Below are 144,179 nucleotides of genomic sequence, written 5' to 3'. Positions count from 1 at the left end.
CTAGGGAAGGGTTTGGGAATGACAAGCCACTCTGGAGACAAAGAAGAGGGCATCTTCTTCAGTTTCGAGACCACAAAGCCACGGAAAAAGAAAACTCAAGCAAAAACCTCAGAAAAACAAAAGAAAAAGAAAGGGCCAAAAATCAGGCTGTCACACTGCCCGCGCACCGTTTTGGGCCTGGCCCAACAATGTGTCGCGCTTATGTGTGGCCCAGGCCCGGGGGCACCTGTCGGTGTACAAAAGTAGGGGCTCTCTTTTTGACCCCTTTACTTGTGCACGGGCAGTCAGAGCCACGCGCCGCGGCCACACAAAGCAGGGCAAGGGAGGGAAGCCGGAGAGAAGCCGAAGTACAAGACAGCCAAGGCAACGCCAAGGCCAAGAAGCACAAAGAAGCAGAGAGGCGAAATAGGTTCCCCCGGCCAGACCCTTTCCAGGGGCCGCCTCAGCGGCCCCGGCAAGACCCTTACCGGGGCGGCTCGCCCACACCAGCGGAGTGAGCCACCCTCGAGCCCACGGGTTCCAACTCAACCAACCACGTTGGAACTAGGGCTCGGGAGGCACCTCCATGGTGGCATGCAGATCTTTGTCAAGACCAAGGAATATTCAAGATCAGATGAGGATTAAAAGACAACGGTCCTCGGCAAGATCCTTGCCGAGGAGAGCCACAAGACCCCCGGCAAGATCCTTGCCGGGCCACCCTACAAGGCCCTCACCGAGGACGCCAGCAGGGCCACTACCAGGCCCGCACCAGCCAAGTCTCCACCGCCGTTCGCATGCAGCTGCCAGCCCAACCAGCTGGGCTGGCACCTGCGTGGCAACATGCAGCTCCCAGACCAGATCAGCAAGCGCCTGCGTGGCGGCATGCAGATCTTCGTGAAGACCCTATCACCGCGCCACCTCAGCTGCCTGCCTGCCTACATGGCGCCGCACGCATCGCGGGCCAGGGCGCGTGTCGAAGTGAGGAGGAGCGGCGACGGACGGGACAGGCCTCGCTCCCGCCCCCGATAAAGCTTGGGGACACCTCAGTGGCGCATTAAATGCGTCTTGTCCTGTAATACGAGCGATAAACTCGCAATACTGTACGCCTTTCCACCTCCTGTGTGCCACCGTGGCAGCCCCTTTCGTCTATAAAAGGAGGCCCATGGCGTACTAGAGGAGGATTCGGCTCTTTGGAACTACTCAGCCACCGTAGCTAGTTCAAGGGCACAAGAACACTCAATACACCCACCAAAGCAGGACTAGGGTTTTACACATCCTCGCGGCCCGAACCTGGGTAAACGATCCTTGTGCTGATTTCTAATCCTGCTCTTCTTGCAATCCTGCGCCCCGCAACCGTAGTAGGGATTCTTGTGATCCCATAGGTGTCGTTTCCCACCATCACGGCGGGATGCCATCGCTTCCTTACCGGTTAGTGTGCGGCGCGGTGGCATGAATGACGCTTGGTGACAGCTCTGGGGTGGAGTGGCCGGACAACCGTATATTGCATTGGTTTGTCAAGAGCTCAAGGACAGAAGATGAAGGAAATTTGGATTCCCCTTCAATCCTGGTCATTTATTACTGAGTAAAATGCATTGGCTTTCATCGAACTTGTCTTGATAGCTCACTTTGATCATTGTATACGAGATATGGTGATTATACGGTCACTGGCTCAGCGTATAGCTCTGTATTTGTCTGGTTGACCAGTCAAACAATCCGCATGCGCCTCATTAGCTCGTGTTCTTTATCTATCTATCTATGCAGGCCTACCTGTCAGTGGAGAAAGAAATAAAAACCAAAATTATGCGTATGTGAGGAATCAAACCATGGACTCGTCGCTGCAACGCACACTCGTCAGCCAAATGTAAATGAAATATTTTGCGTTAAATACACAAACGGATTTTTTATATTATACATGATGCACACATTAGCGGACACCGTCCATACAGGCAAGTAGCATGTACGCGTGCAGACAACCAGCCACTCATGCTCATGCTGTCAAACCATGCTAATGCATGCACGTCGCCCTCTCAATCAAAGTCCTTCTCATGGTGCAAGGCAAACGGCGAGCCCGTCACCTGCGCGCCTTGGCGGTGCCTGACATTACTGTTTAGACGTTTGCTGGAGGCCTCCGCGAACACCGAGCATGTATTCACCTGGCTCAACACCAACAGTCATACTCGTGACTCGGCGCCTTGCTCATGTATATCGTCCATCACAATGACAATCTATAAAACAGCCTAGCTAGAGAGGGTACTATGGTACGGAGTATGTACTATCGTGAGCAACCGATCATAGTTCCACTGCACATGAGTGTGTGTCGGATCGATTCGTCCATTATTCGTAAGTTATACATGGTTGTATGGTGTCTAATGGTGGTCATCGAAGGCTAGCTGGCGACAAGAGCGGTTGCATGGACGCCTGGTTGTCAATACGTGCTGCATACGCTTCAAAGGCTCGTCTTCCATGAGTTCACATTTTACCACCACGCCAGCGTCTGACCGCCCTGGCCTGAAACGGTCACCATCTCTCCAGAACGTCAATGCCGCATTCATCGGACTTAACTGCAGGTGCAGTTGGTGTGTCACTGACATGCGGGCCAGATGCCCATTGGGCCCACATGTGAGTGATCCAACGCACCTACAGTTAAGTAACTGAAGCAGCATCCGCATTCACGCCCGACGCGACCTCTCACTGGGGCCGGCATTGCAGCTGCGTGACGGCCGAGAGAGCGCCACCCGCGCGGCATCCCGGCGCAAGCGACTGTTCCGCGTTTACGACACCACGTCCATCCTTCCGTCCGCCATCCACATTAATGACACGCGGCTGCCGATGAACCTACTCCGGCATCCGTCTGCCGCGGCTCATTGCCATTCGCCCGCTATATTAATTTGAGACCTAGCTCCCAGCCATAGCCAAAGACCCACACTCATTCTCCTCCGGTCCCTTCCTTCTATCGGCACCACTCCAACCATGGCCTCCTGGCGCTCCAAAGCTCTCTTGGACATACTGTCGTAGGAGAAGATGAAGGACATCGGTGGCTCCGCTTCGGGCGCGCTCCAAAGCTCTCTTGGACGTACTTCCGCAGGAGCAGACGAAGGAGATCGCCGGCTCCCCCCGGCCGCCCTCCGCCGCCATGACCACGAAGCCGGCGCACATGCGCGGGCGCAGCCGGCAGCGAGGAAGAGTAGTACACGGTAGGTCGTCGCCGCTCTGCTCCCAGGAAGGCCACCGCTCCTCCACTTAGTCGATGCCAAGCTTGGTGGGATAAACATCCATGGCCAATTAGTCGCTTGACGGCGACGTGGAGGCGGAAATCTTCAGAACCTTGTGCTCTGGAGGAGGAGGTTATCGAGGCGGATGAGGAGGAGGCAAAGGTAATGGCCGGCTTTCTCGGGTTCATGGCCGGACATGGTGGTCGGGCGCCGGCGATCGTTTAGATTAGGTTTACAATAGGTTTTAGTATGGTTTGTGCAAAATATGTAATGAATTTCGTCCAGTTTATAGGAAAAGTTTTCGAAATGTAATGAATTTCATCCGGTTAATTTGAAATTTGCTTTGTTTGCATGGATTTTGTCCGATTAGTTCATATAGTTGTCGAAAGGTATGCGGGCAGCATTGGATGGCATCCATCAGTGTCCTCGGACAGATGCTGGTGTAAATTTGAGGGCCAGCGCTAGAGATGCCCTAACTATCATGCTATAATCGCTAAAAGTGCTCCATTATTTCGCAGGGAACAGTTATCCCTCGATCAAAATCAGATCCGCCGTGTTTCGCAGTCCTCCCACGTAAGAGTGTAGACTCTTGCTTACATAAAAATGGAGCAAGTGGACGGCACTGTAGCACATCATATCACTCAAACTAGCCCGCCTAACGCGTGGGAAAGCACCTCCCTCGTCATTTTGTTCTGGATTTCTATCGATTGATCACATGAAAATTTTACGCTTTGCAAGTTCAAAAGTAAAAGGCGGCACACTTACGACTCATACGCGTCGCACCCCCGACAGTCCGGCCCGCACGCCGCTCACCAGAGGGGACACGCGTTGTCTTGCATTTTCACTGACATGTGGGACTGTGAAAGTGCAAGTATCACTTAGATTATATTTTGGTGTGATGACAATGTGGTTAGTGGAACTAATGTTGGTTGCTAAAGTTTATCTCAGGACTTTGGTTCCTAGGTGTCTATTGATGGAGGTGTGCGACCCCCCAGTCTAAAAAGATCAAAGGCGTGGTTACCGGCGACTCGAAGGTTTTTCGTTTTGGTTCGATTTGAGTCGTAGGTAAAACCGCACTATCAAGAGGGGTCTTCGTGGATTTAGTGTCGTGTGGGAATGCCTCCAAGACAGATACACCAGCCCTCCTACACCTCCTCAGATATTCCAATTATTGTGTGCTTTGCCGTGGTGTCCTGTGATGTTTCATCAGAAATCTTCTGGACACCCCGTGTGCACGGGTTCTCTAACCCCCGTGCACACGAGGTAGTCAGAATATTTCGGGACACCCCGTGCGCACGGGGTCTCTGACCCCCGTGCGCACGGGGTACCTCGAAACTCACTGGACACCCCGTGTGCACGGGGCTGACTTGGCCCGTGCGCACGGGGTACCTCGAAACTCACTGGACACCCCGTGCGCACGGGGCTGACTTGGCCCGTGCGCACAGGGTCCAACGGGCAGAAATCCCCTCCCAGCCAAGAACACTATATAAGCCCCCTTCTTCCTCCTCCATCCCTCAACCCTAATGTCTTGTTGAGCTCCTCCATTGCTACACCCCATTTTTCTCACTACTCTCAATCCCTCCACCCAATCTTGTTGAAACTTTGGGGATTGGGAGAGCAAGACCCGATCTACACTTTGACCAAACCAAATCGCGTTCCCCGCAACATTCATTCACCATTACTTGTTACTCTTGGAGCTTGGGCTCCTAGGCGGTTAGAGGTTCCTCCGGAAGCTTCCTTGCTTGTGGTGTGCTCCGGAGAAGTTTGTAAAGGTGTGGTGGTCGCCTTCAAGACCAACCCCGAGTGATTCGAGGGTCATCCGTTGGGGGTGACTCGAAGGAGATTACGGTGAGCCTTCGGTGGCGTTCCGCAAGCTTTGGCTCCGGCACTGCTCCAAACGGAGAGTAGCTCTTCCCCGAGGAAGAGTGAACTTCAGGATAAAATCCGCGTCCTCGTCTCACTTGTGGTTAATCCTTTCCCGCACTTTACTTAGCCTTGTATGCTTGTTGGCTTGCTAATTAGTTTGTTGCCTAGCATATTTAGCTTAGAGCTTGCTTGTCATATAGGTTGTGTTCACCTAGTTGCATATCTAGTGCACCCTTTTTATCCGCTAAGCCTTAAAATTGACAAGAAAGAGTAAAATTTGTAGTCTCCTATTCACCCCCCTTCTAGTCGACCGTATCGATCCTTTCAATTGGTATCAGAGCCTCATGCTCTAATATAAGGTTTTACAACCTTAGAGGATATGGTCGATCTAGGGAATGCGGGAGGTGACGCACCACTTGTGGAGGATGGTCAAAACCTACCCCCCGCCGCGGCCGACGCACTTGTTGCTCCGGCCGTTGCTCCCGCCGCCCCCATTAACCCGGGGGCCCCATTGACCACGGCCGATATTCTTTCAATTCTTGCGGACCTCAAAACTGCTATGTTGAAAGAAGTTCGCTCCTCGGTCAAGGAGGAAATTGATGCTCGCTTAAAGCCCTCGACATCCGCCTCAAACTCATTTGATCCAAATGCGGTTCATGATGCGGATGATTCGAGAGAACCTCTTGCATCCCCGGCTCACACTCAAGTTCCCAAGTACAATGCCGTGGAACCCTTTTACTCACCACAACCCTTGCAGCACCCTCGCATTAATCCTGTGGGGCCTCCGCCCCCTTTGAAAGCTAACGCGTTTGCTAAGTGGAAGCTAGATATGGAGTCTCATATTCGCAGTGCATCTACACAACTATGGTGGATTGTGGTCAACGGTTTCAACCCCAAGGATCCCATGAATCTCACTCCAAGAGAAGCGGTTGATGATCAACTCAATGCTACCGCCCACAACATGTTGCGCACCGCGGTGACCGATGACTATAGTGACTCCATTGCTCTACTCAAGACCGCCAAGGAAATTTGGGATTGCCTTGAGGAGGCCCTCGAAGGTGATGAAGCAATTCGAAGATCTTGGTTGGCTTTGCTCAAGCAAGAAGTCAACCTATTTGTGAGAAATGAGGGTGAGTCCGCAGAAGAGGTATATCGAAGGTTGAAGTCTCTTGTGCTCAATTTGAGAACCTTTGGGTGCACTTGGGCAAATGATGATTTCATTAAGGACAAGTTCATTGATGCTATGGTTCTCACGGAACATACCATGGTGATGATGATACATCAACGCCCGGACTATCAAAAGTTGACCGCGGCACAAGTTGTATCCACTTTCTCAACTCATGTTCTTTTGGAGACCAAGTCCAAGAAGACCTTTGCCATAGCTCAAGCCACCAAGAACTCAAATCTTGCATTGAAGGCCAAGAAAGTAGTTGCCCAACCCTAAGGGATGAAGAAGTTGTTGAAGAGACTTGTGAGGAAGATGTTGACACCTCATGCCCGGCAAATGACTTTGCGGAAGACTTGGCTCTCTTGGTCAAGAAATATTCCGGGACCATGGCAAACAAAGGGAAGAATCTGCAAGGAAGATCGTTTGGACGAAGAAAATGCTACAATTGTGATAGCTCAAGACATTTTGTGCACGATTGTCCTTATGAGAGACGTGAAGACAAGTCCGAGAAGCTTGTGCTCAAGAAGAAGAAGTTCACCAAGTTTTCCAAGAGGAAAGATGACAAGGCTCTTGTTCATGAGGAGTACATGTCCGGAGATGAAGATGACAGTGATGATGATCATGTGGGCACGGCCGCCATTGCCATGCATGCCACTACCTCCTCCTCCACCACCGGCCTCTTCGACTCTCCCAACGAGGACAAGCCGTTCACTCACCATTGCCTCATGGCCAAAGAGGTAAAAACAAAGTCCAAATCTCTAAAACCCTTCATCCACACTCCCAATGTTTCATGTGAGATAGTGGAGGATGAGTGTGATGATGGTGTGGATAATGATGAGGAATCCTTGATGGCTTTCATGAAAACTCTTCATGGTGAAGCTCGTGCTCGTTTTAGCGATCTCCTTAAATCACTCGCCGAACGTGATGATTTTATTGAGAACGTTGAAAACCTCCTCATAGAGGAAAAAGAGAGAGTCGAACTCCTTGAGCATGAGCTACATGAAGAGAGTGTCATGAGAGCATCACTTGAGGAAGCCTTGTCTTCTCATAAAATTGGCTTCGTTAAAACCGATGATGCGTTGCAACTTGCTCTTGAGAACAAAGATGCCCTTAAAGTAAGGGTTGAAAAGCTTCTAGTTGATCACACGAGACTTGTTGAGGAACATGAGCTCCTTGTGACTAGTTCCAAGGTTGTCAAAGGTGACCTCATTGCCCTCACCGAGTCTTATGCTCAACTTAAAGCTACAACCATTAAGGCTCTTACTTCCGTCCCTCATATTGATTTAAATGATGAATCTTGTACGGCTAACTTTGCTCATGATTGCACCTCTCTCCAAGAGGAGAATAAGAAGTTAAAAGCCCAAATTGAGAAAGGGCTTGTGTCGTGCATTCAAGGGGAGAAAAACCTCAATGACCTCTTGAGAAACCAAAAGGAGTGTGTTGCCAAGGAGGGAATTGGGTTTGACCCCTCTTCTAAGAAGAAGAAGACCAAGAAGAAGAGCCACAAGAAGAAGATCGGTCCTACTCCTCCTCCCCAACAAAAGATAGCATTTGTTCATGAAGGACACAAGGAGAAGGAGAAGGAAAAAGGGAATGTTGGGGATGGCAAGGTCACTAGGGACAAGGCCATTCCCAAAGAGTTTGCCGGCAAGAACAACCCATCTTATGTCCTCATGAGAGGAGATGATGGTTATACCTTTGCTAAATTTGTTGGCACTAACTATGATGATTATGCTTGGACTATTTGGGTTCCTAAGACCCTTGTTGCTAACTCTCTAGGACCCATTGCAAAATGGGGACCTAAAATCAAAGCTTGATTCTTGTAGGACTATACCTCCGGTGGAACACAATGGGTGATCGATAGTGGTTGCACCAATCATATGACTGGAGAGAGGGAGATGCTTGTGGAGTTCATTGATTCGCTCAAGGCCACTTCAAACATCTCTTTTGGCGACAATAGCAAGGGCAAGGTATTGGGTTTGGGCAAGGTGGTAATCTCTAGTGATGCATCACTTAAGAATGTCATGCGTGTTCAATCCCTTCACTACAATTTACTTTCTACGATTCAATTGGCACGTGCCGGTTATGATTCTCATTTCGGTGAATTTCATGTGACCGTCTTTAAGAGAAGCAATCTCAAAGTGGTCTTTGTTGGTCATGTTGAAGACAACCTTTACGTGGTTGATTTCTCAAATGAGAAAACTTATCTTGCAACATGTCTAATGGCCAAGGCCGACGTGGGGTGGCTTTGGCACCGTCGGCTAGCACATGTTGGCATGAGAAATTTACAAGCTCTCTTAAAGGGGGAGCACATCCTTGGACTAACCAATGTGTCTTTTGCCAAAGATCGTCCTTGTAGTGCTTGCATTGCCGGAAAACATCATGAAAAAGCTCATAAGGTGACGACTATCATTACCACTTTGAGGCCTCTCGAGCTCATTCACTTGGATCTCTTTGGGCCTCCATCTTATGATAGTTTGGGAGGGAGGAGGTATTGCCTTGTCATTGTCGATGACTATACAAGATATACATGGGTGTTCTTTCTCAAGACTAAAGATGAAACTCAAGACACCTTCATCAACTTTGCCAAAGAAGCTCAACGTCAACATAATTGTGAGATCAAGGCAATTCGAAGTGACAACGGCACCGAGTTCAAAAATTACACTAACGAGTTCTTGAGCGATGAGGGGATCAAGCATCAATATGCCGCACCATACACTCCCGAACAAAATGGTGTTGCAGAAAGGAAGAACTGGACTCTCATTGAGATGGCAAGGACCATGCTTGACGAGTACAAGTCTCCATACAAGCTTTGGGCCGAAGCCATCAACACCGTGTGCCATGCTACAAACCGGCTTTATCTTCGTAAGCTCAAGAACAAGACTCCCTACGAACTCCTAATCGGGAGAAAGCCTAATGTCAAATACTTTCAAGTATTCGGTTGTAAGTGTTTCATTCTAAATAAGAAATCCCGTTTAGCTAAGTTTGCGCCTAAAACTTATGAGGGCATATTTGTTGGATATGCATCAAACTCTCATGCTTACCGTGTTCTCAACAAATCCACCGGATGTATTGAGGAAACGGTAAATGTGGAGTTTGATGAAGATAACGGTTCCCGTGCGGAGCAAATTGTTCCTAGTGTTGTAGGTGATGAGGCTCCTTCACAAGCTATAAGGACTATGGGGATAGGCCACATTCGTCCACAAGAAACACCCCAAGTCCAAGTAGAAGAAGAAGGAGTAAGAGCCCCTCTTGTGGATTCTCCACAAGGGAAGTCATCACCGCCACCACAAGGTCAAGATGCTATGGGAATCATGAACCTATCCAAGAACAAGATCAAGTCCCTCATGTTCCTGAGCAAGATCAAGGGCAAGCTCAACCAAATGGCGAAGAACCAACCCGTGAGGCCCAAGGTCAAGCTCTTGATCAAGATCAAGATCAATCCCAACCTCAAGTGTCTTCCACATCATCACCTCCAAGTGATCAAGAACTAGAGGTTGTGAAGAGAAGGGTGTCTCCAAGGCTAAAGCATTCTCAAGGCCAAGCTTCTTCCACAAGTTCAAAACCAAGTGAAGAAGAACTTACCCTCAAAGTGGAAAAAGCGGCCGCCAAGTTAAAGCATCTTCAACATCTCACCGAAAACATTTATGGAAGCATCAACAAAGGGGTAACTACTCGTAGACGTTTGGCAAACTTTTGTGAACATCACTCGTTTGTCTCTTGTGTTGAGCCCCTTAAGGTTGAAGATGCACTTGACGACCCGGATTGGGTAAATGCCATGCATGAAGAACTCAACAACTTCACCCGCAACAAAGTATGGACTCTTGTGAAGAGACCCAAAGAACATCATAATGTCATTGGAACAAAGTGGATCTTTAAGAACAAACGAGATGAGCATGGACAAGTCACTAGAAACAAGGCAAGGTTAGTAGCACAAGGGTTCACCCAAGTTGAAGGTTTGGACTTCGGTGAAACCTTTGCCCCCGTTGCCCGTCTTGAGTCCATTCGTATCTTGCTTGCATATGCTTCATATCATGATTTTAAATTGTATCAAATGGATGTGAAGAGTGCATTTCTTAATGGTCCTCTTAAGGAGTTGGTGTATGTCAAACAACCTCCCGGTTTCGAAGATCCCGATCACGCCTCTCACGTTTATGAACTCCATAAGGCGCTCTATGGACTTAAACAAGCACCTCGTGCTTGGTATGATCACCTTACGGCGTTCTTAAGCGAGAAGGGGTTCCAGATCGGGTTAATAGATTCCACTCTCTTCACGAATAGGGTAAAAGGAGAATTGTTTGTGTGCCAAATATATGTTGATGATATTATTTTTGGTTCCACTAACCATGCTATTAACGTTGAGTTTGAGAATCTTATGACCAAGGAATTTGCTATGAGCATGATGGGAGAGTAGAAGTTCTTCCTCGGATTTCAAGTGAAGCAATTGAGAGGAGGAACCTTCATCAACCAAGCACTTTATATTCAAGACATGCTCAAGAGGTTCAAAATGCAAGATGTCAAGCCCATGAAGACGCCCATGCCCACAAATGGCCAACTTAATCTTGATCCCAATGGTAAAGATGTGGATCAAAAGGTATATCGCTCTATGATCGGTTCTTTGCTTTACCTTTGTGCATCTAGGCCGGATATTATGTTGAGTGTGTGTATGTGTGCAAGATTTCAATCCGCTCCCAAGGAGAGCCATTATTCGGCAGTGAAAAGAATCCTTCGATATTTGGTTCATACCCCAAACTTGGGCCTTTGGTATCCCAAAGGAGCAACTTTCAAGTTACTGGGATATTCGGATTCGGATTGGGCCGGAGACAAGGTAGACCGCAAGTCCACTTCCGGGTCATGTCAATTCCTAGGGAGGTCATTCGTAAGTTGGTCTTCAAAGAAGCAGAATTGTGTGTCCCTTTCAACCGCCGAGGCCGAGTACATTGCCGCAGGAAGTTGTTGTGCACAATTATTATGGATGAGGCAAACTTTGATGGATTATGGTGTCAAATGTGACAAAGTGCCTCTATTTTGTGACAATGAAAGTGCAATCAAGATCGCCGACAATCCAGTGCAACATAGCCGAACCAAACATATTGAGATTCGTCATCACTTCATTCGAGATCATGTGGCCAAGGGAGACATTGATTTATTCCATGTCAACACCGAGAAGCAACTTGCCGACATTTTCACCAAGCCACTTGATGAAGCAAGATTCCGCGAGTTAAGGCATGAGCTGAATATCGTGGATATAAGTAACTTGGATTGAGGTTCTTGCATACACACACATACTCTACTAGTATATTGTTTTAGATGTAGGCACCTAAGTAGGGGGAGCTAGCTCAACTAATAAGCTATCTTATCCTACTAGTGCATAAATTGAACAAAATCTTTCACATTAGCCATTTGAAGATGGCATTTGTGCTTCAAAGATGAGTATTGGTCTTGGGCCCAAGGTTCATATCTTCGCGGTGCCATACCAAACAAACTCAAACATGGTGGCTTTGGCCACCGCCCTCCGTTGGAGGTTGGATCTTTTTTTTCTTTTTTTTGTGTGGTTCTTCTTGTCCTTGTGTGTGTATCTCGATTCTCTTCCAGTGCAAGTGCTACACATACTTCTTTCTAGTAGTGTTGGATTTCTTCTGCGACGTGTTCAGAAGTGAGGCGGGAATGCTCTTTGGGGTCTTGGTAAGAATTTGCATTCAGCCATAACCCAACAAGCTTCGTCCTGTCAAAATCCTCTGGATACCCCGTGCCCACGGCCCTTGTACCGTGCGCACGGGGACCCCGTGCCCACGGCCCTTGTACCGTGCGCACGGGCCTCCGTGCGCACGGGGTCTGCGGTTTCTGGCCCTGAAGAGGTGGGACGTGGGGGGGGGGGGTTGGGTTCTTTCCCACCCAGTCGCCCCCTCCACGCCCCAGACCGTCTCCAGGCCGCCGCCGTCGCCTCCTTGTCGCCGGTGCTCCTCCGTGCGCCGTGGGACTTCGCTGCCCCGTGGAGATCTCCCGGGATGGGGTCCTCCTCTGGTATCCCCCTCCCCTTGTCCTTCTTTTTCCTCCTTGGATCCTTATTAGTCTAGGGTTTCCTCCTCTACTAGTCTAGGCCAGTTGTTCCCTTGTGATAGACTAGAATCGGATGGGCATTACTGTGGCGGTTCTCCCTGCCGCACTCACTCCCGGATCTCGATCTGGAAGTGGTTGCCGCTGGGCGAACCCCGTGTCCACGGGCCTTGTACCGTGCGCACGGGACCCCCGTGTCCACGGTGGTCAGACCCCCGTGTGCACGGGGTACACAGTGGTGCCAGTCCTGTTTCTTCTCTGTCTTCCATTCCTCGCCAGCTTCTCGAGCACTTGTACTTATTTGTGTCTCTCGTGTTTGTTGTGTTTTGTTGCTGTTGTGTTTCAGACTCTGCTGACAAGAGGTCCGAGCTCCGTCGCAAGCGCACCAAGGCAGGTTCCAGGGAATTCACTTTGGCTCTTCGTCAGCCGTCTGAAAGAATTGTTCAGGACTCTGAGCTGGGCCGTGTTCGCCGTGCCGCCTCCAAGCAGCCAGTGATTGAAGCCTCCGAGGATTCAGAAGAGGAGTATGATTCGCAAGAAGATGCTCACTATGAGAACCCCGCAGATGCAGAGATAGAAGATGAGGATGATTCTGCTGATGATGTTGATGAGGAGGAAGGAGAGGAACATGTGCTCCCAGGAGGTCAGAATGTCAAGAATCTACCTCTCTCTAAGTGGACCAAGCCAGAGCTTTGGGCTCGCAGGCAGGATTTCCCCTATGTGCCAAACACTGATGCAGGGGTTGACCCAAGATTCAAGAGTGATTTTCAACACCGTGTGTTCTCTGAGCTGATCATGACCAAGAAAAACAAGTTTGCCCCCCACAAGCAAATCAATGTGGAGGGTCTTCGGGACAATGATCATATCTATCCCGGTGTGTATAATGCTCTTGGGAGGCTTGGCTTGATCCCGTTCATCGCCTTCCACCATCCGTTCAGTGAAGATCTTGTGATGCAGTTCTTTGCCACCGTATACTTCCACAGTGATGAGGCTCGCACTATGACTTGGATGTCTGGCACATATGAGTGTGAGGCCTCCATGGCCAAGTTCTCTGACATCATTCCGTATCGGTTCTTTGCTGAGGAGCATCCTGAGTATGGCCGTGCTCATGAGAAAGGTAGAGACAAGGATGAGATTGCTTTTGCTTACAAGCCAGACAAGGCCTTCACCACCGGTTCTATCAAACATTTGAAGCCAACCTATGATACTATGCGTCACATTCTTAGGTACACGCTTAATCCTAAGACCGGGGACTCTCACAATCTGAGGAGCTCCATGTTGGACATCTTTGTCTACCTTCATAACAAGAAGAAAGTGGATGTTCTGGACTTCATGTTCTTTAAGATCAGGCAGTGTGTTCAGGAGAACAAGTCATGCATCTACGCTCCGTTCATCCAAGCTTTGATTGAGTCTGTTTGTCCCGCCAGGTACATTGCCAAGTACCGCACCTCCTTTCCGAAGCGTGATGCCAACTGGCTTCCAGCTGCTCCTCCACCATATGTGCCTCCCAAGAAGGGGTGCAACCCCAGGCCTAAGGATCGTGCTACCTACACTGAGGGATGTTCATCCTATGTGCGGATTCCGCGTAGCAAAGGGAAGCAGGTTGCTACTGATGCCAGTTTCACCAGAGAGGAGAAGAAGTCTCTTCTGAAGACCGTGAGCAACATGTTCAAAATGTGTCAGTCCATTCAGCGCCGTCAGGTCAAGGAGATCAACAAGGGCAAGCTGGTGAGGCGTCAGAAGAAGGCTGAGCGTGCTGCAGCTGGTGAGGAGGTTGGTCCAGGGTCCGAGGACAAAGACAGTGTGGCCACAGCTCGTTCTTTTCCCTTGGAGGGATGACACTTTGATGATGATGATGATGCTTCGAGCACACCTCCTCTTGTCTAGAGTCTCGTTAGCATCGCCTTTTCCCTTTTTGTTGTCTTGATGACAAAGGGGGAGAAGTGTTCTATTAGGGGCGATTGCAGTTGGTTTCAGTTGGGTGAGATCTCAAGGCCTCGTTTGTTTTGGTTGTTTTTATTTGGCTTGAGATACTCTTATTCACTTGCTTTCGCGGTGTGGTCGTGAGCTACCTAGTCTATGTGAGAGACTATCTACTTTATGGAATTTATCTATGCTTATGTTGATATATCTTGTGGAGTATGATCAAGCTTCTATAGGTTAGTCTCACGTTTTCTGCTCACCACACTTGCATGTGATCTAGGCACCGTGTTGGGTATTATTATGTTGATCGCATGCCTTGACAATGTGGATCTAGGGGGAGCCTCATATGTGTGTGTTTGATGCATAATCAAGCATTTTTTTCCTTGCACATATATAGGGGGAGCTCCTTTGATCAACTATTGTCGCATGGCTGTTTACTTAAGTTGTATCCTGTATGCCATGTCCTAACCATATTGTCATCAATACACCAAAAAGGGGGAGATCGAAAGTGCAAGTATCACTTAGATTATATTTTGGTGTGATGACAATGTGGTTAGTGGAACTAATGTTGGTTGCTAAAGTTTATCTCAGGACTTTGGTTCCAAGGTGTCCATTGATGGAGGTGTGCGACCTCCCAGTCCAAAAAGATCAAAGGCGTGGTTACCGGCGACTCGAAGGTTTTTCGTTTTGGTTCGATTTGAGTCGTAGGTAAAACCGCACTATCAAGAGGGGTCTTCGTGGATTTAGTGTCGTGTGGGAATGCCTCCAAGACAGATACACCAGCCCTCCTACACCTCCTCAGATATTCCACTTATTGTGTGCTTTGCCGTGGTGTCCTGTGATGTTTCATCAGAAATCTTCTGGACACCCCGTGTGCACGGGGTCTCTGACCCCCGTGCGCATGGGGTAGTCAGAATATTTCGGGACACCCCGTGCGCACGGGGTCTCTGACCCCCGTGCGCATGGGGTACCTCGAAACTCACTGGACACCCCGTGTGCACGGGGCTGACTTGGCCCGTGCGCACGGGGTACCTCGAAACTCACTGGACACCCCGTGCGCACGGGGCTGACTTGGCCCGTGCGCACGGGGTCCAACGGGCAGAAATCCCCTCCCGGCCAAGAACACTATATAAGCCCCCTTCTTCCTCCTAGTATCGGTTGATGACTATGTTTCACAAGTCATGTGCATGGAGATGCTAAATCGATAGTATGGGCTCGGGGATGGAGATCACCGCGCCGGACAGACCCACTTTGAGACGCAGCGAGATATAGTCATCTGTTAGTCTCAAGTGCAATGTCTATGCCATGTCCTAGACCTGAGGTCCTCGCATGTTCTCGGGATGAGGATCGACTCACTTAGGGTCTATCAAACGCTACTCCGTAACTGGGTAGTTATAAAGGTAGCTTTCAGGTGAGTTGTGAGACATGCCGCGAGACATGGCTGACCAAGATGGAATTTGCCCCTCCTATTTGGAGAGATATTCTCTGGGCCCTCTCGAGTGATCAGATTCGGAAAGCATGGCCATGCGACTTGGGTTAAGTGTTAACCCAGTTCGGGAATCTGTATCATGGTTTCGAGAAGAGAGGTCGAGCTAACACAAGGGTGACAAGTACTCGCCTTGAGCTCGACAACAAATATCGTGAGGCAAAAGGAATGTTGCATATGCCACATTGTTGAGGTTCGTCAAACGACTTTGCGCCCACATGGGAGTTGGCACGTTCTGCTAGGAGCCGCTACCAACTATCGACTCTGGTCGTGTCCATGTGTACGTGAACCTATAGGGTCGCACACTTAAGGGGCTGCAGCCCAATCGGATTGGATCTGAGTGGAAAATGGATGTGGACTCCTAGTGGGCTCAAGTGTTGAGCCCACCTCGGAGGTCTATATAAAGGGGAGTGGGCACACCACTTAGGGTGGATCGAATTGAACCCTGGTTAGCCACCGCCACTCCCCATGCCCATGCCGCGCGACCAGACCTAGCAGTCCGCCGCTCGACGCAGCTCCCCGTACGTGTGGATACCTTGGAGGCATCGCATCTGCGGTGCTTGGACGAACCGTTCGAGGGAACCGCGAGGTGCCATTCGCGGGAGATCACCGTTCACGGGTCTTCGCTATTCGCGGGAGATCGGCAACGCGAGGAGGAGACGGCCCGGGAGATCGGCTACACGCATCACCAACTCTACTTCCGCTGTGGTGACTGCGCGTCTAGTGGTAAACCCGATCCCGTGATCTATTTCCAGCAGCATGATCTTGGGTGCGTGGTAGAAAATTTTATTTGGTGCTAGCGTAGCGTACCGCGTGTTCCAATAGTGGTATCAGAGCCTCCGCTGTGTGGTAATAGATTCGATGATATGCATATGAGATATGTAGATCGGTTCAGGTGCGGGTCGATGAGATCGGTCGCGCATGTTAGTGTTGAAGGTTGGTTTCGTGATCTTGTTTCCGTGATCGTGATGCAGAGGTCGTGACACGACTTACCCCTACCGGTCGGTTGTCCGCCATTGGGGTAGACAGTGGAACGTAAATCCGGATGCAGCACGCGAAGATCAATGAGATTGATCGAATCGGAACATAGATCAACACCTTGGAAATGTGATTTCCGCGGTGCTGAAATCTGTTGGAGCGGTCTCGGTAAAACGGCTGTAACTTTTGCATACGAACTCCGATTTTGCTCCACGACCTGTCAAACTGAAGCTAACGAAAAGTTGGATTAGCGAGGAAATACTGGAACAAGATTTCAGCGCTTCTGGCTAGGCCAAAATCTTCTTGGAAGATAGAGTTTCAGGAGGTTTTATCTTCGGCGGTAGAACGTCTGACTCGTTTTTGCAGGGAATGACTGTGATTTGGTATAGCCCATGTATGTTGCTTGTATATTATTGTTTCGTGACCTGCGTGTCATGAGTGTGGCAACCGGCAGGAGCCATATGGTTGTCCCATTATAGTATTAATGATCTGCGTGTCAACATGAGAAGCCATGTAATGTAATTTACTTTCAGTAGCTATTAGTTTTTAATAGCATAGTATCTTATGTAACACTTGGCGGTTGACACCATGGCGTGGAGATGGAGATCACCACGAGAACAACCATGCATGGGCAGACTGCGCACGTGGAGATGGAGATCACCACGCGCTGTGAAAAGGGGCTATACCATATCACACATACATAAACTGCCTGTGAAAGTTTATCCCTTTTATGCACCCTTCCTTTTGCATGGTAGATGTTTTAAGTAGGGTGATCCCTCAAAGAATGTCAAGTACAAATGCCTCCCCAATTGCTGCACCTTCACATGTCAAGTATATTTAGTGGCGGGCCTATGAAATTAGGGTGCCACTAGATCTCCTTGAAGTGATGGGTTTGTGTCGGACACTTACACGCGGAGCATTGGTTGACTTGTCGTGGCTATCAAAACAGTTTTGGGCTACGAGGCATAGGAGTTGGCGAGGCATGAGATGTCCCCAACAACAAGAGTCGTATGGAGATACGATTAGCAAGAGTTGCTTACCGAGTGATCTTGTCCTCTAGCGGTGATGCAAAAGCTCACTAGTTGACATGTTGATCTTGGATCTTGAATCACTAAGTATCAACCGAGGGATGTTGATTTTAGTGGGAGTAATGATCTTATTAAAATGTTTAATATGAATTACTCTTCATGAATACATGTCTTAGTGTTTTGCATATTTCTGTTGTAGATCAATGGCACCACCTCCTCAAGTTACCCCTTTTGCATTGAAATCAATCCTGGAAAAAGATAAATTGAATGGAACAAACTTTACCACCTGGTATAGAAACCTGAGAATTGTTCTTAGGCATGAGAAAAAGGAACAAGTTCTAGAGAATCCGCTTCCAGAGGAACCTGCCGATAATGCTAATGCCACAGCCAGAAATGCCTACCAGAAACTCGTTGATGAATCAAACGAGATCAGCTGTCTCATGCGGGCTTCTATGGAGCCCGATCTGCAACAGCAGTTCGAAAATATTGAGGCTTTCGATATGATCGAGAACCTTAAGAGCATGTTTTAAATGTAGGCTAGGACCGAAAGGTTCAACGTCTGGCGATCCTTGATGGATTGTAAGCTGAAAGAGGGTGATCCACTGAGCCCGCATGTGATCAAGATGATCGGGTACATGCAAGCTCTGGATAGGCTGGGCTTCCCACTTGGGGATGAGTTGTCCACAGATACAATTCTGGGTTCTCTTCCGGACAGCTATGGGCCGTTCATCTCGAACTACCATATGCATGGGATGGAAAAGAAGCTCACTGAATTGCATGGGATGCTCAAAGTGGCAGAGCAGGATATCAAGAAAGGTACACATCGTCAAGTGTTGATGGTGCAGAACTCGGCTAAGTTCAAGAAGAGCTGGTCCAAGAAAAAGGCTAAGGCAAAGGGCAAAGAGAAGGAGGCAACTCCAACTACAGCCGCTGCGCCTAAGTCAAGGATGGCTTCGGGGAGTATTTGCTTTCATTGCAAGGAACCCGGACACTGGAAAAGGAACTGTAGCAAGTGGCTTGCCGAGAAGGGCAAGAAGACTGGAAGTATGACTTCTTCTTTAGGTACACTTGTTGTATATGTTATAGACATTTATCTTGCTGATGTTTGTAGTAGCTCTTGGGTATATGATACCGGATCGGTTGTTCATATGCAACTCGATGCAGGGGGCTAAGCAGAACTAGGAATGTCGCAAGAGGAGAAGTTGACATTCGCGTCGGGAATAAAGCAAGAGTTGCTACATTGGCCGTCGGCACTATGCAAGTTAATTTACCTTCAGAATTTGTAATGGAACTTGATAATTGTTATTATGTTCCTGCTTTGAGTCGAAACATTATTTCTGCCTCATGTTTGATGAGACAAGGTTATGAATTCAGTATTAAGGACAATGGTTGTTCTATTTACTTGAATAATATGTTTCATGGCTTTGCACCCGTTGTAAATGGGTTATTTATCCTAGATCTTGAAGGTGAATTAGTCTATAACATAAATGTCAAGAGGCATAAGCCTAATGAGATAAATCCGACTTACATCTGGCATTGTCGACTAGGACACATTAGTCAAAAGCGCATGAAGAAGCTCCATGATGATGGAATTCTAACTTCGTTTGAGTTTGAATCATTCGAGACATGCGAGTCTTGCCTACTCGGTAAGATGACTAAGACTCCTTTTGCAAAGAGTTGCGAGAGGGCGTCCGAGTTGTTGGAACTTATACATAGTGATGTATGTGGACCAATGAGCACGACAGCCAGAGGTGGTTTCCAATACTTCGTGACTTTCACCGACGACTTGAGTAGATATGGACATGTCTACTTGATGAGGCACAAGTCAGAAACTTTTGAAAAGTTCAAGGAGTTTCAGAACGAAGTGGAAAATCAACTCGGCAAGAAAATCAAACTTCTACGATCTGATTGTGGCGGTGAGTATATGAGTCAGGAGTTTGATGATCATCTGAAGAATCGTGGAATAGTTCCACAACTGACTCCTCCGGGTACGCCACAGAGAAATGGTGTGTCAGAACGGAGGTATCGGACCCTGTTGGACATGGTCCGATCGATGATGAGTCAGTCGGATTTACCCTTGTCATTTTGGGGATACGCTCTAGAAACTGCAGCTTTCACACTAAACAGGGTACCATCTAAGTCCGTAGATAAGACACCATATGAGATATGGACTGCGAAGAGTCACAGTTTGTCTTTTCTGAAAATTTGGGGATATGAAGCATATGTCAAGCGACTCCAGTCGGACAAGCTCACACCCAAATCGGACAAGTGCATATTCGTGGGATATCCAAGGGAAACCTTGGGATATTACTTCTACAACCGTGAAGAGGGCAAAGTGTTTGTCGCTCGACATGGAGTTTTCCTTGAGAAAGAGTTTCTCAATCGGAAGGCTAGTGGGAGGACGGTCCGACTAGAAGAAATTCGAGAACCACACGGGGACGTTCTGGTAGGTGATACTGTCACACCGGAGTTAGTCAGGGAACCCGTAGTGGAGTCGACACCGGTTCCACGGAGGTCGGAAAGGTTACGCAATTTGCATGACTGCAATGTGTTGTTCTTGGAGAACAACGAGCCGACTACGTATGCGGAAGCGATGGAGAGCCCTGATTCCGAGGTATGGCTTGAGGCCATGAGATCCGAATTAAAGTCCATGGATGACAATCAAGTTTGGAACTTGGTTGATCTGCCAGATGGCGTTCGAGCCATTGAGTGCAAGTGGATCTTTAAGAAGAAAACTGATATGGACGGAAATGTCACAGTCCATAAGGCTCGACTTGTTGCTAAAGGATATCGACAAGTTCAAGGAGTTGACTACGATGAGACTTACTCACCGGTAGCGATGCCTAAATCAATTCGGATCATTCTTGCTATAGCGGCAGATGGATGTCAAAACGGCTTTCCTTAATGAAAATTTAACCGAGGATGTGTATATGACACAACCCGAGGGTTTTGTAGATCCAAAGAAGTCTAGCATGGTATGAAAGCTTCAGAGATCCATTTATGGATTAAGGCAAGCATCTCGGAATTGGAACATTCGTTTTAATGAAGCTGTCAAAGAGTTTGGCTTCATCAAGAATGACTGTGATCATTGTGTATTCAAGAGTTTGGCAAAGTTGATTCTGCACACCCTTGATTGACCCTATGATCAATTTTTCAATCTGTGCTTTCTACAGTTGAGGTTTAGTTCAGTTGTAAGTAAACATACACAAAACATAGACATTGTTTGACAATGAATCAGAAGTTTATGCATACACACACACCTTGGCAACCATGTGTGGTAAAGATGAACCAGCGTAATCCTCTTTGGTTCTCGAAGAAAAGCTAAGATGCAATTCCTGGGTAGTAATCTGCTTATCTGGCAAAGTAAATTCTGCACTTCCTTGATTGGTGTAACCCTCTTTGGTTGATTCTGCATGGCCTTGATTGTCCTTATCAAACTTTTCAATGCGTGCCTTCTACACTTGAGGTTCAGTTTAGTACGACATAAACATACACAATCATAGGCATTGGTTGATAATGGGGTAAAAAAATTATGCGCACACACCTTAGCAACCATGTGTGGTAAAGATAAACCAGTGTAATCCTCTTTGGTTCTCATAGAAAAACTAGGATGCATTTCCTGGGTAGAGATCTCCTTGTCCGGCAAAGTTGACTCTACACTTCCTTCATTGGCCCTATCAAACTTTTTGATGTGTGCTTTCTACCACCGAGGTTTCAGTTTAGTTGTAAGTAAACTTATACAAAACATAGGCATTTTTTAATAACACAGCAGAAATTTATGCACACACCTTAGCAACCATTTTTTCTTGTGGTAACGATAAACCGGTGTAACACTCTTTGGTTCCCGCACAATCGCTAGGATGTAGTTCCTGCAACTTATGATGAACAATTGTTTAAGTATGAGAATGAAGAAGAATATTTATTAGTGAAGAAACTATTACATCACCTACATAGTATTCAATGGAGCATATTCTTGAGCTTCGTTATGTGATTCATTTGGGAGGTCACTGCCAACAACTCTTTCATTGAGATCAACCTGAAAAAAGAACAGGATAATAGTATATTAATACTCATATCTTTATCTTTGGGAGGTCACAGCACACTCCAGTTTATCTTACATCTGCTAGATAACTAGACTCTTTATGCTTTACAAGTTTTTAAAGAGAATCTAGTTGTAGCAAATGGTATATGTTGGACTCCATTGGAATAAGTTGATCTTGCCGTAAATATGACCCATACACGCATGTAACTGAAAAGGCACCCAAAAAGCACTTCAGAAGTTACTGTAACGCACATAGCAACATACAAACCTGTAACAACAATCTTTTAGTACAAAATCTGAGAGCTGCTGATTGCAACCTCCCTTCAACTAAGATGCAAGAATCAAAACTAACAAAATATTGGGACTGCACTAAGATGAGGTAGGAAATAGGACAGACTAAAATTAGTACAAAATAGCATAGTACATTGCAGCCTGTGCAACCAAACACTATCATGTTTTATGCTCCACCGTAAATGGAATGTGAGGTTATTTGCACTGGCGGAGCCTCATGGAGGCCAAAGGGGGCAACGACCCCCCCCCCCCCCCCCCCCCAAAACTGAAAAAAATTATTACTAGTAAGCATTCAGCCCATCCCAATATTACACAGCCCAATGAAGCAACAACTGTCCCACGCACAGACGCATCGCTCGTCTCTCCTCCTTATCCTTCCCCCAAATGGACAAAAACATCTCACTTTCCCCCAAATCGCCATGGATGAATCCTAGGTCTTGGACTCAACTACCAGTCGAGACTGCAATAGCAAGCTAGGTCTGTTTCAAGAAAAAAAATCAGTGATGTTCAATGTTCAGGGACTTGCATAAATTCAGTGATGTTCAATGTTCAGAGACCTGCATAAAGTTCAATGTTCAGAGACTTGCATAAATTCAGTGATGTTCAATGTTCAGAGACTTGCATAAATTCAGTGATGTTCAATGTTCAGAGACCTACATAAAGTTCAATGTCGTCCGTGTAATTGTGTTCTCATGTTCAGAGACCTGCATAAGATTCAGATCATCCAGGATTTTTGTGCTATGCTTTTTTTAATAGTGTACTAGTACTGGACATGTTCTGATTTAGAGAATAGGTGACAGTGCTTTTTGAAATTTTTATCTGATGTACATCTTGTTCCAGTTTATGTTGCGAGGATTGGAGGCTGTGAGCTGCATCTATTTTTACGCACATTTTGCTTTTTGTTTGAAATTGCCCCCCCCCCCCCCGGTCGCTCGTCACTCCGTTGGCCAATCTATCTAACACCAATTGTACTGCTTTTGAGTTTTACCATATAAAGTTTGATTGGACCAAACAGTTGCTCACATATTTCCAAGAAAATATGTCAGAATTGATTTCTAGGCAAGCAAGCAATTCAACAAACACTTAGAGTGCATTGCGTACATGAAGGTAGTAAGGAGACAAAGGAGAAGAGGATCAAGATTTGAGATGCATAAATGAAGGAGCCACTTGGGTTGATTTAATGGTAAAACTGTAGGGGCTATGGGATTCAAGGGATCATCTACTTGACGTGGTGGAGGCTGAAGATGCTAGATGGAGGCGAGAGCTGCTTGCTGGGTGGTGTACCGATGGACAAACGGCGCAGCTTCGTGTGAAGGATGAGATCGGCTCGGATGTGGCTTCGGGACGGTGTGGACTAAGTCGGGAGGAGCACTGGTTGGTGACGGTGAGGACGACGGACGCCGACGAGGCTCCAACTGGTGACCTTGTTGATGGAGGAAAAAGGGAGTCGTTGGTGGGCGGAGCTAGCGACGGCGGGCGGAGCTAGCGGCGGAGGGCAGCGCTTGAGGATGAGGCTGCCACCGTGCGGTGTGCGGGAATGGCGGCGCGCAAGGAATTGGGAGGTTGGATAATGGGGAGGTGGGGAAGATGGCGTGGAGGAAAAATAGCAGGCGATAATATATGAAAACGAAAAATTAGAGTCGCGGGAAGTCTTGCGCGCGGTAAAGAAAACATCTGTAGAGCCAAATTTTGTTAAGCGAAAATATTCCGAAAGGCCAAATTTAATTAAGTGTGAATAGTTTGGCAGCTCTAAGTAATCACATATATGTATGTGTTAAAAAACGCATATATCGATAAATAATTTTTTAGGTGTATCCTTTATTGGATAAATCCGTATGCTTTGTTTTTTTTCAAAAAGTTATCAAACTTCATTGGGTAATATACATATCCAAGTAATACCGATATAGCTTAATAAAAATAATAAAGGCAGTGGTAGATCGAAGTTGGGCTTGCCCCTCCTCCGCACGCTATCGTGTCGACCACGGACGCCGCCCCTGTGCCACCCTCTTGGCCGACGTCAGGGTGCTACGTAACGATGTGTCGTTGCCATGTCGAGGTAATGGAGGAGGCGCCCAGGAGAGCTCCTCCTCCTTCACGACCTTGTCACGTCAGTTGCGGCGGGGCGGTGATGACAGTCGGTCGAAACAGTCAAACGTGATGCGCGAGGGAGGTGGCTCCTCCTTGAGGCGACATCCGGTTTGGTCTCCGCAGTTTCATTAGAGGGGAGGCTTCTCAGTCCCCATGTTCATTTAAGCTTCTAACAGTGGTCAATTTAGTACCGCGCTTGAAGCACCGCACCGCCTCCCATTTCAAGCATCTCACGCCGCCGGTCATAGTCCACACCCAACTCCGGTTGGAGGAAAAATGCAATTGGTTCAACATAAACCTGCCACACCGATTCCTGCAAATCGTGTGGCTGGCTCGATCGTCTAGCAGGGCCACCGTCACCATTTCCAGCTGGAGGCATGGCCGGTTGCAGCATGTCGCACCATGGTATTTTTGTTATCGTGAGGCGCTCCCGTTGCTTCCTTTGATTTTAGAAAACATTACACACCCCCTTCCCTTGATATGTTATAAATGACCGGCCCAACTAAGGAACAAGCATGAACCTCCCTCTTGCTCCCGGTTTTCAAGGTCCCCAAAGCTTCCTTGGTCTGGTTATAGGAAGCATCCGGAAGCTTGTCCAGTTTTTATGTTAGTTATCTTTATCTTGTTTAGGTTAATTTCGGCCAGGTTTTACTATGTTTTCCTCGGTTTTTCTTTTTTCTCTTTATCTTTTATTTTTTACCTTTTATTTATTTTTCCTTTCAAATATTTATATTCCCTTTTTTTCAGAATTCCCAAACTTTTTTAATTAATGAATATTTTTTCAAACTGTGAACATTTTTCAAATTCACAATAATTTGAAGTTCACAAATATTTCTTGAATTTGTGAACTGTTCCCTAATTTTTGAAATTTTACGTTTTTTTGCAAAAAAAAACTTTGAAACCATAAACGTTTTTCAAATTTGCAAACCTTTTTCATATATTTAAAAAAATTCGAGTTCATGGATATTTTTAAAATTCATTTTTTAGTTTGTGATTATATTTCTTTGAATTGGTGAACTTTTTAAAATTCACGAACATTTTCAGAAGGCATGGACCTTTTTCAAATTGATGTTTTTTTCAAGAACGCAAACATTTTCAAATTTGATTTCCCCCCAAATTTTTGAACTTTTATAAAAGTCAGCTGCCATATGTGGGCGTTCCCAGGATTTTAAGAATAACATACAAGAAATGTACTAGTTACTGTAACACTTCACGGATTTCACCAAATATCCCTTACTGCTTTTGTTTTTTATGATTTTCCAGTTTCTCCATTTTTGTTGACTATAATTTGTTCTGGTTAACTGGGATGTCACCCATGAAAAGTCGATGTCATGCACTTGCAAAATATTATTGAAATATTGACTAGACTACTTTCATTTTCTATAAACTAGTACAAAGAAGCATCCAATCAGGTCAAGTGAACCTGAAGCACACTTCATTAGTACAAAGTAGTCCACGGAATTCCGAGTGCTCCTATCTTTTTTTTTTGAGGCACAGTGCGTCAAAACGAGCAGCTTCCACTCCCACGAGCGAACCTAAAAAGAGAAATGGCACGAAAAAATGCAGCGGTCGATGCACTCGAACCCGCGACCGATCGCAATACTGCAGCTTTGTTCGCCACTGCACCAGCGACTGTCACTTAACAAATTACAGCGCTCAAATCTAGGTATTAGTACAGAGGTAGGTCCGTCTTTTAATCATTCCTTCAAAAAATGAATAATGTTTTCTCGAACAAAATTTTAAAACGTGATTTTTACAAAAAACGTGAATAATTATTGACCACGGATGAAAATCCAAACATTTGTTGAATTTTTGTAAGTTTCAAAAATACATTGAATTTTTTTGTGAATATACGCTGCACAATTTTTAACTACACAATGTAAATTTTTGGGATATATGATGCACAAATTTTAAATATACATTGAACATTTTTGTAATATACGTTAACTATTTTTAACTACACATTGAACAATTTTTTATATACACTAAACAAATATTAAATACATATTGAACATTTTGTGATATACGCTGAACAATTTTGAAATTTTGAACAATTTTTTTAAAAAAGTGAACAAAAGTTTAAATCCATGAATTTGGAATTCGAACCATTTTCTTGAAAACAAAGTATAAAAGTAAAACAAAAAAGGATAAGGTGAAAGAAAAGAAACAGAAACAGAAACAGAAAAAGGAAACAAAAAGGTAAAAAAAGAAACAAGAAAAACGGAAAAACTAGGTCTCGCTCGAAGTGGGCCGGCCCGTGCGCCTCGTTCGCTCGCTTCGCTTCAGCGAAGTAGCGACGAACGGACGCACACGGGCGTCATATAGGATTTGCCCGGAATTCCCAGGAAGAACCCCGGCTCCGCCATTGCGTCAGGCGACGGGGGAGCTTGGGCTGGGGGGAGACCGGCGTCGGGTGGCAGGGGAACTTGGGCTGGAGGGAGGATATCGGCATATGGCGGCTAGGGAACTTGGCTGGGAGGACGGCGGGGCAGCTCTGGCCAGAGGGAACCACCGTCGAGCGGCGGGGGAGCAGAGTGGAGCGAAGCAGGAATTCAGGCTAGGGGTGAGTAGCGGTGGCGTCAGATCTATGACAGGTGGCGACCGTCGGTGGCTTGAGAGCTCTGGCTGGGGGCAAACGGCGGCGGGAGAGCGGCGACTGATGCCGAGGTGCCGAGAAGCGATGGTGCTAAGGACGAACCTGTTGGGGAACGTAGTAATTTCAAAAAAATTCCTACGCACACGCAAGATCATGGTGATGCATAGCAACGAGAGGGGAGAGTGTTGTCCACGTACCCTCGTAGACCGACAGCGGAAGCGTTATCACAACGCGGTTGATGTAGTCGTACGTCTTCACGATCCGACCGATCAAGTACCGAACGTACGGCACCTCCGAGTTCTACACACGTTCAGCTCGATGACGTCCCTCGAACTCCGATCCAACCGAGTGTTGAGGGAGAGTTTCGTCAGCACGACGGCGTGGTGACGATGATGATGTTCTACCGACGCAGGGCTTCGCCTAAGCTCCGCAACGGTATTATCAAGTTGTAATATGGTGGAGGGGGGCACCGCACACGGCTAAGAGATCTCAAGGATCAATTGTTGTGTCTCTGGGGTGCCCCCTGCCCCAGTATATAAAGGAGCAAGGGGGAGGCAGCCGGCCAAGGGGAAAGGCGCGCCATAGGGGGGAGTCCTACTCCCACCGGGAGTAGGACTCTTCCTTTCCTTGTGGGAGTAGGAGAAGGGAAGGGGGAAGGAGAAAGAAGGAAGGGTGCGCCCCCCTTCCCTAGTCCAATTCGGACCAGACCATGGGAGGGGTGCGGCCACCTTTTGAGGCCTTTCTCTCCTTTCCCGTATGGCCCATTAAGGCCCAATACGAATTCCCGTAACTCTCCAGTACTCCGAAAAATACCCGAATCACTCGGAACCTTTCCGAAGTCCGAATATAGTCGTCCAATATATCGATTTTTACGTCTCGACCATTTCGAGACTCCTCGTCATATCCCCGATCTCATCCGGGACTCCGAACTCCTTCGGTACATCAAAACTCAATAAAATTGTCATTGTAACGTTAAGCGTGCAGACCCTACGGGTTCGAGAACTATGTAGACATGACCGAGACACGTCTCCGGTCAATAACCAATAGCGGGACCTGGATGCCCATATTGGCTCCCACATATTCTACGAAGATCTTTATCGGTCAGACCGCATAACAACATACGTTGTTCCCTTTGTCACCGGTATGTTACTTGCCCGAGATTTGATCGTCGGTATCTCGATACCTAGTTCAATCTCGTTACCGGCAAGTCTCTTTACTCGTTCCGTAACACATCATCCCGCAACTAACTCATTAGTCACAATGCTTGCAAGGCTTATAGTGATGTGCATTACCGAGTGGGCCCAGAGATACCTCTCCGACAATTGGAGTGACAAATCCTAATCTCGAAGTACGCCAACCCAACAAGTACCTTTGGAGACACCTGTAGAGCACCTTTATAATCACCCATTTACGTTGTGACGTTTGGTAGTACACAAAGTGTTCCTCCGGTAAACGGGAGTTGCATAATCTCATAGTCATAGGAACATGTATAAGTCATGAAGAAAGCAATAGCAACATACTAAACGATCGAGTGCTAAGCCAACGGAATGGGTCAAGTCAACCACGTCATTCTCCTAATGAGGTGATCTCGTTAATCAAATGACAACTTATGTCTATGGCTAGGAAACATAACCATCTTTGATTAACGAGCTAGTCAAGTAGAGGCATACTAGTGACACTCTGTTTGTCTATATATTCACACATGTATTATGTTTCCGGTTAATACAATTCTAGCATGAATAATAAACATTTATCATGATACAAGGAAATAAATAATACTTTATTATTGCCTCTAGGGCATATTTCCTTCAGAACCCTCTTAGTAGATCGATTTGTTTAGTCCAGGAGTCGTGTATAGTAGTACAAAGCAGATTGCAAAAATACCAAAGGGTATATAGGTCATTCCACCAGGATTTATCAAAATAAATTAAAAATTAGCAAAACGCCACTCAGGGCAAATGATCAGTAAATTAATGTAAAGTATATATAAGACTAAATCAAATGTTGCAAATCATCAAGTGCCAAACTAAAATAGGGCAAATCATCAAATCCCTTGTATCTTTGAGATGATTAAGGTTTTTGTTTAAACATGAGAATATTACAGAGGTAATATAATATTACTTAGGAGAATATTATGAATGTGATTATTAAGGTCACAATCAAATAACAAAATGCCTCTTGGTCAATTTGTTCGTGCAAGTACTCGGCTCATCTATTCGAATTTTACCACAACTACAATTTTATTAGCCTTTTGAGTACAACAAAATTGATTATAGTCGCATATGAAACGTCTCACAAATCGTCTCTAAGTTATTTAAAATTATATACCTATTTTCTAAATGGCCAATTATAAGAAAAAGTTTGTGACCCCCTATAAACGTCTTAAGAAGCGTCTTTAGCTTGCTAGTGTTCATGGGCGTACAGACAAATACAAATAGCGTCTCAGAAAAAGCAACCATACAAGCCATTTTTGTTGTAGTGCCTACGAAGGAATTACTCACTCCCGGTGGGGAGCATCATAGAATTGGCGATAGAGAAGGGTTGGTGATGACGAAGAACGAAGATCCCCCTCTCCGGAACCCCAAACGGACTCCAGATCTGCCCTCCCGAGGAAGAACAGGGCTTGGCGGCGGCTCCGTCTCGTGGATCATGATAATTCTTTCTCACTGATTTTTTCTACGAAAATAGGATTTTATAGCGTCGGTTTCAGGGTCTGCGGGGCCACCAGGTGGGGACAACCCACCTGGGCGCGCCAGGAGAGGGGGGCGCGCTCTGGTGGGTTGTGCCCATTCAGGGGCCCCTCTCCGGTAGGTCTTGGCTCCAGAAATTCTTATTATTGATATAAAAATCCTCGCAAAGTTTCGTTCCATTCCGAGAACTTTTATTTCTGCACAAAAACAACACTATGGTAGTTTCACTGAAAACAGCGTCAGTCCGAGGTTAGTTTCATTCAAATCATGCAAATTAGAGTCCAAAACAAGAGGAAAAGCGTTAGGAAAAGTAGATACGTTCGAGATGTATCAACTCCCCCAAGCTTAAACCTTTGCTTGTCCTCAAGCAATTCAGTTGATAAACTGAAAGTGAAAAAGAAAAACTTTTACGAACTCTTTTGCTCTTGTTTGCATAAATAAGCTTAAACAGCACCCAGGTTTTCAGCCAACATTATAACAAAGCATGCCGACAATAACTCTTAAAGATTATAATGACTCATATCAATGTCGTAATTAGCTAGCGAGCAATAATAAGATATCTCAAACAGCAACACGTTGTCAAAACAACCATGATATAATATGACAATAGTGGTATCTCGCTAGCCCTTTCTGAGACCGCAAAACATAAATGCAGAGCACCTCCAAAGTTCAAGCAGTGACTAAACATTGTAATTCATGGTAGAAAAGATCCAGTCATGATGCACCCAACAGTAGCTACACACAATGCATAAGTCATGACAGCTGTGCTCTCAGGTTCTAGCGCTTGTTTTAGAAGGTGATGACACAACATAAAAGTAAATAGATAGTCCCCTCGCAGAGGGAAGCAGTGATTTGCAGAGGTGCCAGAGCTCGATTTTTAAAACAGAGGTAAATAATATTTTGAGACATGCACCCTTCTCATTTACTTCACGACCATCAGTTATCAATATCTTCCATGCTAAGCACGCTAGTGGCGGTTCCCAAGCGATAAAAGTAAAGGTTTTGACTCCATTGGGAGTTTTTGTTTGATTATTCGAGCGATTAACTCTTTTGGTATTTTGCAGTTTGGGACTGGGCATCCTATTACCGCCATTTCTCGTGCGATAGCGAGTGAATAAGCACTTGACCTGAGAATAACCCGCTTATCATGGAAGATACCAACCACCTCCTGTCGTTCCATGAACGATCCAGGCACACAAAACAGATATTTATTTAGAAGTTTTTAGAGGTGGCACATGCAAATTTACTTAGGACGGCAGGGTAATACCGCATATAGGTAGGTATGGTGGACTCATCTGGAATAACTTCGGGTTAAAGGTTTTTGATGTACAAGCAGAATTCCCACTTAGTACAGGCGAAGGCTACCAATTAGATTGAGAAGCGGCCAGCTAGAGAGCAACAACGATCATAATCATGCATTATGCATAAGTAACATTGGACACTAGCATGAGTAGGATATGAACACCACGAACATAAATATCATAGAGGCTATGTTGGTTTTGATTCAACTACATGCATGAACATGTGCCAAGTCAAGCCACTCGAACATTCAGAGGAGGATACCATATCATCATACTACATCACAATCATTTTAACACAATGTTGAAATCCAAGATAAATCATTGTCCACTCCCAGCTATTTATGCATGGCATGAGAAACTATAATATCTAATTGTCATTGCAAACATGTTTAATCATAATGGGCTGAATCATGGATACTAGGTTAAACATATTTACACAGATAGAAAAAATCGAGTTCATACCAGTTTCTCTCTGCCACGGCAAGTTCATCGAATGTCGTCATTATTGCCTTTCACTTGCACGACCGAACGATATGAAAATAATAATAGTGCAAGAGTGCCGTGGACTAAGCTGGAATCTGCAAGACATTTTATTCAACAGGAGAAGACAAGGTAAAATGTGCTCTTCATTAGTTCAATAGTTATTCATATGAGAGCCACTCAACATTTTCATCGTGGTCATCTCCTTCGTACAACTCGAATAAAAAGAAAATAAATTCAGAGAAACACACTGAAATATTTTCAGAGTTTTTGGTTTTCTTGAACAAGCACATAAAAGGGAAAAGCAAAAACGAGAAAAACTATTTACACGGGAAAGCTCCCAACAAGCAAAAGAAGAACAATGAAATCTTTTTGGGTTTTCTTTTTAATATTACTACTAAACATGCATAGAAAGTAAACTAGCTACAACTAATTTTTTTGGTTTTTTCTCAAGTTTTTCAAGCACACAAGAAGAAAGCAAGAAAAATAAATCTAAGCATGGATGATACAATGAAAAAGTGTGGACACCGAAAAATGGAATAAGTGAACATGAATGTAAATTCGGTGGAAACACGTACTCCCCCAAGCTTAGGCTTTTGGCCTAACTTGGTAGTCAATCAGTAGCCTGGAGGGTAGTAGGGGTGCTGAGTAGCGGGCATCCACTCATCCCACTGCTGAGGCTCCTCCTGTGCTGCCTCCGCAGCAGCCTGAGCGTTCCGGTAGGCGATGATGTCCGCAGGCATAATCCTATATCCGCCCCTAGCAACAGAATCAAACAAAGCAGGAGCAGGCAATGGAATAACATCACAAGTCCTCACGCTAAAAACCAGGTTATACGGAATAGGGATGTGAGGACATTCAACATGAGTGAAATGGTGGTGATCCATGGCTGCACGATCTAGGTAAACTTTGGTGAGAGGGTAGTCATGATGGCGTATCTCAACCTCGAAGTGAGCCGCCAAACGAGAAGCATAAATCCCACCATGTATTTTACCCTGAGATTTATTAAGATGGAGGCGACGAGCCACATACAGCTCCCAAGCTATAAGTGTTGTCGCCCTCTAAAGCACGACGCAAAACAACAAGGTCTGGTGAACTAAGTGCACCCACCTTCTCCCTAGCAAGCAAGCATTTTGCAATGAAGAGTGCAAAGTAATGAACAACAGGAAAATGCAAGCTAGCGGCCGTGGTAGCTGACCCTCCTCTCTCATCTCCCACTATCAAAGTGCGATAAAAGACCTCCAACCCAGCTGGCCTAGGCTCGGCTAAGCTCCCATCAGAAGGGATCAAGCATATGTCACAAAATTCAGTAAGTTGTACCTGATGGTTTTCAGCATATAAATCAAAGCTCACTTCAGGAGGATTATTCCTAGGCAAGAAAGTAAAACTTTGAACAAAGATATTTGTGAGGATTTGGTGCTGGTCACACTCATCTGTGATGAAGTCGGTGAGGCCGGCATTTGCAACATATTGTGTGAACTCTTGAAGGATTCCTGCCTCTTCCAGGAACGGGGTGTGCGGCCATTCACACGGTCGTACTTCCGCCTCCGAGGACGGAGATCACTATCAGATCACTCCCCAATAACACCCTTGGAGTTCTTCATGGAGCCAGACTTCCTAAAGATATTCATGGTTTTCCTATGAACAAAATTCTGATATTTATTAGCCCACAAAAATTTCTCAACAAAACTTCACAAAATTGATACCAACTACTCATAGGGATGCATAGAGGCCATAGCAAGCATTCAAACTACTTAGAACTCTAAGAATTCAACATGCAAGTACATCTACAACAGCACCAAGAGTAACTAATTATTCAAAATATAAACCACTAAAAAAACTAATTGGACAAACGGTGGAGTCACATACCAAGCAATGATACGTCTCCAACATATCTACTTTTCCAAACACTTTTGCCCTTGTTTTGGACTCTAACTTGCATGCTTTGAATGGAACTAACCCGGACTGACGCTGTTCTCAGCAGAATTGCCATGGTGTTATTTTTGTGCAGAAATAAAAGTTCTCGGAATGACCTGAAACTTCACGGAGAATATTTTTGGAATTAATAAAAATACTGGCGAAAGAATCAACACCAGGGGGCCCACACCCTGTCCATGAGGGTGGAGGGCGTGCCCACCCCCTAGGGCGCGCCCCCTGCCTCGTGGGCTCCCTGAGGCTCCACCGATGTCAACTCCAACTCTATATATTCACGTTCGGGGAGAAAAAAATCAGAGAGAAGGATTCATCACATTTTAAGATGCGGAGCCGCCACCAAGCCCTAATCTCTCTCGGGAGGGCTGATCTGGAGTCCGTTCGGAGCTCTGGAGAGGGGAATCCGTCGCCGTCGTCATCATCAACCATCCTCCATCACCAATTTCATGATGCTCATCGCCGTGCGTGAGTAATTCTATCGTAGGTTTGCTAGACGGTGATGGGTTGGATGATATTTATCATGTAATTGATTTAGTTTTGTTAGGGTTTGATCACTATTATCCATTATGTTCTGAGATTGATGTTGCTATGACTTTGCTATGCTTCATGCTTGTCACTAGGGCCCGAGTGCCATGATTTCAGATCTGAACCTATTATGTTTTCATGAATATATGTGAGTTCTTGATCCTATTTTGCAAGTCAATAGTCACCTACTATGTGTTATGATCTGGTAACCCCGAAGTGACAATAATCTGGACCACTCCCGGTGATGACCGTAGTTTGAGGAGTTCATGTATTCACTAAGTGTTAATGCTTTGGTCCGGTACTCTATTAAAAGGAGGCCTTAATATCCCTTAGTTTCCAATAGGACCCCGCTGCCACGAGAGGGTAGGACAAAAGATGTCATGCAAGTTCTTTTCCATAAGCACATATGACTATATTCGGAATACATGCCTACATTACATTGATGAACTCGAGCTAGTTTTGTGTCACCCTATGTTATAACTGTTGCATGAGGAATCGCATCCGATATAATTATCCATCACTAATCCAATGCTTACGAGCTTTTCACATATTAATCTTTGCTTAATTACTTTTTCGTTGCCACTGTTACAATTACTACACAACTGCTACTGTTACCTTTGCCACCGTTACCGTTACTTGCATACTACTTTGCTACTAAATACTTTGCTGCAGATATTAAGTTTTCCAGGTGTGGTTGAATTGACAACTCAGCTGCTAATACTTGAGAATATTCTTTGGCTCCCCTTGTGTCGAATCAATAAGTTTGGGTTGAATACTCTACCTTCGAAAACTGTTGCGATCCCCTATACTTGTGGGTTATCAAGCAACAATCCCCTGAAACATTTTCGGAAATGGAGCTTCGAGCAAAGAGATTGAAATCCGTGGGTTTGAGGGCAAGAACTCGGGAGAGAGAGCAAGGGAGATTTTTTTATGGAGGTAAGTGATGAGGTGGGCTGAAGGGATAAGTGAGGGGGCCCACGTGGGGACCACAACCCACGAGGGCGCGCCTGGGGGTCTTGGCGTGCCCAGGTGGGTTGTGCCCACCTGGTGCACCTCCCTCTGATATTATTTGCACCAGAAATTCAGAAATATTCAGGAAAAAATCGTATTAAATTTTCACGGCATTCTGAGAACTTTTATTTTTGGGTCATTTTTTTATTGCAAGGGAAATTCAGAAAACATACAAAGCATGGCATTTTATTTTATTTAACTAATAAAAACAGAAAACTAAAAGTAGGGACAGAAAGTAGTGCTTACTAAATTCATCAACTTCGTACCGTTCAAAAATGATCCATTAATAAGGTTGATCGGGTCTTATTAACAACCACTTTCGATTAGCATGAAACCGAAGAACTTTCGTAAATCACTAAGTTACCTCAATGGGGATATGCATTTCCCCAACAATAAGTATTTCATATTTCTTTTTGACAGTAGGTAGAGGTATTTGAAAACTTCCAATAGTGATTCTCGGAGATTTTTCAATAACATTAATACCATTCACTTGGAATTGTTTCTTCGGAAAGCGCACCGTATGCTCATTACCATTGATATGAAAAGTGACCTTGCTTTTATTGCAATCAATAACAGCCCCTGCAGTATTCAAGAAGGGTCTACCAAGGATAATCGACATGTTGTCGTCCCCGGGCATCTCAAGTATAACAAAGTCAGTCAAAATAGTAACATTAGCAACAACAACGGGCACATCCTCACAGATATCGATAGGTATGGCAGTTGATTTGTCAGCCATTTGCAAAGATATTTCAGTAGGTGTGAGTTTATTCAAATCAAGTCTTTTATATAAAGAGAAAGGCATAACACTAACACCAACTCCTAAATCACACAAAGAAGTTTTCACATAATTCTTTTTGATGGAGCAAGGTATAGTTGGTATTCCCGGATCTCCAAGTTTTTAGGTACTCCATCCTTAAAAGTATAATTAGCAAGCATAGTGGATATTTTAGCTTCCGGTATTTTTCTCTTATTTGTGATGATGTCTTTCATATACTTTGCATAAGGAGGCATTTTCAAGATATCAGTCAAGCGAGTACGCAAAAAGACTGGCCTCAGCATTTCAGCAAAGCGTTCAAATTCTTAATCATATTTCTTTTTAGTTGACTTGGGTGCAAAAGGCATAGGTTTTTGAACTCACAGTTCTCTTTCTTTACCGTGTTTTCTAGCAATGAAGTCTCTTTTATCATATCTTTTATTCTTAGGTTGTGGGTTATCAAGATCAACAGGTGGTTCTATCTCAACATCATTATCTGGTTATTTTTCATTTGGTTGAGAGTCAGCATGAACCTCATCATTATCTTTTTCATTATCACCAGGTGAGTGTTATTACCAGATTGAGTTTCAGCATCAGAGATAGAAGTTTCATTTTCATTATCAGGAGGTTTTTCTATTTCAGGTTCACTAGAAGTATGCAAAGTCCTATCATTTTTCTTTTTCTTTTTCTTTCTAGAAGGACTAGGTGCATCAGTGTTAACTCTTTGTGAATCTTGTTCAATTCTTTTTGGGTGTCCCTCAGGATAGAGTGGTTCCTGAGTCATTTTAGCTCCTCTAGTTGCAACTCTAACAGCAAACTCATGTATATTATGATTCATTTCATCAAGCAATTCTCTTTGTGATTTAGCAACTTGTTCTAACTGGGTTTGAAACATAGAAGCATGTTTTCCAACACCTCTAACAACATTTGAGATTCTAAATAACAAGTCACTCAAGCGAGCAATCATATCAGAATTGTATTTCAATTGTTTCATAACATTTGCATTGAAGTGATCTTGTTTTCTAATATAGTTTTCAAACTCATAAAGGCATTGTCTAGGATGCATATTGTGAGGATTATCATCATCATTAAACTTCATTAGAGAATTTACCTCTACCACCTTAGGCAGTGGTGGTGTATTAAGCCCATGTATTTCTTCAACAGGAGGTAAATTTTTAACATCCTCAGCTTTAATACCTTTTTCCTTCATAGAGTTCTTTGCCTCTTGCATATCTTCAGGACTGAGATATAATATATCCCTCTTCTTCGGAGTGGGTTTAGGCGGTGATTCAGGAATAGTCCAATCATCATAATTTTTCAATATATTATTTAGTAATTCTTCAGCTTGTCCAACAGTTCGTTCCCTGAAAACACAACCAACACAATTGTCTAGGAAGTCCCTAGAAGCATCGGTTAGTCCATTATAGAAGATATCAAGTATTTTATTTTTCTTAAGAGGATGATTAGGCAAAGCATTAAGTAATTGGCAAAGCCTTCCCCAAGCTTGTGGGAGACTCTCTTCTTTAGTTTGCACAAAGTTAAATATTTCCTGTAAGGCAGCTTGTTTCTTATGAGCAGGAAAATATTTTTCAGAGAAGTAGTAAATCATATCCTGGGGACTATGCACACAACCAGGAGCAAGAGAATTGTACCAAACTTTAGCATCACCCTTTAATGAGAAAGGAAATAATGTGAGAATAAAGTAGTAGCGAGTTTTCTCATCATGAGTAAAAAGGGTGGCTATGTCATTCAACTTAGTAAGATGTGCCACAACAGTTTCAGTTTCATAACCATGGAAAGGATCAGATTCAACCAAAGTAATTAAATCTGGGTCAACAGAGAATTCATAATCCTTATCATCAATAAAGATAGGTGAAGTAGCAAACCTAGGATCACATTTCATTCTAGCATTCAGAGATTTTTCTTTATACTTGTGTAATAATTTCTCTAGATTATCTCTATAATTACAAGAAAGAATATCTCTAGTTGTTTCTTCACTCATAACATAACCTTCCGGTACCTTAGGCAATTCATATCTAGGAAGGCTAGTTCTAGCAGGTGTTTCAGGAGTTTCAGTTTCAAGCTCATCATCAGATTCAACAACATCATGTTGTATTACTCTAGCAATTTGTTCATCAAGAAATTCACCAAGTGGCACATCATCATTATCAAGCAAGGTACTAGCATCATCATAAGCATCATTCATAGTAGAAGTAGCATCATCAATAACTTGCGAGATATCAGAATTAATAGCATGTGGTGGTGTTGCAAGTTTACTCATAACAGAAGGTGAATCCAAAGCAGAACTAGATGACAGTTTCTTACCTCCCCTCGTGCTTGAGGGAAATATCTTAGTCTTAGGATCCTTCAGATTCTTCATAGTGATAATATGATAATAATTCCAAATGACTCAACAAATATAGCTATGTTCCCTGGCAACGGCGCCAGAAAAAGGTCTTGATAACCCACAAGTATAGGGGATCGCAACAGTTTTCAAGGGTAGAGTATTCAACCCAAATTTATAGATTCGACACAAGGGGAGCCAAAGAATATTTAAAGGTATTAGCAGCTAAGTTGTCAATTCAACCACACTTGGAGATTAATTATCTGCAGGAAAGTGATCAGTAGCAAAGTAGTTTGATAGTTTTGATAGTAGTGACAGCATCAATAGTAACAGTAACAGTGATAGCAGTAATTTTGTAGCAAGTGTAACAGTGATGATAGAAGTAGTACCTTAGTAGAACAATATAAGATAAATTCATAGGCATTGGATCGGTGAATTGTTGGATGATATTCATCATGAGACAGTTATAACCTAGGGCGATACAGCACTAGCTCTAGTTCGTCAATATAATGTAGGCATGTATTCCGTAAATAGTCATACGTGCTTTATTAAAAGAACTTGCATGACATGTTTTGTCCTACCCTCCCGTGGCAGCGGGGTCCATATTGGAAACTAAGGGATATTAAGGCCTCCTTTTAATAGAGAACTGAAACAAAGCATTAACACATAGTGAATACATGAACTCCTCAAACTACGGTAATCACCGGAAGAAGTCCCGGTTATTGTCACTCCGGGGTTACCGGATCATAACACGTAGTAGGTGACTATAACTTGCAAGATCAGATCTAGAACATGGATATAATGATGATAACATAAACAGTTCAAATGTGAGTTCATGGCACCCGGGCCCAAAGTGACAAGCATTAAGCATGGCAAAGTCATAGCAACATCAATCTTAGAACATAGTGGATACTAGGGATCAAGCCCTAACAAAACTAACTCGATTACATTATGAATCTTATCCAACTCCTCACTGACCAGCGAGTCTACGAAGGAATTACTCACTCCCGGTGGGGAGCATCATGGAATTCACGATAGAGAAGGGCTGGTGATGACGAAGAACGAACATCCCCCTCTCCGGAGCCCCAAACGGACTCCAGATCTGCCCTCCCGAGGAAGAACATGGCTTGGCGGCAGCTCCGTCTTGTGGATCGCGATAATTCTTTCTCTCTAATTTTTCTCTGAAAATAGGATTTTATAGCGTCGGTTTCAGGGTCTGCGGGGCCACCAGGTGGGGACAACCCACCTGGGCACGCCAGGAGAGGTGGGCGCGCCCTGGTGGGTTGTGCCCACCCGGGGGCCCCTCTCTGGTTGGTCTTGGCTCCAGAAATTCTTATTATTGATATAAAAAATCCTCTCAAAGTTTTGTTCCATTCCGAGAACTTTTATTTCTGCACAAAAACAACACTCTGGTAGTTGTGCTGAAAATAGCGTCAGTCCGGGGTTAGTTTCATTCAAATCATGCAAATTAGAGTCCAAAACAAGAGGAAAAGCGTTAGGAAAAGTAGATATGTTGGAGACGTGTCAATGTGGCACCACGATTTCGAACTAGAAATCCCCACACCGAGTGAGGGTTAGGTTGACGATGCATATGTATGTTACACCACACTTCAAGCCAACGACGGGGATTCATGCATACATGCGTGCATAGTATATGCGCTCAAACTTAATTAGGTCTGAATGTCACCATGACCTATACTACGATAACACGAACCAAATGAAGAATCCGCCATGGTAACCTATCTTGTTGTCGGTCAAGGTGATCATGGATGTCCACGCGCGCCCACGAATATACACTACAAAAAAAGACACATCCGTGAAATTTTGGGCCAAACGAATTTTTTTTTCTGTCATACTTATGACACTTCTATGACGATAATTGTGAAAAAACCCGGTATCATCATAGATGTGGTGGGCTCCTACTTCTATGACAAAAAATCATGACAAAAAATGGGCTTTTCGTCCTGGGCGGGCCGGAGACGCAGCTGCATGACATTCTTTGTGCCGTCCATGACGGAAAAAACCATGGTAGAAGCGAGGGCATGGAAAATATCGGGGAGTTCCCGGTACGGTGGGTGGTCGGGGGCCGAGCGATGCGCGTTTCTCTTGTACATGTACGCGCGAGGCGTTGGGCTCTAACTGAACCCGAGCGAGGCGTTGGGCTCTAACTGAACCCGAGCGACTGCACTGCAGGCTACGCGTTACACTGAACCCGAGCGATCGATCGATCCCTTGCTGTTAATTGAAGCCGAGTGATTCCTTCGCTACTACTGCTAACTGAAGCCGATCGATGCTGCCTCTGGATGAACAGTGAGTGTTGTTGGGGGTTTGGATGAACAGTTCCCGGTGGGGGTTGGATGAACAGGAACCCGTGGTAGTAGAGGCCGTTGCCGCTGGATGAATAGTACCCCGATCGATCGAGCCGGTGGATGAACAGGACCCCGTGGAGGGCTGGTTGAACAGTAGCCGATGGAGGGCTAGTTGAAAAGTAGCCGGTGCAGGGCTGGTTGAATAGTAGCCCGTGGAGGGGTGGTTGAACAGGACCCCCGTGGAGTGGGCTGGTTGAACAGTAGCCGGTGGAGGAGCGCGCGGTGGAGGCTGGATGAACAGGAGCCCGTGGATGAACAGTCGCGGGTGGAGGTTGGAGGAGGTTGACGATGGATGAACAGGAGCCCGTGGAGGCTGGAGGAGGTCAACGGTGGAGATGAACAGTATCCCGTGGAGTCCCGTTTTGCGGTACGCCACACCCCTCCCGATGAACAGGACCCCCGTTTCAACCGTAGTGCTCCAACACAAGTCCGTTTCCTCCGTTTTGCGGTACGCCACACCCCTCCCGATCAACAGGACCCCGTTTCTACCGCAGGAGGTCCGTTTCCTCCGTTTTCCGGTACACCAGACCCCTCCCGATGAACAGGATCCCGTTTCCACCGTGGCCGGTCGAACACAAGGCCGTTTCCTCTGTTCTGCGGTATGCCAGGCCTCGTTTCCATCGCCTGTTCCGTCCAAGCCGGTTGGCTCCCGATGAATGGCACGCATTCCGTTGCCTCCCGATGAACAAGACGCATTTCGTTGCCTCCCCATGAACACGATGACGGCGCCGCTTCTCCGTTCTGACCTAGCCATGTACACGAGCCCTGGCCGTACATATGCGCGAGTAGGCGTTCGAGACCCCGTCCGTATGTACGTACGTGGCCGTATTTACTTTCTTGCACCCTGGCCGTTGTACGTACGTGTACATGCTACGTGCGTGCCTCTACTACGACACGTGTGCGCCTCTACTACGACAGGTGCCCTTCCTTACACAGCCACAGTTCATCGCTGCAACCTGGAGACAGGCCAATCGACCAGTATGTACATACACGTTCGCGACCAGAATGACAACGCTACATACGCTTCGACCGGGTGGGTCCCGACTGTCAGGCACTTCCTTGCGTGCGAAGATGTAGCTGGTGGATCCCAGCAGTCAGGGGGGCGAATCATTTTTTTGCCCGTAATATGGACGCACTTCCTTGCGTGCGAAGATGTAGCTGCTGGGTCCTAGGCGTCAGGGGGAAACTTTTTTTGTGAAATACGGTGGCCCGTCCGGTGGGACCCTGCTGTCAGGTGTAGGAATCATTATTTTGCACGTAATAAGGAGGCATTTCCTTGCTACAGCCATGGACCCAGCTGTCAGCCTGTCCATGTACAGTACTCTTCCGATGGAAGTCATTTGTTGACCACATTGACCACGCCGCGCCGAGAGCACCAGGGCGGTGGACAACGGCGAGGCCTAGGAAGGGGACAACGCGGAGCCGGGGAAGACGCGGCAGTGGATGTCCATGCAGAGGGGAGTACATGGGTTGACTGCTTCGGCTACGGTGTGAGGCTACCGTCGCCGGAGAATAACAGGAGGTGGGGTGAGTATAGAGGGATGGCATGGCCAGCGGTGGCAGCACAGCCGGACACGGGAGGCAGGAGCAGGCGGCACGGCCGACACTTGTTTGGGCGGCTGGAGCAAGAAGACCAAAGGTTGATGAAGCACTATGGCCGTTGGATGGACATCGTACGGTCACTGGAGCTAAAATCGTTCATATTTACTAAGTTGACGAAGCCCTCCGTCCCCGTCATCTTAGTAGGCCCACAAGTCAGCCTCCCATATGGTGGGTCCCAGCTAGCAGGGGGTATTCATTTTCTTGTGCGTAATAAGGAAGCACTTCCTTGCGTGCGAAGATATAGCTGGTGGGTCCGAGCTGTCGGTGGCGGGAACGTTTTTTTCGCGAAATACAAAGGTCGGTTGGTCCCAGATGTTAGGTGGAGGAATCATTATTTTGCGCGTAATAAGGAGGCATTTCCTTGTGTGAGGCCGTGGACCCAGCTGTCAGCCTCTCCACGTACAGTCCATGTCCGATGGATGTGTTGGAAATATGCCCTAGAGGCAATAATAAAATGGTTATTATTATATTTCCTTGTTCATGATAATTGTCTATTGTTCATGCTATAATTGTGTTATCCGGAAACCGTAATACATGTGTGAATACATAGACCACAACATGTCCCTAGTGAGCCTCTAGTTGACTAGCTCGTTGATCAATATATGGTTACGGTTTCCTGACTATGGACATTGGATGTCATTGATAACGGGATCACATCATTAGGAGAATGATGTGATGGACAAGACCCAATCCTAAGCATAGCACAAGATCGTGTAGTTCGTCTGCTAGAGCTTTTCCAAATGTCAAGTATCATTTCCTTAGACCATGAGATTGTGCAACTCCCGGATACCATAGGAGTGCTTTGGGTGTGCCAAACGTCACAACGTAACTGGGTGGCTATAAAGGTGCACTACGGGTATCTCCGAAAGTGTCTGTTGGGTTGGCACGAATCGAGACTGGGATTTGTCACTCCATATGATGGAGAGGTATCTCTGAGCCCACTCGGTAATGCATCATCGTAATGAGCTCAATGTGACCAAGTGTTTGGTCACGGGATCATGCATTACGGTACGAGTAAAGTGACTTGCCGGTAACGAGATTGAACAAGGTATTGGGATACCGACGATCGAATCTCGAGCAAGTAACGTACCGATTGACAAAGGGAATTGTATACGGGATTGATTGAATCCTCGACATCGTGGTTCATCCGATGAGATCATCGTGGAACATGTGGGAGCCAACATGGGTATCCAGATCCCGCTGTTGGTTATTGACCGGAGAGTCGTCTCGGTCATGTCTGCATGTCTCCCGAACCCGTAGGGTCTACACACTTAAGGTTCGGTGACGCTAGAGTTGTAGAGATATTAGTATGCGGTTAACTGAAAGTTGTTCAGAGTCCCGGATGAGATCCCGACGTCACGAGGAGTTCCGGAATGGTCCGGAGGTAAAGATTTATATATGGGAAGTCCTATTTTGGCCACCGGAAAATGTTCGGGATTTTTCGGTATTGTACCGGGAAGGTTCTAGAAGGTTCCGAAGTGGGGCCCACCTGCATGGGGGGACCCACATGAACGTGGGTAGTGGGGGCAATGCCCCACACCCCTGGTCAAGGCGCACCAAGATCCCACCTTAGAAGGAATAAGATCATATCCCGAAGGGTTAAGATCAAGATCCCTAAAAAGGGGGGATAACAATCGGTGGGGAAGGGAAATGATGGGATTTCTTTCCCCCACCTTTGCCAACGCCCCAATGGACTTGGAGGGCAAGAAACCAGCCCCCTCCACCCCTATATATAGTGGGGAGGCGCATGGGAGCAGCACCCCCAAGCCCTAGCGCCTCCCTCCCTCCCGTGACACCTCTTCCTCCCCGCTTGCGCTTGGCGAAGCCCTGCCGGGATCCCGCTACTTCCACCACCACGCTGTCATGCTGCTGGATCTCCATCAAATTCTCCTCCCCCCTTGCTGGATCAAGAAGGAGGAGATGTCCCCGCTCTGTACGTGTGTTGAACGCGGAGGTGCCGTCCGTTCGGCGCTAGGATCATCGGTGATTTGGATCACGACGAGTACGACTCCATCAACCCCGTTCTCTTGAACGCTTCCACGCGCGATCTACAAGGGTATGTAGATGCACTCTTTTCCCTCTCGTTGCTAGAGGACTCCATAGATTGTTCTTGGTGATGCGTAGAATTTTTTTAATTTCTGCAACGATCTCCAACAGGATGTCGTTCGTTGACCACATTGACCACACCGCGCCGAGAGCACCAGGACGGTGGACGACAGTGAGGCCTAGGAAGGGGACGCCGGGGAAGACGCGGTAGTGGATGCCCACACGGAGAGGAGTACGAGGGTTCATTGGTTCGGCTGCGGTGTGAGGCTGCCGTCGCCGCAGAATAACAGGGGGTGTGGGTGAGTAGAGGGATGGCCTGGCCAGCGGTGAGAGTAGTAGGGGGCGGTGAGGCCTCTGCACCAGCACAGCCGGCCACGGGAGGCAGGAGCAGGCGGCACGACCGGTGCTACTTTGGGCGGCTGGAGCAAGAAGACCAGAGGTTGAAGAAGCACGACGGCCGTTGGATGGACATCGTACGGTCACTGCAGCTAGAATCGTTTATAATGACTAAGTTCACAAAGCCCTTGGTACGCATCAACTTAGTAGGCCCACATGTCAGCCTCCAAAACGGTGCGCCCCAGATGTCAGGGGGAGGAATCATTTTTTGGGCGGCTGAAGCTAGCATATCCGAGACTGAAGAAGAAGCACGACATCCATTGGATGGACATCCAACGGCCACTGCTGCTAGAACCGTGTGTTGACTATAAGTTGACAAAGCCTTGCATATGCGTCAACTTACTTTTTTTAGGGGACGCGTCAACTTAGTAGGCCCACAAGTGTGTGACAAGGAACTTATATCCCATTTGTGATTTGTAAGAATGTACATCCCATTTTTGAATTCTAATGGAATTTACTACAGCCCATTTACAGTTTGTTAAAAGTACAACCCATTTTCTAGCAAGGACAACGATTAATAATTTCAACCAACCGTTCAAAACATAATTCAAAAAAAATTCCCACATTTTGATGGGATACAAAATACTTTTATCCCAAAATTTCTAATCAGATTAAATACAATTTCAATTTGTATTACGAAGAAATCAAACAAAACATTGTGCGCGCAACAATTAATGAAGTTAAAATTTTCAAAATCCAAAAATAATATTTTATAAACTAATTACGTGTTTGGTGCATTTTTTTATAGTTACTGCCCAGTTTTTATAATTACATCCCATTTAATATTTATTAAAGCCCATTTTCCTGTTAAGCCTAATGCATCCCTCCTAGGAAAGATTTGCTGCCCAGCGGGGCGGAGAATAACAAGTTGACCTTGCCTGTGTATTCCTAAAAAAAAGTATAGCTGGACTAGCCATTTTCAGCTTGAAAAAAATTAATATCTGGCCTGGGCGAGACAGGCCACAGCCCGCCCAGTTAATACCCTGCTCTCCTCTGAACAACAACGAAAACATCGCTCAAGAAAAACTCTGCAGTGCTCACGCCTCAAAAACACAAATACTACTCGAGCTGCTTGGTCCCAGCTATCGGCCGTTCCTTGTGCAATTCTCTCGTTTAATTACTACATAGGTTGCCAATGGTGTGGGACCATGATGTCAGGAAACCAGGAGGAAGCAAAAAAATATAGAGGCACTTGCGTACGTACGGCTGTGGCCCTAGTGGGTCCCTACTATCATCCAGTCAAAATGAAGTCATCTCCTGAATCCTCATGTTTGTTGACCATGTTGACAATGCTCCGCGCCACGACGAGCGCAACAACTCGAAGGACGACGGAGAGGGCCTCGCGGGCCCTATGGATGGTCTGATACAGCGTCCGCTGCTCATTCAGGAAGCCAGGATCATCGGACACCTATGAGCACCTTCGAGAGACTGAGACGCCATCAAACGGTAAGGCCGCGCTTGGGAGCTCTTGTTTATTTGACACCTGTATTAAGATACAAGTGTATTTTACTCGTCATCAGAAACAACGCGTAAAATACAGGCATAATGAAACCGAGGGCCCGAGGTCTGTAAGTAAAACCGGCGGGTTACACGTGTAATTTGAGAGACCAATGTATATTTTACTAGTCGAAATTGACCAACCAAGCGCTTCGCCTGAGACCATATGCTTTTATTTACAAGCGTCAGTTTTACAAGCGGTTTTGGTTGGAAAACGACGATCCAATCACGGCCTAAGATGATGAGTTTGTCGGAAGATCATATGGTTTCACCTCTAACCTACCCGAGTTGTCGTATAGGCTATGAATGAAACATAAGACAATGAACTTCTTAAGCACAGAAACAACAGAAGAGGATGATCTTCTTAACATGCAAATCACGGGCATTAGATCAACCTTCAAAACAATATGAAGCATTATTCTCAGGAGGCACGGTGAACAGCTCGTGATGCCGCATGCCACAACATTCCAAGCTCAACTTTGCAATCAAACTCACAAGGCCTGGCATTACATAGAAAACATTCAGAACAAACTCTTAAAATACCTTACATAAGTCAACATTCATGTGACTATGCATCTCAGCAGAGTAAATATTTACTTCTGAACTGAAGACATGAATAGGAAAAAAGATCGACGTTGCTCACAGCAAAGGGAGTCCCACTCAAAAATATCAAATACATGTCTTCTGGCTAACATCAATGAGCAAAAATTGACAAGGTTTTCCAATTCCAATATATTAAACTAATGTCTTCTTGCTAACATCAATGATTAAACTTTGACAAGCTTTTCCCATTCAAAATATGTAATGCCTATGATTGTGGAACAGGCAGGGTTTGTCATCAGTTTGTCATCTGATAGTCCGATGGCTCAAGGTGACGACGAATGATTAGAGAACCATTCGATGTATTGTGCATGATGAAGTATTATGGAGGACATGAACCATCTGAACATTTTGTGCAGTTCCACTAAAATCAAGCTGGGCATCCCTGCCAGAAAACAAAGACACATCAGCACACACATGAATATTTTCCCCAGTGTCAACCCACCAATCGGTGGACTAACAAACTAAAAGTACGGTAAACAGATTACCATACCCAGATGCCCCATCATTGTTGCTTAGAGTGACATTGACAGACTTGGAGTCCTGTCCTGGGTTCTTGGTACTTGTTTGGGCACTTGTTTGCCCAGTGTTCCTCCGAACCACAAGTAAAGCAGCCATCTCTCTTTTCGTCTTTCTACTTACCCTTCTTAATGGCCGACGCTGGCAGCACCATTCAAACATATAGTCCGGTGGCTCAAGGTGACGACGAATGATTAGAGAACCATTTGATGTGTTGTGCATGATGAAGTATTATGGAGGACACAAACCATCTGGACATTTTGTGCAGTTCCACTAAAATCAAGATGAGCATCCCCGTGGATACCGTATTTATATGCTGCAAGAAAACAAAGACACAGCAGCACATACATGAATATTGGCCCCAGTGTCAACCCACCAATCGGTGGACTAACAAACTGAAAGTACGGTAAACAGATTGTCGGGTGGTAGGTGCGACATATGCTAATGGGTGGCTTATCATTGTGGGAGCCAGTAAGACATCGCCGGTGCCTGGAAGCGGGATGAGGCGAAGACATGCACGCCGGCGGATCTTACCCAGGTTCGGGGCTCTCCATGGAGATAATACCCCTAGTCCTGCTCTGCGGGGTCTCCGCATGATCACTAGATCAATACAAGTAGCTACAAGTGCTCCTTGAGCTGTCTGGCTAGAGGAAGAAGAAGGGCAAGGCTAGCTCTCCTTTTCTCTCTATGTGGTGTGTGGAACTCTATGAGATCAACCCTTTGCATGGGTGTCCCGGGGGGTTTATATAGGCCTACCCCCCAGGGGTACAATGGTAATCCGGCTGGGCGCGGGTCCCAGCCGTCAGTGTCCATGCTCGCCGGCTTCTCCGCCGGTCATTGGGGCCCGCCGACTGGTGGGTCCCGCTGACTGGTGGGTCCCGCCGGCTACCGGCTTCTTGGCCGGCACGCCGGCCCGACCGCATGGGGGCTTTGTCGGCGGCTGGTTACTGTTGCCTCGCCTCTGATGATGAGGGCTTTGTCGAGGTAAGCATGGCTACAGTGTCGCCGCCTTGCGAGCTCTCACTGTAGCCTTACCTCGTCTTGTCTCCTTAATGGGGCGCATGCTTCGAGGGAGGAAGGTAGCCGGCTATTGGGAGCCGGCCACATCCCTGGACGACTAGAGGAGGCCGGGCCATCTTCAGATGTCTCTCTGGCAAAGGGGCCCGCTGCCCTACGGGCCGTACTGGCACCTGTCGTGGGTGACGTCGAGGCCAACATGGCTACAGTGCCGCACCGGACGGGGGATGGCTGGCCCGTACGGCGCCCTGTGGCCATACCTGTTCCGGGATTTGGGGGTAGTGGGCTGTACTGCGGCCACGCCCCATCCTATCACCGTTATGTGGGTACAGTCTTAGTGGGTGCACTCTTGGCCGGCTTCTGGGAGTCGGCTTTCTTCATGGCCGGCTTCTGGGAGTCGGTCCTCTTGGGGCCGGCTTTCTGGAGTCGGCTATCTCGTATCTTTCTTGAGGGAGGTTTCTGAGGCTGGGTCGCCTTCTAGGAGTCGGCCCTGGGGGTAGCCGGCCGGGGGAAGGCGACCCTATGCTTTGTATGCTTGAAGGCTTGAATGGCCTGGTAATTTTTCGAAGAGCCGGGGGGAGTCGGTTAGGCTACCCGTGGCCATTTACTCCGACACAGATTACCATACCCATATGCCCCATCATTGTTGCTTAGAATGACATTGACAGATTTGGAGTCCTGTCCTGGCTTCTTGTACTTGTTTGGGCACTTTTTGCCCAGTGCACTCCACGTGTTGTAGAGTTTCCTATGCTCTCTGCAGACTAGTCATGTCACCAGCATCTACTAATACTCTGTAAAGCTTCTCGATCATTCCTTGTGTAATGTAGCGCAAACAGTGACTCCTTCTTTCTGCAAAGTGGTAAGACCAACTGGACCTACTAATGCAGCAGTTTGCCTTAGACACATTGAATCCTTTTGTGCAGTTCAACTAAAATCAAAGTTGGAATAAAACCGAGCTTTAATTTTGATATCCCTGTAAGCAACAATAGGTATAAGGGAAACAATTACTAAGAAATAACGGTTGATGACTTGTACTCCCAGAAGAAAAACATCTACTGATATACCTTATCTTAATGGGAAACAAACCAGGAGAGTAGCAATTATCAATCAGTGTGATTCATTCATATTAACTGAGACATAATCTTAACAATGCCTTGTTTCAACATGTATAAAGAACGACAAGGTAGAAAAGTACCATTCCTAAAACAATGCAACTGATTCATTTTAACAGAGACATTATCTTAACAATACTTTGGTTAAACATGTAGAAAGAACTACAAAGCAGGATAGTACCATTTGTAAAACACTATAACTGATATATAATAACAGAGACATTATCTGAACAATACATTTCTTAAACATGTACTCCGGCCGATCCCTAACAGAAATGGTACTCCCGCCGATCCCTAACAAGTGTTGCAGTTTTAAACTAAGATTCAGTAGTTAATTCTGAGGAGAGTCGGTACTGAAAGTCGGTATTGACCTTTCAAGACCAAGATTTGAAACAACTCGTGAGGAAGACCTGAGAGAGATCTCAACACATATATGGAAATCCGGTCTCATTTTGTGCAGTTCCACCAAAATTAAGCGAAGCAAAATGTCGCAATAGCAACAAGTTGAATAGATATCCCTGTTTTAACAGAGGCAAAAAAGGAATCAATTACTGGCCAATAAGGGAGGATGAAACATGCGGCCACAAAAATGGTAATCCCGCCAATCCCTAACAAGTGTTGCAGTTTTGAACTAAGATTCAGTAGTTAATTCTGAGAGTGGCATTGCTTAATTTTTACCAACGGCATTAGATTAACAAAAAAACATAAACAGTTCCAGGGGAGAGTGGGAGCAACAATAACATGTGCTTCCATCTACTTATAAAGGGGGTGATGCAGAGTTTGTTGTAACAAAGCAACAAGCATCATGTCTGGGTTGGTCCCATTTTTGTTCACTACTTAATGGGAAAAGAGAGCAATACAATAGCTTCAATTCAACATTTATTTTAAAACAGTACCAATACAAGTAGCACAACATCTCAAAACACACTGCACGATCATGTGGATGAAGGAAAGTACCAACCTGTCATGACGCAGACAAGATCACGTACGAATCTACCAACACGAATAGGAATTCCAATCTCGTTTTGTGCAGTTGCACTGAAATCAAGCAAAGTCGCCGGTGTGACATTTAAGTTTGCTATAGCAACAAGTTAAATAGACATCCCTGATTTAACAGAGGCAAAAAGGAAACAATTACTGCCAATAAAGGAGGATGAAACATGCGGCCACAAAAAGAAGCATCTACCTTATCTTGATGGAAAACAAAGTATAGGACAGTAGCATTTCTAAAATGGTTGCATTGATTCATATTAACAGAGAAATTCTCTTAAAACAGTTCAGTAGTTAATTCTGAGAGTGGCATTGCTTAATTTCACCATCAACATTAGATTAAGAAAAAGCATAAACAGTTCCAGGGCAGAGTGGGCGCAACAACACCATGTGCTTCCATCTACTTATAAAGAGGGTGATGCAGAGTTTGTTGTAACAAAGCAACAAGCATCATGTCTGGGTTGGTACCATTTTTGTTCACTACTTAATGGGAAAAGAGAGCAATACAATAGCTTCAATTCAACATTTATTTAAAACAGTACCAATACAAGTAGCACAACATCTCAAAACACACTGCACGATCATGTGGATGAAGGCAAGTACCAACCAGTCATGACGCACACAAGATCACCTACGAATCTGCCAACATGAATAGGAAATCCAATCTCGTTTTATGCAGTTGCACTGAAATCAAGCAAAGTCATCGGTGTGACGTTTAAGTTTGCTAGGCAACAAGTTGAATAGATATCCCTGTTTTAACAGAGGCAAAAAGGAAACAATTACTGGCCAATAAAGCAGGATGAAACAAACGGTGACAAAAAGATGCATCTAACTTATCTTGATGGAAAACAAAGTAGGACAGTAGCATTTCTAAAACTGTTGCATTGATTCATATTAATAGAGACATTCTCTTAAAACAACATTCGTTAAGAATGTAATTTACTTTTAACAGTGGCATTGCTTCAATTTTCCAGCAGCATTCTTAGATTAACAACAACAAAATAGTTGTATGGGACATGACATGGGACATGGGACATGCCAGCACCATGTGCGTCCACACGTATAAATGGGTGATGCAGAGTATGTAACCAAGCAGCATATCTGCGTTGGTAACTACCCGACCCCCAGTTTCTTTCCCTTTTCAACAAAGAGATCGGTTCCTTACAGATGTGTGTACTGGGTTACCCCCTTTTCCCCTTTTCGACCAACAAAGCGGCTGGATAGCTAGTCTATACTACTTTCCCTCCCTCCTTTCCTCATTGAACCACGTCCTAGATTCACGCTCCACCCGACCGCACCCTTCTTTCCTCTTTGAATCAAGACCTAGATTCGACTACAGAATCGAAAAAGATCCGCATGCAGCTAGAGCAATGACTGTTTCAAAGAAACTTATACCTTAGGGTCGTTGGGATGTGGCAAGGTGTGCGGCGGGAGGCCGGATCTGCCCACACTACGTACGACAGCGAGGAAGAAGGGGTCAGTGGCCCTCCCACACAGGTGCTAGGTGAAAGAGAAAAGCGCAGCCGGCAGTGGATTGCCTCCCTCGCCGAAGGCGATAGAGTGAACGTTGCACCTCCTCCCCTTCCCGGTGCGACAGGATCCGGACGCCTCCTTCACCTGCCGTGAGGGAGGTGAGAGAGACAGATGCCACAACACAGTCTTGTTAAGATCTGGTGAAGAGGGTGAGAGACTGTGAATATAGCAAACCCTAGCAAAGGAACACTGAGCCTACAACGTGTATATATATGTAGTGCGGCGAGAGTGTGGAGAGTGCAAACCCTAGAGAACAAGCGCTAAGGCTCCAGCTTATATAGTGTACTACATATATATTGTATTACGGACTGAGCTCTGGTGCCTTAACTGCACCTGCCTTTGGCTGTATGACAGGTGGGCCAGCCACATTTTGGGCTCACCTGTCATACACCTAATGGCAGGTGCACTAAGTCAATGAAGCTGCGTCCATATAGTACTCGTGTATACTACTAATATATAGCGGAGTGGTTTTCTTATTCTCTCCATAACAATCGTTTTAAATTGTGTAAGTACGAAACGAAACTCTTTATTTAACGTACTAGTGAAGAAAACTACTACTTCCGATGAACTAATGATCCACACGTCCTGACGCACTTCATGTCCTTCACGTGCGGTACACTACCCTCCCTTAAGTGACAACCACACATGCGCCAAATTATCGGAAACGTGTGAGAGTGTGTACAAATAAATAATTTTAATTTTAATTATCGGAAAGGTTTGAGAGTACGTACAGTTTGCCAGTCTCTCAATAATTATGGTTTGTTGTGTTCGGCCTAAACTTGGTCAAACTTTACAAAGTTTGACATCAGTCAAATCATATATGCAGAGTAAATAAAAATGGAGGGCTACTACGTCCATCCGGGTTTCTGGTCCACACCATTTTTTTAATCAAAGTTAATAGCTAGACAAATAAAATTACAGGGGAGCTGAAGACAAAGTTGTGAGAATGCTTAGAAATCAATACAAAACTTATGCTCGTTGTACCAACGTCGATCCTTCTTCAAGGAAACATTTGGTTCATAGCCAATTGTGTGATAAAATTGCACCAACGTGAAAGACGACTGCGTCTCCAACGCAACCAAGGTGAACTGATGAAGGATATCATCTTTGTGGGTAACAAGCAAAGAGCACTGATGGAAGATAGCTTGTTTTTTGTGGAAAATCGATCAGCTTCACCAGCCGACGCAACCATGAGGCGCAACCATGAGCATCGATAGGTCATCGTGGTGATGCATCATCCATTTGGCATCAAGTTTGGGTGAGGAACCTATGAAGTTTGACAAATCCTCACTGTGGTCTGTTTCTTCTCATTAATCAAGCTCGAGGAAGGAAGAACCACGTGGCAGAGGACAGTGAGGCGGAGAACAATGGCCATCCAATTTTGTGCAGTTCCAAAATTGAGGAAGACATGCCCGGGTATGGAGATACGCATCGCTGTTTGCAAAGATATAAAAAAGGGATATAGTGTTGTTACTTTGTTTTGGTAGTGGTACAAGATTAACAATGACATCTCAATTGTCAATAAGAATTAATGAAAAGTACACCAAAAAACAGAAGCATCATGATTATCTTGATGGGAACTAAACCAGGATACCCGAGAAAAAAAGCATGTCTTCATTTAACCAGTCATAGTATTAGATTAGCAGCAGCAATAGGAGCATATGGACAATGACCGCACAACCACCATGTACTTTTTGTCGAAACAACATGTATACCTCCACCGAGGCATAAATCAAGACAACTTTTCGAGTGGCATTTCCTCTATAATAGTAGGTGATGTTGGACCAGCCGACGAACCCTAGCTACTATACATGGGGAGCTGGAGAGTAGTCGCACAGAAGAAAACCCGCATGCAGCGACCTGGGGAGCTGGACTAGTAGAAGAAGTTATACCTCAGGTGGGCGAGATGTCGCTTAGGCAGGCGGGCGGGATCTGCCCACACGACGGCAGCGAACAAGGGCACGGAGGACCTTCATCCGCGCCGGCGCCGGCTCCAAGAGGACGGTGCACATCGGCTTCCTCCATCGCCGACGGCGACAACGTCAATGCTGCACCTCCTCACCTCCCGCAGCGGACGGGATTCGGCCGGATCTATGACCACCGGTGAGGAGAGAGATAGAGTGGACACTGTCATCTTGTTTTGATATGGAGAGGGTGAGAGAGCGAGACATGAGAAACCCTATCAAACAAGAGGCTATATATACAATGGAGTAAAAAAAATCTCTCCATAGCAGTGGTTTTAAATAGAATACACGCATTCCCGGAAAAAAGAAACGAAAACTGGCGGACAATTTTTTAACATACCAAGAAAGAAAACTCGATCAAAAACACGCCCCCGCTTCCAGGTCGCGAGAGTCGTCGCACACACACACATAGACATAGACATGCATCTGAGGATGGCTGGGTAAAACTGAATACAGATGGTTCCTTCTTGCCAGAGAACGGAACTGCTGGTACAGGCATGATACTAAGGGATCATGGGGGTGCTATAATTTTCTCTTCATGTAGAAGCTTGTGTTATTGCGCGAACGCACCGGAAGCAGAATTGTTGGCCATCAAAGAGGGTTTGTCGCTTGCATTGCAGTGGAGTAATCTTTTTTTTACCCACACACCGTATTTCTATGGTAAATTATATTAATATAATAAAGTACATGGGGAGTCTAAGCTCCAAATATCAATATCGAGACCGACTGCCTTGAAGCTACAAATATGGTGAGGATTAGGAATGAAGATCTTGATAGATCTCGGTTTGTTTTTTTGGTGTGTGAGATTAGATCGCTCATGGCACTCCGAAATACTTGTATTGCTCATGTTCGACGAAACAACAACATTGTCAGTCATACTTTAGCTCATTATGGTAGGACTAGTGGCCGTATCACTGTTTGGCTAGGTTCAGGCCCTGATGGCATTGTCGAACTTTGTAACTCCGAGTGTAGCCTGGCTACGTAAGTAATACAAGTTTGTTCCCGCAAAAAAAACAAAATGACATAGACATGCATATCCGTGTTTACGTAAAATTCCATCTCCATCTCCAATCATATTTGTCCAACTTGCACATTATTTACGTTGTTAATTATATACGCAGCAATATTAACGTACAACATCTCTTGTTTGCGGGCGTCCGGTCCGCTGCCATGCCCGCTCCTGACCAACCCGAACCCTCTTCATCACCCACGCGTGCTTCCCGCCCGAAACGGTTAGTGCCGCATTCATGCCCGGCCAGAGCGGACGTGACCTCTCACTAGCGCCGGCATTGAAGCGGCACGCTGGCCGAGAGAGCGTCGCCCGCGCCGCTTCCCGATGCACATAACTACTCCGCGTTCAAATGTCACAATAGCCGGCCACAACATGCATGTAAAAAGTTCTTGGGAGTCCGTGCTACTGCTAGCTGTCCTCCCCCAACTCGTCAATCTCTTCCAGTAGTGCTAGTACTCCATGGCGCAATCCATCGACAAGCAGGCGGGAAAGTTATCGTATACTCGGTTTGCGGTGAGTGGCATGCCAAGCGACCGTGTGGGGTCGATCCATGGAGGAGGGTGAGACACGAACGTGACAGATGTGATTTAAACGTCGGTTTTGCTCGATGGCCCGATCCAACGAAACAAAACGTTGGTTTCTCTCCGTTTCCATTTTTTCTCCAGAAAAACGGAAACTTTCCACTCCATTTTCATTCCTACTCCAAGGTTGCCCCGTTACAACATTCCATTAAATACAAAGGAAAACTAACACGCATGCTGATGCATCTCAATGATTCACAGATCATAGCCAATATTTACTTCACAACTAAAGACAATGTGAGAGCGTGTACAAAAGAAAAATTATTGATGGTGTCACTATGACTTAAACCCTAAACCCTAAATAGGATTTAATTTTCTGGCTAGGTAGAACCTGTCGAACGAAAGACGGCTGGCACCCTCGGATCATACGATGCTTTTGTGCAGTTCCACTAAAATCGAGCTGAGCATCCCTGATGGCAAAGATATTGAAGAAGTGTGATTAGAATAATAGTATTGGCACTAGTTCATCAGACATAAACTCATCACAAATAGAAGCCGGTAGAAGTAGAGAAAGATCGACATGGAGATGGAGCTACGTGGGGACCTGCGGCAGTGGAGCAAGCGGGCTCCAAAAGGAAGATGTACCACCTGGGACGTCGGGCTGTAGCTAGAAGGGCGGTTGGGACGCGACATCAGCCCATACCGCGGGGACCCCCGATTGGGACGCACCGACTGCTAGTGTATATATAGTGGTTTTATTTTCCTCTCCATATGAACCATTTTATATTGCGTACGTATCATTGAAGAGTGAAATGATGGTTGCTTCCTCTGACTAACTTACTGTGTGATTTGACTGCTCCTTAGTGGCCCCTACACGTACTCCCCCTATGTACTTATCTCTATTTTCTTGCATGACACGTGAGTAGACAGGATGCACATAGAGGAATTTTGTTACTGCACGTTGTTACGTAGTACTGTACTACTAGTACCTACTCCCTCCTTCCGGTTCACTACTGGTACTCCCTCCGTCCTGGCTTATTGGTCCCCTTTGTACTCAATTCATGGGCTCGTTTTCCTCAAGAAATTGTCTTTACCAACGTATTAATATCGGGAATGCATGCGTGAACAACGAATGATTAAACCTTGCATGCAACGTTTTGATAAAGCATTGACTTATGAACATGTGAATGTAAGGGACTACAACGTCGTGCATGCTTGTAACAGTCACACGTACACATGGACGCAAAAATGCACGCGACGCCCTAATGCATGCATGTCCGAGCACACGACGGAACACACACGGTCACGCTCAAGTGCTCAACCTACACGTGCATGCACACACATACTCAGCCAGGGTGAGCTAGTGACCGTATAAACACCAGAAAATGTATATATTGAGCGCAATGAGCGTATTATGAAGTCCACTGACTATATTTTTACAAATATACAGTGATAGACAGTGTATTTGAGGGGGTGCCCTCACTGTCCATTGTTCCTCAAAAAAAAACAGACAGTGTATTTATCTTGTTTGAAATTAAGCCATATTAACCGGAAAGGAGGCAGTATGGACTAGCATTACTTTGCTGTGTCCTGTCAACTTGCCGCACGAGGAGAAGCTTGCAGGACGGGAGAAGCTTGCACACGGTGGCTCGCAGGACAAGGAGAAACTTTTGACTAATGCAAGCTCTCCCTCGCTCAGGCGGTGGACGTGCAATAGTTAATTCGGTGTCAGATAGCCAGAAGCATACACTATACTAGTACTAGTATTATTGTTTGACTTCCCGAAGAGGCGAACAGCCAAACGCAAAGTTTACTATATCATTAATAATGGCCCCACCTTTTGTCTCACAAAGTATGTGTAGTCTGAAATGTCGGGCGTGCAGTGAGCGGTGCCCTCAGTCGGCGCGCCGCTTCAACGGCGGAAGCAGTGAGAGGTCGCGTCGCCCTGACTTGCCATCAATGTGGAGCGGCGGGCTCAGCTGGCGCCGGCCGGGAAGGTTTCGATTTTTGATTCAGTTGCTGTGCTGCTACCGTCCAATATTCGTGTGTGGTTGTTTCTAGAATAAAAAAAGGAGGTACTCCTACTTATGTTACTCCCACTATGGCAAGCCTTGCGCTTGGCTCTTTGTCTCTTCCGGAAGTCGAACAATAATGGTGGTATGTACTATACTATACTAGGAACCAGATGGAGGAGCGTCTGCACTCTTATTATATTTAAAAAATGTGATAAAGCAATCTTCAATACATTTGGTTCTCTTCGAGGGTTCTCGCATGTGATAATGGAAGTTGATTGCATGGAACACTCGCCACAATTCTCGCTTAATTCTGGCTTAGATCCTTTTACAAATAGGAGCGCTCGGTAATATTTCCTCTTTTTTTGTTATTCAGCATGTAAACAGCTCAGCAAACCTTGCGGCGCATCTTTGTGCTAACCGTGCTTGCTGCACTTTGAATGTGGCCGAGAGCTGGCTTGATGAAACAGCTCACTTCCTTCTTCTTTTTTTGCGCGGTACCTCGCTTCGTAGTGACCAGTCTCTTGGCTGATCGTCCTAAGAATGCTTATATATGAATAAAGCTCTCCCATTTACCCGCAAAAAAGATTAAGCCATATTAACCGGAAAGGAGGGAGTATGGACTGGCACTACTTTCTGGTGTGTCCCGTCAACTCGCAGAACAAGGAGAAGCTTGCAGGACAAGGTGAAGCTCGCTTATGCCTTTTGACTAATGCAACCTACCCTCGCCCAGGCGGTGGACATGCAGCAGTTCATTCGGTGTCAGATTGCCACAGACATACACTGTAGTACCCAATATGCGGAGTACCATCATTGTTCGACTTCACGAAGAGGCGAAGAGCCAAGCACAAGGTTTATAGTTGTACGAGTAGTACTACTACTAGAACCACATGGTGGAGCGTCTGTACTCTTATTTTACTTTAATCTCTGATAAAGTACACATTTATTCGGGAGAAGGGCGGAAAATGGCAGCCCAATGGTAGTGTTAAAAAACATCAAACATGTAATGATGATACTGATCAACCATGCTCGAATATATCTTGGCCTCCGTGCGAGCCCGTCTGTGTGTTCTCGCTCCTCATCTCTCTCAAGGAACAGCGGGTTGGCCATTTTGCCGTCAATTGAGATTAGTTTGCTCACACTCTGGTCCCACATGTCAGTGATATGCCAAGAGGAAGTGCATTGACCGACTGTCCATACGCGTACTTTGTTTTGCACCTTCAGGCCATGCTTGGAATGGTTGTATTTCAATATGGAGGCGTATAACTTACACCTGTAAGTTACTGGCCGATGTGCAAATTCCAGCCGGAATTGAAACGACGCGCGCAGATGTTTATTTTTTACAAGTGTATTCAAAAGAGAAATAGTGATCCAAATAGGGCCTCATACTACTCCTCCCTCCGTCACAGTTTACAAGGCGCACTTCATTCTGATGCATTTCTCTCCATGCATTTCCACCACCACAGAGACTTTAGAGCATATTGATGGTTGCTTCTTCCGAGCAACTTACAGTGGGAAAGGTGGGGCTTATGATTTCACTGCTCATTACTAGTACTCACTATTAGTGCGGCGCAACAACCGGGCTGAGTCTTCCATGCGGTTGTGCACTACTACCTCCGTTCTTAAATATACTACGGAGTATTTCTGTTTCTTGAGATTTCAACGAGTGACTACATACGAAGCAAACTGAGTGAATCTACACTCTAAAATATGTCCATTTAAAATTTGTAAAAAGACAAATATTTAGGAACAGAGGAAGTATAATTTTGTGCATGGCACATGGACCCGGATGCCGAAGAGGCTTCTGGCGATGCTATCAAGATTCCAGCATTTGTTTACATAATTGACGTACTATACAAATAATTTTCCAGTGACATGAAATTGTATAATGCTCTGAGCTTTCAACTTTTATTTCGTGTGTCTTGCCATCGATGCTCTTTCGGAAAAAATTAAAAAACTAACTTCCTTGCTAATGCATCTCAATGATTAGCAGATCAGAGCTAATATTTACATCACAACTGAAGACAAAGTTGTGAGAAGGTGTTAAATTAAAATTGATCCATGCTTTCATTGGCAACAACGTCCCCCCAGCTCTGTCTAAATCAACAAGGCATGCTGGGAAAAAAAGTAGCTGTCTGGAGCATGCAACATTCCGATCATTTTGTGCAGTTCCACTAAAATAGAGCTGAGCGTCCCTGTTCCAAAGATATTAAGTGTGATTACGATAATAGAGGACTGCTGATGAAACAATAAACACACAAATAGAAGCAGGTCACCTTTGCAGTCTCTTTTAAGACTAACTAGTTGGAGAAGATTAAGCAAATAGTTGGAGAATATTAGGCCCGGAGTTGGATGAGGAGGATAGAGCAAAACCAATCTCCCTTTGCGCAGTCGCACTGAAATGTAGACGTTTCCTGTGTGACATTTTAGTACAACTGCACAAAACACTCTTAAGAAAAAAGTGATTTGTGCAGTTTACCAAAAGGTCGCAATAGCAATGAGGTGAAATGGATAGCCCTGTTTGCAAAAAAGAGGTAGAAAGGAACAATACTGGCCAATAATAGTTGATGACACATGCGACGACAAAAAAGAAGCATATTCCATGTCCTAAGGGAAGATAACAACCCGGTTGTGTTTGTCTAAAACGGTGTGAGGACGAGATTGCAATGTGGAAAGTACACCGAACGAGCTATGTTTTGGGCAAAGAACTATGTTAGATCCACATGCAAGATTTTCCACATGCAGCGACGTGGGAAGACGAGCAGTGGAGCAAGGCCGGAGGGGATACCCGGGGGTCGTCGGGATGTAACTAGGTGAGCGCCAGCGGGCGGGATCTGCCCATACTGCGGCAGCGAGCAGGTGGCGTAGGCCCTTCTGCGCCGGAGCTTGGTCAGAGAGAACGGCGGGTACCGCAGATCGGGACGTGCTGCCATGGCACCGTCGAACAGAGAAACGATGCACATCCTCCCTTTCCGCCGGCGGACGGGATGCGACCAGATCAGTGACCAACGGTGAGAGAGAGAGAGAGAGGCCACCGCTGCCTTGTGTGAGATACTCTGAAGAGAGACAAACCCAGGCACGCAGGCTCCATGCTATATAGTGGAGCGGACTACCTTTTTCTCCATAAAAATCGTTTTATATTCTGTGTACGTGCCATTGAGTGATATAACTTTATTTAAAAATAACGCGCCAACGCATCAAGTCGAACTTTGTTTCGTGCACACGTGGTACACGACCTCCATAGGTAAACAACCGCTACACGCGTTCAAATTAGCACGTGGGCTGCCATTTCGTACAGAAATGAGCTCCACCATGTACCCGCGCGGGTGTGGCTAGGCACGAAGCTTGATTACGTGCACCTATTCTCTTCGTGTACGTACACCACCTACGTGGGGTTGTGTGAGAGAGATTCAAACGTAGAGAGATATAGTGTGTGGGTTCATGAGTGTTTTTTTGGGGGTTGTCAATAAAAAAATGTAACATATGCAATGTGTGTGAAAATAGAGTCCTGGATATATCATATATATAGAGGGGCGATCACGAGAAGAGAGTGGAGTTATCATCGGCTTGAGGTATCCATAGAATCGAAGAGAGGGATGATGTGTGTGTGTGTGCACGCGTGATCGATAAAGAGTGCCATCGAATTTGTGTGTGCCCACGTCAAAGATATAGGGTGGCTGGCCTACTAGAATGTGAGAGGGGACAGGTGCAGTTTGTCTCAGTGGCATGGATACCTACCTACAGCGCTCGACTATCGGTGTGTGGTGGGGGCGGGGAGGCCTTATTAACTATAGAGGTACAATGGCTGGTATATGTGTGGAGGAGGAGAGAGGCCTACCTTATGTATAAGGGAGATCGATCAACATCCATGCATATGTGTAGGAGAGCAATAAGGTTGGGAGAGAGACAGAGCTAGAGTGTTGGAGGGGGTGGTAGTGGAGTTGCTTCTAACAAATGGTGGGAGAGGTTTGCTAGGCAAACGGAGGGCACGCCTACAATATCAATAAGAGAGGGGATGGCTGCCTGTCTGTGCGTGTGCGTGTGAGAGACGGGCCAGGAGGCATGCACGAATGATTAGGGGGGACGATATGGCTGTGGTAAGCAGACATAACTACATAGGAAGATCAATCGTCCTCTGTCAGAGAAAGGAGAGACATAACTTGTGAGGTACGTCGATCGATGGGTGGGGGGGAAATAGTTAAAGTCGACCTAGGTATATGTAGGGAGATCGATCGGTATACATGCATGTATGTGTTAGAAGCAAATAAGGCCAGGGGAGAAGGATAGAGAGAGAGGGATGCATCTAAGAGGTGGTGCGAGAGGCATACTATATCGAGGGGGAAGGAGTGTGCGGGTACGAGATCGATGAAAAGAGTGGTGGGAGTGAGGCATGGACGGTGAAAAGAGAATAGGGGAAGCTTGTGTTTGTGGTAGGCACACCTTGCTAGAGAGGCATATCGATCGATGTGTGCCGTAAAGAAGGAGCTGGGGGGGGCCTACAAACACCGTGGGTGAACGACCTAAAGTGAAAAGACGAATTTGCGCGATGGAGCTAGAGAATGCTGAGGGAGGGTGAGAGGGATGCGGGCGTGTGCACGCACAAGAGAAAGTTAGTGTTAGCTACAAAGATAAGAGGATTGTGTGGGTGTAGAAGATGAATAGAGATCATAATTCATTATAAAAAGCGAATTCGGATATTTGAAGAATTTATCATAGTGTTTTAAACCGACGCATGCGTGAATATATATAACGGTGATACACATGGTGTGGTTATGAACATGTTATACTACATATAATATTTTTAATCTCTACTCTTATAAAAAAACAGAGTTGTTGATGATGGTGTGCCTGCCATCCTGCAATATAGGCCGTCCGATTTATATCTGGTGGATAGGAAGGAAACTATGGCAATTTTGAAAAAAGATACCCACACCCCTCTCCATATTTGCAAATAAGGCCTCCCCTTGATCATGTTGATGTCCGTGGAATGCATGGGCACCTTGCTAGTACTACATATAATATATAGAACATTGATTATAATTTGGGCTAATGTGTGGCTTTTGCAGCTCAGGGCTAAATACTTGTCATAATGTAGGGGGCGGGGCACTATACTTTGTGTGATAAACACGGTGTACGTATGGAACATGGTTTAGATTATGAATATATAGTTAGTACATCAAATGTACTATTATTTGGAATCAGCATCAAGTGTATTCAAAAAATTGAATTCGAGTTCATATAGTACACATAGTTCATATCTATCTCTATAGTAATCATGTAGTGTGTTGTTAAGGTAATACACAAATGATGGTTGAAGTTGGCAACAATCATAATTCTAGATTCTTATTGAAATAGAGAAACGAATTCAAATTCAGTTCGAATTACAACAGTAGTATGGACATTTGGAATGCACTAAAATGTCGGCATGAGTAGGTTACATGCATTATACAGCCAGCGAAAAACTTTAATTGGACATAACATTGATCCATACTCCCTCCTTCCATCTATAGAGGGCCTAATGCGTTTTTTAAGACCGCCTTTGACTATTGACAAGATTAATAGTACATGCATGCACAATGTGAAAATTATATCATTGAAAGCTCCTTTCACACACGAATTTAACGGTGTGCTTTGTGTAAGTTGCATGTCATATATTATTGCTCTAATATTTGGTTGGTCAAATTTAGCCTCAAAAAATGCATTGGGCCCTATATAGATGGAAGGAGGGAGTAGCTTTGAATATCATTTGTATAGTTAAACGGGACAAGACTCTCTCTTTGTGTGGTGTGAATAGTTATTATTTTTTCTTTTTTTCGTTGAGGGAAGTGCGAATTAATTTGGTACGTACAAGTACAATATTACACGTTAGGCTTGTCCCTAAAATTCAACCCGCGCCTTGTTATATCCCAAAAATTCAGATATCATGCTCCCAAAACTGGCGCCTTCACAACCCGCACCTTGCTATCCCGAAATTACAACGCGCGCGAAAACTCCCTCCAACTGCCAAATCCCGACACACGAAATCCCCCTTCTATCCCTGAGCCGAAAGGGCCGCTAGTTCAAATCGTGGGGGTACTTATGTAACACACCCTACATTTTGGACAAGCGCGTCCCTAAGTCATGGTTCCCCCCTCCCATCGCCTGCTTTTCGCCATTCGAAATCTGGCCGCTATAACCTCTCCGCTCCAGCCGCGAAACCCCACACTCCTCCGTACGCCACCGCACCGCTGCCCAGCCAGAGCCTCTTCCCTGACGACGTCGTCCACCGCAACAGCTCGACGTCCCTCATCCGCCTCCCCGGATGAGGACCCGTCGTACATCCCGTCGTCCCGCCAGTTCAGCCGCCCCGTCCTCCACCTCCAAGGAGCTGCTCCGATGATCGCCTCGTCTATCGTGGCTGCTTCATCCCCATAGCAACGCCTTAACCTGCTCCACCGGAACCGCAGCATCCTCACCGACTCCTCGGACGAAGCAGAGGACTACTCGGCACCACTAAAAAGGTTGTACACTCATCGCATCGCACCTTCTCCTTAACTCGACCTCCCGGCGCCGACGGTGCTCCATCCCGCACCCCATGGAGCGGCTACCTCGAAGCCGGCGCCGTGGGTGACATCTCCACGGCGGCTCTCCCCAGTGCGAGGCCCCTTCGGTGGCGGCGTCCATACCAGCCGGATCTGCTGTTGCTGCTCCGGCTGTCACTCGGTCGCTCGCGCTGCTGCTGCTGCTCCAACTCTCGCTCGCTCGCTCGCTCACCGAGCTGCTGCTGCTCCGGCTCTCACTCGCTCGCTCACGCTGCTGTTGCTGCTGCCCGGGTTCTCGCTCACTCGCACTGCTGCTGCTGCTCCGGCTCTCGCTCGCTCGCTCGTGCTGCTACTCTCCCCTCGCTCGTGCTGCTGCTCTGCTCCGATTTAGCTACACTTCAGTCGACTGAATCGACTGTTGGGTCAGTTGATTTTCAGGGGGTGGTGGGTCTCACCAGATTTAAGGAAGAACCACCCGCAGCGGGGAGGGGGGCTCGCCGGAGAGGTACCCCACTATCTATCTTAGGGTTCTGGGTGGGGTGCTGCTCGCCGACGGTGGGGGGGGGGCGCGGTGGTGGGGCAGTGGCGTGGGCATCGCCGGAGAAAAAGCTTGGCGCGGGGGCGAGGGGGGCTAGAGGGCTGGCCGGGGCGGCGGCGGACTGACGGTGGGGAGTTGTTTTGGGGCGGCGAGGCGGCGGCGGACCGGCGGTGGGGAGTTGTTTCAGGGTGGCGAGGCGGCGGCGGACCAGCGGTGGGGAGTTGTTTCGGAGCGGCGAGGTGGCGAGGCGGCGTGGGGGTTCGGCCGGTGGTGGCTAGCGGATCAGGGGGGTGCAGGTTGAAGATGAACTGCAGGCCCTCCCTAAACTAACCCATGTGAAGTGCCTCTCTGCTACCATTGCGTTCAGTTTCGACAGTAACATTCAGATTCCACGGTAAATTTCAGTTTTGACAGTTAAGTTCAGAGTCAACAGTTTTTGCCTCATCTGTTGTAGTCAGGTGGTTTTTGGTGATGTAAATTTTACAGCTATCACTTTTTGGTAATGCATTTTACATCATTTATTGGAGATGCTATTAGAATCCCACTTGAGATTAACGATGTCTGTCTTGTGCTGCTTCAGCCTTGACGCCTTACGGCTCACCGGAGCTGCTCTAAGGACGGAACGATCCATCACAACAGAGCAGTGCCCTGGACGCTGTCTACAGATTCCTCAGATATTCCTCCACACCTCCGACAGCCACCTCTGCCTCAACTTCTTCAGTGACCAACCCAATGATGCTGAGGTCGACACGGCTACGGCAAAGAGTTTGTACACTTGTCGCATCACTTATTACTCTACATTCATGTCGATCCATTAGGGCTATTGTGGTTCAACGGAAAAACATAGCAATAGGAAATTTTCCTATGGCACTCTACTATTCAATTATTCATGCATTTTGTTGAAAGGAATGGAGCAAAACATCCACCTGGACCTACTTTTCAAAATCCTATGCATGAAAACAAGACCAAGTGCATTAGTGGCAGAATAACATTCTAATTGTACACGCTTTCATATGGTTTCACTTTATTTTGGCCATGTTTCTTTGCATTCCTCTGCTCCTTCTTTTCCTGTGAACCAAACACCCAAGTTGACAGAAATCCTGTGTTCACAAATGCTCTGTTTCCCATGTGCATTCCTATCCTATTCCGGTGTTTTTCCTCCTATCCCTGCGTTTTAGAATCATGCAAGCCAAATAAGCCCGTACAGAATTACTTCAGTTACAGGTAGGTGTCGAAGAAAACTTTGTGTGGTTTGTCCTGCTCCTGCCGCGACGTCGTCCACCTCACCTGAGCTACTCCATGTGACACCCAAAATTTTGGCCTTTTTTTATTTATTTATTAAAATGTTGCCAGGAAATAAAACTTTTCCATTTGTCCAGTTTTACCTTTTATGATTTTTGGATTTTTGCTTCAAGTGGGAAAAAACCTTCAAAGAGTATTTTTGGACTTGTGTGCCCTCTTTATAAAATCAATCCTTTATCAGTGGATTTATTTGCATAATTATTTTTCATGAGTTTTAATTCTTTTAAAATGATCTTTCATAAATTTGGAGCTCCTTTTTGCACTGCAACCATTTGATAAATGCTTCTAAAAATTTCACCAAAATTTGGGGATGTCATGTGAGTTTTCCCCATCACTTTTATGCAAAAACATTTTTTTGGTCATTGGAGATTTTGGGCTCCACATCAATTTTTCAAATCTGGTCCAGTAGGTATTTTACACTACAACCCATTTAAATATTTCTTTAAAATTTCTTCCAAGGGTTTGAAGATGTCAATGGATGCATACAATTCATCTTCAAGCAAAAACCCAGTAATGTTCTTTGAAAAATTTAAGTGAATCATCTTCATTTCCATTCTGGTCCAGTTTGGTGATTTGTACTGCAACCCATTTTTATTTTGCTCTAATACCTTTGAGCTTTTTCCTACCTATAGTCCTCCCTACCAAACTCTTAAGTCCAGGAGATTGGACCCTTTGGCATATTTTTGGTGCATGCAATGTCAGCCTTTAGTTTCTGCCCAAAACTGGTTTTCTAAAATTCTTGCACTATCAACTTTCCGTTTTTGCCAAACTAATCTTACCACCATCTCCTGCATCTAAAGAGACACTGATCTGGAGATTTTGGCCACTCCAAGAGTTGCCCAGAGCGCACGTTTTGCACGCGCGCGCACTACGCCGACACGCCGCACTGCCGCCCTCGTCGCGTCCCATCTCTGACCCCTGCTCGCCTGCCGAACCCCGCCAGGCACTCGCCCTCTCTCCAGTACCCTCCAAGCTCCCCCTGGCACTCTACAGCGCCGCCTTGGCAGCACGCCGGCGTCGGCAGCGGATTCCGCCGCGGTACTCTTGAAACAACGTTTGGTACTGTGTTTGAGACAACGTTTGGTACTGTGTTTGAAATATTTGTTATTTGTATATTTGCAAAATTAGATTTTGGAGGAAAAGGGAAGCTTCCAAAAAGTGCATCCTATGCATACTCTTGAAGGCAAGCATTTCTGAACTCTGGCATAATATTTTGTTGTGGTGTTTGGATGCGATCACAACACCTTTTGACTTGGAGTATGTGATAGCTTTATGTATCGATATGGTCTCATGCAGGAGTGCACTTTGGAGTTGTTTTGTGGTCAGCAATGGATACACTAGTGATTTGGGCCATCCTCGTGAGCTTCTCTTGCACACCGGTAGGAAGCCGGGAAAGTCGTGGTCTTGGGTAGACACGAGCTTGTCCCTAATCCCTCGTCGAGACGAGTATGCCCGGCATAGCATGGTGAGGCTCGAGGAGTGGTGATTTATTTCACTAGTGGTAATATTGTTGGTGGATACTTGGACCACCTGAGTCGGTTGTAGACCGAGTCTTGATCAATAGCTTCCTTCTTTGTCGGTACCACCACTTGTCCCTGCAGGGGACAGGGTATGGTTCAGTAGGTTGTCAACCCCTTTCCAAAGCACACACCGTACAGAGAGGCCGTGATGAGGGTCCCATGGCCATGGATTAAAGCCAGTCATCCGGTCCGGGGGCATGGGTGTTTCGGTTGTAGCCAAAGGGGTAGCTCCCCAGTTTGCGCGCGGTATAAATTTTGTGATCCCATGCTACGTCGAGGTTGTAGCCTCCCCACTTAGAGTTTTGCTTGGCAGGTGTCGTGGGTGATTCCAGACACTGGTGAGTTAAGCTGGTGTGTGCAGGTCAGGCGTGTTTTCATTCAAAAGACCGTAGACGGAATTAGTCCCAAGGGACTGAGTAATCCCGTTACTCGTGGAAAATGGTACTCCCTCTGCAGAGGATATATCCTGTTGGATAGTCATGTCCTTGAGTAAAAACCACGGTCTGAGTTGAGTCTCAGTAACGGTATTCGGGTGGAGAACGATTTAACTAGAACTCAGTAACGGTATTCGGATGGAGAACGATTTGACTGGAACGTAGTAACGGTATTCGGATGGAGATACGGCTTGACTAAATTATCGGTTTTTTGGATGGAGAAACGACTGTACTATATATTGTTTATGATTGTGGCACATGTGGATTTTGATCCTTATTTATTTTTGGACTAACCATTTATATTACGTATATTATTGAGTATCCCTGGGATGGCTCTACCTCCTGGATATTCACTGTGATTATTCTCTTATAAGCCCTTTATGTGGTGTCGCCCCGACGCCCGACTGCGGCATTATTATTTCTGCATTTTCCGCTCGAGGAGTCTTTCAGACACTCGTTTGGCACCAGTATTACCATTCTGCATTTTCCGCTTGAGGAGTCATTCAGACACTCGCTTGGCACCCAGTACTTTATATTTGTGGATTTTACCCACATGTGTGCATCTTGGTCTTTCATATATTTCGTGACAAATGTGTGATCACATAAATATCTGGAGCATGTTTGATATATATTATACCCGTGTTCTTAATGTTTGCGAGTACATTCAAACGTACTCACTGGCTTGTCCCTGGCTATTGTCTTGGCCAGATTCCTTGCTTGGAGATAAGCATCGCGGTGACAACCTCGGAACCTACGCGTTGACGTTTGCAGCCTCGCGAAGATAGGAGTTAGCCTGGTCAGCTGTTCTTGTGGGAAATGGAGTCCCATAGACGCAGATGTATCCAACCGCTTCCGCCCTCAACCACTAGTAACCAAGTGTTGTACTCCTAAGCCTAAATGGTATTGTACTACATATTTTTGTACTTGCTTGGAATTCTTGTATCAAGTTGGTACCTCATCAGCTAACAGTAATCCTGGGGCTGATGAGCGCACAGGCCGTTTTTCTGGGAATTTATATCCCAGAAATCCGGTCGTGATAGACTTGGTATCAGAGCCAGGCTGTCCATTGGCTAATCCTATCCTAGCCAGGTCAATAAACCTAGGTTAACCCAAACCATCAGACCTTAGCTTAACCCCGGTCAAGCTTCCCGCGTAAGGTAGCCCCACAGTGATCTGACGCCCTTTTCGGCGGACGGTGCCCAACCTATCAGCCTAGCCCGTCGATCACGCGCCAGTGACCGATACCCAACCCGTCTCTATCGCAAGCGTGCGGAGGAAGACTCCGTCCCCTTTTCCTATAAAAAGGGCACGCTAGCCTCAATCACAGCACAGCCTCTTTTTCCCCAAACCCAGCCACGATGCCTGGTCCCATTGTCCACAATGAGACCACAGCGACCAACCTTGGAGGTTTTGTGACCGTGCTCGCAAACCTCACCCGCCGTGCCTATGCGTTAGAAGAGCCTCCTGAGTATGTTGTGTACCAAGGACCCATGTACGGTGAAAGCCGTCAGTACTGAGCCACTGTGCACATCTACGGTAGGGGTCTGTCGCCAGAACGCCCCTACAGGTTCACTGGAAGGACAACTTCCTTTGAGCCACAAGCCATCCAACTGGCAGCCCGCGAAGCTATAGTTCAACTCCGGCACTTGTCGCCCAGAGTTAACTGTCGCTCGTTCCACTACTACCCCAGTCGTGACGGGTATGGTAGGCCGCCCCAAGTTGCCAACGGAGACCACGAGACGGATCCTGCGCTGTTGCATCTGGTGCGCTATGTAAGCGCACTAGAGCAACTGTTCGACCAGGTCACTCTTGATCTGATCGCAGCTCGTGGAGAGCTGGTTCGCCGAGCCCCGGCGAGGAGAGAAGCGGAGCCCGACACCGACAACCCAGTCATGCTGTTCGGACACCCGTTCGATCCCTTGAGGTCTGCGCCAGCCATCAACCAGAGCACTTTGGTGACCCCAGAAGCGCTTCGTCGCCTTTTGGAAACCCATTCCAACGGGATTTGGGCCAACAACCCCCGGGATGGTCATCACCATTTCCCCGACCCTGCAGCACCTCAGCCTCAACCAGCAAATCCCGACGGTGAGAACCGCGGAGAAGCATCGGCGTCCGCAAGGCCAGCCCACTTAGACATTAACGAAGTAGACTAAGTCGCTCAAAGTTGTGTCGAGCCTTAGTTTTCCTACGCTTTGTAATGTGTGGCCTTGTATCGCTTTTGTTGCATGCTATCTGTTTGAGCGCTCTTATTTTTGGAGTAGTAGCTATGCATGTGTACGTTGGCGTAAAGTTGCATTTTTATATTTCGGGCACAGCTGCCAAGACCAACCCCGTCAGCGCCCACAGTAATGCGTCACCTTTATGTGATGTGTATATCTGTGGCTTTGACCCGAGTACAGGATCGGCAGCCAGTTACCCTTCACCCCGGTAGATATCCCAGCCCCGGTGCTATATAAAGGCCACTTCGTGACCTTGCCGAGCACCCCTCACCTTTGTGCGCAACACCCACAGCCATTCCTTGCCATGTCGACCCCCAGTATTTGTCTGAGAACCCCAGACGCGACCCCGGGCAGTTTTGTCAAGTTATTGTGGGACTTTACCTGCAGTACTATGAGTGCCACCCATCCACCCCAGTACGAGTTACTCAAATCGGGGATCACTCCTTCCACCTCGAAATATTGGGCAGTGGTGCACATCCCTCCCGCCTACCCAAACCAAGACCCAACGGAAGTCTCCTTCGTGGGGAAATCCATGCCGACTCCACATATGGCTATAGAAGCTGCTGTGTACGAGGCACTCGCTCGTCTTCGATTCGCAGTGCCCTATGCCAGTGAGCGAGGGTACTATTATTTTCCGAGCCGTGCAGCACCCGGAGAAGTTGCATCTTTTCCCGGTGGGCGCATTGAGAGAGATCCGGTACTGGCCAACCTTGCCCAGTACGTCATCGCTCAGGAGCGTTTAACTCAGCGAGTAATGGGTTATCTCCAGAGCCTCGCTGATTTAAATCCTCGGATCGCTATTGGCAGACCACTGAGGCCCGACCAAGAAGGGCGCATTCATCGACTGGTCAACCCGCTTCCCCCGATAGAAGAGGAGTGTGCCCCAGTGCCAGCGGCAGTTTCTCAGGACCCTATCTTTTTACCGTTTTCCATGTAAACGCCTCCGATGTATTTATTGTCCCAGTACGTGTATTTATGTATCACAGCATGTTCGTAAAATTTTTGTGCGACGGATCCAATTTTCCTTAGTTCCTGTTTTGTGAGCAGTTTTACTGCTGTTAGTTTTGTGTTAATTATTTTTTTGTCTCTCGCAACATGTTTTTGAGGAGATTCCTTTCCCCGAGTTATCACTGCGTATATGCATATTTTCACGACATAGATTTTTTATTCGCGCAGCATCGTAGCAGCAAACTCTCCGCAGCCACCACTCGACCTCGAGCACTATTACAAATCCTTGAGCACATTTTTGCGCCTATCTAACCACACTCGAGGACACCACAGTCTCAGTAAGAGAGATTTGTGAGCGTTCATTCGAGCGCGAGCTGCCCCAGCACTCCGACAGCAGTTAGCCCCGAGGCCGCGCCTAATCCACGTGATCGCCGCCACCGCGAAGAGCTAACACTCGTGCGGCAGCATCACGACGATCATCCAGGATCATCGCGCACAGGAGCACGGAGAACCCTAGCAGCACCGCCAAGCCTCCACACACCAAGACCACATACCAGTCCGGCATTGCCTCCGCCATTAGAGCCTCGGCTCGAGCTCCTGCTAGCAGCAATGGAGGAGAAGGGAGGAGTGGGAACAAGGCCGGGTGTGAGGAAGAAGAGAGGAGCACCGCGATCGTTTTATAGCCCGAGATCGGTGTACGGTGGGCGAGGTCCACCAGCGTCACTCGTCGCTCGGCCGCCGGTGTTCGGAGGCGAGTCCGCGAGCAGTGCCGACAGCGCCCTGGCCCGCGAAGTGAGTGCACGCTGCACCGGCAGCTAGCACGCCGCGCACTACCACGGTACGGCCTCGATGCCCTACGAGCTAGAGTCATCGCCGGTGGAGGAAGCGCGGGAGAACGCGCGCGAGAGAGAGAGAGAGAGCCAGAGGAAGGAGAAGAGGCCGACAGTGGGCCCTGGGCCCACCTGTCAGCCAGAGAGAGCACTGTGCTCTCGGGTGCGACCAGCGTATTTTAGTAATTTAGAATTTATTATAAATTACTGTATCTGCGTAGAAATATCTCATTTTCCCTAACCGTGGATTTTTTTCCACGCTACGCCAGTGTACCACACTGTGGTTTTACACCACTTATTGCCCTCTCACTGTAGCCGTTTTGTTTTTGTGCAATTGAATAATTTCTTTGATAAAAACAATTTTATTTCAAAACAAATTCTTGTTCAAAACAACTTTTAACAAATCTCGAGGACGAGATTTTTCTTAAGGGGGGTAGTGTTGTGACACCCAAAATTTTGGCCTTGTTTTTATTTATTTATTAAAATGTTGCCAGGAAATAAAACTTTTCCATTTGTCCAGTTTTACCTTTTATGATTTTTGGATTTTTGCTTCAAGTGGGAAAAAACCTTCAAAGAGTATTTTTGGACTTGTGTGCCCTCTTTATAAAATCAATCCTTTATCAGTGGATTTATTTGCATAATTATTTTTCATGAGTTTTAATTCTTTTAAAATGATCTTTCATAAATTTGGAGCTCCTTTTTGCACTGCAACCATTTGATAAATGCTTCTAAAAATTTCACCAAAATTTGGGGATGTCATGTGAGTTTTCCCCATCACTTTTATGGAAAAACATTTTTTTGGTCATTGGAGATTTTGGGCTCCACATCAATTTTTCAAATCTGGTCCAGTAGGTATTTTACACTACAACCCATTTAAATATTTCTTTAAAATTTCTTCCAAGGGTTTGAAGATGTCAATGGATGCATACAATTCATCTTCAAGCAAAAACCCAGTAATGTTCTTTGAAAAATTTAAGTGAATCATCTTCATTTCCATTCTGGTCCAGTTTGGTGATTTGTACTGCAACCCATTTTTATTTTGCTCTAATACCTTTGAGCTTTTTCCTACCTTTGAGCTTTTTCGTCGGAACACGTTCGTCGCCGCCACGATACCCTGCAACTACAGGAAAGTGGTCGCGGGCTATCTTATCTTCTGCCGCCGCGGAGCCAGCCTCGTCACGTTATAAAAGGGAACCCCGAGCCCCTCCAAGCACTCAGGCGATACCAGGCACTCCCCGTAGAGCTTCCCACGCAGTAGATCGACCCGTAGTGGCCATCTTCCTCAACTGCGGCAAGTTCGGTCGCCGCCGCAATCCAGTGCCGTTCGTCGCCGCCAAGCCCTCCCCCACCAATCCAACACCACCAGTCACTCCCTCTGGTCCTTGCGGAGCTGCCCAGCTACTCAACTTCGATCGGAGACCACCGGAGCACCAAAGTCACTTCACCACCGTAGCTTTTCTCCGCCGCGGAGCTCGCCGCCGGCGATTCCTTCCACCTCCGACGACCCATCAACCACCCAAAGGACCGCCTCGGTCTAGCCGTTCCATCCCCACCCTTGGATGCCCGTGAGGCGCTGCCGTTCGTCGACGGCGATCGCCGGAGCCCCGCTCCCGTCGGGCAGAAGAGAGGAGAAGGAGGGAAGAAACGGTCAAACCTGACCAGTGGGCCCTCTGGACCCACTGTCAGTGACCCACGCGACCGCTCCCTCTGTTTAAGTGAAGGCGCAAACTCCCGAGTGCGTCTCCTCTACTGCGAACGCGTATTTTCTTCTGAATCGTTTCCTTTTCTGGTTTTATTTAAAAACAGAGATTTGACCAAACTTTGACTGGCTATAACTTTTAAAATAAAACTCCAAATGAGTTGATTCTTTTTCCTACCTCTCTCAATTTGCACCTAGTTTATTTTAAGATTTATTTCAAAAATATTTGAGACAACTTTTGGTACTGTGTTTGAAATATTTGTTATTTGTATATTTGCAAAATTGGATTTTGGAGGAAAAGGGAAGCTTCCAAAAAGTGCATCCTATGCATACTCTTGAAGGCAAGAATTTCTGAACTCTGGCATAATATTTTGTTGTGGTGTTTGGATGCGATCACAACACCTTTTGACTTGGAGTATGTGATAGCTTTATGTATCGATATGGTCTCGTGCAGGAGTGCACTTTGGAGTTGTTTTGTGGTCAGCAATGGATACACTAGTGATTTGGGTCATCCTCGTGAGCTTCTCTTGCACACCGGTAGGAAGCCGGGAAAGTCGTGGTCTTGGGTAGACACGAGCTTGTCCCTAATCCCTCGTCGAGACGAGTATGCCCGGCATAGCATGGTGAGGCTCGAGGAGTGGTGATTTATTTCACTAGTGGTAATATTGTTGGTGGATACTTGGACCACCTGAGTCGGTTGTAGACCGAGTCTTGATCAATAGCTTCCTTCTTTGTCGGTACCACCACTTGTCCCTGCAGGGGACAAGGTATGGTTCAGTAGGTTGTCAACCCCTTTCCAAAGCACACACCATACAGAGAGGCCGTGATGAGGGTCCCATGGCCATGGATTAAAGCCAGTCATCCGGTCCGGGGGCATGGGTGTTTCGGTTGTAGCCGAAGGGGTAGCTCCCCAGTTTGCGCGCGGTATAAATTTTGTGATCCCATGCTACGTCGAGGTTGTAGCCTCCCCACTTAGAGTTTTGCTTGGCAGGTGTCGTGGGTGATTCCAGACACTGGTGAGTTAAGCTGGTGTGTGCAGGTCAGGCGTGTTTTCATTCAAAAGACTGTAGGCGGAATTAGTCCCATGGGACTGAGTAATCCCGTTACTCGTGGAAAATGGTACTCCCTCTGCAGAGGATATATCCTGTTGGATAGTCATGTCCTTGAGTAAAAACCACGGTCTGAGTTGAGTCTCAGTAACGGTATTCGGATGGAGAACGATTTAACTAGAACTCAGTAACGGTATTCGGATGGAGAACGATTTGACTGGAACGTAGTAACGGTATTCGGATGGAGATATGGCTTGACTAAATTATCGGTTTTTTGGATGGAGAAACGACTGTACTATATATTGTTTATGATTGTGGCACATGTGGATTTTGATCCTTATTTATTTTTGGACTAACCATTTATATTACGTATATTATTGAGTATCCCTGGGATGGCTCTACCTCCTGGATATTCACTGTGATTATTCTCTTATAAGCCCTTTATGTGGTGTCGCCCCGATGCCCGACTGCGGCATTATTATTTCTGCATTTTCCTCTCGAGGAGTCTTTCAGACACTCGTTTGGCACCAGTATTACCATTCTGCATTTTCTGCTCGAGGAGTCATTCAGACACTCGCTTGGCACCCAGTACTTTATATTTGTGGATTTTACCCACATGTGTGCATCTTGGTCTTTCGTATATTTCGTGACAAACGTGTGATCACATAAATATCTGGAGCATGTTTGATATATATTATACCCGTGTTCTTAATGTTTGCGAGTACATTCAAACGTACTCACTGGCTTGTCCCTGGCTATTGTCTTGGCCAGATTCCTTGCTTGGAGATAAGCATCGCGGTGACAACCTCGGAACCTACGCGTTGACGTTTGCAGCCTCGCGAAGATAGGAGTTATCCTGGTCAGCTGTTCTTGTGGGAAATGGAGTCCCATAGACGCAGATGTATCCAACCGCTTCCGGCCTCAACCACTAGTAACCAAGTGTTGTACTCCTAAGCCTAAATGGTCTTGTACTACATATTTTTGTACTTTCTTGGAATTCTTGTATCAAGTTGGTACCTCATCAGCTAACAGTAATCCTGGGGCTGATGAGCGCACAGGCCGTTTTTCTGGGAATTTATATCCCAAAAATCCGGTCGTGACACTCCATCGACAGAAGCATCCACCAAACCAGACATCACGACTCCTGACCGTCTTTCACCGCCTCAGATATCCTTCCCTGCCACCGGCACCCACCGCAACGGCATCACCATCATCGACTCAGGAGATGAACCTGAGGAGTACACGGGTCCACAAGAGAGGTCGCACTCTTTTGTTTTTGCTTATGTTATGCATTGCTTAATATTACCTGCTACTTTATTATCCTATTCACCTCTTAGACTCCAAGTCAGGTCCAAATTGATGTTCAAACTTGATTTCTAAATTAGTTGTGGGGCACATATCAAGGCAGCAATGAATAGTATCTCTATCCAATATCTGGTTCAGCTAGGGTATTCCTATGTTGTTCATCTTGGGTGGGAAACAAATAGTAAAGCTATCATCATCTGTTTTTTTATTAAATTAAAGCAATCATCAGCCTGCTATCATTATTTTTGGATCCATCCACTTGTTGTTACCATTACTCTAGATTTTTGCATGCTCTCCTTACATAATCTCACTATATTTTTTATGCATGTCAGATATTGTACACAGTCATGCTGAACATGTAGAGAAAAAGAGAAGAGTTTGGCGTGGCAATACAATGTCATGCAGACATCGCTCCATGGTGGGTTCAATGGTGAACCCTCCCCCCTCTCCATATTGTAATCCAGAGGAAGATATCTGTTCTGAGCCGGATTCAGACGCAGCTGACCACTCCTATTTACCCCCCAAGGTGTTTTCTCTAACTTGGCATGATGATGTTAGTCATATCATGCATATGTTGCCTTGCAGTGCCTACTTTCGACATCATATATGTCATCTGCTGAGTTTAGACATGTTCTGTAATGCCACCTGTTTAGTTTCGATATCATATATGGGAATTATGCAGTCTCATGTCTTTTAGCCAGCCATAATATATGTGAAATGTGCAATGCCATCCTGTTTAACCAGGGATCATATATTTGAATGATATCTAGCCCATCCTTTTCTTCATTAAATTTCCATTTGTCGACAATGTTTGTACATTAAACTACTCTTCCTGTGAATCAGCCATTTGAGTGGGTGATGGAAAAACCTGGAGTGAAAACAAGGCCTTCAGAGCAGACAGTGCTACCTGTCGAAGTAGATCTCTTGCTGGGTCTCGATAGCTCTACAGAGATGGATTCAGAGACAGATGACCAGTCCTATTCCCCCACCGAGGTGTATGCTCTAACTTGGCATGGTTCTACTGCTCATATCATGCATATGGTGTCTTGCATTGCATAGTTTAGACATCATATACACAACATTCAATACCATGTTCTTAGTTCAGACATCATATGCGAATGCCCTCTGCTTAGCATATAAATCAAATATGTGAATTAAATCATGCGATCCTGGTTACTTAGATAACATGTATGTGAATTATGTCATGCGATCCTGTTTAGTTAGTCATCATATCTTTGAATTATGTTATGCTATGCTATCCAGTTTAGATAGACATCATATATGTGAAATTATGTCATGCTATCCGTTTTAGTTAAACAATATACATGTCAATTATTTAATGCCCTCTTTTTTCCACACTATCTATTGCATCTGTCTCTCATACAATGTCTGTACATTCAATTATGTTTCCTGTTTATCAGTCATTTGAATTGGAGCGGGTGATGGCAGTATCTAGCGGAGTAAAAACACGGTCTTCAAATAAAACAGTGCTACCTCTTGGTGGAGATAGCACCCCGGTTGTACATGCCCGAGAACCAGCCCTACCACACATAACCCAGACTCTCGCAGATTTTACCCCTACTGCGATGGACAGAGAACCAGCTTCACCCAATCTAACCCCAACCCCAGCAGATAGCAACCCAGTTCCTGTTAACACAGCACCATCTCCACCACAGAGCTCCCAAACAAGAGCAGTTAGTAAGGCAGCTCCAGTGCCCAAAGCGCCAGTACTACCACGGCGAACCCCAACTCCACCAGTTAGTACACCTATTCCTGTGGAGGAAGCACAACCAACCATTCATAGTTTAGTATCTATCGCATTTGATGTTGTTAAATCCTATGTGCATATCTTCCCATCATGGAAATATTATACCGAAGATTAAGGAAAATGCCAGTTGCAGGTGTTTGTCCAGGAGTTATGTGTAAGTAATGGTATTCTGGCAATAACTTTGCTTTGTCCCATACATTCTACCTCCATGATGGTTATAATACAGCAAATTTTCCCATTTTCTCTATAGAGAAGGACCGATTTGGAAACTGAGGATGAGGTAACCTGTGCTAATACCTCTGCTATCTTCAAGAATGCTTGGTGGCAGTATCGGAATTACCTGAAGAAAACGTACTTCACTGGCAAAGAAACTCATCAAATTCCCTTACGTTCTCCTGAGACACATTTACTGGACGATGACTGGGAACGCCTTGTTCTTTACTAGTCCCGCACCAAGAATGTGGTAAGGTCTATGAGCTCATTTTATTTTAAATACTATATGCTTGCATCTTACTGTACTCTGTTCATGTAGAACAAGTGCTTAAACCTGAAGAACAACTGTTCTCACTTAAGATTCCATTGCTATCGTGCATACTGCTTTGCTCTTGTATCACTGTATTTACTCATACAAACTTATTTTTAAATTGAACTATCCAATGGAAACTCCAATGGCACAACAGGTATGTTTACGCATGTTTCTTTAACAGGTTTGCTCTTATAAATAGCTCTGTTGATTTCAATTTCAATTGTGTATACAGTTGACTTCTCATATCATGCACATTACTAGCATCATAACAGGGCCAATAGTGTTTTTGTACATGTAGACCCGTGGTACCCATCTGAAATCTTGTTGTGCCGTTTAGTTTCCCATGCTTTGTATTCTTTCAGTGCTGCTTTCTCTTGAACTGATATGATGTGAACCGTGTCTCTATTTTGATTTGGCAAGACAATGCAGTGACCATAGGACATGGATATATGTTTGTTTGATGCTTTTATAATGTACTACTTGGCAATAGAAGACTTGGTAGTTTAATCCTGTCCACCTTACTAATGAACTAGTTCACCGAAATGAGTTTCACATACTAGTACATGCTAAACCTGTTATGTGCCTGCTAGTTTCTTCTTTTAGAATGCTGACAGAATATTGGGGAAGAGTGCCTTATTAAGAAATGATAAAGGAAGTAATGCAGATAAGGTCCAGGATCATGAGACATCCTTGTTGGTCTCCAACAAAGCTGATAAAACAACTAAGGAAAACTATCTGGAAGACGGTGAGGCAACCCCAAAGTCCTATCTTGGTTTACAGTTCGAGTTACTGGCCACTACCACTTGCACAAGCTATTCAAACTCACTGTTTGAATTAGTTCGGTTTCTTGAGTCTCAACTACAAGCTAAAAGACATCGATCAGCTGTGCTGCGACAAGAAGCGGAAGGACTGCGGAACTCCCTGGAGCATTCAGATGCATACTTTCTGGTGCAACAGCAAACGTTGGAGGATTTTAGCGCCAAACAGGACAAAGCTAATAAGCTTGCTAAGCTTATTGCCAGCATGGTGGATACCCATGATAATGTTTCTTGAGCTCTTCTGAAGTTGTTTCAGTTATGGACTTGTTTTCCTGCTGCGTTTATTTGCACTGGTGGCCAATTTTGACAGCCAGAGTATGTAATATGCTGCTTTGTTCCCTATATTTGCACTGGTGGTGAACTTTGATCCCCAGTGGAGGTAATATGTGTAATAGCTGTAATAGGCTAGCGTTAGTTGCTTGCTTATTTATTTCCTTATTGTCTTGTTTAGTTGTTTGCTTGTAGTCACCGCAGTTCTTTTTCCGCGTCTTTAGTGGCCACAATAACCTAGTTTTGGTAACTAGGCCACAATAATCATGGCAACACACGGACTGTTGTAACCATGGGCCTCCTGCGGGCCATAGGATCAGTGGGCCTTATACGGGCCGTAGCATCCATGGGCCTTTTACGGGCCGTAGGATCCATGGACTTTCTACGGGCCGTATGATCCATGGACCTTCTACGGGCCGTAGGATCCATTGGTCTTCTACGGGTCGTAGGATCCATGGGCCTTCTACGGGGCATATACTCATTTCGCCAAACATGGGACGTACTATTCGTGGACCATAACGGGCCGTTAATATGCCGTATTTGATAACGCTATGAAAATAGTCCAACGGGTTAACGGGCCGAATGTAAACACGGGCTGTATTTGGCCCACAAACGGAACATGCCAGTAATGGACCGTATCTAACCGAATTCTAGAAATGAGCCCAAGAATAAATGGGCCCTTAGAAGGCCGAAAGCTAACACGGGCTGGAAACGGCCGACGGAATAATGGGCCGTTAATGGGTATAAAGTGACACACTATTCATTATGGGCCAGTTTCATCTCGGGCCTTTAATGGGCCGAGAGTTACAAAGGGCCTCATATGGGCCGAAAGACATCATGGGCCATACATGGGCCTGAAGTTACGATGGGCTGGAATCATATTTGACGGCCCAGATGAAGCCACTGGGCTTAATTCTGATAGGCCGTAACGGGCCGATAGTAAGCGGTCCGTAAATGGGCTATATACGAACAGGCCGTTAACAGGCTTTTCGTGGGCCGGTCCGTTACCTTTTGACCAAGTCAAATGGGCCGGCCTTTTCATCGTAATGGGCTTTTGTTGGGCTGTGCCACGTGTCGACGTATCATAGGCGCCTCCTGTCCAATGAGTGGACGACATCTGTCCGAACATTGAGCCGACACGTGTTTCCTCCGGCCAATGAGAATTTTACACGTGGAAAATTCCCATTGGTCCGGGCTTTTAACGGGTTATCGGATCCAAAACCGGACTCGATAGCTTAACGGCATCCCGTTACGGTGAATGCCACGTGTTGGTCACCCTTGACGAAAGCACTTCTATGACGCGCGATTTATCGTCATGGAAGTGGACACTTCCGTGATGATAATTTTGGTAATGTCATGGAACACTTCTACGACAGCACAGGTATGACTATCTTCATTCTGTCATAAATTTGTGATGGATGTACATGCATGACAGAAAACGTGACCTACAGTGACAAACATGTATCATCACGGAAGTGTATTTTTTTTGTAGTGATATAGGCTTGTCACCGATAACCACGCGAGGGAGTGTACCATTCGAAGGCAACCACTACATGCATATGTATGGAGGTGATGTGTACATGCATGTTTGAATACCATTTCACAACATTGATGAGGCGCGTGCATCAAAAATCGTACACTAGCTCCCCACACAGAGCGAGATCGGTTCATGATGTGTCGTTGTACCAGCCACTTCGACTCGATGGGAGGGATTCATGCATACACATGCATGTGTGTGTGCTCAAACTATATCATGCGTGTCATCCCAGAGCATGACCTATATATATACCGTATTACAAGCAAAAAAATTAGTCTCCTCCTAAGTCAAACTAACCTCTCTTGTGTGTCAGGCAAAAAGTAGTGATGGACCAAGCGAGCCCACAAATGGAAAGCATTGATGTCGCTGATAACCGCTTAAGTGGGTGCGAGAGGATAACCACCACCGCTTTGCATGTGGGCCAAACATATATATGTTGAATACCAAAAATGCACAACTTTGATGTGCCACATGCCTGACAAAACCGCAAACCATGCACCCACACAGAGCGAGGTTCATATCAAGCGTACTACATATGATGGTCCCCTTCCCCCCTCTTCACCGCATACTATATGCTCCTGCCGTAATATGTACAACCCAAAAGAATCCTCATCGATGGTGAAATTAATTAACCTCTCCCGATGTAGGTCAAAGTGATGCATGCATATGCATCGATGATGGCCTCGTGGGCCCACAGAGGAAACGTCACACGTGAGTGTCCTAGCAAGGATAACCACCGCGTGCATGCATGTGGCCCAAAGAGGTGTTGTGTCATGTTTGAATAGCCAATTTCACAATTTTGATGTGGCACGTGCCTCGGAGACCGAAAAGTCCCGACACTGAGTGAGGTGTACTTGTTCACGGATGCGTACGTATAGTATATATGCTAGTCCCCTCCCACCTCTTCGACGCGTACTATATACCACCATAACACAAACAAAAAAGATTCTACCTTGCTGGTCAAATTAACCTCACTACCGGCTATTCGTCAAAGTGATGGACGACGACCTCGCGGGCCCACAGAAAGCATCACATGCGAGTATTGAGTGTCATGTAGGACAACCATCGATTGCATGTGGCCAAAACATGTATTTATGAAAGGGTTGTGTAATTTTTTAAATAACAAATTCATGACTCTGATGTGGCACCGGCCTGCCTAACAAAATGGCCAACCCACACGGTGGCTCACAACTCGTAGTGTACTACGAGCCACCCGCCACCCCAGACGCTCACACCCACACACACGCATGAATCCACCGCAACTACGATGCATGTTAAATTAATTATCCCGCGGTGAACCAAAGCAGGGATGTTTTAATTTTGAAAAAATTATAGACATCTTTAAGACGTTTTACTACATTAATTGATTGATTTTCTACGGGAATAATGTGCAAAAATCAAATTTGAGCTACATGCACACGTGACAGTGCACCTAAATGGATTGCAAAAACACATGTGTCTCACTGGGTGCATGTTTACTCCCCCTGCTACAAATTTCAAACATTGAGAATCTAGATTTTTAAATTCTAGTACATCCAAAACTTATTTCAAGTTCATGAAACTTATCGTGTTGTCATATGGACGCCAATACAAAGTGGCATTGTACTTTTTTTGTCAAATTTGAGACCAGTTTTGATGTAATCTAATTACAAACGGTAGATTATTAATAATTAGGAACCAATATCCCAAACGTATTATTTATTCGAACTGTGAGCATTAGACCAACAATGGATACGTGCCATGCTTCGGTTAAGCAATAAAGCGGCAGCATTAATCATAGAAATAGAAAAACAATATACGTGCCGCCGCGCGACCCATGTGCCGTGCGAGCAGGCGTGAGTTGACGGGACGCATGCGAGCAGTCCGCCGCGCAGGCAGACCAGGAGGCGTGCGTGCAGGTGTGTGAATTGACGAAGGCGTGCTCGCTGCGCAGTGTGATCGGGAGGCATGCGAGTAGCTGTCTGAAACTTTGGTAGGCATGCCAGTAGTCTGGTGCGCAGGCTCACCGGGAGGCGAGCCATCGGTTTGACCGCCGCCCGCCTCTCTCCCACAACTCCCACGACTCCATATTAATGGTGCGCCCGAGCGGCCGCACCCCCATCCTCGCCACACACACAATCCTCTCTCTCCGCTTGCATCCTCGATGCTGCTCTCAGTCCTCAAAGCCGTCAGTGTATGAGGATGCCGCCGAAGTGCCCCATCGGAGGGAGTGGCAACACCGGGGCTGCTAAAGCACCGGAGCACGGTGTTGAGATGGAGACAGAGGTTTCCGTCACCACCGGCGAGTTATCACTGCACCCTAACGTCGTCGATGGCGTCGAGCTTCCACAACCGGAGGCGGAGTACCACACCGACTCTGGTGACGACCCCGGCGACGACTCCAACGACCACTCCGGCGATGACTCAGATGACGACGGATAGCTGGTTTGTCATCTATACCCATGTATGTGTCAAATAGACCATAGGGTTTCTCTGGTTACTCATGCCTCCCCCTTTTTGGAATGGAAATCCTATGGTTATGTTCTCCCAATCCATGAAATCTGAGTAAGTTTCATTAGATCCGTGTAGTGTATTGATTGTTTGAATGGTACAAGTGATAAGTGATTAGTTGTTTCATCTGTGCAAATTATTTCTGCTAGTAATCCGACTAGGGTTAGTGTTCGTGCTAATAATTCCTAGCCAGGACTTGACAATTGATTTTGAATGACCTACATATGTTTGTGCCATAATTTTCTTCAAGATTGGTCTGTACATAGACGACTGTGCTTTAAAATCGAACCATAATCTCTGGATATGTATAAATAAATAGCCATAAATTCCTAACCCTACTTCACGGCATGTAATCATTGATTTGATGCCAAATTTGTTTTACTATTTGTATAGGTGCTGTCTGACGATGTGGACAACGAGGATGAAGATGTCCAGAGGAGGTACAAGAGGCAAATCCTGAGGGAGCTTTATGCGGGAATGCATAACAGGCGTATTAGGACCTGGAATGGCAGCTATCGATGCTCATTTTGCAACCACAAGCTTCATGACGCATATCTAAGTGTTCTGGCGCATGCAAGAGGACGGGTCGTTGGATCCTTCAAGCAGAAGTATTCTCGTAGGGTGGCGCACGACGCGTACGCCGAGTACCTGGAGAAGCTTCAGGATCGTGCCGGCATGTGAGATGAGATGTGGGATCGAACTATGTACGCTTGAGTATGCTTAATGACGGTTGAACTATGCATGTGTACGTGTACGCTTATTATCTATGTCTGAGTATGTTTAATCTATGTTTACTTATGTCTAACCGTGGGATATGGATGCAATCAGTTCGGTTGATGGAATCTACCTCCGTCTTGGTTTATTGGTCCCCTTTGTAATTTGTGTTAAATTTTGACCAAAGGTTTAACTTACAAAATGTTAGTGCAGGTCAGCAAAAATTATATCGTTGGATGGGTATTTGAGCATAGTGTTCAATGATATAATTTTTGGCGACATGCATAAACATTTCTTAGTTAAATATTTGGTCAAAATTACAAAGGGGACCAATAAACTAGGACGGAGATAGTACGTCAATCACACACGGTTCCCAAAATTGGAACCGTGTGCAATGACTTTCATTTTGCTTGTTGCGTCAATCACACATGGCCGGCTCTAGCAAACCGTCGCCTCCAAAATTCTTTGTGGGATAGAAAACCCTCACCACCCAATTCAAAAAAGAAAAATGAAAACCCTCACCATCCCCACGTCACAAAAACCCTCACCCCGCACGCCACCCCCTCCGGTCCCTATTCACACCTGCACAAGCTCCTCCGCGTATATGCATGGCATCGCCTATCGTGGCGGTAAACACTTAGCTCGACGCATGCCGCCGCTGCCAGGCTGCCGGCAAAGCCCACCACATTTTGCCACTTCCGCTTGCCGCCGCCTATCGCCATCAACTTTCTCGACGCTGCTCGCAGTCGACCCAGCTCTGTTCGGTTGGGGAATTTGCCGTACTGAGGGTTCTTTCTCATGGACAACCAGGTAACTAATTTAATGAGATATTATCTCATCTCTTATCCCAGTTCATCTGCCTCCTTTAACCACCCGTCCGAAATCGCTGTCAATTCAGTTTTATTCGAGCTGATTTGAGGGTTTTCTTTCGTTCATAGAGTGTACAGAGCACGGACACATCAGGACCTTGCGGCCGCCGCCAAACATTCCATCTCACCGTACCAGATGACTTGAGGATGTGCGCGGTATGTTCAATCTCACCCTAAATCGGCTGGCATGGCCTACTTTCCTGAACATATTCTAAATATTACTACATTTGGATAAAAGGTGCCACATGCACCATATACGTCAAAGGGGAGTTTTTCCCCTCTTCTTTCTATATTAGGCAAATTAATGATGTATTGTTCTTTGGATTACTCTCGTATTTCCATGACATCATGTTTACCCTATCTGTTTAATTATAAATTTTTGTCCTTTGATTTCGACTGCTGTACAGTTCTTTCAATTTGGGCCCATATTTGCATGTTACCATATTTTCTTTAACAATCCTACCATTTGCTGCAGCACGTCCCTTGCTATGCAACATAATCTGTAGTGCACAATCTTTCCCTTTACATAAATCAAGACTGCGGGGATGTCATACTGCACACAAATCATGGATTTACAATCGTTGCTACTGTAAGACTTGATGAACGTGGTGACCTCTATTTTGGCACTGAATTTCGGAGAGAAATTGCTAAGTTTTATGAACTGCAAGCTGGCACTAGAATTTCACTACACATAAAAGGGTCTGGTCGTGAGATATATGGTAACTTCCTCGACGATATCATCCGTCCAGACTTTGTTTGAAGTAAGTTTTCTTTGCAACTATCTGCATGTTGACTTACCAAGCAATATCAAAGGAATTGTGTAGTATTTAAGCAAGCAAATGTTATTCCCTTTTCTTACTATATTCCTACCTAATAACTTCTAGTTACCAATACACTTTTCTATTGCCCTATTTTAACTAAATATTTCCTGTACTCCCATTTCTATCAGAAAGCACCGCTGATAAGGAGACTCCGGAGGTGGAGAACGGGGCTTGCCGACAAGCGGAGGCGGGGCGAGCTTGAACCACAAGCGACTCCAGCAGGCCTAGACTACATCAGCAGCTGTCGTGGTTCTAAGTCTGATATTAGAATAGGGGGTACGTAGGAGGAGGCAAGATCCTAGCTACGATGAGGTTGTGCACGCAAGATTTACGAGTACAGGCCCTTCTCGGAGGAAGTAAAAGCTCTACGTCTCGGTGCCCGGAGGCGGTCGACTGGATTATGCGTGAAGTTACAGGAGGTGCGAACCCTTGTGCCAGTGGAGGGGTGGCTTATATAGAATGCGCCAGGACCCCAGCCAGCCCACGTTACAAGGGGTTCAATGTACATAAAGGGGAGACATTACTGATAACGCCAGTAATAAAGACATATAAATGACCATTAAGACTACGGAGTGAACGCTTGACCATTGCCGTCCTAAGTGACTTTATATCTTCTGTACTCCGAGTGATTCCTGATGTGGTCGAGTGAGTATATCCTGGTCGAATGGAATTGGGTTATCCGAGTGAAATGCTTTTGGTCAAGTGGGTTGCACTCTGAGGTGATTACAGTCGGTAGATGCTGTTGTGCTTTGAATGTCTTTGACTTTAGGGTAGTGTCCTTGGGAAGGGTGTCTAGGTCAGGCCCATTACTCTACCCTAGGTACATGTCATCGTCATTAGCCCCCGAATGGATCGGGGTCCGAGTGGAGAAGGGGTTGAAGATGATTCCGACCCGAATTTTATGATTTCAGGGGCACTTTACCTGGGCCGATGAACCATGCTAAAACTTTTGATTTCATCCTCACTCGCTTCGATCCATTCAGATTTTGTCGAGTGAACTTTATGCACATATGTTCCGAGTGCTGGAACGACATGAAATCTTGAGTGAAATCGGTTGCACTGCTGTTCCCGGATCTCACGGGATTCGAAATTTGGGGAAGCGTGCAGGATGGAAGGCACCGCAGTAAATGAGATGGACTAGGCAGGGATGCCTCGATCCTTGTGCCCCCTTTTTCGCCACGTATTGAGCACGCGACTGTTGCGGGATTTGACAGGATTGCTTGGGTCCACCGATCAGCCACTCGGAAGTAGGCCTATATAAGGTCTCCGGGCCAATGTGTTTTGCACAGTGCGCCTCGTTCCCCTTCTTCCTCCTCTACCTCTCCACTGCATTTTCCCTCACCCTCAACGCCGCCACATCGTCCGCACGCAACCTACTGCGATGGGGAAAGACAAGACGGCGGCTCTGGAGCGCGCGAAGAAAGCGACGGCGGCGGCGAAGGGCAAGAAGTCGAGTCAGGGCGGATCGTCATCGAGGTCTGGCCTGCCGCTTGGCTGGATCCAGGGCGACTGGATCCGATCCACGATTCAGAAGGAGCACATAGAGGATCTGGTCGAAGGGGGCTTGATTGCCCACGGGTCCTGGCGGTTGCCAGGAAATGAGACCAAGCCGCAGCCACAATGTGACACCCAAAAATTTTAGTTGGTTTTATCACATTCTTTATTTGATTTGAAGGAGGTTATTTAATTTTTTTTCTAAAGGACTCTCCTTCTCAAAAATTTGCTTTTATGACAAGTATTTTCCTTGGGTTCATCCAAAACTTGATCTTTGGTCTTGAGGGTTTTTCATCTTGTGTTGACTCAACACAAGTGTTTTTCATTGGGAAAGTTTTTGAAAATCTTTTCTTTTATAAATAGCCCTATGGCTTATGGAGTGATCCTTCCCCTTTCAAAAATTATCTCTTGCCATGACCTAAGTTGAAATCCCCCTCCCAAAGGCCATCTTCCCACTTTGTGTCAAGTCAAGCTTCAAATCCAGCAAGTTTAACTTCCCCATGATTTTTATCTCCATTTGTTTTAATCAAAAATCTTTTCTGTCTCCTATTTTGGCCCTTAGAAATTTACAAAGGAACCACTAGTTTTCCTTTGAGTTCTGCCTCCAAACAAGTTTCCCTGGCTAGTCCCTAGGATCCTCAACCAAGATCCAGGAAGATCCACTGGTCCCCAGTTCAAAAATTTTCAAAATGTGCTTGCTGCAAGTTTGGGCCATATTTGCAAAATTTGGTGAAATTCATTTGTTCTCTTATCCTAAAAATCTGAGAAAATTCAGGCAGCCTCTAGATGCATCAAGAGGTCACCTCACCAAGTCCCAGCTCCAGAAAAATTTTCCTCATGCCCAAATCATATCGTCGAACACCTGGCATGCACTGTTCCTGTCGAAGTTCAGAGAACAGTTTCAGGTGTCAGTGTCGTTTTCTTCAGAAACTCTCGTCGATCTCGCCAGTAGCTGCAGTGGCGCCTTGCTCCCGGTTCCCCCTTCTTATCCACCGCGCCGCACGTTCGCTTGGAAGGTTGCAGGCGTCGGCGGCGAGCTGGCCGAGGTCCATCGCCCCGTGAGCGGCGGCAGCAGCGCCCGCTGCGGCTGCTAGAGAGGCGCAGCGAGGGACGGCGTCGTCCAGCACCGCCCAAGCCACCAGAGGCCACCGCGTGGCCGTCCCCTCCTCTGTGCACGCTGCAGAGCCGTCGTCGTGAACTGGGAGGCACGGAGCACGCTCCCTGCCGCCGACGTGCCCGTACGGCCGTTCCGTCGAGGGCCGGAGTATTACCCAAGTCCGACCAAGGTTTTAACTGAGAAACGGTACCAGTGGACCACCACGATGATGCCCAACCGCCTAAACCTCCTGCCCGACCTCTGCCCCGCCGTAATTGCTCGCTGGCGTTATCCCGTTCACGGCCACCTCCTCGGATCAACTATAAAAGGAGGTCCCGAGCTCGATCTCAACCACGCACCATCTCTCCACACCATAAGAACCACGCCAAGCCACTGGAAAGGCCTCGAGAAGGTCTTCTTCCCCAACTCTGGCTGCCTCGACCCGCTTCGGGATCCGGCAAGATTCGCTCCAGTACGTGCACCCCCGCCTCTCAGCTCATGCCAGTAGCCTCCTAGTGCATCCACCTCTCTAACCCGCGCCCTAATTTGAAGTCTGCAGCAACCACCGGAGAGTTTCATCCTCGCCCGAACCACCCTCCGCCGGAGATAAGGCCGCCGTAGACGTGGTGCTCGCCGACGGTCAAGTCCACCACCCACCGACGCGGAAGGGCACAGTGAACCCGTAGGCACCCTCCAATCCCCCTACCTCGCCGTGGATCAACGCCGGCGACCACCGCAGCCTTCGGGCGCCGGCGAGCTCTGTTTGAGTTTGAACTTGACGGGTGGGACCCCCCGTCAGCCTCTCCCTCTTTCCTTCGAACCGTTTTCTTTGAAGGCACCTTAGTGTGTTTTTCTTCTGGGCTGGCGTATTTCGTACCGAAGCGTTTTCTGCTTTTCCAAACGAGCCCCTGGATCTTTTCTGTTTCATCACAGATTAGTCTTTGGACTAAAACCCTTATATCTTTTAAACAAAAGATGATTTTTGATTGATTCTTTTTTTGTCAGTCTTATATTTTTGTCTAGTGTTTTATAGTATTTATTTGGAAAAAATTTGGAACAAATTTTTATTCACACATGGTATTCACGTTAGTATACGGTTTCTTTATACCGTAGATACCGGAGGAGGTGACGGAGCCGCGAACTTTGCCGAGCTAGACTCCGACTTCTCCGAACCAGGCAAGCATGTTTGAACCTTTGATAGGATGAGTGTTTTGCATGTTTGCTTGAATAGTTTGTGCATGGCATATGGGCATCAGTGGGTGTTACGTTGCATGCAAGGCAACTACCAGTATGCTTCGAAGTTTGATGTGATCTTTTGATGGGAGATGACCTGATCATGTGGTGACATGAGAGGCAGTAGATGGTATTGTTGTAGCATGCCAGTCTTATGTCAACCGTTAAACTCCAAAGTTAACGTGGACCGAGCCACGTTACCGTTCGTTCCCTTTTTGTGCTGCCACATGTTTTCTGCAAATAATACGGTTTAGTAAGTTGCAAACCTCTTTCCTTGTACACACCAAATAGAGGGGCCGGGATGAGGGTTCCATGGCCCTGGATTAAAGCCAGTCATCCGGTCAGGGGGCATGGGTGTTTCCGGTTGGGACCGGGAGGGGGGCACCCCTTAGAGCGCGCGATATAAATTTGATCCCATGTTACGCGAGGTTGTAGCCTCCCCGTCTCAAGGTTTTTCTTGAACGTTGCTTAGGGTGATTCCTGGCAACGGAATGTGGAATGGGTGTGTACTGGTTAGATGTGTTTCTCCTAAAATACCGTAAACGGAACTAGTCCCTTGTGACTACTGAAATCCGTTGGCTGTGGTTAAGAGTACAAACTCTGCATAGTCAAAACCTTCCGAGTCATCGTGTCCATGGTCAAGGACCTGGGTCAATGTATCCAAACAGTATCCATATCTGTCAGGACCGGGTTTTCGGGATATTAATTTCCCAGAAAACGGCCTTTGTGCTCACCAGCCCCAGGATTACTGTTAGCTGATGAGGCACAACCTTGATACAAGAATTCCAAGCAAAGTACAAAATATGTAGTACAAGACCATGGTGGCCTAGGAGTACAACACTTGGTTTCTAGTGGTTGATGGAGGAAGCGGTTTGTGCTTCATCTGCGTCTATGGGACTGCATTTCCCACAAGAACAGCTGACCAGGATAACTCCTATCTTCGCGAGGCTGCTATCATCATTGCGCAGGTTCCGAGGCTGTCAGCGCAATGCTTATCTCCATGCGCGAAATCTGGCCAAGACAATAGCCAGGGACAAGCCAGTGAGTACGTTTGAATGTACTCGCAAACATTAAGAACGCGGGTATAATATAGTAAAAGATAATCATGCTCCGAAATATTTATGATCATAACATCTATCACGAAATAAGCGAAATTCGCGATGCACGCATGCGGGAAAAATATGAACATGCAATACGGGAGTAGAAATAGAATGCACAGATCGAGTGTCTGAAATGACTCCTCGAAAGGGTGCAAAGAAATTAACAATGCCGCAGTCGGGCGTCCGAGCGACACCACATAAAGGGCTCATATAGAATAATTAAATAACAAGCATGCCGCAGTCGGGCGTCTGAGGGACACCACATAAAGGGCTTATAAAGAATAATTAAATAACAAGCATGCCGCAGTCGGGCGTCTGAGCGACACCACATAAAGGGCTTATAAAGGATAAATAAATAACAAACATGCCACAGTCGGGCGTCTGAGCGACGCCACATAAAGGGCTTATAAAGGATAAATAAATAACAAACATGCCGCAGTCGGGCGTCTGAGCGACGCCACATAAAGGGCTCATAAAGGATAAATAAATAACAAACATGCCGCAGTCCGGCGTCTGAGCGACACCACATAAAGGGCTTATAAAGGATAAATAAATAACAAACATGCCGCAGTCGGGCGTCTGAGCGACGCCACATAAAGGGCTTATATAAGAATAATCACAGTGAATATCCAGGAGGTAGAACCGTCCCAGGGATACTCAATAATTCAAATAATGTAAATGGTTAGTCCATAATAATAAACATAATCCTCATACGTCACAGGTCATAAACAAAATCTAGTCTAGCCGTTTTTTCATCCGAAGACCGTCACTAGATTCTAGTTTAGCCGTTTCTCAATCCGAATACCGTTACTATGATCCAGTTTAGCCATTTCTCCATCCGAAAACCGTCACTGGACCCATCTCAGACTGTAGTCCTTACACATGGATGTGGCTGTCCGAATAGATATAACCTCTGCAGAGGGTGTACTCTTTGCCCACGAGTAACGGATTTATTTAATCCATCGGGACCAATTCCGCCTACGGCCTTTTAATTGAAAACACGCCTGACCTGCACACACCAGCTTAACTTACCGGTGTCTGGAATCACCCACGACACCTGTCAAGCAAAACTCTAAGTGGGGAGGCTACAACCTCGACGTAGTATGGGATCAAATTTATATCGCGCGCTCTAAGGGGTGCCCCCCTCTCGGTCCCAACCGGAAACACCCATGCCCCCGGACCAGGTGGTATGCCTACCGGATGCATCTAGTATCTTCCACCATGGCCTCTCTGTACGGTGTGCGCTTTGGTAAGGGGTTGACAACTTACTGAACCATACCCTACCCGCGGCAGGGACAAGTGGTAGTACAAAACAAGTAGGGGAAGTTACTGAACAAGACTCGACCTACGTCCGACTCAGGAGGTCCAAGTATTCTCCGAATGATTAGCATATCCAAGAAAATATTTCCATTAATAGACGGAATCACCGCTCATCAAACCTCATCATGCCATACCGGACACACTCGTCTCGACGAGGAACTAGGGACAAGCTCGTGTCTACCCAAGACCACAACTCTCCCGTCTTTCTGCCGGTATGCATGAAAAGCTCGCGAGGATGATCATTATTACCAGCATATCCATTTCTAACAGTAAAACATCTCCAATATGCACTCATGTGAGTGACTTTATCGTCACATAAAAAATAACGTATGCTCCAAGTCAAGGTGGTGTTGTAACCGTATCAAAACAACACACAAAAATATTATGCCAGAGTTCAGAATGCTTGCCTTCAAGAGTATGCAAGGGGGTGCACTTTTTGAAAGTTTTCTTCTCTCTCCATTTCCTATTTAAAAAATATATTCAAATAACACATATTTCAAAAACAGGACAAAAAGTTGTCCCAAATATTTTTGAAATAAATCTTAAAATAAACTAGATGAAATTTGAGAGAGGTAGGAAAAAGAATCAACTCATTTGGAGTTTTACTTTAAAAGATATAGCCAGTCAAAGTTCTGTTTTTAATAAAACCAGAAAAAGAAAACGTTTCGGGGGAGAATACGCTTTCGAAGCATAGGAGACGTACTCCGGGGTTTTACGCGGCAACTTGATCTCGCGGTGGCGGGGCTGGGTCACTGACAGTGGGTCCAGCGGGCCCACTGGTCAGGTTTGACTATTCCCCCCTCTCCCTCCTCTTCCTCTGCCCGAACGGGGCGGGACTCCGGCGATCGCTGTCGACGAACGGCGGCTCCTCGAGGGCACCTGAGGGCAGGGATGGACCCGCTAGACCGGGGCGGTCCTCCCGGTGGTCGCTGGGTCAACGGTGGTGGGAGGAGTCGCCGGCGGCGAGCTCCGCGGCGGAGGAGGCTACAGGAGTGAAGGGGGTTTTGGGCTCCGGTGGTTTCCGATCGAGGCTGAGGCGCTGGGCAGCTCCGCAAGAACAAGGGGAAGTGGTTGGTGGTGTTGGATGGGCGGGAGATAGCCTGGTTGCGACGAATGTCACCGGAAGGCAGCGGCGGCCGAACCGGCCGGAGGTGGGGGAGATGGCCTCTTCCGGTCAATCCACGGGTAGGGGAGCTCTAGGGGGAAGGCCTGAGGTCGCCTGAGCGCTCGGAGGGGTTCGGGGCCTCCTTTTATAGGCGTTCGAGGCTGGTCCCGCAGCGGCCGTGGATAAGAACGCCGGCGACCGTCGCTCTGTAGCCGCAGGGCGAAGTGGCGGCGACGAGCGCGTGCCGATGGGCTTCAGGATAAGCTCGAGCTGTTCACAGGGGCAGCTGGCTCGCGCGGGTGGCTTGGGCGGCGCCGTCCATGGCAGGAGCTCACTGCCCACGCCGGCGTGCCGCCAAAAGCTCTGACGGCGGCGCTGTAGGGCGCCAGGGGTGGCGTGGAGAGTGGGCGAAGGTAGTGCGCGGCTCTGCAGGCTAGCATGGGCCAGGGACGGGACGCGGCGAAGGCGGCAGTGCGACGCGGCGGCTCGGTGCGCGCGCGTGCAAAACGTGCGCTCTGGGCACGCCCAGAGCACGCACGGGACGTGCTCGACGAAATGCCAGGGCAGCCTAGAGTGCTGGAGCGAGGCTGGCAATTAATAGGACAGGGTTATGGATAGCTAGGATCTTAGTGGACAAGGTTGCTGGGTCAGGGGACCAAGTACACAGTGCAAACTAAAACTCATGTCAAAAACTGACTGTGCACACCAAGTGTTCGAAAGAATGCTAAGTGCATCTAGGCAACTCTTGGAGTGGCCAAAAACTCCAGATCAGGGTCTCCCTGGATGTAGGTGATGATGGCAAGATCATTTGGGCAAAACCAGAAACTTGCTAGTGCAAGTTTTGCAAAACTACAGTTTTGGACAGAAAGAAAAAGGTCTCATTGCATGCACTTAAAATCCTCCAATGGGTCCACTCTCCTGGACATAAGGGTTTTGTAGGGAGGGCTACCAGCAGGAAAAACCTCAGGGTCACTAGAGTAAAATAAAATAGGGTTGCAGTACAAAACACCAAACTGGACCAGAATGAAAAGGAGGTTGATTCACTCAAATTTTTCAAAGAACATCACTGGGTTTTAGCATAAAGTTTAATTATATGTATCTACTGATATCTCCAAACACTTGGAAGAATTTTTAAAGAAATATTTAAATAGGTTGTAGTGCAAAGATGCCTACTGGACCAGATTTGAAAAGTTGATGTAGAGCTCAAAATCTCCAATGACCAAAAGATATTTTTGCATAGAAGGGATGTGGAAACATCACATGACATCCCCAAATTTTGGTGGAATTTTTGAATGCATTAATCAAATGGTTGCAGTGCAACAGAGACTCCAAGTTCTTGAAAAATCATTTTAAAAGAATAAAGCTCAGGGAAAGGCAAATCTTGCAATTAAATCCACTGATAAAGAATTGTTTCATAGAGAGAGTATATAAGTCCAATAATACTTTTGGAAAGTTTCCACTTGAGGTAAAAACCCATAATATCAAAAGGGTAAATCCAGACAAATGGAAAAGTTCAATTTCCTGGCAAAATTTTAATTTATAAAACAAAGTCAAAATTTTGGGGTGTCACAATATCAGTCTCAGTGTCAGTCCCTGTGTCAGTCTCAGTGGAAATCCCCGGTGAACAAGCATGAGTGGTAAACCAGGTTGAATGTTGTTACTGTGGATGGACTAACCATTTTATTATTACATACCTGAGCATTTGCTTGAGATGAATTAAATTCATGAGCTACTTGAATTCGTATAATGAAATATAAGCCCTTTATGTGATGTCGCTCAGACGTCCGACTGTGGCACTCTCGTCTTTTACTTTTGATATAAGCCCTTTATGTGATGTCGCTCAGACGTCCGACTGTGGCACTCTTGTTAATTACTTTTGATATAAGCCCTTTATGTGATGTCGCTCAGACGTCCGACTGTGGCACTCTTGTTAATTACTTTTGATATAAGCCCTTTTTGTGATGTCGCTCAGACGTCCAACTGTGGCACTCTTGTTATTTACTTGTGATATAAGCCCTTTATGTGATGTCGCTCAGACGTCCGACTGTGGCACGTACTGTCGTTTATATTCCAATATAAGCCCTTTATGTGGTGTCGCCCTGACGCCCGACTGCGGCATTGTTAATTTGTTTATTTTTCCTTTCGAGGCGTAATTTCAGACACTCGATTGGCCTTTAGTATTTCAGTGGGATTTCGGGAGGACTACCGCCCGACTTCCTTTTTATTTACCATGCAGCGCAAATTTTATTATCCGAGTGTGCATTACAAATCTGCTCGTATGCATCATGTTTGCATTTGTTATATCTTATGTCCAAACTATCTTGCGAGTACTTTCATAGTACTCACCTGGCTTGTTGATTTGGCCAGATGTTGACGAAGGCGATCTTATGGATGATGAGTTCGATAGCGAGTCCGACGCCTAGAGGAGTCCCAGTCAGTCCCGTGCGATCCTGGATTTGGTCACTTGTATTATATACGCTTCCGCTACCCAGAATAAAAGTCCTCGAGCCTCACTCCGACACTCGATGAGCTGTAAGATTCAGGAGTCATGTCACCCACTTCACTGTGACATATCCACCACCACTTTTATCATGAGTCAGTAGTTATGCCACCATATCCCTTGTGTCATATCCGCCTTTATGTATAATATCGGCGTGCTTGTAATAAATTGTTGAGCAGCCTCCGCTCAACCTTGTATTATATTTAGTACTTCTGGATTTCTGTAATCAAGTATTTGTCTACCAGTAAGAAGGGTTCTTCTATACTGGTCCGTTAAAGGGGTCGGTTTCTCAATAAATGTTTTATTGAAAAACCAGTCGTGACACACAAGAGGGTGAGTGCGTCCTCCTTGCGACTCATGTTGACCGTGGTTTTTCTCTGCCTCCTCATCCTTTTTTCCGGGGTTTACCGAACTTCTTAGGAGCCCAGCTTCACCACTTTTCCCCCAACACCATCACATATCTCGCTGCGTTTGTTTCCATGTGTGAGAATTTTCTGGGCTGTCGACCGCATTAGGGTCTCTTCAAACACATCTTTACTTGTCGCTCCCAGTTTTAAAAAAAGGCTAACCCGAGTGATGAGAGGACACAGGTGATCCAGATCTGCGGAGGTCTAGGAATTCTGATGAGGGGTAGGTGCACTTTTCCAGCTATGACACTTCCCGATTCAGTTAGGGGGTGGCAGTCGACCTGGTTTTACTGTAAAGACGAACCGACTCCTGGTCAGTCAACTTGTCGTGGTGGGCGCATGGCATATGCCATGGGATGGCTAAAGATAGGAGGAGGCTCGAGGGCACTGGTGGGCTCCAGAGGCGAGGTCGGCATGAGCGAGCGCGGGACGCAAGACATACCCAGGTTCGGGCCTCTCCGGAGAGATAACACTCCTAGTCCTGCCGAGTGTAGTTGATATGAATCAGTACAGAGTCGCTCCTAGAGCTGTATGGAGGAAGAAGGGAGTCTGGCCAAGGCTTAGGCTGGTCCCGCTCCTCGGGTGTTGTTTGCTAGGTGTGTGCGATCGCCTGTGCGAATGAGTGAGTTGCCCATATGCATGAGGGCTCCTGGGGGGTTTTATAGGTCAACCCCCAGGGGTACAATGGTAATGTTACAAGGCCGTCGGGCCGGGTCATCAGTGTCCAGGAACCCGGTGCTGGGACCCGCCGGGTGCCAGGGCTCGCCGGGCGCGGGCCCCATGCACCTAGGGGCACTGTGTGCTGTCTTGTCGGTCGTCAGGGCGAGGCCGAGTCGAGTCGGCTACAGTGGCGTTCCGTCAGGTCGCCGCTTGCCAGCGTCATGGGTGACGTCGGGTGCACTATTGCCACGCCAGCCCTGGTCAGCGGGTAGGTGGGGGCATTGTTGCCTCGTCCGGCTGACCAGAGGCATGGGCGGGGCACTGTGGCTTCGGTCATCAGTTGGTGGAGACTCGTCTCATCGTACGGCTGGGACGGGACAGCCGCTGACCCTTGGCTGGGTTTGGAGAACACTCCAAGGGCGGTGCTGGCTTGTTGGAGAAGTCTTGAGCTTGGTTGTTGGGGCCGAGTCGACGAGTCCGGCCGGGTTGCGGAGCCTGGCCGGGTCGCAGGGCTTGGTCTGGTTGGGCGACCCAGCCAAGGGCGAGCCGGATCGAGGGGCGATGCTGGCCCTCTTGTTTTTGAAAAGAATCCGGGTTCCATCGCCTGCCTGGGGTCCATCCCCCGACACTAGTCCCCGAAGCTGTGAAGGTCCGCCGTCTTCGGATGGGAGGGCCTTCGCAGTTTCCCCCCTTGTACAGGCGGATTTAGGTGACCGCCGGGTTTGGCAACACCCACTGTGTGCCGGCTTCCGGAAGCCGGATCGCGGCATCCCGCCCGCGGCAGGAACCGAGGATTTCGACGAATCTTGGGCAATCTTTCGGGCTTCGCGCAGCCGCCATGTGGCGCCTGGGAGCCAGAGGGGCCTGACAGGCTACACACGTGACGGGACCGGGCGACAGCCCGAGGGCCCGCCGCCGCGCACCCTCGGCCACGCGCGCGGATTTATTGGGGCGTCCGAGGGTCGGTAGCTATTCCCCAAGCAGTTACTGCGCGCGTACGTGCACACTTATTGCGGGGAAGTGGGAGGGGCGAGCGCAAACAATCCCACTTCCCCACGTTTCAAACCGTGGCCTATAAATTGGGGGCGAAGGGGGGAGGCGGAGATCATTCACGCTCCCCCCGCCTCTTCATCCTCCCTCTGCTTTCGACGACCGCCGCTAGCCGCGACGCCCTCTGTCTTGAGCAGAGCTTTCTCGCTATCTTCTTCCTTTTCTCCTCCCTCTTCTCTCGCGCTCGGGTCGATGGCGCTGCCGTCAGGATCGTGGATGGGTTCCAGTGTCACCCCTGACGACATTGCCTACCTCCACGATACCAGGCGCCTGCTGAGGGCGGAGGAGGTCGAGGTGCGCCTCCCGCAGGGGGAGCGGGAGCCGTGGCCAGAGGGCTTGGAGCGGGTGGTCTTCCTGCCGCACTTCAAGCGCGGGTTTGGGCTTCCCGCAAGTGGCTTCTTCCGCGACTTTCTGGAGTTCTTCAGGCTCCAGCCCCACCATCTTGGCGCCGGCGCCATCGTGCAGCTGTCCGGCTTCGTCACCCTCTGCGAGGGGTACCTGGGTGTCGAACCTTCGATTGACCTCTGGGTGCGCTTCTTCTCCTTGAAACAGCAGGGGCTGAATGCCGGGGAGATGTCCGAGTGTGGGGTCATCTCCAAGCGGTCGGGCACTAACTGCCTGAAGGTGCCACTGGAGGATTCTGCCAAGAAATGGCAGAATTCTTTCTTCTACGTCCACAACCTTGGCGAGGACCGCATCAACCTCCCTCCATTCATCAACTCACCGCCGTGGGGGAAGCAGAACTGCGGGTACTACCCCAAGCACCCGTTGTAGGAGGTGATCAACCTGTGCAAGCGGGTGTAGGTGATGAAGCAGCGGGAGAGGCTCACCGGCACCGACCTCATCACCGCCTTCATCGTCCGGTGGGTGCTGTCGCAGCAGCAGCGCAGCCATCTCATCGGTCAGATGACCAGTCTTCAAGACCCCAACCGCATGGAGAATACGCGGCTGGCGGCGGACCAAGTCACGCGCCGGGTCAACAACATCTCCAAGGCCAACTTGGGGGTTGACTGGGAGTTCGGGAAGGCCCCGTACAGCCGCGCGAACCCGGCACCGTTGGTGAGTCCCTGGTCTCCGTACTTCGCTGCTGCTTATCTTCTTATGCGCCCCGACGCGACGCGAGAGGTGCTTCTGAACGCCGTCCGGCATCCTTACGACCGGGCATTGGCGCAGGTGGTGCGGGTCGCCTCGGAGGAGCCCGAGGCCCACGGCGGAGGGGAGGCGGCCGTCGCCGACGCGGGCGCAGGGCCCCGAGTAGGTGAGTCTTGTTTATATCCCTTGAGTCGCTGGTTGTGGGTCGGCTTTGGGGATGCTGACGCGAGCCGTTGATGTAGCGGCGCCGGGTGGAGGGGGAGGTGGCGCGGCCGGAGCCCGTTCGTCCGAGGGGGCGGCGACGGCGAGGCGCCCGCATGGGAAGGACAACGTCCCGCCACGAGCCCCAACCGTGAACCGCGCGGCGGACTCGGCCGGGGACGCGAAGCCGCCCGCCAAGAGGAGGCGCGGCGCTCCGCAGAAGAGGGCGGTGAGGCCCGTCGTTCCGATGGTGCCGGGGTAAGTGTTGTTTTCGTTCGAGCCGAGCCGCTGGGCGGCTTCGCTCATCTCGGCATAACTTTTGTCTTGTGCTTCATGTCGCCGATCTCGGTGGTGCTGGCGGCAGCGGACGCCGCGTCCGCTGAGGGCGCCGCGTTCCGGAGGAGCCGGTCCGGTACCGTCGACCGGGATGGGGAGGAGGTGCCGGTGGACCCGGATCTCGGTCTGGACCTAGCCGATGCCGAGGGCCTGACCTGGCAGGACCGGAACCGAGCCAAGGCGGAGCTAGAGGCGGCGCCGACCCAGGCCTGGGTCAGCGCTGCGACGGCGTGGGCGCGTGCCGGTGAGGAGGCGGCGTGGCCGGAGATGCCGGCGGGGACGATGGTGGCGACGACGGTCTTCATGCCGGCGTCGGAGGGTGAGCATGGCCAAGGCGGCCGAGCGGACATGATGGACCTCGACCAGGAGGTCGTGGTTGTCGAGGACGGCACCCACCGCGGACTAACGTGCTCGACGGGAGGGGGGCGATGGAGGCGGCGGCGACGCCGTCTTGGAGGAGGCGGCGCGGACGGCGCCGAAGGGGCGTCCTGGATGCCAGCCAGCGAGGCGCCGCTGGTGGTGGATCCTCAAGCCACTCCACCCACCGAGCCGGCGTCGGTGCCGGAGAGGGCGCCGGAGCAGGCGCTGGCTTCAGGGGAGGCGACCGGTGGGGAGCACGCTCTGGTGCTCAGGTCCGGAGGACGCCGGGTCGTTGAGCCGCGGTCGTCGGGGAGCGGGACTAGCGAGGTCCCCCTCGGTCCTCTGACCCAGGAGGAGGCAGCGATGGGCGCCGTGACCCGCCGCCTGCGGGGGCGGACGGACCGGATCCAGGCCTTCGCCCAGGCCGAGGTCGAGGCGACGCAGGAGCTGGAGCGTGCCGTCTTCGTAAGTTTTCATTTGCGTTCTGCCTTTCTTTTTCATTGTTCTCCTTCGTGGGGGCGCGCCAGCGCACCCACTAGGTGTAGCCCCGAGATTCGGGCCCACTGGGTGTAGCAGTTGGGTCGAATCTTATCCTGCTGTCTTGCGCTGATCGTCATTTTTCGCAGCAACTGGACTCCTACCGAGTCACCATCTTCAACTGGCTCCTCGAGACGCACCAGCGTCTCAAGGAGAAGGTTGCCGCCAAGGAGGAGGAGCTCCGCGTTGCGGCGGGTACTTCTTCTTCATGCTCTCTTAAAATAGTACTTTATCGCTGAGTTTTTCTTGTGCAGCCGAGGTGGCTGATTCGGGCCGGTATTCACTATGACCAGCTTGTCGCAGACGTCGGCCGGCTCGGGGCCGAGGTGGAGAAGGCGAAGGCGGAGGCGGAGGGAGCCCAGCAGGTGCTCGACGAAGTCGGCCGGCTGCGGGAGCATCTGGCGGCCGACAAGAGCCGCCTCGAGGCCGAGGTGGAGCGCCTTAAGGCGGAGGCTACCAAAGTCGTGGAGGCGCAGCATGCCCTTGCCGAGGCGGACCAGCAACGCGGCAAGCTGGCCGACGACAAGGGGCAACTCCAGACCGAGGTGGAGCGCCAGAAGGCGCTGGTGGCCACGGCGAATGAGACCCGGCAGGGGGAGACCCGGCTCCGTGAAGAGGCCGTGAAGGCAGCCAAGGACAAGGATGCCGAGCTGAAGGTGGCCCTTGCCAAGGTCGCCGACCTGGAGAAGGCGCTGGAGGAGCGTGACCGCACTATTGCCCGGGAGCGGCACGGTACGTTGCTCGAAGCGCAACACTTGCAAGAGTCCTTCTCCAGTAAGTGCTTTCCTTGAATTTTGTTGTTGCCGGGTTGGGACTCCGGATCTTCTTCCTTTGTAATTTTCTTCTAAATTGCTTTTCTTCTTGGCAGGGGCCTTCCCGGAGACGCGCCAGCTGGCGAAGGAGGCGGTCCGCTTTCAGCGCGACCCGCAAGGGATCGTCGGCTCCGGGACGGACATGCGGGTGGCCTGGACCTTCCCGGAGATCGTTGCCGCTGCCGAGGCCCGTCTGCGAGTTCTGGGCGAGCAGATGGGGCGGCTCTCTGAGGCCGGCGTGGCGATGACGGCGGCCCTTTGGCCAGGTTCCGTTGCGCCAAGCAGCTTCACGCGGCTGGCGCGCTGGCTGGAGGCGGGTCCGGAGCGGCTCCATGACTGGCGAGTCTCCGCCGCCCGTGCTGGCGCCGAGATGGCGCTCCGGTTCGTGATCTCCTGGCATCCGGACTTGTCGCTAGACGCGCTGATGGGCCAGCGAGCCGGCTCGGAGAGCCAGCTGCAGGCGGAAGCTGGCCGAATTGCTGCTTGGGCCAGCTATATCGCCGGGTTCGCCTTCCACAATGAGTTCCGGCCGGAGCGGGCGGAAGACGATGGAGTCGTGCCTGCTGACGACTATGGCCTGCTTCTGGACGACCCAGAGGGCAGTTCTGAGGAGACGGGCGTCTACCGCGATGCGGACGCCGGGGAGGAAGATACCAGCACCTCAGCAGACCTGGGAGCTGCGCGATCCGGCGATGGGGACGCCTGAATTTTTAACTTATCACAGATTTCTTGTTAGGTAGCAGGTCCACCCACCCATTGGGGGTTGACTGGGTGTATTGAACTCTGGCCTTGGGCTTGTTTAAATTTATGATGCATGAGCTGCGTGAATGTCTGCGCCTTTGTTTCTTCGTTTTTGGAGCCATTTTCCTGCAACCTTCCCCGTTCGGGCCTCCCCCCCCCCCCCCCCCGCGAGTCTAAACGCCAAGGCTTTGGTCCGTGACAAGAGGTTCGGCCTTTGAGAGGAGCGTTCAGTACCTAGGCTTTTGAAACGTTGAGCATGGGCGAAACACCCACTGGGCTGGCTGGCGGCAGTCCGGCGGGGCCGGGTTGGCGAGCAGCCGGTCGTGCAGCAACTTATAGTGGCAGGGCCGGGTTGGGCGACCCGGCGGTATGCAGAAAACTTCGTGGATGCATGTGCTTTTGATTTTCGTCTTTAGAGCCGTTTTCTTGTAACTCTCCCCCATTGGGCTCCCCCCCCTCCCGCGAGTCTGGCGGCCAAGGCTTTGGTCCATGACAAGGGGCTCGGCCTTTGAGAGGAGCGTTCAGTACTTAGTCTTTCAAAACGTTTAGCGCGAGCGAAACACCCACTAGGCCGGCTGGCGGCAATCCGGCAGAGCCGGGTTGGCGAGCGGCCGGTCATGCGGCAACTAATAGTGGCAGGGCCGGGTTGGGCGACCAGGCGGTTTTTGACTTAGTGCTCGCAGCGCGCTGGTGCGTTGGACTTATGTGCTTGCCAACCGACAGCCGAAGCCGGATTTGCGGCTTAGGGCGAAGCGAGAAGCTTATGGCGATCCAACGCGTTTGAGAACTGCTAAGGAAAAACGACGGGTGGCCAAGTCGGCCAGCCCCCGAGCCCCTGGGTTGAGCGAGGGGACCCGGTGGCCGGGTTTGGCTTAAGAGTAAAGTAATGCACAAACGTAGGAGACACAATAGCTTGGTCGCAAAAGGGGCAGCCCCCGAGCGTCGTTCGGGGACCCCATTGTTTCAGACAGTTACAAAAGGCAGGGATACATACGTGCACTCTGCTAACTGTAAAACGAGCGGAGGAGCTCCGCATTCCATGGCCGGGTTGTTTCTTCGCCGGCGGTGTCCCTCTTGCGCTTGTTTGTCTTGCGGGCGTCGATGAGGTAGTACGCGTTGCAGTCGCATAAGGCCTTGCTGACGATGAAGGGGCCCTGCCACGGGGAGGACAGCTTGTGTTGGCCAGTCTGCTCTTGGACGATTCGGAGGACGAGGTCTCCCTCTCGGAAAGTGAGGGGCTTGATCTTCTTGTTGTGGTAATGCCTAAGACCTTGCTGGTAGATGGCTGAGCGACTTAGTGCAAGGAGACGTGCTTCCTCGAGCAGGTCGACGCCATCTTCGCGGGCTTCTTTTGCTTCGGCTTCCGTGTACATCGTGACGCGCGGCAAGTCAAACTCGACGTCGGTTGGGATGACGGCTTCTACTCCGTTGACGAGGAAGAACGGGGTGAACCCAGTCGACCTGTTTGGCATGGTGCGGAGACTCCAGAGGACGGCCGGTAACTCGTCAAGCCAACTACCGGGTGAGCAGATGAGTGGCTCGACGAGTCGCGGCTTGATGCCGGATAGGATGAGACTGTTGGCTCGCTCGACCTGGCCGTTGGACTGCGGGTGTGCCACGGAAGCCAGGTCAAGGCGGATGCCGGAGACGGAGCAGTACTGCGTGAGCGCGCCCTTGGCGAAGTTGGTGCCGTTGTCCGTGATGACGCTGTTCGGCATGCCGTAGCGCACCGCGATGTCCTTGACAAATCGGACGGCTGTTGGGCCGTCCAGCTTCTTGATTGGCCTTGCCTCGATCCACTTGGTGAATTTGTCCACTGCCACCAGCAGATGCATCATGCTGCCTCGACCAGTCTTGAAGGGTCCCACCATGTCGAGTCCCCAGACCGCGAAGGGCCAGGTGATCGGGATGGTCGGGAGTGCCGACGCCTGCTGGTGACTGCGCTTGCTGAAGCGTTGGCATCCTTCACACTTGAGGACGAGCGACTCTGCGTCTTCGAGGGCCATGGGCCAGTAGAAACCGTGGCGGAAAGCCTTGGCCACCAGGGACCGCGAGGCGGCGTGGTGCCTGCACTCGCCCTGGTGTATGTCGAGGAGGATCTCAATGCCCTTGTCCTGCTCGACGCAGCGTTGGAATACGCTGGTGGAGCTGCGTATGACGAGCTCGTTGTTGATGATGCTGTAGGCGAATGCTCGGCGCTGTACTTGCCGGGCTTCGGTTTCGTCCATGGGAAGGACCCTGTTTTCCAGGAACTCCGAGATGGGCAGGGCCCAGGATGGCGCCGCGACCCCGGCGAGGACAGCCATCACGACGGGTTCCGGGGTGGCAGCCCCCGTGCCGGGTTCAGCGGCCCCAGGGCCGGGTTGAGGCGCGGCCGGGTTGGTTGGAGCAGTCCCCAGTCCGGGTTGACGCGCGGCCAGGTCGGTTGGAGTAGTCCCCAGGCCGGGTTGAGGCGCGGTTGGGTCGTCTTGGACATTGATGGACTCGGAGTCCGGGGACGGCTTGATGGACGGCTTGTGCAGATGCTCGAGGGAGACGCCGGACGGAATGGACTGCCGGGACGAGGCTATCTTGGCGAGCGTGTCGGTCGCTTCGTTTTCTGCACGCGGGACGTGGAGGAACTCTCAGCCCGCAAAGAATCCGGATAGCTTCTGGACGAGGAAGCGGTAGCTCGCCATGTTGGAGTCGTGGGTGTCCCACTCGCCAGAGCTTTGCTGCACCACCAGGTCCGAGTCGCCGTAGCACAGGATGCGCCGGATGCCGAGTTCCTTGGCAAGCTGGAGGCCGTGCACAAGGGCTTCGTACTCGGCGACGTTGTTGGAGGCGGCGAAGTGGATCTGCAGCGTGTACTTGAGCCGGTCGCCCTTGGGGGAGGACAGCACGATGCCGGCCCCCAGGCCGAGTCGCATCTTCGAGCCGTCGAAGTGCATGCGCCAGTGAGTCGAGTCCGGCAGCGGCGGCATGTACTAGGTCTCGGTCCAGTCGACAAGGAAGTCGGCCAAGGCCTGGGACTTGATCGTGGTACGGGGCTCATAGATGATGGTGTGGCTGGCTAGCTCGAGTGCCCACTTGGCAACCCGGCGAGAGGCATCCCGACATCCGATGATCTCCCTGAAGGGGGCCGTGCTGACCATGGTGATCACATGCTCTTGGAAGTACTGCTTCAGCTTCTTGGCGGTGAAGTACAGGCCGTAACACATTTTCTGGTTGTGCGGGTAATTCTGTTTCGAGGCGGAGAGCACCTCGCTCAGGTAGTAGACGGGGCGCTGGACGGCTTGGACCTTGTCCTTCTCTGGTCGCTCGACCACCATCACCGTGCTGACCGACCGCGAGGTTGCGGCAATATAGAGCAACAGCGGGTCCTTCTCGGCCGGCGCGGCCAGGACTTGTGCGGTGGAGAGCATGTGCTTGAGATCCCGAAAAGCTTCGTCCGCCTGGTCGTTCCACTCGAACGGCGTCGTCTTCTTCATCAGCTGATACAGGGGAAAGGCCCTCTCGCCCAGCCGGCTGAGAAACTGGCTGACCGAGGCCAAGCAGCCGGTGAACTTCTGGACATCGCGCAGCCGAGCCGGCTTGCGCATGCGCTCGATGGCCTTGATCTTCTCCGGGTTTGCCTCAATGCCTCACTCCGAGACAAGGAAGCCGAGTAGCTTTCCGGCCGGGACGCCGAAAACGCATTTCTCCGGGTTGAGCTTGACCTTGCACTCACGCAGGTTGGCGAAGGTTTCCTTCAAATCGTCAAGGAGCGTGAGGTGCTGCTTGGTCTTCACCACGATGTCGTCCACGTAGACGTGGATGTTGCGGCCGAGTTGCGGCAGCAAGCACTTCTGCATGCAGTGCTAGAAAGTGGCGCCGGCGTTCTTCAAGCCGAACGACATGGTGATGCAGCAATACGCCACGAAGGGCGTGATGAAGGACATCTTCACGGTGTCGGTCGGGTCCAGCTTGATCTGATGATAGCCGGAGTAAGCATCCAGGAATGACAGGAGCTCGCACCCGGCGATAGATTCGATGACTTGGTCGATCCGCGGGAGGGCAAACGGGTCTTTAGGGCAAGCCTTGTTCAGGCTGGTGTAGGTAATGCACATGCACCAGGTCTTGTTCTTCTTCAGGACGAGGACTGGGTTGGCCAGCCACTCGGAGTGAAACACTTCCATGATGAAGCCGGCCGCCAAGAGCTTGGCGACCTCTTCACCGACAGTCCTTCTCTTTTCTTCGAAAAAATGTCGTAGGGGTTGACGGACAGGCTTGGCATCCTTCCGGACGTGAAGTTTGTGCTCGGCGTACTTCCTCGGGATACCTGGCATGTCCTTGGGGGTCCATGCAAAAATATCCCGATTCTCACGGAGAAAGTCGACGAGCTCGCCTTCCTATTTGCTGTCGAGGCGTGTCCCCACGACAACATACTTGCTGCAGCTGGGGTCTTCCGGGTTCAACTTCACCTTCTTGGTCTCCTTGGAGGGCTTGAACGCGGCCTCATCGGCTGGCTCCTCAGTCGGGATCTTGGCGGCCGACGCTTCTTGGGCCACGGCGACGATCCGGTCGAGCTGGCGCCGCTCCTTGGCTACGACCAGCGACTCGGCCAGCTTGGCGCCGTCTCGGGCGCAGACCAAGGACTTGCGCTAGTCGCTGGTGATAGTGATGAGGCCCTTCGGACCCGGGAGCTTCATCTTCAGGTAGGCGTAGTGGGGGACCGCCATGAACTTGCCGAGCGCGAGCCGGCCCAGCAGTGTGTGGTACGCGCTGGACAGGTCCACCACCTCGAAACAGATCGACTCACGTCGGAAGTGGCTGCTGTCACCAAACAGGACATCGAGGCGGATCCGGCCGATCGGAGAGCAGGAGAGGCCGGGAACGATGCCGTGGAAGATCGTCCAGGTCGGCTCCAGGTCCTTGGCCTCGAGGCCGAGCTTGGTCATGGTGTCACGGTAGAGGATGTTGATGCTGCTGCCGCCGTCGACGAGAACCCGGGAGAATTTGCACGTGCGCCGGGGTACGACAATGGTGGGGTCGAGGATGAGGGCATAACCACCCGGGTTCGGCATGACGGCTGGGTGGTCCTCCCGGGTCCAGGTGACCGGGCGCTCCGACCAATGCATGTACTCCGTCTTGGCCGGGATGACGGTGTTCACCTCCTCCCGAAGGAGGCGCTCGCTGCGCTTGTCGTCGCCGAGGCTGGTGAAGACAACGTAGGTCGCGTTCTGGGCCGGGTAGGGGTCGTCACGCATCCCGCCGCCGGCTGGAGGTGGCGGCAGTGGTAGAGGCGGCTGCCCCGCTCCCGGAGCCGGAGCCGGAGGTGGTGGGATGTGGCGCACTGTCGGAGCATGTGCGTGGACGGCCTCGCGCTGCTGTGGTGCTTGCAGGGAGCGTCGAGCATCTCCTCGAAGCTCATGGCGGGCTGCCATGCCATTTTGCCGGTGTTCCGGCGTTTGGCGGCCGGCTCGGCCGCAGGTTCCTGTTCGGCGGCCGCGACGAGCCGGTTGTCGTAGCGCTGAGCCGGTTGATCGGCCTTGCGCTTGTTGTTCTGCTGGTGGTGCTGCTGCCGGCTTCCCTCGCCGTCCGGCTTCGGAGGCGGCACCGGCTTGTCCTTGCCGGATTCGTCCAGTGCCACCTGGATCTTCATCATGGAGTCGGCGTTGGCGTACTTGTCCGCCGACACCATGAGCGCGGCCATGGTGGCCGGCTTGGAGCGCAAGAGCTTGTGCTTGAGGAGGGTGCCGTCTCGGCACCCGTTGACGAAGTACTGGATTGCTTGGACTTTGTGGACGCCCTTGCAGCTGTTTCGGAGCTCGGTCCAGCGTGGGAGGTACTTGCGGCCGGTTTCCGCCGGCCCCTGGACGCACATGGCGAGCTGACTGGGGCGGCCGGTTCGCTTTTAGGTGCCGGTGAAGTTGCGTACGAAGGCCTGCTCGAAGTCAACCCACGCGTTGATGCTGCCAGCCAGCAGACTGTTCAACGAGGTGCGGGCCGACTCCTGGAGCATGAGGGGCGCGTAGCGTATGGCGAGGCGGTGGTTGCCGCTGGCGATGCCGATGGCGGTGGTGTAGTCGGTGAGCCAGTCCTCCGGCTTCACGGTGCCGTTGTACTTGGGGGTGTCGCGGGGGAGCGTAAATCCTTTGGTGAAGGGCTCACCCCGGATGCACGGCCCGCAGCACGCTGGTCTGACGGGGCCGGTCTCCTCCAGATGCTGGGAGAGGTCGAGTCGATCGAGGTGGTGGCGAGCGTCGGTGTCGTCGATGGCGCGTGGGCCCAGTCGGTCGGTGACCGCGCCGCGGGGGGCCGGGTCGCCTGCAGCCAGACGTCGGCCGGGTTGGAGCAGGGGTCGAGGCGGCGCCGGACCTCCGAGGTCGGCTCGTCCGCCAAGCCGCCAGCAGCCGTCGGGGCGATGTAGCACCGGGTCCTGGTGCGGCCGGAGTGTGCCTCGCCGGGTGGTGAAGACGTCGTGTGCTGGTTGTCGCCGGGTCCGGCGACTCAGATGGAGCCGGATCCGGCCGGCTTGGCGAGCTGGTTGAGGCGGTCCTGCTGTGCGTTGGCCGCGACGAGGAGGCCATTCACCCTCTTGAGGCGATCCCGCAGCTCCTCGCCTGCGAGCTGATCCCGGCCGACCGCGGCCGCCTGGGCAGCACGCATGTTCTTCACGGGAGTCTCGTAGACGGGAGGGAGGGCGCCGAAGGCGCGCCCGATCGCGCCACCCCGGGCTCGTACGTCGGCGACCCGGCTGGGCGGAGTCAAGGCGACGCTGCGTGGCGGCGAGCGTCTCGGTGAGGTCCAGCAGGCGCTGGCGATCCTCGTCGAGGCGAGTCCGGGCTTCAGCGATGTTGGAGGCGTCGACGACGGTGCCGATGGGACGCGGAGGCTCTGCATCATGGCGCGCAGCGGGTTGGACGGGCTGGCCCGCTCTACTGCGGCCTTGGCTTCGGCGGCCTTCTTCGCCGCGCTCGACGAAGAAGATGCGCCGGTGTCGGTGACGAAAACCTCCACGCAGAGGTCCATCGCTCCGATAGGAGCGCCGTCGTTGATGGAGAGCGGGGAGTCGGAAAAGCTGAGTACCTCGCGGGGGTACTCGTCATCCATAGGCGTGTCGGAGATGCGCAACATGGCGAAGGAGGCGGCAAGCGCGTCGATGACGTCGTCCGCCAGTGCGACAGGCTCATCTGAGTCGGAGAAGATCCCCGTCTGAAGCATGCTCCCGTCCAGGACTTCGAGCTGCCCCACGGTGGGCGCCAACTGTCGTGGTGGGTGCACGACAGATGCCTTGGGATGGCTAAAGATAGGAGGAGGCTCGAGGGCACTGGTGGGCTCCAGAGGCGAGGTCGGCATGAGCGAGCGCGGGACGCAAGACATACCCAGGTTCGGGGCTCTCCGGAGAGATAACACCCCTAGTCTTGCCGAGTGTAGTTTATATGAATCAGTACAGGGTTGCTCCTAGAGCTGTATGGAGGAAGAAGGGAGTCTGGCCAAGGCTTAGGCTCCTTCCTCTCCTCGGGTGTTGTTTGCTAGGTCTGTGCGATCGCTTGTGCGAATGAGTGAGTTGCCCGTATGCATGAGGGCTCCTGGGGGGTTTTATAGGTCAACCCCCAGGGTACAATGGTAATGTTACAAGGCCGTAGGGCCGGGTCATCAGTGTCCAGGAACCCAGTGCTGGGACCCGCCGGGTGCCAGGGCTCGCCGGGTTCGCCGGGCGCGGGCCCCATGCACCTAGGGGGCACTGTGTTCCGTCTTGTCGGTCGTCAGGGCGAGGCCGGGTCGAGTCGGCTATAGTGGCGTTCCGTCAGGTCGCCGGCGTCATGGGTGACGTCGGGTGCACTGTTGCCACACCAGCCCTGGTCAGCGGGTAGGTGGGGGCACTGTTGCCTCGTCCGGCTGACCAGAGGCATGTGCGGGGCACTGTGGCTTCGGTCATCAGTTGGTGGAGACTCGTCCAATCGTACGGCTGGGACGGGATGGCCGCTGACCCTTGGCCGGGTTTGGAGAACACGCCAAGGGCGGTGCTGGCTTGTTGGAGAAGTCTTGAGCTTGGTTGTTGGGGCCGAGTCGAGGAGTCCGGCCGGGTTGCGGAGCCTGGCCGGGTCGCAGGGCTTGGCCGGGTTGGGCGACCCGGCCAAGGGCGAGCCGGATCGAGGGGCGATGCTGGCCCCGTTGTTTTTGAAAAGGATTCGGGTTCCGTCGCCTGCCTGGGGTCCATCCCCCCGGCATGACTGGACTTCCTCCCTTCTCCATGGACTGAGTCCAACCACCCTCTCTTTTGAAAGTCACTCTAGCGGAGAAAGTAGAGGTGAATATGTTAGTCGAAGGGTAGTCCAACTAGTCCGTGACGGTATGACTGCCATGGATTTGCTTGAGGTGTTTCTCAGTCGACGCATCCAGCCACTCCAGGCCTGCGATCATCCTATGTGGATGTACTCGGGTATTGAAGACACCACTCGGATCCACCCAGAGGAGGTTACCGACGAAACAGTGCCGCAGTGGTTGCAGGGCATCACCAGAACAAAGAAAACCCCAGGGGGTCTAGGAGGGTTCCACCACTCGATGCCGCCAATGAACCAGACAAGGTCTAACCTTTATTGTCGAGTGTCTTCCTGTCTTGATTCGTAATTATTCTTGAACCTGACTGATGTTTGTGTACTCCTTTTCCGTGCAGATCTATACTGAGATGTACTCTATGCCGAATGGAGAGCAGGCCCAGGAGGGAGAGGCGAGCGGAGGCGAGAGTGCTGACTATAGATCTGAAGATGAAAGCGACGATGACGACGACGACTCGAGGAGTGGTGAGGAAGTCAAATAACCACCTTGTTCTGAACGGCGCTCCAAGCAGACGCACGACCTAGCGGGTGGGCGCGGTAAAGCGGTCATGTCAAGCACGCATACTTCAAAGCGCACTCGGACTTCTTCCCCCATTCTGACTGAAAAGGCTCCAAAGCAGCTCAAGGTAGCACCCTTATAGCCTCGGAAGGCCTTGCCTAAGATCAAAGTGGTCGTCCCTGTCGCGTCTGGGTAATCATTGTGCTTTATCTCTTTGCTTTTGCATAGTTTGACCTTCAGTCGATTCACTCTCCTGTTTGACCGAGTGAATTCTGAAATTTGTAGTGCCGCTACTTCTGGGACTTCCATTTACAAGGATGGTGATGACGAGGAGATGGAGGATGCGGCCACATCCAAAGCGGGTATGGCTCCTGCCATCTTGTCTTTATTTTCCCAACTATTTTCACGGTCGACTGAACTCTTGCGGTCGATTCTTTTGTAGCTTTGCACAATGTTATTGAACTTCCAGACGATGATGAAGATGTCCCACAGAACCCCACTGGAAGGAGGGGCGGGACCTCAGGCAAGAGGGTACCAGCTAGCCAGACGCCCCAGACGACGCCAGCGTTAGAACCAGTGATCCAGCAGTCTGGAGACTTCAACCGAGCTTCTGTTACTTTTGCGGTTCCTGTGTCGAGTGAACGTCCTTCATCGTCGACCGCACAAGCCCCTGTTTCATCTGTGCGACTCCATGCCTCAGATCCTCAAGCTGCTACGGTTGATCCACCTTCTCCACTTTGCACCGCCCATCATGTCCCAGAGGACCAAGTGAGCGCTGCCAAGGAAGCCATACGCCAGGCAGGCCTTATGATGGAACATATGAAAGTGGTGCGCGAAGCCAGTCAGGCTGCCTATGATGCCAGCTCAGCACTCCAGGCCAATGTCCAGGTTAGCTGATTTTCGACTGATCTTCTAGCTTGACGCTTGTTCTGTTAGGATATGCTACCTGAAAACCTTTAGTGTGTATCTATTTGTCAATCTGCACCTTGCATCTGTACGCCCACTGGGTGTTTTAATTTTTGCTGAGTAGTTTTTCCACTTGAGTCGAGTAGATAGCGTCGATTGTATCTTTGAACTAGTGGGGGCACGCAGAGTGCACCCACTGGGTGTAGTCCCCGAGGCCACCGTCGAATGTTTGATTCGGCGGGGGTCTTTGAACTGAATTTTTCTTGACATTCTTCCACTCGGCCTGGGCGAACCATGTAGAGTGGAACTTGAACCAGTGGAGGCACGGTGAGTGCACCCACTGGGTGTAGTCCTTGAGACCGTAGTCGACTGCGGGCAGTCAGCTATGGTCTGAGAACAACTGTTGCCCCTTTTTTTCTCGTATGGACGGATCACATCGATTGAAAAGTCAAACCAGTGGGGGTACGCTCAGTGCACCCACTGGGTGTAGTCCCCGGGACTACTGTTGAATGTTTGATTCAGCAATAGTCTTAGAACTTTTTTGAACTTGTACTTTATTGCTTGGAAGCAACCAATCTTTGTTTCTGTCGATTGACTGTCCTATGACCGCAGAGATATAGTGAACTTGGAGCCCGGTTTGCTGACATGGAACAGAAGCAGATCCAGCTCAAACTTGATCTGGAGTTGGCCAAGGAAAACATGCAAAAGGCTAAGGATGAAACTGCTGGTATGGGAGGTTTAAACTTGCCGACTGATTCTCTTGCCATCCTCTCCCTCCTTTTTCTGACCCGAATGTTATTCTTTTTAGAAAAAATGAGGCAGGCCTTGGAGAAAAAGGATCTTGACCTTGCGGCCGCGCAGAAAACGGCAGAAGAGAAAATAACACTCGCCGACCAGAAGCTGGCTTCAGTCGGAAAGTTAGAAGAAGAGAATACCAAGCTAAAGACTGCCCTTGACGAGGCCAACAAGGAGGTGACTCGGCTGAAGAAGGACAAGGGGGCTTTGACTGACACGGTTGAAGATCTCACTCGGAAGAGGAACGAGCTGGAAGTTTATCTGGGAGGACTCGCCAAGAAGTTGTTCCTTATGCTTGAAGGTACCTTTCCTTGTCCGATTGATTTGCTATCGTCGATTCGTCATAAAACCGTCGACTCATTATTTCTCTGTGAGTGTAGAATTCTGCCAAAACTTCGAGGAGGAGACTGGGCGAATCGAGACAAGCTTGAACCCCATCAACTCCCCTGTTCAAGATGAAGCTACCATGAACGTGCTCCGACTGGAATCTCGTCTTGCCAGCGTCATGGACTACCTTGCTCGACTGAAGGTTGTGGTGTCACAGATCAACACGGCGCTCTGGCCAAGGGTGACGCTCCAAAACGACCTCGAGTCTCTGATGACTCGACTTAATGAGATCCCCGGTCGAGTGCAGGAATGGAAGAAATCGTCTGCTCCGTGTGGTGCTGACGTTGCTCTATCTCTGGTTCGTGTCCACTACAAAGAAGCCAAAGAAGAGAAACTAGCAGCGATCAAGGTTGCCAACTCCAAGAGGCTTGACTTCCAGTCCTTCATGGAGACCTTTATTGCTGTTGCTACTCGTATTGCAGACGGAATCGACCTGGATGAGTTCGTCGAGCCTGGCAGCCCTCCTCCCGCGGAGTGAAAAAACTTTAAGCCCCAATTAAATTTGCCTCGGTATGCCGAGTGATTTTGTAACTGTTAAACTCCTTTGGGCCTGATGCCCGAGTACTTTTATCTACGGTTCGGAACCTCGTGGGATTTATCTGGACTTGGTTTTTCCTTGGATATGCTTGTCTTTCTCTCCGAGCGGAACTTGTTTATTCACTCGGAACAGACTCTTGTATTTGTGATGCAGCTCTGAAGAGTAGGTCGCGGACGACCTGCACCTCGTCGTCCTTGCGGATCGAGATGGAGCGCACGTTGTATTTGTGGCGCAACTCTGAGGAAAGGGTTCCAGACGACCTGCACTTCGTCGTCCTTATGGATCGAGATGGAGCGTAAGTTGTATTTGTGGCGCAGCTCCAAGGAGAGGGTGGCAGACGACCTGCACCTCGTCGTCCTTGCGGATCGGGATGGAGCGCGTGGCCAAGTCCCCGAGGAGAGGATTGCTCTTTACTCGGACATTTTTAAACTTAGGCGAGTACGGAACTGCAGCTGAAAGTGCAACTATCCCTGGGTGGTTTTGGTAATTCCTAACAACATATAGCTCATTGAGCTAATGCTATTCCAAGATGAATATTTCAGGAAAGCTCAATGATTGGCATGGCATGGATTAGAAAGTGGACCCTTCATAATGCTAAGGACAAAAGATTGGCTCAAGCTCAAAGCACAAGACTCTACATTTCCTATTTTAGTGATCCAAGATCACATTGAGTCTATAGGAAAAGCCAATACTATTAAGAAGGGATGAGGTGTTGCTTAATGAGGTTCTTGCTCAAATGCTTAGTGATATGATCCAAAACCCTCCACTACTTTCTCATAACCACATATGTCCCAAACCAAATATCCAAGTCGACCCCACCGATTCTTTCTATCCAGAGCCACCGTGTTCAGTTGACATAGCCATTGCCAGAAACCCTAGTCTTTTCGGTCTCACCGATAGGGATCTCGGTCTCACCGAGATGGGATTGCAACCTCTCTGTTTCCCTTCGTAACTTTTCGGTCAAACCGAGATGAGCGATCGGTCCCACCGAGATTGCAATGCAAACAGTCTGTTTCCTTTTCGTAACATTTCGGTCCAAACGAGATGAGCGAATCGGTCCCACCGAGTTTGCCTGACCAACTCTCTGTTTGACTATTACCAAAATCGGTCTCACCGAGTTTGTGTAATCGGTCACACCGAGATTACGTTATGCCCTAACCCTAATGATATCGGTCCCACCGAGTTGACATGTCGGTCCCACCGAAATGCCTAATGGTCACATTATGAACCAAATCAGTCCGACCGAGTTCTCTGAATCGGTCCCACCGAGTTTGGTGATTTGTGTGTAACGGTTAGATTTTGTGTGGAGGCTATATATACCCCTCCACCCACTCTTCATTCGTGGAGAGAGCCATCAGAACATGCCTACACTTCCAACACATATTTTCTGAGAGAGAACCACCTACACTTGTGTTGAGGTCAAGATATTCCATTCCAACCACATAAATCTTGATCTCTAGCCTTCCCCAAGTTGCTTTCCTCTCAAATCTTCTTTCCACCAAATCCAATCCTATGAGAAAGAGTTGAGTGTTGGGGAGACTATCATTTGAAGCACAAGAGCAAGGAGGTCATCATCAACACACCATTTGTTACTTCTTGGAGAGTGGTGTCTCCTAGATTGGCTAGGTGTCACTTGGGAGCCTCCGTCAAGATTGTGGAGTTGAACCAAGGAGTTTGTAAGGGCAAGGAGATCGCCTACTTCGTGATGCTCTACCCTAGTGAGGCAAGTCCTTCGTGGGCGACGGCCATGGTGGGATAGACAAGGTTGCTTCTTCGTGGACCCTTCGTGGGTGGAGCCCTCCGTGGACTCGCGCAACCGTTACCCTTCGTGGGTTGAAGTCTCCATCAACGTGGATGTACGATAGCACCACCTATCGGAACCACGGATAAAAAATCTCCGTGTCAACATTGTGTTTGCTCCCTCAAACTCCTTCCTTTACCTTCATATGCAATTGTTTTACATTCCGCTGCTATACTCTTAGAATTGCATGTGTAGGTTGATTGCTTGACTTGTGCTAAGTTGCTAAAATCTGCCAAGAACTAAAATTGGGAAAAGGCTAGACTTTTATTTGGTCAAGTGGTCTAATCACCCCCCTCTAGACATACTTTCGATCCTACAAGTGGTATCAGAGCTTTGGTCTCCATTTTCTTTGATTTCCATAGCTTTTGGTGCTCATAGCCTTGGTTTCACAACCTAGGAGAGTATGGCGTCTAGCAAGGGAAATTACCACCGTAGAGGTCCTTACTTTGATGGTACTAATTTTTCCAGTTGGAAGCATAAGATGAAAATGCATATTCTTGGACATAACCCCGCCGTTTGGGCTATTGTGTGTATTGGCTTGCAAGGTGAATTCTTTGATGGGAAAGAACCTAACCGTGAAGCTACCGCGGAAGAGCTGAAGATGCTACAATACAATGCTCAAGCTTGTGACATTCTCTTCAATGGATTGTGCCCCGAAGAATTCAACAAAATCAGCCTTCTTGAGAATGCAAAGGAAATTTGGGATACTTTGATTGATATGCACGAAGGTACCGACTCCGTAAAGGAATCCAAATTGGATGTGCTTCAAAGTCAACTTGACAAGTTCAAAATGAAGGATGGTGAAGGTGTCGCCGAAATGTACTCTAGGCTTGCTCTCATCACAAATGAGATTGCCGGCTTAGGAAGTGAAGAGATGACCGACAAATTCATTATCAAGAAGATCCTAAGAGCCTTGGATGGAAAATATGATACCGTGTGCACATTGATCCAAATGATGCCCAATTACAAAGATCTCAAGCCAACAGAAGTCATTGGAAGAATTGTTGCTCATGAGATGTCACTCAAGGATAAGGAAGAGCTTCACAACAAGTCTAGTGGTGCTTACAAAGCCTCGTGTGATGCTCTCACATCATCAAGTGAGAAACAAACCTTCAATGAAGAATTGAGCCTAATGGTAAAGAACTTCAACAAGTTCTACAAGAGTAGAAGCAAGGAAAGAAGTTCCAAGTCAAGGTCCTACAATGACAAAAGATCTTCTAGTCGTGAGTGTAATTGCTACAATTGTGGAAGACCCGGACACTACTCCAATGAGTGTACGCCCACCTACAAAAGAAGAGAAGATTCTCCCAAAAGAAGAAGTAGAAGAGAAGAATCACCACCAAGAGAAAGGAGGAGTAGAGATGATCGTTATGAACGAAAACCCTCTCGGAGAAGCAAGGATTCGGAAAGGAAAGAAAAGTCATCAAGGAGCTAGACAAAAAGAAGACATCAAGCTCATGTTGGTGAATGGGTATTCGGCTCCGACTCCGACAATCACTCTGAAAGAAGTTATCACTCCGACTCCGAATATACTCAAGATGAAGGTGTTGCCGGTCTAGCACTTGTGTCAACCAACTCCTACGACATATTTGACTCACCAAATGAAGGAATTGGAAGATGCTTCATGGCCAAAGGTCCAAAGGTAACACATCCCGAGTATGTTGATTTCAATAGTGATGAAGATGATTTGCTAGGTGATGATGATTTACTTGTTAACAACTCTAGTGATGAAAACTATGATGAAACGTCAATTAATCATGCTAATCAAGATAAAACGAATGACGATGATAAGAAGGAGATTGAGCGTCTAACTAAAGAACTAAACACTCTTAAGTTAGCTCATGAAACAACCTTGGAAAATCATCAAGAACTTTTAAAGACTCATGATAAGCTACGCTTTGAAAAGCTCAACCTTGAGAAAGAGCATGAGTTTTTAAAGGCAATCAATGATGATCTTTGCAAGAAAATTTATTCTGTTTTTACATTGCCAAGCGTTTACTCTTGTCTACTTACATGCCACAAGTTAAATCTAGCAACAAGAACAAGAAAGATGCTTCATCTAGTAGTAACAATCATGCTAAATCCAATGTTGTTGCTTCTAGTAATTCTCTTTATTCCACTAATGATTCTCTTAGCCAAGTTACACTTGAGCAAGAAAATAGCTTATTGAAGGGAATTATAGAGAAAGGTGTTTACAAGACCCTTGCCGGAAGTAAGAAATTTGAGGAAATTGTGCGCAAGCAAGGAAGACACCGGAAGAATCAAGGTGTTGGTTTTGAACGAAAGTTCAATGCCAATGGAGTTGAGTGGGAAGAAGATCAATACCCCAAGACGAAGTTTGTTCCTCAACAAGAGAAGTATGATTCTACTTCTTTCAAAGGGACACAAGCTCAAGATGATCTTCCACCACAAGACCACAAGCAAAAAGGCAAGGACAAGCTTCAAGAGGAAATTGATGCATTTGAAGAAGCACCTAAGGCCTTGGTCAAGTGGGTTCCCAAGACCACATCAAGTTCTACTTCATAAATTACAACTACAACTCCAAGGATTCCCATCAAGATGGTGTGGATCCAGAAGAAGAAGAACTAAAGAGTTCTTGAGGGTGACTCCGCCAACATACTTCACTCTTATCATTTTGGCGAGGACAAGTGCAAACAACTTCCATATCTTGCACTAGTTCAAGGAGTCACAAACCCTCTTGTTGGTAAGACAAGGGACAAGGTAACCTAATGCTTTCATGGACATCATCTTGTGTATGCATCACTCTATGTCTATGGATATCCTTGTTTGTTCCTTGTGGGACTAACCCGTGTAGGTATTGAAAGTGCAACTCACTCCAAAGGATTGCTCCAAATGATCTACATCAACATTGAGCATCTACATCTTCAACACCTACATGAAGTCATCATCGACAAAACCCAAGGTTAGTTCATCCCTCTTAGGGGGGATATCACATCTAGGGGGAGCTTTACTCTAATCAATTGAGCTAAAGCAACTCTAATGGTGTGAACACAACATTGCTTTATGTAAAAGTGGTAACCCCACTTGTGCTTAAACGATGAGTATGACCTATGATCAAATGTTCGCATTTGACTCCTAAGTCAATATACTCATATATAGATGACCTAGTCATCGCCAAATTGCTTGATAGATGCTAGAGTGTTTGTGCATGCTTTGTCACATATTTCATTTGCTATTTTATTGTGTGAGCATGTTGGTTGCATATTTTACTCATTCGAGGACATCCATTTGTTGTTTTGATTGTTTGGCTCTTTCTCTTTTGCCAAATGGATGGACAAGAATGCCTAAGAACTCCCTCTAGGTATCTATGCTTTTCTCGTCTCAAACTCTATTCATGCTACATCACAAAGTTTGATCAAGTCAAATTCGAACCACTCTGTGTGAGGAGCACTCGGAGTTCCCGATTCGTCATAGACTTAAACCTCCAGAAGCTCTTTGTGCATCTCGGTCTGACCGATTCATCCTTTTTGGTCCTACCGAGTCACTAAGTTGATCTAGGGTTTTCAATCTCGGTGCAACCGATTAGAACTTTTCGGTCACACCGACTTGCAGTAACTGCTTGTAGTTTTGCATCTCGGTGCCACCGAGTCGTTCCACTCGGTCACACCGACAGGGTCAGGTTATATATACCGACGGGCCAAATTTTGGAAATTTTTCCGAACCTCCTCGCCCGCGCGTAACTTGCTCTGCCTCCTCGGGTCTCCAGATCGTCCTCTCGTCGCTAGCGACCTCCCGCCGCTGGTCTCCGCTGCCGTCAATGGAAATCTCCACCGCCGTTGCCGCCGTAGCAAGTTCGTCGCCGAACTAATGTACGAACTTGAACTTTGTGCTAATCCTTAACTCCGATTCTTAGCACATTGCTTTGCCATGATTCTTGCCATGATTGAAATCATCCTGTCCAGCGAAAACATCCCGTAGATTAGTTTTGATTTGAAAATTTAGGGTTAGGTCTCCGCCGAATTCATCTCGGACCGACCGAGTTGTAGAAATCGGTCTCACCGATTTTGGCTTAGGCCAGAGCACATGCGTTTTCGGTCTGACCAAAAACTGCAAATCGTTGTGACCGAGTTCGATTCTCTGTGAAACCCTAGCAGTCTCGGTACCACCAAATTGTGACTCGGTCTGACCGAGTTCATCAGTTTAGGTTCCAAAAGCTGCTTCGGTATCACCGAGTTTACAAATCGGTAGATCCTAAATGCTTTCTGTGAAGAACTAAAACTAAGTTTTTAAGTCATCCATTTTGTAAAACTCATGTACTTAGTGATGCTCATCTACTCTACCTCATCTATATCCTATTCACAGGGTCTGCTGTCAGAGTATTTGCAGAGATGTCTGACCAGAGTGATAGTCAGAACTGGTCTGAGCAACTGGTGCAGATGAGTGAGGGTTCAGATCCCTCTAGCAGCTATGATGAAGGCAGCAGGAGAACACCAAGCAATCTGCCAAAGGCTGCTACCAGGACAAGGAAGAAGAAAACTTCTGACTCTGAGGATGAAGATTATGTGGCAGTTGAAGATGAAGCCACTTCAAAGAAGAAGGTGCTTCAGAAAGAGTATGGCACAGCTGCTGCAACAAAACCTGGTCTGAAAACAAAGATGCCAGTAAGAAGGACAACCCATGTCTAAGCCAAGAAAAGTTGCCACAGGTGAAACTATGAAGTTCACCATTGAATCTGAAGAAGAAGCAGCTGGTGAGGATAAGAAGAAGAAGAGGGCCAGAACCACTACTGCCAGAGTTCTTGGCAAGCCCTCAATGAGGAAAATTCTAAAGAGGAAGAGGAAGAGGTTGCTGCACCAGCACCCAAAGCACAAAAGCTTATGGGAGATGCAACCAAATCAGGGGCTGCTCCATCAAAGCCCAAAGCTGCTCCCAAGGCTGCTGCTCCAGCTCCAAAACCAAAACCCAAGAGAAGCACTAGGAACATACCTGCTGAAGAGAAGAACAAGGCCCCAGTGCCTGAAACTGCTGAAGAAGATGATGATTCTGTTGTTTTGAGGAAGCTGAAGCCCAAGATCCCTGACCACATTGATGCACACCCAGTTGCAGAGAACATGAAGATCAGGAAGGATGCAGGATTGAGACTATGGAGACAGTCTGATCCATATGCTATCAGGAGAAGGACTATTGTGGACTACAGGTTTCACACTAAGGAACAGCAGGACTTCTATGAGACTGTTCTGCTTGACAAGAAGCCTATTGTGTGTGATATGAGATGGGTTGACTGGGAATTCATCAAGGAGAATGAGGATCACTTCCCTGGCATGCTTGATAGCTTCAAGGCATGTGGAGTGGATACTTTTGTTGCCCAGAAGCTCACCAAGTGGAATGATGAGCTCATCATGCAATTCTACTCCACTGCACATTTCTATCCAGATGGAAGGATAGTATGGATGTCTGAGGGTACTAGGTACCAGTCTACAGTTGATGAGTGGGCCAAGCTTATAAATGCTCCTGAGGAACATGAGGATGACTTGGATATCTATGCAGAGAAGAAGAAAGACCACAACAGTATGGCCAACATGTACAAAGAGATCCCAGATCCTGCTTTGGATACACATAAGTTTGGATCAATTCACTATCTGTTGTCTGGTCTACCAACCATTAACTGGATCTTAAGGCACACAGTACTACCCAAGTCAGGTGATCACAAGATGATTAGAGGGCATGCCATCAACTTGCTGCACATATTTGATGTCCCACAGAAATTCAAAGTTATGAGCCTGATTGTAGAGACAATCAAGAGGACTGCTGCTGACCAAAAGACAAGTTGTGGGTATGCCCCACACATTCAGGAGCTCATCAACTCAAAGATGGGCACAGGCACATATCTTTTGGACAAGGAGCACAGGCCCATCTATCCTGAATTTGAAGATAACACAGTTGTGATGAATGAGAATGAACCATCTTCAGCTCAAGCACATGAGAAGAGAGAGAAGGCTAAGGCTGAGAAGGCTGCAAAGATGCCAACTGTGGAAGAGGCATCTCAGGTATTCTTGAAGAGGAAGCAAGACCAGCTTGGATACTTGATCCAATCCACCCTGAGGATTGAGAAGGGCTTGGCCACCCTGACCAAGAACCAGGAGAGTCTGGAGAGGATCATTGAGCAGAAATTCTATGACCTTGATGTCAAGGTAACAGAGATCCAAACTGCAGTTGAGCAACTTCAGGAGGAAGCCGAGGAGAAGAAGGGCAACTCTACCACAGATGCTTTTGCCAGAGTGCCCAGAGGACAGAGATCTGCTGTAGTGCCAGTGACAGACACTAGAGCTACAGCATCAGCACCAGCAGCTACAGCTCCAGTTCCACCTCCGGCAGCTACTCCACCAGCTCCAGCTACTTCATCTGAAGCCTTCGTTCTTGGAGTTCTCTCGACACCTCCTACCAAAGATCAAGCCTGAGAGTCGTTTAGCACTATGCATTTTTTAACTTTTTGGTAACTTGTTGCGAAAGGGGGAGAAAATGTATAGATCATAGGCTTCGAGCTAGAGAGTGTTGGTTTTTATCTCTCTTTGCACTTATTTGGTTTGGTTTGGAACTTTATTGTGTGCTTGTGTGAGCTATTTATGAGATACTTGTTTGATCATGTGTTTGATCATATGCTACCCTTAATGCTTGTTGGATGATATTATCTTTTATATCCTAGATGATCATTCACTTGTTTTGGTGATGAGTGCTTGCTTTAACTTCTATCATTTTGAGCGCTCCACCAAGATGTATGTGACATGGAAGAGTAACCCATGATCCTAATCGATTGTGCATTTGCATTCAAAAGAAAATTTTAAATAATGCACAAATTTAGGGGGGAGCTCTTGCTTATCACATACTTCTCAAAGCGACGATGTTTTTTTTCAATCTTATTTATCAATTGTCGAAGCTTTGATCTATATGTTGTCATCAATTACCAAAAAGGGGGAGATTGAAAGTGCAACTATCCCTGGGTGGTTTTGGTAATTCCTAACAACATATAGCTCATTGACCTAATGCTATTCCAAGATGAATATTTCAGGGAAGCTCAATGATTGGCATGGCATGGATTAGAAAGTGGACCCTTCAAAATGCTAAGGACAAAAGATTGGCTCAAGCTCAAAGCACAAGACTCTACATTTTCTATTTTAGTGATCCAAGATCACATTGAGTCTATAGGAAAAGCCAATACTATTAAGAAGGGATGAGGTGTTGCTTAATGAGGTTCTTGCTCAAATGCTTAGTGATATGCTCCAAAACCCTCCACTACTTTCTCATATCCACATATGTCCCAAACCAAATATCCAACTCAGCCCCACCGATTCTTTCTATCCGGAGCCACCGAGTTCAGTTGACATAGCCATTGCCAGAAACCCTAGTCTTTTCGGTCTCACCGATAGGGATCTCGGTCTCACCGAGATGGGATTGCAACCTCTCTGTTTCCCTTCGTAACGTTTCATTCAAACCGAGATGAGCGATCGGTCCCACAGAGATTGCAATGCAAACACTCTGTTTCCTTTTCGTAACGTTTTGGTCCAAACGAGATGAGCGAATCGGTCCCACCGAGTTTGCCTGACCAACTCTCTGTTTGACTATTACCAAAATCGGTCTCACTGAGTTTGTGTAATCGGTCTCACCGAGATTACGTTATGCCCTAACCCTAATGATATCGGTCCCACCGAGTTGACATGTCGGTCCCACCAAAATGCCTAACGGTCACATTATGAACCAAATTGGTCTGACCGACTTCTCTGTGTCGGTCCCACCGAGTTTGGTGATTTGTGTGTAACGGTTAGATTTTGTGTGGAGGCTATATATACCCCTCCACCCACTCTTCATTCGTGGAGAGAGCCATCAGAACATGCCTACACTTCCAACACATATTTTCTGAGAGAGAACCACCTACACTTGTGTTGAGGTCAAGATATTCCATTCCAACCACATAAATCTTGATCTCTAGCCTTCCCCAAGTTGCTTTCCACTCAAATCTTCTTTCCACCAAATCCAATCCTATGAGAGAGGGTTGAGTGTTGGGGAGACTATCATTTGAAGCACAAGAGCAAGGAGTTCATCATCAACACACCATTTGTTACTTCTTGGAGAGTGGTGTCTCCTAGATTGGCTAGGTGTCACTTGGGAGCCTCCATCCAGATTATGGAGGTGAACCAAGGAGTTTGTAAGGGCAAGGAGATCGCCTACTTCGTGAAGATCTACCCTAGTGAGGCAAGTCCTTCGTGGGCGACGGCCACGGTGGGATAGACAAGGTTGCTTCTTCGTGGACCCTTCGTGGGTGGAGCCCTCCGTGGACTCGCGCAACCGTTACCCTTCGTGGGTTGAAGTCTCCATCAACGTGGATGTACGATAGCACCACCTATCGGAACCACGGATAAAAAATCTCCGTGTCAACATTGCGTTTGCTCCCTCAAACTCCTCCCTTTACCTTCATATGCAATTGTTTTACATTCCGCTACTATACTCTTAGAATTGCATGTGTAGGTTGATTGCTTGACTTGTGCTAAGTTGCTAAAATCTGCCAAGAACTAAAATCTGGAAAAGGATAGACTTTTATTTGGTCAAGTAGTCTAATCACCCCCCTCTAGACATACGTTCGATCCTACGGCAGCTAAGGCCCCCGAGTGAGAGGGTTGCTCTTCACTTGGTAGGATTTTCAAAACTTAGGCGAGTACGAGACTGCAGCTAAGCCTCTGAGTGTGAGGATTGCTCTTCACTCGGTAGGATTTTTAAAACTTCGGCGAGTACGAGACTGCAGCTAAGCCCTCGAGTGAGAGGATTGCTCTTCACTCGGTATGATTTTTAAGACTTAGGAGAGTACGAGACTGCAGCTAAGCCTCCGAGTGTGAGGATTGCTCTCCACTCGGTAGGATTTTTCAAAATTAGGCGAGTACGAGACTGCAGCTAAGCCCCCGAGTGACAGGATTGCTCTTCACTCGGTAGGATTTTTCAAACTTAGGCGAGTACGAGACTGCAGCTAAGCCCCCGAGTGAGAGGATTGCTCTTCACTTGGTAGGATTTTTGAAACTTAGGCGAGTACAGAACTACAGCTATGCCCCCGACTGAGAGGGTTGCTCTTCACTCGGTAGGACTTTTCAAACTTAGGCGAGTACAGAACTGCGGCTAAGCCCCTGAGTGAGAGGATTGCTCTTCACTCGGTAGGATTTTTAAGACTTAGGTGAGTACGAGACTGCAGCTAAGCCCTCGAGTGAGAGGATTGCTCTTCACTCGGTACGATTTTTCAAACTTAGGCGAGTATAGAACTGCATCTAAGCCCCCGAGTGAGAGGGTTGCTCTTCACTCGGTAGGATTTTTAACACTTAGGCGAATCGGGTTCGCGGCTAAGCCTCCGAGTGAGAGGGTTGCTATTCACTCGGAGTTTGTTTTTGAAACTTAGGCGAATCGGGTTCGCAGCTAAGCCACCCGCTGGGGTTTTTTTGAACACATGCGTATGTAACAACAACCATTTAAGAGACTGTAAAACTGCATCTTTGATAAACAAACTAGAAGGTACTTCTTATTACATCTCAACAATCTGAATGCTTAAGTATAACAATGGCGGAGCAGCTCCGCATTCCAAGCGCGTGGCTCGTCTTTCTTGTGTTCCACATTGTAGAGGTGATACGCTCCGTTGTGGAGCACCTTGGTGATGATGAAGGGACCTTCCCAAGCAGGAGCAATCTTGTGAGGCTGTTGCTGATCCACTCGGAGCACAAGGTCTCGTTCCTCAAATGCTCGACCTCTCATGTTTCTGGCATGGAATCGACAGAGGTCTTGCTAAGAGATGGTCGACCGGATCAAGGCCATCTCTCTTTCCTCTTCTAGCAGATCAACAACATCTTGTCGAGGTTGTTCCGCTTCGGCTTCTGAGAACAGTTCTACTCGAGGGGCGTTGTGAAGTAAATCACTCGGCAGCACGGCTTCAGCCCCATAGACCATGAAGAAGGGAGTTCGACCAGTCGACCAATTTGGTGCTGTTCTCAATCCCCAAAGTACTGATGGTAACTCGTCCACCCAAGCGCTTGCCGCATGCTTGAGGTCACGCATCAACCTGGGTTTCAACCCTTGGAGGATCGAACCATTTGCTCCTTCTGCTTGTCCATTCGACTGTGGATGAGCGACTAAAGCATAGTCGACCCAAGTGCCTTGGGAAGCACAGAGGGCTTTGAACTCGACTGAATCAAAGTTTGAACCATTGTCCATGATGATGCTGTGCGGGACCCCATATCTGAATGTTAACTCCCTGATGAAGCTGACGGCGGTACTCGCGTCGAGGTTTTTGATGGGTTTGGCTTCAATCCATTTAGTGAACTTGTCGATTGCAACAAGCAGATGGGTGAAACCGCTCCTGCCGGTCCTCAGAGGTCCAACCATATCCAATCCACAAACAGCAAAGCGCCAGACGAGTGGAATGGTCTTCAAGGCTGAAGCAGGCTTGTGAGACATGTTGGAGTAGAACCGACAGCCTTCACACTTGTCGACTATATCTTTTGCCATTTCATTTGCTCACGACCAGTAGACTCGCGCTCGGTATGCTTTGGCCACAATGGTCCGAGAGGACGCACGGTCACCACAGGTCCCCAAGTGGATATCATTGAGGATCATTCGACCTTCTTCAGGCGTCATGCACCGCTGAGCAACTCCAATAACACTTTCTCTGTAAAGTTGTCCACCTATCACGGTGAAGGCTTTGGATCAACGAACAATCTGATGGGCCTTATCTTCATCTTCTGGAAGCTCCTTCTTGAGCAGATACGCAATATACGGTACTGTCCAGTCAAGAGTGACAAAAAAAACCTCCATGATCAGGTCGACCACAGCCAGAATCTTGACTTCAGTCGGCTCGGTAGAACTTTTTGGTTGCGGGGGCTCTTCTGTGAAAGGATCTTCTTGAACTGATGGTGTGTGAATATGCTCCAAGAACACATTACTGGGAATGGGGTCCCGCTTGGAACCTATCTTTGCGAGGTCATCAGCTGCTTGATTCTTCAGTCGGGGTATATGGTGGAGCTCTAACCCTTCAAACTTCTTTTCTAACTTTCTCACAGCATTGCAATAGCCAGTCATAGCTGGGCTTCTGATGTCCCACTCCTTCATCACTTGATTGACCACTAAATCTGAGTCGCCGTAAACCACCAGGCGACGGACGCCGAGTGAAATGGCCATACGCAACCCATACAGAAGTGCCTCATATTCAGCTTCATTGTTGGAGGAATCAAAGTGAATCTGGAGAACATAACTGAGTTTATCACCTCGCAGGGATACCAGCACTACCCCAGCACCAGAACCATTCAGCATCTTGGATCCATCAAAGAACATAGTCCAATGCTCCGAGTGAATCTGAGTCGGTTGCTGCTGCTCAATCCACTCGGCGAGGAAATCTGCTATTGCTTGGGACTTGATTGCTTTCTTTGCCTCAACCTTGATGTCCAACGGAACGAGTTCAATCGCCCATTTTGCCACTCGACCAGTTGCATCTCTGTTGTTCAGAATTTCTGACAATGGAGCATCGCTGACGACTGTAATCAAATGATCTGAGAAGTAATGTGCAACCTTCTTTGTGGTCAAGTAAATCCCATAAACAAGCTTCTGATAATGCGGATATCTCTGCTTGGATGGAGTCAAGACTTCAGAAATATAGTACACTGAGCGCTGAACCTTGTAGGCTTTACCTTCTTCTTCCCGCTCGACCGTGAGTACTGTGCTGACAACTTGTCCAGTGGTTGCAATATAAAGCAGTAAAGGCTCTTTGCTGATTGGGGCAGCGAGCACCGGCTGGGTGGAAAGCAGGGCTTTGAGCACTGCAAACGATGCGTCAGCTTCAGGAGTCCACTCAAACTTGTCAGATTTCTTCATTAGTCAGTAAAGAGGCAATGCCTTTTCACCAACACAAGAAATGAACCGACTCAGAGCGGCCAAACAACTAGTAAGCTTCTGAATGTCGTGTACACGCACAGGGCGTTTCATTCGGAGGATTGCACCAACTTTCTCTGGGTTTGCATCGATCCCTCGTCCGGAAATGAGGAAACCGAGTAACTTTCCACCTGGAACCCCGAATGTACACTTCGACGGATTAAGCTTGATATCATATCTCCTCAGGTTGGCAAAGGCTTCAGCGAGGTCAGTCGGCAGATCGGAACCTTTACGCGACTTAACCACGATGTCATCCATGTATGCTTCCACATTCCGACTGATTTGAGTGCACAGGCACTTCTGAATCATGCGCATGAATGTGGCACCAGCATTCTTGAGACCAAAGGGCATGGTAACATAACAAAAGCACCCGAATGGGGTGATGAAAGCTATTTTTATTTCATCGGGTCCATACAGTCGGACCTGATGATACCCGGAATAGGCTTCCAAAAAGGACAAACGCTCACATCCCGCAGTTGAGTCGACAATTTGGTTGATGCGGGGCAGAGGAAAATGATCTTTCAGGCAGGCCCGATTGATATGTTTGAAGTCAATGCACATGCGAAGTGAATCGTCCTTCTTGGGGACCATGACAACATTGGCGAGCCACTCGGAGTGGTATATCTCGCGGATGAACTCAGCTGCTAGAAGTCGAGCGACCTCTTCACCAATTGCCTTTCTCTTCTCCACGACGGACCGTCGGAGATGCTCTTTGACAGGTTTTACTTTTGGGTCGACTCGCAAACAGTGCTCAGCCAGTTCCCTGGGTACACCTGGCATGTCAGAAGGCTTCCATGCAAAGATGTCCCAGTTCTCACGGAGGAACTGGATGAGCGCTTCTTCCTATTTGCTGTCGAGTGATGTTGAAATATGAGTCGGAGCAGAATTAGGATTGGTCGGGTGAATGTGAACTTGCTTGGTTTCACCAGACGACTAAAATGCAGACTCTGAAGCAGGCTTCTTGGCATGTAACAAATCACTCGGATCTGCATTCTTCTGATATTCTTGCATTTCCACTGCTGCCATATGCTCATCGGCAATCTTTGAGCCCTTCTGGAGGCACTCTTCCGCTCTCTGTCAATTACCAGTGATTGTGATCACGCCCTTGGGACCAGGCATCTTCAGCTTGAGGTACACGTAACACGGTCAAGCCATGAAACGGGCATATGCAGGTCTGCCCAAAATGGAATGATAAGCACTGTGAAAATCCACAACTTCAAATGTCAACTTTTCTTTGAGGTAATTCTTTGAATCACCGAAAACCACGTCAAGAGTGATCTGGCCGAGTGAATCGGCTTTCTTCCCTGGGATGACACCATGGAATCGCATATTTCTTTCACTGAGCTTGGACATCGGAACGCCCATCTCTCTGAGGGTCTCAGCATATAAAGTGTTCAAACCACTGCCGCCATCCATCAGAACTTTGGTCGGTCGAGTGCCCCCACGACCGGGTCGACCACCAACGCTTGCTGCCCTGGGGTTGCAACGTGTGCGGGATGGTCAGACTGGTCGAATGTTATAGGAGTCTTTGACCACTTCAAATATGTTTTCGTTGCTAGAGCAACCATGTTTACTTCTCTGTTGATGACCTTTAGTCAACTTTTGCTCTCAACGTCAGAAAAAATCACCAAAGTGGCATTGACATTGGGATAACCATCATCCTCTTCCTTGTCCTCATCCTTATCAGATTCCTTCCCTTACTCACTCGCTTGTTTTCCTCGGAACTGCTGGATAAGGAGCCGACATTGTCGAGTGGTATGCTTGGGATAAATCAGATTACCCTCTTCATCCTTCTTGGCGTGAATGTGACACGGCAAATCCAACACATCATTTCCTGCTTGATCTTTTACTTTCTTGGGGATCCAGGGCCCCTTAGGTTTTCCCTTGAATTTTCCTTGGGTCGCAACTGCAACCTCCCCAGGACCCGCGGGCTCGGCTTTACGCTTCTGCTTCCGATTAGAATTACCTCCTCCGGTGTCCTGGCCGCCTGGTTTACTCTTGCCACTGTGGAGTCAGTCTTATTCTTCGCCGTTAGCGTACCGAGTGGCTATTTCCATCATTCGGGTCAGGGTCATGTCTCATGTCCGACCAAACTTCAGGTTAAGCTCTTGATACCGAACGCCCTCCTTGAAGGCGCAAACTGCTTGGTGTTGAGACACATTCTCCACTTTGTGATGCAAAGTGGTCCACCTCTGGATGTAATCCCTCCAATTTTCATTCGGTTTTTGTACGCAATGTTGTAATTCTGCCAACCCTACAGGTCGTTTGCATGTGCCCTCAAACGTCCTGACAAACACTCGGGCCAACTCTATCCAACTGAATATACTGCCTGGAGTCAACTGATTCAGCCATGCTCTGGCCGAACCCTCTAACATCAGGGGAAGATGCTTCATGGCTACCTCGTCATTACCACCACCAATCTATACGGCCACTCGGTAATCCTCCAGCCAAGTGTTAGGTTTCGACTCACCGGTGAACTTACTCACTCCTGTTGCCAACCTGAAATTGGGAGGAATCTCAGCGGCTCTGGTAGCTCTGCTGAAGCACTCAGGTCCGGAGACATGAACTCTGCTGCTAGTCAGGCGATCTCTATCGAGTCCTTCTCTGTGTGCTCTGTTCCTGTCGACCAGACCTTGAACGAGGATCGACCTCGCATCAAATTCTGGCTCTCTCGGGTCGACTGGGACCCTTCGCTCATCGATGTACGGGCGCCTTTCATCAGACTGCCAGGGCGCGAATGATCCGCCCCTCGGAGGGGGCGTAGGCACTCGACGGCGGTCATCACGGCCGAGTCGATGATCATATTGCTCATGATTCCGACGCAGATACTGCTCCTGGCGGTGCCCACGTCCCTCACGCCGCAGAGGCGATCTCGGGCTGTGGGCCGACTGGACCGTATCCGCCACCACAGATCTGTTGTGGATCCTGTTGCGGGACTGAGAAATGGTTGTGTTCTGCTCACCTGCCGCTCGAAGCAGTGCTCGGATCTGCATCAGGCCTCTGCCAGCCTCCGATTGGGACGGCTGAATTGATTCTGCTATACGGGCGGCAGCTATAAGATTCTGAATTGGAGTGCGGTATACCTGAGGTTCAGGCGGGAACAGTTGTCGTTGCCGTCGACTGGACTCAGGGATCTGTCGTCGAGCGCGTTCGTCGAGTGCATGCTGAAGGTTCTCCAGTCGAGTGCGCTCAACCAAAGTAGCCAGGCGCGCAGCCTCCATGGCCCGAGCCTCGGAGGTCTCTCCGACGATGGGAGCGTGGAGCGCCTCCACATTGCGGCAGTGCAGTTCCTCCCTCTGCTGCGAAGAGAGGGCTTCGGGGTGGTATTCCTCGTGAACATGCAACGGATCACCGCCGCCATCGCCGCCGTCACCGCGACGGAAACCAGGCGGGCTGCACGGCGTGTCGACCATCAGAACTTCCACCGCAGGGTCGCTGCTATCGCACTCGGACAGTGTCTCAACAGAACCACTCGACAGGTCGAATAGCCCGTAGAGAGATTCATCGGGCTCGATTGCCATGACTTGGGGGTGGCCGTCTGACGAGCCACCGCATGCTTCACCCACCGCTGAAGCCGCGATCGACCAGATCGCTTGCAACGACGAACAACGGGTAGCGAAGATGCCGCGGGAGCCGATCGATACTGGCACTGCAAAAAAATACACTTCCGTGATGATACGTATTTGTCACAGTAGGTCACGTTTTCTGTCATGCATGTACATCCATGACAAATTTATGATAGAATCAAGATAGTCGTACATGTGCTGTCGTAGAAGTGTTCCGTGACATTACCAAAATTATCATCACGGAAGTGTCCACTTCCATGACGATAAATCGCGCGACATAGAAGTGCTTTCGTCAAGGGTGACCGACACGTGGCATCCACCGTAACGGGACGCCGTTAAGCTATCAGGTCCGGTTTTGGATCCGATAACCCGTTAACAGCCAGGACCAATGGGAATTTTCCACGTGTAAAATTCTCATTGGCCGGAGGAAACACGTGTCGGCTCAACGTTTGGACAGATGTCATCCACTCATTGGACAGGAGGCGCCTATGATACATCAACACGTGGCACGGCCCAATAGAGGCCCATTCTGATGAATAGGCCGGCCCATTTGACTTGGTCAAAAGGTAACGGGCTGGCCCACGGAAAGCCTGTTAACGGCCTGTTCGTATATAGCCCATTTATGGTCTGCTTACTACCGGCCCATTATGGCCTATCGGAATTAAGCCCAGTAGCTTCATCTAGGCCGTTCAATATGATTCCAGCCCGTTGTAACTTTCGGCCCACGTACGGCCCATGATGTCTTTCGGCCCATATGAGGCCCTTTGTAACTCTCGGCCAATTAACGGCCCGCGGTGAATCTGACCCATAATGAACAGTGTATCGCTTTATACCCATTAACGGCCCATTATTCCATTGGGCCGTTTCCAGCCCATGTTATCTTTTGGCCTTCTCAGGGCCCATTTATTCTTGGGATCATTTCCAGCATTCGGTTACTTACGGCCCATCATTGGCCTTTTCTGGTTGTGGGCCAAATTCAGCCCGCGGTTACAATCGGCCCGTTTGCGGCCCGTTAATCCGTTTGGCCGTTTTCATAACGTCATCAAATACGGCTGATTAACGACAGCCTGTTATTGTTGGCCCATGAACGGACGATTCCAAGTCTAGCCCATTTACGGCCCATAATGTGGTCTGTTATTGGCCCATGTTTGGCCTATCGATCATAGTGACATAGAAGGCCCATTGATGCTACGGCACGTAGAAGGCCCATTGATGCTACGGCCCGTAGAAGGCCCATTGATGCTACGGCCCGTAGAAGGTCCATTCTTTCTACGTCCCTAAGAAGGCCCATTCTTTCTACAGCCCATAGGAGGCCCATGGTAACTACAGTAAATATGTAGCCCATGGTTATTGTGGCCTAGTTTTAAAAAATAGGTTATTGCGGCCATTAGCAAACCACGGAAAAAGAACTGCACTGACTACAAGCAAACAAATAAAAAAGACAACAACGAAATAAATAAGCAAGCAACTTACGCTAGGCTATCACAGCTATTACACATATTACATACACTAGGCATCAAAGTTCGCTACCAGTGCAAATATAGGGAACAAAGCAGCATATCACATACACTGGTCATCAAAGTTGGGGACGAGTGAAAATAAACGCTGCAGCAAAACAAGTCCAGAACTGAAACCACTTCATAAGAGCTCAAGAAACAATATCCTGGGTACCCATAATGCTGGCAAGATGCTTAGCAAGCTTATTAACTTTCTCTTGTTTGGCACTTAAATCCTCCAGCTCTTGTTGTTGCACAAGAAAGTATGCATTTGAATTCTGCAAGGACTTCCTCAGTCCTCCAGCTTCTTGCCGCAGCACAGCTGACTGATGCCTTTTAGCTTGTAGCGGAGACTGAAGAAGCCGACGTGATTCAGGCAGCGAGGTCGAAGAGCTTGTGCCAGCGGTACTGGCCAGTAACTCGAACACTACATCAACGCAGGACTGTGGGGTTTTCTCACTGTCTACAAGATCGTTTTTATCACCTTTCTTGGAGACCAACAGGGTTGTCTCACTATCTTGAACCTTATCTGCATTACTTTCTCTACCATTGCATAGTGGGGTGCTCTTCTCCAATATTTTGTTCGCATACTACAAGAGAAACAAGCAGACACATCATAGGTTTAGCAGTTAGTATACCAAACTCATTTTGGTAAACCGGTTCAGTAGTAAGGTGGACAGGATAACAACATGAAACAAACATATATCTATGTACTATGGTCACTGTATTGTCCATATCATTCTAGTTTATGTTCCCAAATCAAGATAGAGACACAGTTCAACTCATATATTTTATGACACAGCAGCATAGACAGAATATAAGTGTGAGAAACTACACAGCATTGGCAACACTTGTAATGTGCATCACATGAGAACATAACTGTTTATACAACTGAAACTAAAATCAACGTAGAGCAAGAAGTTAGAACAGCAATCCAGTTAAAGAAATAGGTTTAAAACATACATGTTGCGCCATTGGAGTTTGAATTGGATCCTTCAAATTCGAAAGTAGTTGGTATGAGTAATTATAGTGATGCAACAGCAAAGGAGTATGGACCATAGCTACGGAATCTGACCTGAGAATAGTTGCTCTTCTGCTTTAAACGTGGAGTTTGGGTTCGCTCTGGTGGTCTTCGTGCTTTGGGCACTGCAGTTGCTTTACAAACTGCTCGTGTGGGGATACTCTGTGGTGGACATGGTGCTTTGTCAACTAGAAGTGGGTTACTATCCGCTGGGGTTGAGGTTAGATGGGTTGTAGCTGGTTCTCTGGCCAACGGTGTAAGTGTGCAGTGTGGAAGAGTGTCGATTATGTGTGGCGGGGCATGTTTGTGGGCCAGTACAACCATGGTTCTATCTGCATCGACGGGTAGCACTATCTTTTGTGAAGAACAGGTTTTTGCTCCCTTAGATATTGCCATCACCCCCTCCAATTCAAATGGCTGATAAACAAGAAAAGAAATTGAACGTACAGACATTGTATGATAGATAGATGTGGTAATTCACATATATGTTGTCTAACCAAACAGGACAGCATGACACTATTTCACATATATGATGCCTAACTAAACCGGATAGCATGACACATTTTCAGATATATGATGGATAACTTAACAATATATAATGGCATAATTCAACATATGATGAGTATCTAAATAGGATGGCATGACAAAACTATATGATGTCTTTCTAAAATAGGTTGGGATGAAATAATTCACATAAATGTTGTCTAAGTATACAGGATGGCATGATATAATTGACATAATTGATTCATAAACTAAGCAGCTGGCACTCGCATGTATGATCTCTAAACTAAGCAGATGGAATTCAATATTGTGGATATGATGTCTAAACTAAGCAATGATAGACACCATATGCATTATATGAGAAATATAAACATTGCAACTTAGAGCATACACCTCAGGTGGGATATAGGACTGGTCATCTGTCTCTGAATCCTCCTCTGAGGAGCTCCCTGTAACCATCGAGATATATGCTTCAACAGGTACCATTGCCTGCTCTGAAGACCTTGTTTTCACTCCTGATTTTTTCCATAACCGGCTCAAATGGCTGATACACATGAAGAGTAGTTCAATATACACAGATTGTCGACAAATGGAATACGTATTGAAAAAAAAAGATGGCATGAGATAATTCACATATGTGATGCCTGGCTACATGGAGGTGCATAATTCACATATACGATAACTGGCTGAAAAACATGGCATTGCATAATTCACATATCTGATATAGAAAGCAAACATGAGGCATTCACATAAAGCATGTCTAATCTAAACAGATGGCATGGCAATGCAAGACACCATATGCATGATATCTCTACTCTTATAAAAACAGAGTTGGTGTTGATGGTGTGCCTATCATCCTGCAATATAGGTCGTCCGATTTATATCTGACGTATAGGAAGGAAACTATGGCAATTTTGCAAAAACATACCCACACCCCTCTCCACATTTGGAAATAAGGCCTTCCCTCGTTCATCCTTTTCTCTCACAAGATAAACTACTCATAGAAATGCATCTTGATGTTCCGTGCAACGCATGGGCATCTTGCTAGTGAGCAATATAACCTTGCCAAGTTGGAGCATGCACCTCGCGGGGGGGGGGGGGAATACGACTGGTCATCTGTCTCTGAATCCTCCTCTGAGCAGCTATCTGTAACCAGCAAGAAATCTGCATCGACAGGTAGCACTGACTGCTCAGAAGACCTTGTTTTCACTCCAGATTTTCCCATGACCGACTCAAATGGCTGATGCACAGGAAGAGTAGATGAATGTATAAACATTGTTGACAAATGGAATACATTATGAAAAAAAATATGGCATGATACAATTCACATATACGATGACTGGCTAAACTGGATGGCACTGCATGATTCACGTATATGATGACTGGCTAAAGAAGATGGCATTGCATAATTCCCATATACTCCCTCTGTTCCTAAATATTTGGCTTTTTAGAGATTTCAAATGGACTACAACATACAGATGTATATAGACATATTTTAGAGTGTAGATTCACTCATTTTGCTCCGTATGTAGTCACTTGTTGAAATCTCTAAAAAGACAAATATTCAGGAACGGTGGGAGTATGATATAGAAACCAAACAGGTGGCATTCACACAAAGCAAATCTAAACTAAGCTGATGGCATATAAGATGAATAATGTAAGTAATGTGAGGCGCCATATGCCTGATATGACCAACATCAGCATGCCAGGTTAGAGCAAACACCTCAGGAGGTAAATAGGAGTGGTCGGCTCCCTCTGTATTCCCACGCAAAGGTCTTCTCTTTTGTCTACATGTTCAGTACGATTGTGTACAATAACTGACATGCATAATAAAAAATTAGTTAGATTTTGTAAAGCCTAAGGGGTGCATGCAGAAATCAAGACTGATGGTAGCAAACGAGTGGATAGATCCAAAACTAATGATAGCATGTAGATTATAGCTTCAGTTTAAAAAGATAGACAATGGATCATCTACTGTTTGTTGCCCACCCAACATGAACCACATAGAAGACCCCGGATGAACCAGATAGTAGACAGATACTATTTGTTGCTGCCTCGATATGAGACCCACGGGCATTTGAAAACTCAAGTTTGAACGATAAAGTAGCAGGTAATAATAACACGAAAGACTGCGACCTCTCTTCCGGAACTGTGTAGTCCTCAGGTTCATCTGCTCAGTCGATGATGGTAATGTAGTTGGCGTGGCTGCCGGCAACGGGGAAGATGATCTGAGGCGGCGAAAGAAAGTTTGCAGGGAGAATCTCTGCTGCAGTGAATGCTTCTGTCGATGGTGCACCTCAGGTGGGGTGGATGATGGCATGGCAGGAGCAGGACATAATACACAGAGTTTTCTTTGACGCCTATCTGAAAATGAAGTAAATATGTAAGGGCTCCTTAGAATTGGAGGATTCTATAAACGCAGGGACACGAAAAACACAGGAATAGGATAGGAATGCACGTGCAAAACAGAGCATTTGGAAACATAGGATTTCTGTGAACCACGGTGTTTGGTTCACATGAATTGGAAGAACACGGGAACGGAGAAACATGGTCAAATTAAAGTCAAACCACGTGAAAATGAAAAAATAAGAATCTTATTATGACAGTAATGCAATTAGTCCTGTTCTTCATGCATATTAATTTGAAAAGGACGTCCAACTTGATATTAAAATTCCTACCATTTTTCTTTGAAAGAGACACCAAAGGAAAAAAATCCTCCAGTTTTGCTTTGCTCCACTCCTAACCAAATGGACGAAGAGTAGTACCATAGTAGTTCCATAGCAAAGGATCCCTGAGGGATCTACATGAATGCAGAGTAACAAAGTGATGCAACAAGTGTACAACCTCTTTGGCATAGCCTTGTCGAGCTCAGCATCATTGGGTTGGATGTGGAGGATGGTGATGCTGGTGTGACTGTCGGAGGCGGGGAAGAAGATCTGAAGCCTCTTGAAATGGCCCCGAGGGTAGTGCTCCACTGTGATGGACGGTTCCGTTGTTGGAGCAGCTCCGGTGAGGTGTACGGTGGTGAGGCTGAAGCAGGACAAGACAGAGAACGTTAATCTGAAGTGGGACTCTAATATCATCTGCAATAGATGATGTAAAATACATCACCAAAAAGTACTAGATGTAAAACGCGTCAGCCGTGCCACGACCGCTCCGACAGATGTTGTAAGTACTGTTTACACTGAACTTAACTGAAGAAACTGAACTTTATAGTTGAAACTGAATTTTACTGTCGAAACTGATTGAACTAGTAGAAGAGCATTGCAATAGATGTTTAGGGCATTCGAGCACTAGTAGCAGAGAAGCAGTGATCTAAATCAGCAGACGCTCGAGCAGGGAACGCACTAGCAGAGAGCAAGTCGTGCAGTAGAACCACGAGCGAGTGCTAAAGTAGCAACTCCTGTAGCTACCGGAGGTCGTGCAGCAGCAGTAGCAGCGCGAGCGAGAGCAAGACCGGAGCAGCAGCACGAACGAGAGCAAGAGCAGAGCAGCAGCGCGACCGACAGCAATATCAGAGCAGAGCAGCAGCACGAACGAAAGCAAGAGCAGTGCAGCAGCGCGACCGATAGGAAGAACAGAGCCGTAGCGCGAGCGAGAGCCGGAGCAGCAGCAGCGCGAGCGAGAGCCGGAGCAGCTGTAGTTAGTGCCAGTGTGGAAGTCGCCGCCGAGGAAGCAACGACATGGGGGAGAGAAACCGCAGATGAAGTGGCCGGCGACGGCGCCGTCGATGGAGACCCGCCATGGCTGCTCAGTATCGAGCACCGGCGGCCCCGTGAGATCAAATAAAAGATAAAATGCAGTGGTGAGTGTAGAACCTCCTTGGTGGCGCCGAGTTGGCCTTGGCTTCATCGGAGGAATTGGTGAGGGTGATGCGGTTCCGGTGGGGCAGGTCAAGACGTCGGTGTGGGGATGGAGGTGGCGCGATAGACCAGGCGAATGTCGAGGCAGCTCCTTGGAGGTCAAGGACGGGGCGCCTGATCCGGCGGGACGACGAGATCGACGACGGATCCTCATCCGGTGCGGTGGATGAGGGACGGCGAGCTGTTGTGGTGGACGACGTCGTCGGAGAAGAGTCTCCAGCTGGGCGGCGGTCGGGAGGCCGACCGAGGAGCATGGGGTTTCGTGGGTTTTGGCAACCTCGGTGTACGAATGGGGGGTGAAGGGGAAGGTAGGGGGAAGCCATGGCTTAGGGACGTGCTTATCCGAAATGTAGGGCAAGTTACCAGCGTACCCCCACCGATTTTGACACCGCGACGTCGAACCGGCATTTCCGGCTGAGGGGTAGAAGGGGGATTTCGCGTGTCTGGGCTGCGGGACCGATTTCAGACGAGGAGGGAGTTTTCACGCGCGTCGAAGTTTCAGGATAACAAGGCGTGACGCGGGTTGAAGAGGCGGGAGTTTCAAAGCAGATGAGACAAAAGATACTCGAGCTTGAAAATTTCGGGATAACAAGGCGCGGATTCCTTGTTGGGCAGAACAAACTTAACGTGTACAAAAAAATCATACAAGACACAAGAGAGTCATGTCCCCTTTTACTATATTGCTATAAATGTCATTGAAAAAACTACAAGAAAATGTAAAATCGGGAGAACAAGATTACCCTGTACAGTACCATATCGATTCACACTTCCCTCACAACAACAAAAAACAAATCAACTCCCACCAAAATAAAGAGTCATGTCCCTTTTTATATGATTACAAATGCCAGGATCTCGAATTTCAATTTTTGAATCCACGTTATGTTGAATTCGAATATATCGTTAGGTGACCTTGCGGTTTATAATGGATGTAGTACTACATTTTGATCTTCCATCATATATGAACATTTTACTCCACCCTATGAACATATATATTGTCGTCGACCATACGGACTAAATTTGAATCAATTTTCCTTATTTGAATACGATTGATGTCAAGTTATACAATCATTTAAATATTATCTTGATAACAAAAAACATGCATATAGCAGTAATCATATTTCACTATAAAATACATGTGACATACGATCTCCAATTCAAATATTTTTATCCATTTTATGTTGAATTCAAATCAGAGTACATTGGTCTAGGTGGCGAGATGTTCGGGATAATCTAAACCCTGTTTTCATATGTATATCATTGTTGGCTGAATTTGGACAAGTTTTGGTATAAGCTTCTTGCAAAACCGGAGATTCTCTCAACAAGCCTCGTGGTTTCGAGGGGGAACGTGACACCTTTGTGTGTGAAACGATATACACTGCCTCCCCCAGATTTTCTTTACAGAGGCAACATATAACTATATGAGTGCCCTGTTAAATTTTGGAATTATTCCGGGTTTGTTTGGACTTTTTTATACATTAATTGAGTTTCTGGACATTTAATGTGCGTAATCCAAATTTGAACTGCAAGCACATGCTCCGGTGCACCAAAGTTGGTTGAAAAATCACATGTGTGTCCTTGGATGAATTTCTAGGTCCCATGCAAGAAATGGGAATGAAATTCAAACATCTGGGTGTCGTGACTCGGCCGAGAACATCGAGAAACTTGGTTTTTAAATTCATGTAAATCCAAAACTCGCCTGGAAATCATGAAACTTGGCATGCTGTCATGTCATGGCACTAACATGCTGTGGTAAAAAAAATTGGGAATATTTGGAACAAGTTTTGGTATATGCATCTTGCAAACCGAAGATTCTCTCAAGAAGGCTCGTGGTTCTGAGAGGGAACGTGTCACCTTTGAGTGTGAAACGATATACTCTGCCCCCCCCCCTTGAGTTTCTTTACAGAGGCAACATAGAACTACATGAGTGCCCTGTTAAATTTTGGAATTATTCCGGGTTCGTTTGGCCTTTTTTATACATTAATTGAGTTTCTAGTCATTTAATGTGCATAATTCAAATTTGAACTACAAGCACATGCTCCCATGCACCAAAGTTGGTTGAAAAATCACATGTGTGTCCTCGCGTGAATTTCTAGGTCCCATGCAAGAAATGGGAATGAAATTCAAACACCTGGGCATCGTGGCTCGGCCGAGAACATTGAGAAACTTGGTTTTAAAATTCTTGTAAATCCAAAACATGCCTAAAAATCATGAAACTTGGCATGGTGTCATGTCATGGTACTACCATGCTGTGGTAAAAAAATGGCCGAATAGGAACAAATTTCGGTATAAGCTTCTTGCAAACCGGAGCTTCTCTCAAGAAGGCTCGTGGTTGTAGAGGGAACATGTCACCTTTGAGTGCAAAACAATATACGCTGCCCCCCTTGAGTTTCTTTACAGAGGCAACATAGAACTACATGAGTGCCATGTTAAATTTTGGAATTATACCGGGTTCGTTTTGCCTTTTTTATACATTAATTGATTTTCTGGTCATTTAATGTGCATAATTCAAATTTGAACTACAAGCACATGCTCCCGTGCACCAAAGTTGGTTGAAATATCACATGTGTGTCCTCGGGTGAATTTCTAGGTCCCATGCAAGAAATGGGAATGAAATTCAAACACCTGGGCATCGTGGCTCGGCCGAGAACATTGAGAAACTTGGTTTTAAAATTCTTGTAAATCCAAAACACGCCTAAAAATCATGAAACTTGGCATGGTGTCATGTCATGGTACTACCATGCCGTGGTAAAAAAAAGGCCGAATAGGAACAAATTTTGGTATAAGCTTCTTGCAAACCGGAGCTTCTGTCAAGAAGGCTCGTGGTTGTGAGAGGGAACGTGTCACCTTTGAGTGCGAAACATTATACGCAGCCCCCCTTGAGTTTCTTTACAGAGGCAACATAGAACTACATGAGTGCCCTGTTAAATTTTGGAATTATACCGGGTTCGTTTTGCCTTTTTTATACATTAATTGATTTTCTGGTCATTTAATGTGCATAATTCAAATTTGAACTACAAGCACATGCTCCCGTGCACCAAAGTTGGTTGAAATATCACATGTGTGTCCTCGGGTGAATTTCTAGGTCCCATGCAAGAAATGAGAATGAAATTCAAACATCTGGGCATCGTGGCTCGGCCGAGAACATTGAGAAACTTGGTTTTAAAATTCTTGTAAATCCAAAACACGCCTGAAAATCATGAAACTTGGCATAGTGTCATGTCATGGTACTACCATGTTGTGGTAAAAAAATTGGCCGAATAGGAACAAGTTTTGGTATAAGCTTCTTGCAAACCGGAGCTTCTCTCAGGAAGGTTCGTGGTTCTGAGAGGGAACGTGTCACCTTTGTGTGCATAATTCTAATTTGAAATATACAAGCACATGCTCCAGTGCACCAAAGCTGGTTGAAAAATCACATGTGTGTCCTCGGGTAAATTTCTAGGTCCCATGCAAGAAATGGGAATGAAATTCAAACATCCGGGCATCGTGGCTCGGCTGGAAACATTGAGAAACTTGGTTTTTAATTCCTGTAAATCCAAAACATGCATGAAAATCATGAATCTTGGCTTGGTGTCATGACATGGCACCAACATGTTGTGGTAATTTTGCTGTCTGATTTGCGAAGGCGCACACATTAACAATCAACAAAGTCATTTTGGAACAAGTGTTATCACATTACAATCGGAAACACAAGTATTATTGAAACTATGGGCGTTCTATTCTCCATCTACGTGCCGCCACGTGGCCCCTTTTTTATTAGCTAGGAGGGGCCGTGCAGGGTAGCTATTTGAGTACGGGAGGCATGCGATCAGACCCCTGTGTGTGCTTATCGGGAGGAGAGCCCTTTGACCTCCATCTGCTGTCAACCTCTCTCCCAAGGTCTCCATTACTGGCGCCCGAGCCTCTGCTTAATGGCGTGGCTATGTCTCACTCGACTGAGATTTAAGAAAGAAAAGAGAAAATTTTGCATGGATCATGATGTAAGATCCGACTGACCTATATAGCATCTACTGCGACTTATGGCAAGACTGATGAATATATATAAGGACGACGAGAGTGGATAATAATTGTCTTACATAATTAGGAAGATAATTAAAAAGCCACATGCGGCTATGCCCTAAATACACAAGGGCAAAAGAAGAAGGAAGACGCATACAACGATCTGGCTCGCTGATCTCTACTTTCTTTATGCACTGCAGGTCGCGGAGACTAGTTCTCGCGACGAGCGGCGATGATCTCTTTCATCAGTTTCATGTCCTCAATACGCTGCTTGGCAGCATCCACGGATTCCTCCACCAGCCTGTTGTGCTCGATGTGGAGCATGGCATTCTCGTCCATAAGTTTCTTGACGATGACGCCCGCCCTATGCATCAAGGCAGCGGTCTCCTCCGCCTGCTTCACCCTTCCGGCGATCTTCGCCCTCAGCACGTCGCGCTCGTCCCGGAGCTTCGCATTGCCCTCGCCTAGTTGCCGGATGATGCCGGTAGCCTCGTCCTGCAACCTCGCCCAGCCGGAGATCTGATCTCTGTGGCAATGGATGATCGTATGCATGCGCCTGTAAGAGTCCTCGCCTGCCCGCGAGAAATTTTCCCAGGCCGCCGCGGCACGGTGGGACCTACGTGCTGCTTCGGCAGCGCGGCGGGACATCTCTGCTGCTTCCAAGGCGTGGTCGGACCAGTCTGCTACATCAACGACATGGCGGGACCTCCGTGCTGCTTCGGCGGCGCGGCGGGACCTTCGTGCTGCTACTGCTGCGCGGCTGGACATGTCGGCTGCTTTCGCGGCGAGGCGGGACATCTCGCGTGCTTCTTCTTCCATGCTCGCCTCTCCCTTGTGGAAACCTCTCGACCCAGAACTCACGCTGGCCATGGCAGACGCAAGGGAACGATGCTGAATGACCTGATTGTTTTTTGTGGATGAGGAGTTGAGGAGGAATGTGCAGTCATCTTGGCATGGTAGTATTTATAACCGAGTACCACTAATACGCTCCTAAGTGGGAAACCTTTTAGGTTGTGATCGGTGTGAACAGGTTTGCAATTAAATATAGCGTGGTACTACCTCCGTCCTAGTTTATTAGTCCCCTTTGTAATTTGTGCCAAATTTTGAGTAAATATTTAACTTAAAAAATGTTAGTGCATGTCAACAAAAGTTATACTATCACTGGATTCGTTTTTGAACATTGTTTTCAATGATATAATTTTCATAACATCCATGAACTTTTTCTAGCCAGATTTATTGACGGTTCTAGTTTCGAAATGTTGCACTATTCCCAGATGGCACGTGTTCTTGGCCGTGGTGTAGCATATGCCATGGTACTTCTTTTTCTACCACTTTGTACGTGCAATAACTGGCACCGTCGGATACACATCTTACGGTTATTGGGGTGTTCGACAAGAATAGCCTCGTGGCGAGCTATAGACTAATCTTTTTTCACACGATTACATCGACACATATCATCTCCCTCCCTCTTTCCCACGCACACACCTATCTCTCGGGACTTCTCGCATGCACCATCTCTAGCTCCCTAGGTCGATGTCACCCACATACACTTGTACTCTGAGTTTAGCCCTCCGTCCCGAATTACTTGTCGCAGGTATGGATGTATCTAGATGTATTTTAGTTCTAGATACATCCATTTCTGCGACGAGTAATTTGCGACGGGTAATTTGGGAGTACGTTATACAGGAAGAGAAGAGGTGCACACACGCACTCGTCCTCTCTCACACACGCATCTGTAGCTACGAATTGTAGTGTTCTCAACCATCCGATTGGCTCAATCCTAGGTTTCATGTTGCTCCTTGGCCTTGAGATTGAGAAGTTTAAAACGCGGAGGCTAAGTAGGAGGCGCGAGGTTTTGGTTAATGTGCGGGCCGCACACGGCACCAACACGAAACGAGCTTCATCTGCCTGGTGCGCAGTCGGGTGGGTTGTCAGTCAGGCGTGCATCGCCTGTCAGTCAGGCGCTGCGCTCTATAGTGTGGCGCCTTCGTGTCGGGTGCCACTAAAAAGGTCGTCTGAGTTCAAAAAAATTAGGGGCAGTTCATTTTGTGAAATGATTTCATCCACAAGTCAAAATTGTCAAATTTGCCTATAGACACAACCAGTCCCTCCTTGGTATCTGTGCCTCGACTTATTATGCGCAGAGAAATTAGGATTGGAGGGAGTACTACTAGTAGTACTACTTTGATGTGTCGCGTCAACTCGCACAAGTATGCAACACTTCCTAAACAAACAAGCATATAAGCTGTTCCCTTTCGGAAAAAATGCATATAAGTTGTTACTTCTTACCCAACGGATCTTTATATCCAATAGACACAAAATATCCATTCGATTGTTGGAAATTACTTTAACTGCTGATCTGATGTCGAAGTAATTGCTGCATCGCCACCAAAACCCACCATCTCTTAAGCTAAAGTAGACCGAGCTAACCCCTATATTAGCATATTACTAAGATAAACAGAAGGCACTGTAGAATCATTTAGGACGTGAGCTTGTCAATCTGAATGTGGAGGGACACCAGCTTAGCCCCGGCTAGTAGCTTGGGCGGAACTGTGAAGAAGGTCAGCTCCTGCACGACGACATCGTCGGGATCCCTGCTGCTTGTCACCTCCATTTCCACCTTGACGGCGTCGGTCCTGCCTTTGGGCTCCCCCGGCAGGCCAATCGCCCACAGCTTGGCCACGTAGTGCGGCAGTGGGGACGCCCCCGCTCTGATGCAGACGACCGACACAGCGATAGGCGCGCCGATGTCGAGCACGCCGCCGACCAAGAAAAACGCGCATGCGTCCTCCTCCGCGAACGGCAGGAGTCGTGGCTCCGACAGTGGCACTTGCAGCTGGAGCACCTTACCGTACTGGATCCTGTGCACGGGCATGGGATGCACGGTGCTGATGTGGTGGGAGAGCCACGGCGGCGGGCCTTCATAGCCGCAGACGGGCACGGGGCATTTGCAGGGTGCGAGCGGACACACGCTCTAGTGATCGGCGAGCTTGTGGTAAGTGACGTAGATCCCACAGCCTTCGTGCGGGCACTCCACCCTCACCGAGAAGAGGACGGCGTCCACCGCCGTTTTCCGCACGTCGAAGCCACCGCTGCGCTCGCACTTCTGGCACTGCCGCTGGTTCCCGGGGCGCTCGACGCGGCAGTCCGCGCAGACCAGGTGCCCTCCCTTGCACTGCACAAATCAATCGAATAGCACATCAATCAAGAAACCTGCACCTTGCTCGATCAGCCGAACGGAGGAGGTGTATTCGAACCTCATACACTGGAGGCTTCAAGGGGCGGAAGCACAAGGGGCAGTGGAGCAAGCTGAGGTCCATCGAGACCATAGAGAGCTCGATCGTCGGGTCTTGTTCCGTCTGCATGATCTCGCCCTCCTCGTGCACAACCATCTCTCGCTTTATTAGGGACAAGGCATTACAAAGCTTTACCGT

This window comes from Aegilops tauschii, chromosome 7 (genome assembly GCF_002575655.3).
Source record: "Aegilops tauschii subsp. strangulata cultivar AL8/78 chromosome 7, Aet v6.0, whole genome shotgun sequence".
In the NCBI taxonomy this organism is placed as follows: domain Eukaryota; kingdom Viridiplantae; phylum Streptophyta; class Magnoliopsida; order Poales; family Poaceae; genus Aegilops; species Aegilops tauschii.
The sequence above is the reverse complement of the archived record's forward strand: the minus strand, read 5'-3'. Positions refer to the sequence as shown.